This window comes from Geotrypetes seraphini, chromosome 2, assembly GCF_902459505.1.
Source record: "Geotrypetes seraphini chromosome 2, aGeoSer1.1, whole genome shotgun sequence".
In the NCBI taxonomy this organism is placed as follows: Eukaryota; Metazoa; Chordata; class Amphibia; order Gymnophiona; family Dermophiidae; genus Geotrypetes; species Geotrypetes seraphini.
This window is the reverse complement of record NC_047085.1, coordinates 264631151-264753046: the sequence shown is the minus strand read 5'-3', so window position 1 is coordinate 264753046 and position 121896 is coordinate 264631151. Positions and strand designations below refer to the sequence as shown.

Sequence of the window (121896 nt, the reverse complement as noted above, 5' to 3'; positions counted from 1 at the left end):
CCATTCGCGGTTTCGGCAATCGCGATTTCACATATTCGCGATTTTTTGGGGAGGGGAAAAAAAAGAAAAAACCCCTACAGTTTAGCCTTCTTCCCGGCGTCCTGGCCTTACCTGGTGGTCTAGCGGGCTTTCAGGGCAGGAGCGATCTTCTGACACTTCTGCCCCGTGTAGATCGCCAATAGGAAATGGCTGTGGGGAGTTCCTGTCGGGATGCCAGGGGGAAGGCAGGAGGGAAGTGGGGGTGGGTCAGAGCTGGACCAGAAGATATTCGCGGTATTTCACCATTCGTGGTCCGGCTCTGCCCCTATCCCCCGTGAATCTGGAGGGAGAAGTGTAGCTAGTCTTTTGTAAACCGCATTGAACTTTACGGTAATGATGTTCTAGAAATAAATTCTTACGTTATGTTATATAGAAGTGATAAAGAGTAGTAGTCGTTCTGAAAATCAGTGCTTATGTTTATAAATGTAGGATCACCATTCATTTATGCAGATTTATGAGCAAGTGTGAAAAATCAGTATCATGTTGCTCATTTTTCTCCTGCTCTAAATCGGCCCCTGATGCCACTTACGTTTTATACTGCTAAATTTAGGCTTTTAGGCCCTGATTCTATAAACGGCACCTAACTTCTAGGCACTGAGGAGAGCAATTGTTAATGGTACACTAGGCGCCATTTATAGAATCGCGCCTAGTGGTGCCTAAGTAGTCATAGGTAACAGTAGGTGTTGAAACCTTAGGCACACTTCATTTATGCCAGGTTTTCTTGGCCTAAATGAGTGTGGCCAAGTCAAACCACACCCAAAATCTGCCCCAAGCACGCCTATTTTCTGGTAGGCGTTTTAGAGTAGATGCCTACCAGCTATTTGTTTTTAAATTGCTTTTTAATAGCACTTTTTCAATTAATGACACTTTCAATTAAGCCTAATTGAATAATTAAGGGCTCCTTTTATTAAGCCATGGTAGAGGTTTCTACCGCAGTCCGGCGAGGTAACTGCTCTGACTCTCATAGGAATTCTATGGGCGTTGGAGCAGTTACCTCACCGAACTGTGCTAGAAACTTCTACCGTAGCTTAATAAAACTCAGCGTAAGTTAGGTGCCTAGATTGGCCGACCTAGGTGCATAACTTCAGGTGCAATTTATAGAATCTGGGTCTTAGTAAAAATTTAGAATATAACTTTGAGGAACTGAGCCATAATCAGTCTTCAAGGAGGCCAATTAAGAGCATAAAGTTTGAATATCGAGCCCTTAGTTTTTGTCATAAAATTTTACTTTTGGGTCCTCAGACTTGCTTATGCTTATTGGCAAACACAGTTCCAGACTTTGCTCCCTGGAAAACCCTCAATCTTAGGGACCAGTTTGGGTTTTCTGGAGAATAAACTGGGAATAGCCATATAAAATGGTTTGATATTTGGCTCTTTTATATCTGCTGTTTCTGTACATAGCCCCGTGTTGGAAGACAGACCAGTCTTATGTTGGAAGTACAATACTTTGAGCGTTTAGGATCAGTTATAATACCCAAAACAATGTGGAAATGAACTTGCTTTTTCTTTTCCACGTATTCTGCTTTATCTATTCTAAAGAAAGTCTCCAATTAACTGTCAGAACGCAAGACTAAAATTAATAAATAATCCAACCACCACTTATAATTGTGACCCTTAATTTTATTATTCAATAACTTTATACATAGTTAAAAGAGCTTGAACACTAACAACATGTAAAGAAAAAGGCTATTTACAAAGATAATAATGATGTTACATCATAGAGAAAACAGAAATAGGTTAAAAGAGACTAAGCACAAAAACAGGTCTCACCACTTGTCCCTCTGAATACTTAACACTCACTGGACAGTGTTTCAGGCATTCATACCAGGATTAGTAATTAAAAAGTAAATCTGGTGACGGTTGAAGTTCTCTAACCAACTCTCTTGCAGTTTTGCATGCCACCATGTTGACAGGAGCATCATAAATGATATCACACATTCTGGAAATCATTTTTTTCATACTGGGTATATAATATAGTTCTTGATAATATTTGCCAAGATGGCTGCTCTCTAGGGATCCAATCAGTTGTAAAGAAAACAGATAAATTTAAATATTTATAAAACATATTGACTGTTTTATACAACTGCTATGTACCCTGTACACTTTTCAAATATTATACAGTACACTTTGAGCAGAATATTTTATAATCACAGTTGTAATCAAAGACTAGGATTCATTATAAATCATCTACAGCAACCAGATAGTTACTGAAATCCTAGTCCATTCTACTCTCTTTCTGTTTTAGTCCTATCCCAAAGTATTTTGAAATAAATACTGTAGTCATTTTTTCTCAATGGTGAAAGAAGGCTTAGAAATCCCACAACGAAAATAGTATATACTGTAGATTGGAATGAGAATCTCCTTGCAGATGTTTTTTTAAACTAAACTAAACTAAACTTTAGGCTTATATACTGCATCTTCTCTATAAACAATAGAGCTCGGCACTACATGAAGCAGGTCAACCTGGCTAGAGATTTTCAATGAAAGTTTTGTCATAATTTGCAGCAGAAATTCAACTGAGATGAACAAATATTTTTGTAAACTTATACTACTGTACTGTAGGAAAATAATGTTAGTTGGTATATGTGTGCATCTTTTGGACTGAGAATGGGAACAGATGTCACTTTCATAAACCAAACAATTTAATAGATATTATTTGACAATGTGCCAGACTAGTGACTCTTCCAGTTTCACCTTCAGCTAGGATAAATTGAGCTCTGGGACTTTCTGTTCCAGGACGCAGAGGTGTCCAGCAGAAAGCAGATCGGGTTTGGAAAGTGCAGACTACAACTAAATGCCAACAACAATAATATTGGCCTTATGTGGTATCATAACACACAATTATGATTCAATAGGTATTACTTTTATTTGGAAGGATGGAGAGTTGAGTTGATCACTTCATGGTCTGAAATTTTGAACTTCATGTTAATACATATACAGTACTAAAGGTGAGGTTTTCAGAAGCAAAACAAACACTCCACAAAAAAATTGTTTCTGAAAAATGGTTACTATCCTGATAACACTGTATATTTGCATTAGCACAGAAATAATGTTTTGATGTAAAGTGATCTGGATTTATGGTGAGCCTTGTAATATTTTTCCTTTCTTTCTCACTAGCAGTTCCTGGAGAGAGTCATTTTAGGAAGTTGTTAGATGAGTCCTATCTTCTAGTACGGCCTAATGATCACAGAACAAAAGGCATGGTCACTCAAATAGTACAACTGGGCAAGTTGGCAGCTATACAATAGTTACAATGCAATGTCCTTATAAAGGAAGATTTACAAGGTGGCAGATATGTAAATAACATACAGCGTCATCAGGAATTCTTCATATACGGCAACTAGTTTTGCCTTCCACCAGGACCCATAATAGTCATATGTATGGTGTCAGCTGGTCAGAAAGAAATGGGAAGATGATGAAGAAATTTGTGAGCCAAAGCCAGAAAAGACAATAATATGAGAAAAATGATAACATATGTGGGTCCTTTCTCTTCATGTTTCCCCACCAGGATAATAATGGAGACCACAAGATATTTCAGTCTTTTTGTCTGTAAGTCGTGCAGAAATGGTGGCAATTTAAAGAGCCAGGAAATTGGTAGTCAACAGGAATCCACTCCTAAATGGACCTTCAGGACTTTCAGTGAAGAACAGAGTCATTGGACAGAATAAAGCCATATGACAGACACCAGGAACTGACCTGTCACTTGGTCTGTAGCCACTGGAATTATCCTAATTTGCCAATTTATCACTGGAGTTATGCTCACTGATAAGAGGAAAACAATACCATTCTAAGCCCTTTGAAGGCACTACTAGGTGGTTAATACCAGCACAGTCAAGGGAAATAAAATATCAGTTGAGTTTGCATTGTTGGCTACAGAGCTCTGGGGTTCCTAGCTGGCACTAGACTTTCATGGCCTGGTCAGAGTTGTATAAACAGGTTGTTCCCAATGTGTGGGACTGTGTGATTGAGCCACTGATGGAGGATCAGATATAGTAGTGTAAAGTGGACGTTGTGAGGGCCCCATGTAAGAAAATGCTGAGTAAAGGCTTGAGGCTTGACTAGAGTGACCATAGTAGGATCCAGAGGGCTGGTGATCAGAGTAGTCAAACTGGGGCCTAGAAATGGATGGGAAGGCTGATCCATAATGTGGGAGACCAAGTGATGTGTAGGATATCTGAGAAGTGGAAGGCTGTTCAGAATAATGGCTGGGAGCTGAGCTTTCTGTTTTCACTTGTGCTTTGGAGTCCACTGATGATGTAGCCAAAGAAACACCCTGTTGCTTGGAAATCCAAGCAGAATGTCCACTGGCTGCTGCAAGAGCACTCCCGATGCCATAACTGGTTGCATAACCACCAACATGGCTAGGGTGACCTGCATGGCCATTTGGTGGCAAGTATTGGTCAAACTCATTAACATCAAAAGTCTCCATGTTGGACATTACTTCATGGCTGATTTCCCCAATATCCACATTGCCAAAATCAATATGAGGTTTCCCACCTTCCCCTAAGGCTCGGACTTCCCGCTTGGACTCAGCTTTTCCTGTCTGGAGTTCTGTCTTTGGAGTGGTGGGCGGTGTTGGGGGTCCATGACTTTGACCTGTAAGTGGAAAATCATTTAAGTAAACTTCAAGGATCATATAGGATGAACAGCATTTTTGAAATGGCAAATTCAGTACCAAACAAAGGAGGATAAGCCAAATCCTGATCATGGGAAAAAGATCAGTCAGCAATGTTGAGATTCTAAAAAGATATGTTCTTACCTTAATAATATCTTTTCCAGTAGATAGGAATGGTATGCTGAACCTTAGGGTACTCTGTCCATTCTTGTGAGAATTCTGCAGAAAGATGTCAATCACAGATTTTGAAACCGCCTCCTTCTTCCAAGCGTCTGCTGCCTCTTTCAGTTCATTCTAAAGCATGCAAGAGCTCTAGAAAAAAAGGCAGGAAAAGGAGGGACATGGGGAACTCCCAAAAACAAAGGTTCTGATCTGTTCATATAACGTTATAACAGTCAGTAATGAAACTGTAATGTACAAATGAATAAACATTACCATTGAACTGTAAAACACATCAAATTAAAGCAACAGCTTAAATATTACTGGAGCTCAATTATCTCTTGAGATTCTATTTACAAACTGATTCTGAATAGAGAATGACACCGGGACAAAAATTTACCCGTCCCCCCAGGAACTCATTTTCCCGTCCCATCCTGGCAAGTTCTTTTCCTGTCCCTCATTCCTGCAAGCGCTGTCCTATTCTGCACAAGCCTCAAACACTTTAAAATCATAAGTATCCAAGGCTTGTGCAATTAAGGCAGAGCTTACAGGAATGGACAGCGACAAAACTCACAGGGAAAGGACGGGGAAATTGAGTTCCTGCAGGTATGGGGACAAATTTGTCCCCATGTCATTCTCTAATTCTGAATCCATAATCCAACCAGCAGAGAAGCCATAGCTATGGAGAGGACCACGAAGCAAAAGGCAGAAACAGGCACATCAGAAATGATTGGGCAGGGGTGTGGGTTTCCACATACCATTCCAATCTACTGGAAAATATATTATCAAGGTAAGAACCTAATCTCTTTTTCCAGTGCAATAGGAATTGTATACTGAATCTTAGGGACAAACCTAAGCAGTTTCTGAAGTCCCAGGTGGGAGAGTTAAGCTTGCTTTCAGTACTGAGGATCCAAAAGCAGAATCCTCATGTGCTGCCACATCCATCCTGTAGAATTTAGTGAAAGTGTGTAGAGAAGACCTTGTTACAGATCTAAATATCACCTCCAGGGGTATCCCCCTTGATTTCACCCAAGAGGAGGCTACTCTTCTGATCAAATGTACTTTTAATGACACTGGTGGTTGTTTGCCATATACAGTGTAGGTGGAGGAGATTGCTGACTGAATCCACTGAGAAAGGGTGGCCTTGGAGTCTAGTCTTCCTCTGGTTGACTCTTTGGTTAGGATAAAGAGATAGACAAAACTCATTAGTCACTTCCAGGTAACACAAGAGAACTCTGTGGATGTCCAGCAGCTTTAAAGCCTTGTCTTTCTTCTTAGAACTCGTAGGTTGAAAGGCTGGTAGCCTGACTTCCTGGTTGACATGAAATGCTAAAACAACCTTTGGCAGAAAGAGAGGTACTGTATGCAAGGTCACTTCTGTTTCTGTGATCCTCAGAAACAGTTCCCTGCATGACAAAGCTTACAATTCTTCTTGCCAAGCAAGAATTGCAACTAGGAAACCACTTGGATCGTAAGATCCATGAGAGAAGCTTTCTCCAAAGGCTCATACAGGGCCCTCCGAAGACCCTCTAACATGATGTTGAGATTCCAGGAAGGGAAGAGATCTCGGATTAGAGGCCTGAGCCTCAGGGCTCCTTTGAAGAATCTAATAATATCTGGGTGAGCAGCCAGGAAGACCCGCTTCTCTTGGCCTCTAAAGCAAGCCAGGTCTGCTATCTGCACCTTAAGGGATGCCACTGCTAATCCCTTTTCCAGGCCTTCTTGAAGGAAGGTCAGTACTGATGATACTGGGGCATTGTTGGGCTCCAGATTCTCCTTATTGCACTAGCACTAAAAAGTATCCCATGCCTTACCATATGCCGAAAAAGTGGATGGTTTCTTATTTATTTATTTATACATTTTTCAAATTACATATCAAGTTACCAACTTGTACAGAAAGTGAGTTAGTGAGGACATAACTTTCTTAAAAGTGTAAATCACATTACACCTTAACATAATTTTATAACAAAGGAAAAACTTTTTTTCAACTAACTCAACTCAAGTCCACAACCTGTGATTCCAAGATTACATACAGGCGAACAAAAAGAAAATAAATCTGTATAGCAAGATAGGGTACCGGTAGAGCTGAGGTAGGAGCGCCCTATATAAACTATTGAGCAGTTGATTTCTCTTCATCCAGTTGGAACAAAGACAAAAAAGCAGTTAACTGTTGAGGTTCAAAGAAAACATATTTAACTGAACAGTGGCAAATACACTTGCATGGATGTCTCAAGTGGATGGTTTCTTGACCTTCAGTAGGGTGGTAATGACCACTTCTGAATATCCTTTTTTGGCTAGCGCTGCACACTCAAGTGCCATGCTGTAAGACCGAAGTGACCTGGATCTTATAGAGCAATCAGCCTCTGTGTGAGCAAGTCTGGATATACCTGGAGTTGGAGACATTTGTCCACTTGTAGGCGTACCAGATCCATCACATACTAAGGATGCCTGGGCTAATCCGGGGCCACCAGGATCATCCTCCCTGGGAGATGCTATGCGATGGACCACCTAACCTTTCAGAGGCCATAGAGGACTTTGGCAATGGTTGCACCAGGGCATCCAGCCCTGCATTTCCGGTCTCGTATCTTCAGCTGAAAATCCGAGGCTTTCTTGTTGCATGCCATTGCCATCAGATCAAATGTTGAATGCCCCCCAGCGCCCTACAATATCTTGGAACACACACAGGGCCAGTGACCACTCTCCTGAGTCCATTGTCTGTCTGCTGAGGTAGTCTACTTGCACATTGTCCACTCTGGCTAAGTGTGTCACTGTGATGGCCAGCAGGTGCTTTGCTGCCCAAGTGACCACTAGTTTCACCTTCAATTGGAGCAATGTGATTCTGGTGCCTCCCTGCTAGCTGACATAAGCCACTGTTGTGGCATTGTCTAAGAATACTCTTACAGCTCTGCCTTCCAGCACTGACTATAGGTTTCACAAAGTCAGGTAGACCGCTCTCAGTTCTAGCCTGTTTATCAACCACTTCCACTGGAATGGTGTCCATTTCTCTTGGACCAGGCGACCAATGCAGTGCGCCCCCCCAACTGAACAGGTTAGCATCCATTGTCAGTGTGAACCAGGAATTGATCTGGAATCCCTTTTGCTAGAGACTGGGTGGAGCCACCAGCTCCTACTGCTGCGGGCTGCCTCCATCTAGGGTAGAAGAGCCTGTAGGGAGTCTCTACCCTTCAAGCTCCTGTACCCTAGATGGAGGCAGCCCACAGCATCCTGAGGTGGATCATATGTGCCCTTAAAACAGGGCGCTACTTCTATGGCAGCCGACATCGAGCCCAGGACCTGTAAGAAGTACCATGCTGTAGGTGCTGGCTGCAACAGGAGGTTTGCAATTCCCCCCCAAAGCTTCTGTCTGTGTGCCTCTGGTAGAAAAAGTCTGCCTTCTGCCAAGTTAAAGAGAACTGCCAAGAATTCCAAAGACTGAGTGTGAACTAACTAGATCTTTTGAAAGTTTACAATCTAGCCCAGACTCTGCAAAGTTTGCACAACCTCCACCACTGCTCTTTCTCCCTCTTCTCAAGAGGGGCTCTGATAAGTCAGTCATCTAGATAAGGATGAACCAGCTAGCCCACCCTGTGAAGATGAGCTGCTACCTCCACCATCACCATAGCCAGCCCAAATGGTAGGGTTAAGAAATGATAGCAATTCTCCAACATGTGAAATCCGTGGAACTTTCTGTATGCCAGGAAAACTGGAATGTGGAGATAAGCCTCTGTCAAATCCTGGGTGGCCAGAAACTTTCCTGTCTGAACTGCTGCAATGACAGATTGATATCTCCATCCAGAAACACAGAGCCCTCAGGGCCGCATTGCCATGTTTGAGATCCAGAATGGGCTTCATCAGAATCTTTCTTGGGCACCACCAAGTATATCAAGTATCTGCCCGACTGTTCTTCTAGAACTGGTACTATGGCTTGACTATCCAGCAATCTGTTTAACATTGCCTGAATTTGGACCGCCTGATCTGGTCAGCCTGATGGAAAATCCACAAGCCAGTCAGACAGAGGGTATGCATACTCTGTCTTGTGATCTTCTCTGACAATAATCAAGGCCCAAAGAACTGTCGTTATACTTTCCTAGGCCTCCAGAAAGTCTGAGAGCCAACTTCCAATTTTTTAAAGGGTGGCTGGAGGCCTGGTGTCAGGGCTTTCTTGGCTGCTGTTGTAGCCTGGGAACCTGTATTTTGGATTTTTCGGCTTCCTGAATATCTCTGTCTTGAACCTTGAAAGGTTCTCTGTAATGAGCCTCCTGAGGTATACTGGCAAAAACATCAGGACCCCCGAAAGGAGCGCTGGTTCTGGCTTCTAGCTGCTTGAGGTATGCTGTCTGGTAGGGACTTGGTACAATGATATCACACATTGGCCATATGATCATCCAGACTTTTGTCAAAAAAACATCTGTCCTTTGAAGAGGAGCCTGCTATGCATTGCCTTGGAGGTTGAATCACTCGCCCATTGTCTGATCTACAGTATGCGTCGGGCAGAGATGGAATAAGCAGAGATTCTCGCCCTGACTCTAATTATATCATAAAGTGTGTCAGCCACTTAGTCCACCCTTGCCAGCACAAGCTGAGGTAATGGCTCAGCCACTGTCATATCCAGGGTTTGCAGCCATAATGGCAGGTGTGTGTTACGAAAGAAGTAGCTGATGTTGCCTTAACTCCTAGGGCCAGGACCTCAAACTACCTCCTGAGGATCATATCCACTTTGCAGAACTGTTTATCCTTCAGCACGACTCCTCTCTCACTGGGTAAGGATGTGTGTTTAGTCACCTGTGCCACCAGAGAATCTACCTTTGGCATAGCAAATATTTACTGGAACTCTTGATCCATAGGATACAGCCTAGTCATGGTTTTTGTCCCTTTGAAGGAGCCTTCTGGGACCTCTTAGTGTTCTGTAACCATGAGTTTCATGTCTAGGTGCCACAGAAAGGATGTGAGCTGAGGCAGATCAATCTTAAGCTTAACAAGAGACTCAGTAATGTCTAGCAGAGCCAAAGACTTGAACAGCTGCTATATGGAGGGATCCTCTTCTGGCTCCTTGGCCAGGACTCCATCCTGATCCTCAACATAGGAGACTAAATCTCCCATCAGGGATGCCTTGCTTTGAGACAGTAAGGGGATCAAGACTGAACTTTTGTTCCCTGAATCTCTGTCCGACTGGACAAATCAGAGTCAGTGAGGGAGCTCCGCTCTCATAGAAGAAGTGCTTTGGAGGATTCTTAGACGTGCACCGAGGGTTGCTCTTCAGTGGACCTAAATTGTGTATTTTGGCCATGCACAATGAACTCTGGGGTAAAGGCTTAGTAGGCAACTCTCCTTCCCCTTTAGAGGGAGGAGAAGCCTCTTCTTTGGCTGTAGAGCCTCTGAGCCAGTTCAGCAGGCCCATGCCACTGTTCTGGGATTCCTGGGGAAAATTTCTGCTCCTCTAACAGGCTCAAAAGCCATGTGCCATGCCCTAGAGGCCACGTGGCAGTTAAACTTGAAATTCCCACCTTCCCACTTCGCTTGACGCAGCACGTGCTCTTCCATTGCCCATTCTTCACAAACAAGGCCTGATATAAGGGTTTTAGAGTCAGAGAATTCCATCTTTGGAACCAAAATGAGGTGTTTTGAAGAAGTTTGAGAACTTAGAAAAAAACTTGGGAAAATCTAAGATGCCCTATTGCTGGTGAATTTCAGTGCAGAAATACAGCTTAAAATCACCTAAAGGCTAACCAAAAACCTCAAGAAACAGAATTTTAGGGGAGGGGGACCAAGGCCCTAGCTATAGAAACAGTTAAAAACAGCTTTTGAAGAAACAACCCCACCATGATTTTTCCCACACACAGCTAGTAATGTTCGATTCACTGATTCAAATCAATTCACCGATTCACTCTGGGGAATCGATTTGTTTCCTTAAAAAGAAATCAGACTCACTGATTCAGTGAGTCCTGAGTTTCCTCCGCGTCTCCTAAAGCAGCAGCAGCGGTGAACAGGCTATTCCTGGCCTGCCCGCTAGGGCCTTCCCTCTGCCACATCACTGATGATGTAGCAGAGGGAAACCCTGGTAAGCAGGCTGCAAGCAGCCTGTCCACTGCTGCTGCTGGATTAAGAAGCTCAAAGGTTGAAGTCTCTTGCAGGGTTGATTGGGAAGTGCTGCACAGGGGGATGGGAAAGAGGAATGGAATTCCCTTTTCCCACACAGAATCTTGTTGCGCCAGCTGTGTCAACATCAAATTTTGCTGTGTCACGGTATTGCAGCAATTCCCATATGCTGCCTGCTGCTGACCTGGAAGTCTCACTGCGGCAGAGGGGAGACTTCTAGGTTAGCGGAAGGCAGCATGTGAGAGTCACTGCTGATACCGCTACCTGAAGAAGCAAACCTTGGAGTACATGGGAGAAGAAGAAAAGTTTGGTGGCATAGGGGGAGGGAATGGGTGAAAGGAACTTCAGAAAGGAAAGCTGGTGGCATTGGGGGAGGTAAGAGGTAAGAGGAAGGAAAGTCAGTGATACAGGGGAAGGGAGGGGAGGGGATGGTAAGAGGAAGGAAAGATGGTGGCACAGGGGGAAAAGAGGGAGACATGCATGGTGAGAGGAGAGGATGAAATTGCACATAATGGAGGGGAGGAAGGGAGAGATAGTGCATGGAGGGGGGAGAGATTTGACATGGAAGGGAGAGAGAGGTGTTGGACATTGGGGTAGATGAAAGGGAGAGAGATACACAGGAGGTGGAAGGGGAGAAAGAGGGAGATGTTGGATCCAGGAGCAGAATGGAGTGATGGAGAAATACCTGGAAATGGGGGAAGAGAGTGGGAGATGTCAGACTACGAGGGTGGGGAGGAGATGCTAGGTTAAAGGGTGGGGGTACATTGAAGATGAAAGGGAATGGAGGGCTGCGGAAGAATTGAGATGGGGAATAGGAGAGAAGATGGAAATTTGATAGGTAGCTGAATGTGGAAAAGAGGAGAAGGGTAAGAAAGAGGCAGAAAAGAGCTAAAAAGGAATGATCAATATGTCTGAGGCAGGTGTAGTGAGAGAACAGACAGGAAAAAGTAGAAAATCAAATAGCAGCCATTTGAAGGAGAATTAACAGAACACAGGAAAGCTGAAAAAAGAAACTGGAACCAACATGATGGAAAAATAAAACATCCAGACAACAAAAGTAGAAGAAAAACATTTTATTTTAACTATTTAAGTGGCATATGGATAATAATTAGCAAAAATATTGTTTAAATTTTGACAAATAAACTTGCAGAATCTACTAATTTTGTACACAGAATTTAGAAATTTTTTTGCACAGAATTCTGTCAGGAGTAAACAAAGAGGTAGAAAGGGGGTGAGAGGGAGAAATCTTGCATATGGTGGAAAGGAGGGAGACATGCATGGATAAGAGAGAAAGAGAGAAATGTTAGACAGAGTGGAGGGCAGGGAGAGAGAAATAAATATTGCACATAATAATGGAGGGGCAGGAAAGGAGAGATGCTGTGTGAAGGAGAATAGAGAGGTTTGACCAGGGCACAAGGCAGGGAGAGAGAGAGAGATGGTAGACAGTGGGAAAGAAACAGAAATGTTGGATATGGCAGTGGAAGGGAAGGTACAGAGACAAAAGATGAATGGTGAGCACAGGGAAAGAAGAAAACATCAAATGGGCAGAAGACTCTGGTGAGTGAGTTAACAAAAGACAAACAGAAACCAAAGCCTAGGACAAACATGATTTGAATAATAAGATGATCAGACAAACAAAAGGTAGAAAAATAATTTTATTTTCTGTTTTGTGATTACAATATGTTAGATTTGAAATGTGTATCCTGCCAGAGCTAGTGTTGGCAAGCGTGAGCTAGGACCTAACAGAGAGAGGAAAAGTCTTTTTTTGTTTTGTTTACACCACAGCACCAGTGGGATGGGTGAGGAGGTTACAAAAATAAACCCTCCAGGCCGTTAAAAAAAAAAAAAAAAAATCACCCGATTGGGCAGGAAAAGTGAATCGAATCGAAAAATCAATTCAATAGGTCAAATAGAATTGAATCAAAAAAAATTTTCGTTGATTCGGGCAGCACTAGTCACAGCCTTACTCACAGACCATAAGCTGCAGAAATGGTGCTGCTGCCTGCTTCAGCTTCTCTCAGGTGTAGCTGTTCTAGGAGAGACTCTCTGCTTTCAGGCAGTCACTCAGCCCCTTCGCTGGAATTTTTGGTCTGCCAGTCAGATCTCCACAGACCAACCCTCAACCCCTTCAGATCTCTCATGAAAAAGGGGGGGCATAACACATCCAGCACTATGAGTCCCAAAGGAACGCTATTAGTGCCTAAACAGCCTGCGCTCCACCTCTGACCAAGTCAAAGGGGCAAGCAAACACCAGGGGAATGGACCCTGGGCTTCACTAATTTTTAGCAGGCCGGCTGAAACAGATCCCTGAAGGATACACCTAGCCAGCTGCAGATTTAAAATCTGCTCCTCTCCACACAGGCAAGGTTAGACTCTTTTCAAAAGGGATCTCTGATTTACACGAAAAAGGCCGCAACTAGAGCAAAAGACTTCAAAACTATGGCAAAATAAAAAAAGAAATAAACCAAGCAGATCAGAAGATACATTTCAATGCTTACGTGCAGAAAGAGAAACTGAAAGGGGCAGCAGATTCGTGGGAGACGGAGGAGGTTTCATAAAGCTGTGATTACCATCTTTCTGCAGTATGCTCGTGAGAATGAACAGAGTACCCTAAGGTTCAGCAAACCATTCCTATTGCAACTGGAAAATGCTTGATACTCAGAGTCTAGATGGTAAATTTTATAAAGCAATTTGTTGTAATAAATGAATAATCTTATAAATAATAATAAAAAAAATTTATAAAGCAATTTTTTGTGCATATATGTAGTATATGCACATAGAATCCCTCATACAGAATTAAAATGCACATATGAGAAGAACATGTATACTTCTATTTAATTCTTGCATGGACATGTTCTGGAGAGGAATTAGGCAGAGTCAAGAGTTATGTGTGTTCCTGTAAAATATCTGTGGTTTCATTTTATTTCATGATGGTATTTTATAAAGGTGCCTATGCGGCTTTATAAAATAGGCTACACTGTCTTCTCAATCTAGTTAACCTGTCTATAAAATGCACTTCTAAGAGGGAATTTAGTATAGGGATGAAGCGCACTAAGTGCCAGTTCTGTGAAGAACTAACTTTATAGAATACTAGCTTGGTGCACAGTTTTGCACCTAAATTTGGGTGCCTTAGCGGGTGATGTAATGCTCATGCCCAACTACTGTCGGCCACTGAAATGCAAGTATTTTATAACTGCATGCCTAAATCTTGACCCTCCCATGCCCCTTCCCTGGCCAAGGCTCCTTTGCCGTTGCATGCGAGATAATGTAGATGTGCAGATTAGCAGAAACCAACATAATCGGGGGGACTTTTCTTGAAACAGCCTCAGGGCGAAACATGTCGGTGTGACAGTCCCTTCCCGATATAAGCAATACACATATTGAGATAAGTCTTAAATGTTTCTAATAATAAATAAGTTAAAGTATTAAATATTAATTGGTAATGAGCACAGAGCACAAAAATAGAATCATGCAGGCCTTATGAGGAGGCCAGTGCCAACAAGTTCAATATTAGCCATTGAAAACACTGGCTATCAGCTGGCACTTCTGAAGACCTAGCAATCACGCTGATAAATACTGTTTATATTTGTGATTATATAATAGGGGCATAGGGCAGATCCATGCGTAACTACTAATGATTCCCATTAGTGATAGCTAATCACTTATTAGCAAATTAGTTTACACACAGATCTGTTTGTGACTCTGTCTCACCTTACCATAAGAATTTACATAGGGGACCCATCAAAACTCATATAATCGTCAAACTATCATGTATAAATATTTCAAATTCTATATGCAAAAACAGCAGAGCTTGCTCAGAAACTTATTTGTCAATTCCTGGCCAACATCAACCAGAAAACTGAAATCAACTACTCATCCCATCTCCCAAAGGAGTTTAATACAAACACATATTTGACCTGCTTATTCACATATCTAGGCACCAAGACCTGGAACAACCTCCCAACTGACATTAAGATGGAAACAGTCTAAAACAGATTCTGAAAAAAATTAAAAACTCTTCTTTGAGAGCATAGACACTATAGACAACTAACTCAATATACCTGGTATCACTAAATCCCATACTTAACCTCAAGTATTATACTAGTACAGTCATGGAACCATCAGTCCTCCTTTCCCCATTACTCCATTCATAACTCAGTTCTTTTTGAACTGCTATAATATAATGGAGCTTATACATTTTATAATTCCTTATATTGAACCTAGTAATAATAATAATAATAACAGTTTATATACCGCAGGACAGTGAAGTTCTATGCGGTTTACAAAGATTAAAAGATGGTACAAATTAGATTGAACTTAACAGAGTGGAAGCTGGTGATTAACAGCTCAAGGGATCAGTTATTGAGGAGAAAGAGTTGTACGGGTCAGCTGCCTAGATATTTTAGGAACAGATATGTTTTTAGGCGTTTCCTGAATTCCCCATAAGTAGTAGGCTAAGCAATTAGTTCTAGATTCTTTACCCCATAATGCTGCCTGATGTGAGAAAAGGTGTTGATGGTGGTCTTTTGAGTTACATCCTCTAACTGGAGGGAAGACGAAGTTCAAATGTGAGCTTCTCTTATGTCTGTTGGCTGAGAAGGAGAAAAAGGTCAGTTATGTATTTAGGGGCTAGACCGTATAATACTTTAAAGCAGAAACAGGTGAACTTAAACTTTACGTATGCCTCCATCGGTAGCCAATGCAGCTGTTGGTAGTAAGGTGTCACATGATCAAACTTCTTCAGCCTGAAAATCAGTTTGACTGCTGCATTTTGCACTAATCGTCGCATATTCTTTTGGGAAATTGCTAAATAGGCGATGTTACAGTAGTCAAGTTGATTCAATACGAGGGATTGTACCAGGATTCTAAATGCTGACATATCAAAATATGCTCGAATGGATTGAAGTTTCCAGAGAGTGAAAAAACCCTTTCTGATTAAATAGTCTACCTGGTCCTTCATGGTTAAGAACTGGTCTAGTGTTACACCCAATACCATCATAGTAGACTGAATAGGATAACTAAGTTTACTGATGCATAGTGTTTTGGTGTCAAGCGGGTGTGGCGAAGCTACAAAAAATTTTGTTTTTTCTGAATTAAGTTTCAGTTTGAATTCAGTCATCCATTGCTCCATCAGATTTAGTGCTTCTGATGCCTTGGGAGTAACTTCCAAGAGAGAGTTAGTAAATGGAATGATGATCGTAAAGTCATCTGCGTAACTAAATAATTTTATCCCCAGCTGGGTCAATTGCGCACCTAGTGAGGACATGTAGACAATGAAAAGCAATGGGGATAGTGGTGACTCTTGCGGTATGCCAGATGAATTGCTCCAGGTATCGGAGAGATCGTAATTGAAACATACTTGATAGGTACGGGACATAAGGAAGCCTCGAAACCAGTTCAACACCTCTTCCCTAATACCAATTGCATCTAGGCATTGTAGCATTTTCCCATGATCAACTAGGTCAAAGGCAGAGCTCATATCAAATTGCATGATCAGGGCATTAAGGCCCTTACTGAACAAGCATAGTGCAACTCAGTGCAACTCAGAAATACTAGATTAGATTAGATCCACACCCATAACTGCACAACCAACTTTAGGCAATCTATGCAGAAGCTGGGGGTAAGCTTTTTCTCTCATTCTTTTATTTTATAGAGAAATGACAGGGGGACAGATTTTTCCTCGTCCCCTCAGGAACTCATTTTCCCTTCCTGTCCTCATGAGTTCTTTTCCTGTCCCTGTCCCATTCTTGCAAGCTCTATCCTCATCTGTACAAGCTTCGAACGCTTTAAAAATCATGTGTTTAAGGCTTGTGCAGTTAAGACAGAGCTTACAGGAATGGGGCAGGGACAGCGACAAAACTCACGGGGACAGGACGGAGAAATTGAGTTCCTGCGGGGACAAATTTGTCCCCGTGTCATTTTCTATACCGTAGACACAAGACAGAAGGAAAGCAGATGAGATTTAATATACTATCTTTCCTTCCGTGGCTACAAAGTGGTTTATATATTACATACAGGTACTTAGCTACCTGGGGCAATGGAGGGATATGTGACTTGCTCAGAGACACAAGGAGCTAGAGTGAGAATTGAACCCGGTTCTCAAGCCATTGCATTAATCATTTGGCAGAGAGAAACCTCCCTGGAAAAATGCCATGAAAGACCAAACACAGGAACTAGTCATTTTTTTTTTTTTTTTTTAACTCCTTGGGCAATTTTTTAAGGGACCCTTTTATTAAAGTAGCGTGTGCCCTATTTTATACCTCTGGGCAACATGGCATTTAGTGCATGCTAATGTCTAGTAGCATGCGCTAAACTTTAATAAAAGGGCTGCTTAGTCCTAAAAGATACCTTTATATTTCAGTACATGTTTAAAAGGTTCATGGAGGAGCTGTGTTATGATATGAAATTTGAAGCAGCAGTTCACAAATGGCTCATTCTAAGTGCATTCCAGTTGTAAGGCAAGCTCTATCATTAGTAGGCAAAGCTTGTATGAAGAGACAATGCCATCACTGAAAGTTGTACAGAATTGGATTTCTGTTTCTTCCTGTAATGGCACCCTCAAGCCCGAAACTGGAACTGGATTTCTGTTTCCTGCAGTTTTTGGATATAATATCTAAATCTGAACCAGCTGGAAGAAGAAGAATCCAAAGTGGATTTCTGTACCCCCTTACAGTGGATTTTGGATACTGTTCTTGGGAGGACAAGAATCAAGCATGGATTTCTGGATGCTTGCTGGAATGGACTTTGCGTTCAGGACTGATATCTTGACACAGATATTTTGGACACAGTAACTTGCTGCTCTGCGGCCTGTCAAATTCCCTTCAACACCCCCCCCCCCCGTTCATCATACACACACATAAAGGCTCCATTGAGTTACCTGTCGAGTGCTCAGGGTGTCCATCTGACATGGGAGACCCATTCCCTGTGTGCCGAGGGTCTAGATGGGCGTTTTTGTAATGTGCTTGAATTGTGGTGGCACCTCCTTCATTCTCAGCCTGATTCTCTCCTTCCCCAGAGGTGGCTTTGCCATTCTTCCTCCTGCGGGGCTGGTATTTATAATCAGGGTGATCTTTCTTGTGCTGCATTCGTAGGCGTTCAGCTTCTTCAATGAAGGGACGCTTGTCATTTTCATTCAGTAGTCTGGGGGAAACAAAAAAGTAAAAAAAATTACATAATTAAAATGATTCTTAAGCTTAGTCTGGGGGACATGAGAGAGCGTTTTCACTAAGATAATGCATGAAACCTAGAAGCTATCCATCACTTTGTTGCCGAGTTCTATCATATATGCCTCACCTGTTTTGCTTATTGGTGAAAAATATTTTCACATTAAAAACAGAGAATTTCACTAGTGCAAGCAAATTATGGCAATCAAGCTCTTGTGTCATGATGTCTTTGACAAGTCCTGAAACAATAACGCTGAAATCTCAGTATAAATGTCACCCCTCGCCAGCAACATTCAAAGCTAAGTTTAAGCTATTTCATTAAAAATGTCATGAGTTAAAGTAAAAAAAAAAAAAAAGCAAAAAATTTAAAGAAGGTTTAAATAAGTTCACCGTGTCACACTGAGTTATGTTACTTGGTTGGCGTTCTGAGGATCCTTTATAGTGTGACATTTATTCTGAGGTTTCAGGACTTAGTGGAGTACTTAATTTTGTTGCGATTCACTATTTTGGACTTGTCAGGATGACCATCTAATGATGACGATGACATGGGAAGAAAGGGTATTTTAACCCATCCATACTTAATCTTAGTCCAGAAACTATATGCCACAATAGTTTTGGCACAATTTATTGTGTTAGGTGAAAGTAAAGATACAGAAGCAAAGAACATAAAAATGATGCCTTTTTATTGAACTAACAATAGATCATTAGCTAGCTTTCAAAAGCTAACATTCTCTTCAGATTAATAAAAGAGCAGATGTAACTCGCCAAAGTACCTGAGAAATGTTTTAAGTTAGTTCAACAAAAAGGTATTCAATCACTTTGGGTTTTGCCTGTCCTGTATTTGTATGTATTAAAGTCAAGGAAACTATTTTATAGGCTAAAGCTACACATATGTTTTATAGTTATTAAAAAAAGGGAATAAATTAAATTAATAATTGGCCCTGCCAAAAATCACTCTTTACAATGTTCACGGCTTCAACTAGAAATATAAAAATAAAAACCAAAAAGTAAAAAAAATAAGAATACTACCAGCGTACTTAAACATGTGCATATAATTAGTGAAAGAAATGCTCTGTGGCCATTCATATCTCCTACTGGGAGGAAAGGTTAACAAGTAACCATCATCACACTTCAATTGTTCCCCACTACCAACATAATTCAAAAATATTAAAATACAGTCCACTTAATCTGAAAGGACAAAACAGTAATGCGATGAATGTCCAGGCTTTAAATATTTGGCCCAGAATCCTATGCTCCCTCGAACAGTGCTCAGATGCTCATTACAGCATATAAATCCACTGTTTATTCCTAGGATAAGCAGCACAGAATCTGTTTTGCTACTTGGGATCTAGCTAGGTACTTGGGACCTGGGTTGGCCACTGTTGGAAATAGGATACTGGGCTTGATGGACCTTCTTCGGTCTGTCCCAGAATTGCAATTCTTATGTTCTTAAATATTTCCATCCAGTCCTTATACTTTAACATCTCTCCCCTGGATTGGATGCAAGTATTTATCCTCCCCTCCTCAACTTTTACAAAACCACAAAAGCTGTTTTTAGTGCAGGCTGGCACACTGAATACTCTGTACTGCTCCAGTTGCTCATAGGAACTCTTATGAGTGTTGGGAGCAACGCAGAGCATTCAGCGCGCCAGCTGGCACTAAAAACCGCGGGTGTATATGCTGCAATAAGCATTTGAACACTGTCGAGGGAGCAAAGGATTCTGGAACCAAAAAAAATGTAAAGCATGGACATTCATCGCATCACTATTTGTCCTTCAGATAAGTGACTGTATTTTTTTAAAATTATGTTGGTGGTGGGGAGCAATTGAGTGCGATGATGGTTCCTTAGTTATCCTTTCCTCCCAGTAGGAGATATGAACGGCACAGAGCACTTTCTTTCACTAATTATATGCTCGTGTTTAAGTACACTAGCAATATTCATTATTATATTTTTTTTTTAAACTTTTATTTTTATGTTTTTAGTTGAAGCCCTGGAACGTTGTAAAGAGTGATTTTTGGCAGGGCCAATTATTAATTTAATTGTCCCCTTTTTTAAAAACTATAAAACAAATGTGTAGCTTTAGCCATAAAGTACTTTCCTTGACTTTAATACCGAAACATTGTAAAGAGTTATAGTTTGCCTGCCATCTAAATAACTGCAATGGACAAGACTGTGAGCACCATAAATACTGTCAGTAACATCCTCATGTTATGTCCCATGAGGATGTTACTGGCCAGACTTTATGGTAGATATCCTGCAAACAGGGTGGTTGGATAGACTGGAGAGAGCTTGGATGGCAACTTCAGCACTTGGAACCTAGGACAATACCAGAGTTTATGGTCCAGAAATATTAAAAGAAGAGACAAGTTAATTTAATCATATATTTTTTTAATGGGTATAACTAATGGGCAGACTGGATGGACTGTTCAGGTCTTTATCTACTGTCATTTATTATGTTACTATAGTATTATACAATATTATAAGAAATGCCTTTGCTATAACTACCAAAGCAGAGAAGCTGTAATAGGCATTGTATTCTGATAGGAGGAAGACTCTCCATGTAGAAGAATGTGTTAGGACTTTAAAGCATAAGAGAGTAAGCCTTAGGGTTTCTCTAGAAATAATTTGCTGCAAATTTGCCCTAACCATTGTCTTGCTAGACGAAGCAGAACAAACAGTGCATTGTTGTTAATATGGACAACCTTTGAGCAGGCAGTATGGCACCAGTCCAGGGACCGAGGACCCTGAGAAGTTTTGATATTTAGGTGATGACAAAGTATCATTTTAAAGAATTAATTTCTGCTACAACAGTAGTTAAAGGTACATATATAAAATATAATACCGTGGCAGAAGGTCCCCTCTCCCCTGGATAGGGAAAACTACCTGTCAAAACCCAAGAGATATTTCATATCCTGATCAAGCAAAGAAAATGTTATGTATTTTGTGGGAGACCCATGCCCTATCCACAACAAACTGCTCTTGGCATAAGTTACAGATTTCCATGATAAGTTCCAAAACCTCCCCACAGCCTTTTAGTGCCCGGGCAAAGCTTCAGCTGTGGAAAGGTAAGAGTATATTTTTTTTTCTCAGTAGTTTATGAGGGGTGCTCTTCCCCTCTTTTAATCTCCCTTCCTCATTCCATGTTGGATTGATCAAATGAAAAATTGAAAATCCCTTTGAAATCAGACTAAACACCAGCCTTGGATCAAAATAGACATGTGTGGGAGATTCAAAATTTCACTTGTTGCCCTGTGGAAATATTATAAGATAAAGTGTAGGGGTTACGATATGGCTCCAGGAAAAACGAAGACAGATTGAGAGATCTGGGTTATACTTCCACTGAAAGCAATGGAAATAAGGAGGACAGATAGAAACATCTGAGTTTTTCTTCCATTGAAAGCAATGGAAGTAAAATCCGGATGTCTCAATCCATCCTCCTTTTTCTGGAGCCATATGGTAACCCTAATTACTACTACTACTATTAATTATTTCTGCAGTGCTACCAGCCATACGTAGCACTGTGCAGAGTCACAAAGAAGACAGTCCCTGCTTGTAAGAGCTTACAATCTAAACCAGTGGTCTCAAACTCAAACCCTTTGCAGGGCCCACATTTTGGATTTGTAGGTACTTGGAGGGCCTCTGAAAAAATAGTTCATGTCTTATTAAAGAATTGACAATTTGTATGAGGTAAAACTCTTTATAGTTTATAAAACTTTCCTTTTGTCTAAGTCTTAATAATAATATTGTAACTTGTAGCTAAAGAGACATATGATCAAGAAACTGTTTTATTTTACTTTTGTGATTATGATAGACATACTGAGGGCCTCAAAATAGTACCTGGCGGGCCGCGTGTTTGAGACCACTGATCTAAAAAGTCAAGACAGACAAACAGAATACCATGGGTACAGTTAAGGGAAATGGTTAATCTGCTGGCCAGGTTGGTGGGCAGTGGGGAATAGGGTTATGGATTGAAGGCTATAAAAAAAGTGGGTTTTCAGTCTGTTTTTAAAGAAAGGAAGGTAAGGGACTTGGCAGACAAACTCAGCTAATTTATTCCAGGCATAGGGGGTAGCTAGATGTAAGGAACGAAGTCTGGAATGGGCAGTGAGGAGAAGGGTACAGCTAAGAGCAGCTTATCTGAGGAACTGAGTTCTCTGGGAGGTGTAGAAGAAGAGAGAGGAGAGATATTGAGGGGCAGCAGAATGAACACACTTGTAGTCAGCAATAGGAGCTTGAACTGTATGTGAAGGCAGAAAGGGAGCCAGTAAAGTGATTTAAGAAGAGGGCTGGCATGAGTGTAATGAGGTTGGTAGAAAAATGAGTCATGCAGCAGAGTTACGCACAGTTTGCAATGAGGGGTGGGGGGGGAGGCGGCACTGCAGGAGACCATGAGGTTACAAAAGTGTGGACAAGGTTCGGGTAGTGTGCTCAGAGAGGAAGAGGCAAATTTTGGTGATGAACTCTGGGCTGTTTGGTGCTAGAGATTTAAATGGGCTGTAAATGAAACTTGAAGGGTGATGCCCTTCTCACTTGAAGACTGAAGAACTAATGTGATGAACAAAGCAGAAAGGCAGTAAGAATGTTTAGTATGAAAGATCATAATAACCTAACCTAACTCTGCATTTTCTTTTCAGGCCCTTGTTAGTTTTAATCCATGGTTTTTAATTTTGTTGGTGGTCACTAAATTCTGCTCTTCAAGTGTCTTTCTTCAATTGCAGGTGTAGTTCAAGACCTCTTCCCCCCATCTTTCTAGTCACCCTGCTCCTGCCCTCACTATCTTCATATACATGGTGAGAATCTTGTTCGGTTAAAGCAACCTTGTCCTCCTTGATATGGGTCCTGGCCCAGCTCCATTCCTGTCTCTCCTTCCTTCTCTAGCCTCCAGGCCATTCTTCTCTTACCTTCTACATCAGTGTCTCAACTCAAACCCTTTGCAGGGCCACATTTTGATTTGTAGGTACTTGGAGGGGCCTCTGAAAAAATAGTTCATGGTCTATTAAAGAATTGACAATTTTGTATGAGGTAAAACTCTTTATAGTTTATAAATCTTTCCTTTTTGTCTTAGTCTTAATAATAATATTGTAAACTTGTAGCTAAAGAGACATATGATCAAGAAACTGTTTTTATTTTACTTTTGTGATTATGATAAACATACCAAGGCCTCAAAATAGTACCTGGCCGCGAGGTTTGAGACCACTGCTCTACTACATCCTCTCCTAGTGCCTTTCTTTCATCATCTTTTTAACCCTATTTGAAACCCTCACTCAACCCCCTTTCTCTCAGCCCCATTCACACCCTCACTGACTTAGAAAAATATCTGTGGAAACATTCAACGTTTTGTTTCAAAAATGGGCACTTGCTAGATGTTTTTGAGCTCAGTATATCTATGTTTTAGGACCATAACGTTACAGCGCCTTTGAGGAATCCTTATCCGCGCAGAGTTACGACTCAGTATTGTTTTCAGTTTTTAATCCACGTGTTCTTGTAGCAGGACTTTTAGGGGCCCCTGAGGAAGACAGCATTGCCGAAACACAGACCGTGTTGGGTCCACAGTTCCCAATGGTTTAGGTCCTAGATATATTTTATGTGGATTATCAAATTGTATATTCTTAAATAAAGCCTGCATCTTGAACATCACCATCTCCACAGAGTTTCCATTTTCCCTGGATTTGCATTTTCTGTGGGATTAAGGGTCAATTTTTTTGTTTGTATTGTTGTAACTGCAGACATATAAATGTGAGGGGCGCCGATACTGGGTTATAGTACAGTGTTCTTCAACCTTTTTACACCTGTGGACGGCAGAAATAAAAGAATTATTTTGTGGACCGGCAAACTATTAAGACTGAAATTTAAAAAAACCATTTCCGCCCCGTCTCCACTAACCATCTGATCCCATCTGCACAAGCCGCAGTTATGATTTTATATTGAACGTATTTATTAAAGTATAAAAAGAAACAATATTCTGAACAATTGTGATTTTATAAATACAAATATACAGAGCACGGACCAACAAACCCCTGCCTCCCCTCCCCTTCACATATATCCCCTCTACTATCAAGAAAACTGAACAAGCCAAGTTATTATAGAATGCTACACAGAAATATCATGCTAACAGAATACTGCAGTCCCCAGTTATGTCTCTAGCAGGATATATATTTCAAATCTGATATATTCTAATGACAAAATAGAAATAAAATGATTTTTTTCTTCCTTTTGTTGTCCTCTGGTTTCTGCTTTCATCTTCTTTTCACTCTTTTCCTTCTTTTCCTTCCAGTGTCTGCCCTGTCTCTTCAATCCAGCATCTGCGTGTTCCATCCACTGACTGCCCTCTGCCCCTTCCATATGTATCTGACTTCTTTCGATGCCCCTCTCCCCTGTCCATTCAGCCTGTGCCTCCTCTCTCCTTTTTACATCATTCATTCCAGCTTCACTGCTTTCTTCATTTTTATCTCTCCTACACCAGATCTAGCATCTTTATCCCTCTCTCATTTCTCTGTTGAGCCCCTTTCCAGCATCAATCTCTCTCTACTTTCTCATTCTTCTCTCTCCCCTTTCCCTCATCTGATCGCTCCATTCCACCCTGACCCCCTTCCCCTCCTGTAATCTCCCTGCCAGCTGTTTCCTTCCTTTTTTCCTTCTCCCTACCCTCCTCCCCCTATCCAACATTAACTTTCTTCCCATCCCTTTCCCTCCTTCCCCTTCCAGCAGCATCTCTCCTTTTACCTCCCTCCAGGTCCAGTAGCAGCTCTCCCTTTATGCAGTAGCTTCCCAGCCTCCTACAGTAGCTTCCTTCCCTTCCAGCAGCTCTCAGTACTTGCCTAAAGGAGGAAATAGTGGAACTACTGCAGCAAATTTACAATCTATTCCGGAAAACAGGCATGATCCCGGAGGATTGGAAGATAGCCAACGTTACACCCATCTTTAAAAAGGGATCAAGAGGTGACCCGGGAAACTACAGACCGGTGAGTCTGACCTCTGTTCCGGGGATAATGGCGGAAGCACTGATAAAAGAAAACATCGATGAACATCTTGAAAGAAACGAACTTCTGATAACCAGCCAACATGGTTTCTGCAAGGGGAGATTGTGCCTAATGAATGTATTGCATTTCTTCGAAGGAATTAACAAATGGATGGACAGAGGAGACCCCATAGACTTCATATATCTAGATTTCCAAAAAGCCTTTGACAAGGTACCCCATGAACGCCTACTTCGGAAACTGAACAACCATGGGGTGGAAGGAGACATACATAGATGGATCAGAAACTGGTTGGCGGGTAGGAAACAGAGGGTAGGAGTGAAGGGCCTCGGACCGGAGGAGGGTCACGAGTGGGGTCCCGCAGGGCTCGGTGCTTGGGCCGCGGCTATTTAATATATTCATAAAATGACCTAGAAACAGGGACGAAGTGTGAGATAATAAAATTTGCGGATGACACCAAACTATTTAGTGGAGCTCAGACTAAAGAGGACTGCGAAGAATTGCAAAGGGACTTGAACAAACTAGGGGAATGGGCAACGAGATGGCAGATAAAGTTCAACGTTGAGAAATGTAAAGTATTACATATGGGAAGCAGAAACCCGAGGTACAGCTATACGATGGGAGGGATGTTATTGAATGAGAGTACCCAAGAAAGGGACTTGGGGGTAATGGTGGACATGACATGAAGCCGACGGCACAGTGAGCAGCGGCCGCTAAAAGAGCGAATAGAATGCTAGGTATAATCAAGAAGGGTATTGCTACCAGAACAAAAGAAGTTATCCTGCCGTTGTATTGGGCGATGGTGCGTCCACATCTGGAGTACTGCGTCCAATATTGGTCGCCTTCCTTAAGAAGGATATGGCTTTACTCGAGAGGGTTCAGAGGAGAGCGATACGTCTGATAAAAGGTATGGAAAACCTTTTATACGCTGAGAGATTGGAGAAACTGGGACTCTTTTCCCTGGAGAAGATGAGACTTAGAGGGGATATGATAGAGACTTCCAAGATCATGAAGGGCATAGAGAGAGTAGAGAGGGACAGATTCTTCAAACTTTCGAAAAATAAAAGAACAAGAGGGCATTCGGAAAAAGTTGAAAGGGGACAGATTCAAAACAAATGCTAGGAAGTTCTTCTTTACCCAACGTGTGGTGGACACCTGGAATGCGCTTCCAGAGGGCGTAATAGGGCAGAGTACGGTACTGGGGTTCAAGAAAGGATTGGACAATTTCCTGCTGGAAATGGGGATAGATGGGTATAGATAGAGGATTACTGCACAGGTCCTGGACCTGTTGGGGCCGCCGCATGAGCAGACTGCTGGGCACGATGGACCTCAGGTCTGACCCAGCGGAGGCATTGCTTATGTTCTTATGCCTGCAGAAGCGAATTACTTAGGCAGCCTTGGGTCAGTTTGCCGCCTCTGAAGAAAGAGGAAGTTGCCAGTGAATCACTGCCCTGGCAAATAGGAGAGCTGCTGGGAGGGGAGACAGCCACTGTTGAAGGCTCCCCAGGATCTTGCTCGCACACGCTGACCATCTCCCTTATACCTGCAGCTCTCTCCCTTCCACTTGCACCTTCCCCGAGGCCCTCTTTAGCAACTCGGCAGGGGCAGTGATCAAGACAGGCTGCCGACGTCGGGACCTTCACTCTCTCAGTCCCACCTATTTTGTTTCAACTTCCTGTTTCTGAACAGGCGAGACTCACAGAGGTAAGGCCCCGACGTCGGCAGCCTGTCTTGATCGCCCAAAGCTGGGAGGAAACAGCAGTCGGCAGGAACCACAGTCGGCAGGAAATTTAACTGCTGACTCAATTTCGCCAGCCCTGTGCGGACCGGCAGAAATTTTCTGCAGACCGATACCAGTCTGCGGACCGGCAGTTGAAGAACAGTGCTCTAGTATTTTATAATGGAACCCAGATGCCATTGTAGAATAAACTCCTACCAGGTCACTGGGGGCATCTAAATTGAGGGCCCACTTATAGAGTTAGCCTCAACTGATTTTGAAAATGGGCCAGATTAGGGTAGGGTTCCTGAGAAATTGTGCATTTCACTGGAAGAAGTAATTCCAACTTCTGCAGCATAGAAATAGTGATGCAGCGAAACAAAGCAGGTAGGGAACTGCTGCTTTCAAACTACCTTTCCCAACTTTCCTACTCTCCTGCTAACAGACACACAAACAACTCCCCACCACACACTTTGTTAACATTTATCCATTCCCTTGACATATATACAGTACTCTATAAGGAGCCCTGAGCAGCCTACTATATGTAAATTTCAATGTATTCATATTCATATTTTTTAATTTGGTCTCAGCCGTGTGTCCTTTTTGTCTCTCTAGTCTTCTCCCCTAATAATGATCATTAGAGTGCTTGCATGGAGTAGAAAACCTATGATTCCATATCTTACCCATTTGGAGATCTGAGGTCATTTCATTCTTCCTCCTGATGAAGCAAGATTTGTGAAACACGATCGGTGTAGAGCAGGGGTGTCAAATTCCCTCCTCGAGGGCTGTAATCCAGTCAGGTTTTCAGGATTTCCCAATGAATATGCATGAGATCTAGTAGCATACAATGAAAGCAGTGCATGCAAATAGATCTCATGCATATCATTTGGGAAATCATGAAAACCCAACTGGATTGTGGCCCTCGAGGAGGGACTTTGACACCCCTGGTGTAGAGGAAATAGTGGACTTTCATGAATGATTTTGCTTTGAAGACTTTTTTGTATTTTGCTTTTTTGCCTTTGGGTTTAAGGGACTATCACATTTATTTTTTTGAGCACACCTGGATTGAGAGCACTTGGAAATCAGCCAGCAGCAAAGACTTTACAAGATAACCTTCTCACTCCCTACCGAAAGTCTTTCACGGAACATCTGAACCTAAAGCTAAGTGAAACTAATATATAACATTTGGCCTTATGAGTTTGTTCAATAGTTATACAGTATGCATATCAACGTTTAAGGCAGGCAGGTGGGTGCTATGATGTTTTTTCCCTAATATCTTAATATGACACTGCTGCTGTGTCAAGTTGGTGTTTTGAACTGAGCACTCACAGGGCAGTTATGTCTCAAAAGCGTCTATGACTAGGAAAGTCTTCAACTTAATCTTGAAAGGGCCTACGGAAGTTTCTTCCCTTATATAGATGGGAATGGAATTCCAAAGGGAAGGTGCTGTCACAACAAAATTATTGGATCTTAAAATATTAATATATTTTAAGGATGGAATGTTAAGGAGATTGTGAGCTGCAGAACGGAGAGATCTGGATGGGCTATATGGAATAAGTAGTTTATCAATAAATTCTGGTTGATTGTATAATCGAGTTTTAAAGGTTAAAAGAAGAAGTTTGTAAATGATTTGGTGCTCGATAGGTAGCCAATGTGCCTTATGCAGAAGAGGGGAAATGTGGTCATATTTCTTTGCGTTATTTCATTTTTTATATATATATATATGCAATATATTTTTTTATTAAATCTTTTTGTTTTATTTATTGAATTCTGATATATAATATATGGATTAAACACAAACACAATCTTTGAGTTCCTTATGTGAGGCTGATCTATGGGCTCCTTTTACAAAGGTGTGTTAGGGCCTTAACGCGCGAATAGCGCACGCTAGCCGCTACCGCCTCCTCTTGAGCATGCGGTAGTTTTTCGGGTAGCGCATGCTATAGCATGTGCTAATCTGGTGCATGCACTAAAAACGCTAGCACACCTTTGTAAAAAGAGCCCTATGTCTAACAGATCACACCCACCTTTGCTCAGGTTACTGTTTAAAAACCTCTGGGGGTAATATTTAGTTGGCGGCAATCAGTTGGCAGCCTGATGAGAGTTACCTGGGCACTGCCAGTATTCACGGTGAGTTGCATTCAGGGACAGTAGGTAATTTTCATTTTAAAGCACGTGCTTGTGCATTTTTAACTTTATTTCTGTTTTATTGCAAAGCTTTACTTGCTGCTTTTTGCTTCAAATAAAAACTGTGTTACAAATCTAATGGAGGAAGGTAGTGGCCTAGTGGTTAGAGCTACTCGTTGTTTATTCTAAACTTGAAAATAAATAAAACTTTTTTGAACTTAAAAAAAAAAAGAGCTTCAGCCTCAGCTCCCCAAGGTTGTGGGTTCAAATCCAGAGCTGCTCCTTGTGACCCTGGGCAAGTCCCTCAGTCCTCCATTGCCCAGGTACGTAGATAGATTGTGAGCCCACTGGGACAGAGAGGGAAAAAATGCTTGAGTACTTTACTGTAAACCAGTTAGATAACTTTGATAGGTAGTACAGTGGTGCCTCGCATAAAGAACGCCTCGCACAGCGAACGCTGCACACAACGAACTTCATTTCATGATTCATACAACGAACTTCGTTTCACACAACGAAGTCGCCCGAGCTTCCACGATCGCTGCCGATGTATTGCATCCTTCCGCGCAGGCACTGCAGGCAGTCGTTAGTCACTGCGCTTAACTTAAGCACGTATCGCGGCAATCGTTCTTCATTACGAATTAAATCACGCACGCACGCACGTATCACGGCAGTCGTCCTTTTAAGATAAACTCAATATTTTTTATATATCATGGCTTCTAAAAAAAGCAGGAAGGTGATTTCTGTTGAAATGAAACGGGAAATAATTAGAAGGAGTGAATGTGGGGTAAAACAGTGTGACCTCGTCAAAGAGTTTGGCCTCAGCAAGACCACCAATTTGACAAATTTATCTTTTTTTATGTCATCTTAGCATATTTTATGCTGCAGAACGAATAATTTTTTTTAACATGTATTGTTATGGGAAAACGCGTTTCACATAACGAACTTTTCGCATAACAAACTTGCTCCTGGAACGAATTAAGTTTGTTGTGTGAGGCACCACTGTATATAAATACCTAAAATAAATAAATAATGCAGGGGGGGAGGGGCAGAGCATGTATGATGATGGCATGGTCAATTACAAGGATTCCATACTCTATAACTGATTTATCTTCTATTTTATAATTTTTCTAAAATGCCATATAAGCTCAGGAGAAGAGAATTAATTCCTTTGTGGTGCAAGTTCTAGGAGTAATGGTGAATGGTGTATGACCGGCTCAGTCTGAGGCAAAAGGAGCATCCCAGAACTCACGTGAAACATCTGCCCCTGACAGATTGGCCTCCACCCTCGTTGCGGGGAATGTAGCTCTGAAGCTCTGACAGTTCAGTGCTGGTTGATGACTTGGTTCAAGGTGGATTAGAAAGGAGGATGCTGATGCCCCTGGTGTGGAGAGCATTTCAAAGGCAGGAGAATTGTCAGGCACTGTTTCCATGCCAGAGAATGACGTGGGGAAAAATTTGTCCCCATCCATGTGAGCTCAGTCCCTGTCAATGCCCCATCCACATTACTCAGTCTTCATCCCTGCCCTGACCCCGCGAGCTCCACAAACCATCTGACCCCATCCGCATAAGTCTCGAATAGTTATGATTTTATATTGAACTTATTTTATTAAAGTATAAAAAGAAACAATATTCTGTACAATTGTTATCTAATAATCACATATAATACAGAACAAGGATCAACAAAACACCTGTCTCCCATCCCTCTCACAAATATCTCCTCCACTATCGAGAAAACTGAACAAACCAAATTACTACAGAATGCTACATAGAAAAATCATGCTAACAGAATACCGCAGTCACACATGGCAGGAACAGTGTTAGGGTAATGCAACTAGGGCAACTGCCCCCTGGAAGCTGAAGAAGGCACAGCTTTGTGATCCCCAGCTACAGTATATCTAATTCCAACTCTGACAGGATACACATTTCAAATCTGATCTATTCTAATCACAAAATAGAAAATTAAAGGGTTTTTTTCTACCTTTTGTTGTCTGGTCATTTTATTTTTCAAATCATGTTGATCTCAGGTTCTGGTTTCGGTTTCCTTCTATCTTTTCTTAACATACTTGCCAGGGTCTCCTGCCCATTTGACATTTCTTCTTTTTCCAAGCTCACTATCCACCTTCCATCTCTGTGTATGTATTTTTCCTCATGTTCAGCATCTCCCTTCTCTTTGTCTCCTTTACTTCCCTTTCTAGTAGTACTTCCCTTGTGTCCATCTCCCTGCCTTCATCATCGACCTCAACATCATCATCATCCTATGTCCCCATCATCTCCCCTTGAGTCCAGCATCACTCTTCTGTGTTCCTATTCTCCCTCATGTCTAGCCATCTTCCCTCTGTGTCCATAAAACCTCCCATGTCTGGCATTGCCCCTCTGTGTCCATTTCCCACCCCCATGCAATGTTCTCCTTTGTATCCCTATGCTCTCATCTATACCCACCATCTTCCCTTTTTTTGTATATCTCCATGTGTCCAGATTCTTCCCTCTCATACTCCCTTAGAACAATATGTCTTTAGCTCTCTTTCCTCCCTCCCTTTGCTATGTTCAGTATTTTACTTCTTTCATCCCCTTGGTTCAACATCTTCTCTTTCTCTTCCCTTCTCTCTCCTCCTCCCTGCAGGTCCAACATCTCTCTCCCTTGCCTCCAGGTCCAGTCACCCCCCAACATGGGTCCAGAACCTCTCTCCTTTCCCTCCAGTTCCAACTCCCCCAACATGGGTGTAGCACCCTGCAGATTCAGTCCCTCTATCCCTTCCAGCCCCCCCCACATAGGTCCAGACCCTATCTCCTTTCCACTCATCCCCCCAGACCAGGTCCAGCCCTCATCGCCTTTCCACTCAGCCCCATACCAGGACTTAGCAGCAGAATCCCCCCCATGTCCAGCAGCCCCCCCCAAGCAGCAGAATCCTCCCTCGTGAGTCCAGTAGCCCCCTCCCATGCAAATCGGCATCTAAACGTTCCTCCTTAACTCCTCTCTCAGCCCACGCCTATTTTTTTAGCCTCAGCTACCATGGAGAACAATCTTCAAAGGACTGCACCAGTCTTCCCTCTGCCAAATTCCCCACTGATGTAACTTCCAGTTTTGTGAAACCAGAAGTTACATTAGCAAGGGACTCGGGAGAGGGAAGGCCTCAATGCAGGCCTTGAAGATTGCTCTCCATGGCGGCTGAAGCTAAAGGTAAAATAGGCGTGGGCCGAGAGGGGAGTTGAGGAGGAACATTTAGATGCTGATTCGCATGGGGGGGGGGGGGGTTTGCTGGACTTGCGGAGATGCCGACCCAGGTTCAATTTTTTTTCCCCGGGGAAGCAAGACATATTTACCGCTTTCATGGGGTGGTTAAAGATCTTGTTTCTGTTCCAACCAATTTTTTTCCCATCCCTGAGGTAAAACCGCAGTCCACCATGGTTTGCCGTGGTTTTCAGTTACCGTGTCAATCTCTAATAGTGCTGGAGTCAAAACAGGTGGCTGGGAAGAACAGACCTGAATGGAGACTGGGGTGGCAGTTAGTGGAATGCAGCAATTATTATCATAAGACCTCTGAATATTTCAATTGAGTCTGACTGAGAAACTCTGATGCGGCTGCAAGCTTCTCTAGGTATGCTCTACTGATATGTCTTTTTTAGTTCAATTAGTGCAGGCCCTGATCCAGACGCAGGTGTCTCAGGCTAAGAAGTTTAAATATTTTGCTTCTTTGGAAAGGGATGTTACTAAAATTAAAGAAATTCAATCAATGTTCAATCATGATAAAGACTTGCTTCACAGAAGATGGATCAGTTTGAGAACTATTTTAGACATGAAAAGTTTAGAACTTTCTTAAGTGATCTCACCTTTAGAAATACTGTATTTAGAAGATATCTGTTAGAAACATTACATGTTTCTAGTGAAGCTCTACTTCCTATTATTAAGGTTTATTTTTTTGCCAAAAGGAAGGAAGGTTCTAGATCCAGTGGAGGAAGCAGAAGTTGCAACTTCTTCTTTTGACAGATTCATCTGGAGTTTTAAGAATGGCTAGAAATGCTGTGGAAAGAGCTACTTTTTTAAATGACTTTTGTGTCTGAGCAGGGCCTAAATCTGTTATACAACACTACTTTAAGAGAGCTACTCTACTGTGAATCTTTCAGGATTTATCTAGGGATACTCAAGGAAGCTGAAAATTGTTTCTTGTAATGCACTGAGAAAGTTAGAGATCATGGCCTACATTTAGGGCTCCTTTTACTAAGGTTTGCTAGCAGTTTTAGCGCACGAAGGAAATTACCATGTGCTACGTTTCTAGAACAAATGCCAGCTCAATGCTGGCATTAAGGTCTAGCGCGCAGGGCAATGTAGCAAGCACTATTCCGCGCACTAAAGCCTAATGTGGCTTAGTAAAAGGAGCCCTTAATCTTCAATTTTCTTGTAATATATATTGTAAAGTTTCCTAATAATAAGTGTATATTCTTTGTATCCCAACAGCTGCGCTCTTTTAAAGATCTTAAGAAGTTAGCGTAAATATATCAGGTTCAGGTTTATTAAATTTTCTTAACCACATAGGGGCACAAAGTCCATACAAGTAGGTACAATAAAAATTAAAAAAAAAATAGAAAAGATTGCCATACAAATTTTAAGAGTAACAATCAAAGATAAAAACAAATTGTCTCCTGGCATCATCTTCAGGTCCACAGTCCAGCAACCCCCAACAACAAAGCTAAGCCCGAATTCAGCAAATTCTCATATCTGAAAATGAAATTTAAAACAGACAGGCCTTTAGTTAGCCTTTAAATAAGGGCAATGATGAAACAGCACGCAATGCCTTGTGTAATTGATTCTAAAGCATTGGACCCACACTAAAGACCATAAAACATCCATTAATGCAAAGCCAGGAACCTGACGAAGGGAGGGATTCTGCAGCAAAGAAAGTTGAGCTGAACATAACAATTGTCCCGGAACTTAAGCATTATAGATTGAGCCAAAAAGGATGGTAATCTTCCCATTTGTCCTGAACAACCAGCAAAATCAGTTTACAACGCTCAGCCTACAATAACAGGATGACATGATCAAATTTCTTGGCCACCTAACAGTAATTTTACATCAGCGTTATGCACCAACAGAAGACGCCAAGTCTTTATAGTAACATGATGGCAGATAAAGGCTAAATGGCCATCCAGTCTGCCCATCCGCAGTAACCATTATCTCTTTCTCTCTCTAAAAGACCCCATGTGCCTATCCCACGCTTTCTTGAATTCAGACACAGTCTTTGTCTTTCTCTTCTTCCAGGAGACTGTTCCACGCATCTACTACCCTTTCTGTAAAAAAGTATTTCCTTAGATAACTCCTGAGCATATCACCTCATAACTTCATCCTATGCCTCTCATTCCAGAGCTTCCTTTCAAATGAAAGAGACTTGATTAATGTGCATATACACCACATAGGTAGTTACATTCCTCTATCATATCTCCCCTCTCCACCTTTCCTCACAGTATACAGATTGAGATCTTTAAGTCTGTCGCCCTATGCCTTATGATGAAGACCATGCCCCATTTTAGTAACCTTCTTCTGGACCGACTCCATCCTTTTTATAAATTTTGAAGGTGCAGCCTTCCAGAATTGTACACAACATTCTAAATGAGGTCTCACCAAAGTCTTATATAGGGGCATCACTACCTCCTTTTCCCTACTTCCTATGCACCCTAGCTTTTGCCATCACCTTTTCAACCGTTTGGCCACCATAAGATCATCACATAAAATCACACCCAAGTCCTGCTCTTTTGTTGTGCATATAAGTCTTCATCCTTTAAACTGTACCGTTTCTTTGGGCTTTGCAGCCCTTATACGTTTCAACACAGAGTTATAGTAGTCTAAATTAGACATTATCAACACATGCAAAAGAATGCAAATCACATTCTGGATCAAAAGCTGTTTAATAGATCTCACTTATTTCAAATAAAACCTACATCTCCTTACTACTTCTGAGATATAAGGTTGAAAGGATAGAGCAGAATCAAATATCACACCCAAAACTCAAATAGAAGGGCAAACTGGTAAACTAACATTGCACTCCATGCCTTCCAGACTGCTGTCATAAACCTCAGCTTGTCACTTCAGTATTATAACAAGAATGAAATATGGTCTGTTAAGGATGTAAAAATCAGTTACCATCAACTAAATGATTCCAATTCATTAAACACCCAATGCTCCACCAATTTTGAAGTAAAGGGGAGGTAAGCAATAAGCCTATAATTAGAAAGAAGAGCATACAAAAAGATTACCTTGCCCCCCTCTCCCTAGGTGTGTGTGTGATTGCCAACATCGGAGAGAGGGCCTGAAGCACAGAGGAGACAGAAAAGAAAGCAGGGAGATCCAACATGCTGGCTGCCAGCTCAGGAAGGAACTGGCAGTGAGAAGAGAGCAGCCAGCAACTCCTGCAAACCCAGAAGTGCTCAGGCCACAGATCATTGGCTGCAGTTTGGATCATGGGGAAAAGAGAAGGCAGGAGGGAAAGGAACAGTCAGCAACCCCCATAAACCTAGAAGTGCAGCAGGGAGAGAAGAGACAGGAGCCAGCAGTGAAGAAGGGAGCTGGAAGGCAAGAAGAGGCTGTCAGCGGAAAGAGCCATGGCACTCTCCAGTTTAGTGACAGAAGGAAAGCAAGAAGTTGGCAGGGAAGAACCATGACACTTCTGGTGCCACAATGACGTATAAGGCAGCCATGACACACTTCAAAGGACAGCCATAGAGGAGTAGAGTGGGGAGTCAATCAGGTGGTGGAGTGCCAGAGTGGTGCAAAAATCATGCCAATCATGGGGCTCTGGAGGAGAAGCTAGAGGAGAGGAAGTGAGGGCAGTCCAGTTTGACATGAAACCAGTATCAATCAGAAGAGAGGCAGAACCCCCACCCCCTCCACCCCCCAGGAACTGGCTGAGTCTGAGGGACCCTGGGAAGAAGATAGGTGGATCAAAATGCCAGGAGAAGATGCTGAAGGGAACTGTGAAGAGTAGGAGGTCCAAGCACTCAAGGTTAATTTTGCAAGCCTTGTTGGGGAAGAAAGTGATGGGACTGGTTTGGAGGTGGAGTGGGAGGGACCTTGAGTAAATAGTTTAGTGTGGCAAAGAGGCAATGAGGGTTGGAGCCAAGAGAGTCAGTTGGATGGGTTGTAGTAGTCTTGTTTGGCAAGTGAGAGAGCAGACTGGAAGGAGGTCAGGAGGAATTTGAAGTGAATGAATTCAAGATGAGTGTGGGATTTGAGCCAGAGATGTATGTAGTGCTGTACATTATATATGCATGTACTTTCCCCAAGCCGTTATTGAGATGGCTTGGGGAAATTCACTGCCTATTCATAGAATAAGCAGCATAAAATCTGTTTTATTACTTGGGATCTAAGCTACGGTAGGTACTTGGGACCTGAGTTGACCACTGTTGGAAACTATACTGGGCTTGATGGACCTTCGGTCTGTCCCAATATGGCAATTCTTATGTTCTTATTAAATCTAAGGTGTTTTTTGTATAGTATCTGGGGCAAAGGAGGGTTAAGTGATTTGCCCAGGACCAAGATCTCAGCTCACTACACTAACCATTCGGGTGCTACCTCCATTCTTCTCTTATTATCACACCTTTGGCCAAAAAAACCAACAACAACAACAAAAACTGTGTCAATTGCCCCCCATGGATCTTCCCTTTGGATGAAAGTTATTGTACATAGCCATAAGAACCTTGAAAATGAAATCACAGCAATGATAAAGGCCCCAAATCCTAATGAGCTTTTAGCTCTGAATTTCACGAACCCTTATCATGATACACTGTGGAAATCAGAGCCCATCTGTGGAAAACCCCTGGATTGCAAGGGGTGGGAGGAGGTAGGAGAAAAGCAAGGAGGTATGGCCATGATTCTAAATGATCATATTTTAACCTATAACCAATTGTTACTAATGCAATAAAACTTTCTCCAAGGGGCATTCCATATCTTAGGTGAGCCTTCAGCCTATGCACTGCCCCACCTCAATTCATTTTCAGACCCTTAGATCTCCCCTGAGATTTGGATTGTCAAATGCAACAATCATGATTATCCCAACACCACACTCCCCAGCCGTGATCCTGTAAAAATGCTAACATTAGGACATCAAGGGCCTTGATATTCAGTCCACCGCAGTATTGTGATGTTGGAGCCATTCGCATCAGTGGGCTGAACTGACTCCAGGTTATTCAGAGCATGTGTGTCTACCCAGTATTGATATATGGGTAACAGAAGTTACCTGGAAGTTAACCTGGCACCAGCCCGGTAGTCAGACCCAGTTAACTTTAGCACATAAAGTTAGAACAGCCTTTTGTTGCCCTAATTTTATCAGGTTAGTGGACTGAAAAATGCCACTAATTGGCAAAGTAGGCTTTCTGCCCATGCTCCCACTCCCAGCCCGCCCTAACCTAACTGGTTAGGAGATGACTGGGTTAGTGGTAATTATTCAGAGGCATTTAAATGGTCCGGGTTGCTGGTTAACCCTTTTGAATATCAGACGACATTTGTTTTAAATATTAAACTTTCCTTTGTCTGTATATACCTTCATTCAAAAAACCAGTTATTTATTTATATTTATACTGCCACATTTTTATCATTATGTCTTACACCCAGTGATATAGCGAGGGTAGGAGGCGCCCCCCCCCATGCCCTCTCTGCCCGCTTCTTCCGTGCTCCCATGTCACACTTGTGCTCTCCCTTCCTACCTCTTCCCACTTCCTTCGCCAGTGTGAGCAACTTCTCCGGCCTGCTGCTTGCGCTGGCTTTCACTCTGCCATCTCTTCTGGTACCATGACCTGGAAGTGATTTCAGAGGGAGCCAGGCTGGCGCAAGCAGCGGGGTGGGGGCAGCAGATAAGTGCTGATGCCCCACCAAGATAGCGACCGGGGCAGTCTGCTCCCCGCCCCCCCTTTATTACACCTTGCTTATACCTATGTTAGCCCAAGTAGTTAAACAATTGTAAAATAAATAATTATAGACCAAAATAAATGAAGTGGAGGAATAGCCTAAATTTTACAGAGACAAACAGCAAGTGACTTGCTAAACAAGTGACATAAGGTTCCCAGTCCCATCTCTACCACTCCCTGCATATGTTCTCTCTCTTCCTAAATCTTTCTTTCCTCTTGCCACTCAGTAATCGTATAGGGTAGAGTCCTATAAAATCCCAATCAAGCCTTAATCAACATAGAGACAATTATAGACAGTGGTGTACCAAGGTGGGAGCGGGATGGGGGGGGAGGTCCACCCCGGGTGCATCCTTAGGGGGGGGGGGTGCCACAGCCGGCCCGGTCCCTATCGCACTCCCACCCTCCCAGCGAGAGCAGCAAACCTCCCTCCAGTAGCGTCAGCTGCTTCGCTGCATTCTCCTGCCGGTGAAGCGTCACTGATGACATCATCAGTGACATGGCAGAGGGAGGAGAAAGCCGCGAAGCAGCCGACGCTACTGGAGGGAGGTTTGCTGCTCTCGCTGGGAGGGTCGTAAAAGTTCACTTGGGGGGGAAGAGATAGGAGGGTCCAGCAGGGGTTCGGCTGGGAGGGGGGAGAAGCGGTCTGCCTCTGTGCTCCAAGGCCTGACACCATTACCTTCTTCGGGCAGCAGCAGCTTTTACAATTCGCTGCTGTTGCCGGTTTCAGGCCTTCCTCTCTGCCGGGTCCTGCCTACTTCCTGTTTTCATGAAGATAGGACCCGACAGAGAGGAAGGCCTGAAGCCGGCAACAGCAGTGAATTGTGAATGCTGCTGCCCGATGAAGTTCAGGACACCAGGCCTTGGGTGACAGAAGGAGGAAAGGGAACAGAGGGGGGAGAGAATTTGGGAGAGTGTTGCTGTACCCAACTGAAGGGAATGAAAGGAGATGCCAGGGCCTTGGAGGGAAGAAGAGACGCAGGGGCATGGAGGGAAGGAGGAAGGTATGCCAGATCAAAGGAAAAGGAAGGGGGAAAGGAAGGAGGAGATGTCAGAGCATGGAGGGGGAGGGGGAGATGGAAGAAAAGGAAAGGAGAGAGAATGCCGGGAATCAGGGAAGGGATGATGCCAGACCGTGAGGTGAGAAGGAAAGAAAGGAGAAGAGAGAGATGCCAGAGCATAGGGAAGGGGTGGTGACAGAGAGAGAGAAAAACGGAGAGGTGACAGAGTTGAAATCAATCATGTACAAAGGAGAGAAGGGGCAAGGGATAGATAGTTTATGGAAGGAGCATAGAAAGAGGGAAGATGCCATATGGAAGAGAGAGAGAGAGAGAGAGAGGGTGCACACTGGATAGAAAAAGCACAGAGGGCAGTGAATGGAAGGGGCGAGATAGAGGGTGAACAGTAGATAGAAGGGGTAGAGAGAAGGAAACAGACACTGAATGGAAGTGTGGGGGAGAGGAAGGACAGCTGCTGATTGGAAGTGTAAGGGAAAGGGGGAGCAGATGCTGGAAGGAAGTAGGGAGGAGAAAGAAAAAAGGGCACATGCAGGACTGAGGGAAGAGGATAGAGTTAGTTACTGGAAGGGGTGAGGGAAAGACGTGGCAAGCTATAGGTAGACACAGTGAAAGAGGGAAATTGAGGACTGAATAGTAAAAAATAATTAGACAGAGGCAGAAAATAAATTGAGAAGGAAGACCAGGGAAGAACAGGAGGAAGGGAGCGGAGAGAGAGATGCCAGAGCAGGGGTAAGGAGATGAGACAGATATCAGACCAATGGGGATGAAAGGAGAGATGGAAGGAGAGGCATATAGTTTTTGGAAGGGGTATAGAAGGAGAGAAGATGCCATATAGGGGCAGAGAGATGGCAGACAGTGGATGGAAGGAAGAGAGTAACAAGAAGATGAGGAAAGCAGAAACCAGAGAAGACAAAGGTAGAACAAAAATTTTCTATTTATTTATTGCTTTAGGAGACACGTGTCACTGTTTCTGTGGTATTGCATTGTATGCAGAGTCCAGCTTCTTGCTGGTTCAATTTAACCTTTGTCTATGTATTTCTATTTTATCCCCCCTTTTACAAAACTGTGGAGTGTTTTTTAGCGCCTGCCGCGGTGGTAACAGCTCTGATGCTCAGAATTCTATGAACGTCAGAGCTGTTACCACCGTGGCTAAAATCCACACTACAGTTTTGTAAAAGGGGGAGGGGTAAGTTTGTGATGACATTCCATACTAGGCGAAGGTTGTTTTCTGTGTTCTGTGTGTTCGAAAGATATGGTTTTTTGTTAGGATTGACCTGCAGGATTGATCTGTACTAGTCTGGCTTGTTTAGTTTTACAATGGGTGTATTGCTGTTGTACTTCTCACTGCAGTATGTAAGATGCTGCCTTTTCCTAGGTACTCATGGCTTGTTACTAAAAAGCATGTTTTTCGTACAGATGGGGGAGGGGGTGGCAAAAAATGATGAGCCCGGGTCACACATGCTAGGTACGCCACTGATTATAGATTCTATGAGTGCAAACAGGGCAAAAATCAGCAGGCTGTAAACCACAGAGAGCTGGGATCAAACCTCCATAATACTTGTGGCCATAGGCAAGTCACCTAACCCTCCATTACTCCAGGTACAAACCTACATTATACACTCTCTAGGGAGGGGAAAATGCCTGGTGTATCTGAATAAAATTCACCAAGATGTGAGCTAAACAAATTGCCCATCCTCCCTGTAGGTAAAGTGCATGCTGATGGTCCTTTGAGTTTGTGGGTTGTCAGGATTCTCTTGTTTTACTGTGACTACAGTTGCTCTTTGCTCCCCTCAGAATATGGCCTCCTGTGCAGTTGCCTGGCCCGCCTAATGTTCTTTTAATAAAATTTGTTAGGAAACGGGCTTGGCACATTTTTAACGTGGAGGCTTTTCCACGTACTAAGCCCAATTCTAATGCAACAGTACAAAAAGGCATTTTTCAATTACTTTATTTCAGGGTTGTGTGCTAATGTTTGCATTAGCATGAAGTACCTGAAAAAATGTAATGTGGGGAAAACTTGCCATCCCCTGTTTAGGAGGCACTAAGTACTCCCACATTAACTCTGCGTTAACTAATTAGCGCAAGCTAATGTGAATACACTAGTTGGCTAATGCTTACGTGCTCATTATCTACCCTTGGCAGGCCCCCTTGAAAAAAATATTTTAAAAAATACCTAATGCATGAAATAACGTGTGCTAACAGGCAAAATACAGCAAAATGCTTTAATGCATTTTGTGGTAATCTATATTTTGGTATTCTAATTGCGCATTATGGGCTTAATGCCCTTTAGTAAAAAGGCACCTAGGTTTGCCAATGAGGCAAAGTTGCTTTGACTGCATGTTAATTAAATTTGGTATCCTATTATTTGTTGGAACTATAGTTAGACTGAAGAAGAGTCATGGAATAAAATTGGCAATATTATTTTCACAGTGAAAATTAGCACTTTTACAACAGCAGCACTCATCAGTAGGGATTCAATGGAAATGCAGCAACTCAAAGTACCCCTTTTATCAAACCGCGTTAGGGTTTTAAAAATCACCGGCTGCTACGGTAAAAGCTCCGACGCTCTAGAATTCCTATGTCAGAGCTTTAACCTCAGCGTCCGGCGATAAAAAAAAACCCTAACGTGGCTTGATAAAACGGGGCCCAAAGCTAATTAAATTAGTATGGGGCCCTCTCACACAAATACAATCCCAAGTCATCTTGCAGTCCTTGCACATCAGGGCACACCACTCACCGCCACCTCAGGGGGTGAAATGTTTATGCAGAGGTTTACCCTCTAACCCCCCTCCCATTCTAATAGGCAGAAAAGGGGACTGATCTTGTAACCAATGACATCCTGTTATAGCTGGCTAAGCCAAGGTAGAGAGAGAGAAGGTGATTTTTCCAAGGTCACACTAAGAGTCGGTGACACAGCAAGGTTTATACAATACACAGGTAGTCTGCCAAATATCAGCCCCTGCCAAATAAAAAAAAGAGCTACTTTTCTATTCTGGTAGTGTTTCTGCACCAGAACTGCACCGAAGTAGCAAAACAAATGGAGGCTTTTTCTGTGGGAGATAGTGGGAGGGGGACGCTACAAAGAATTTTACCATTCATTTCAGAGCCGAAAGTAATCTATTAGGGATATGCATTAGTTCGCATGCATTTGACTCATGAGTGTGACTTAACAATTTAGTGCAAGCGTAACTGATTTAGCTCAGATTGAAGAATGAATGCCCATTGTCGATTTGCCTGTGTTGTAAAGTTCTAACGTATATTAAACATTTTTATTACAATGAATGTGTGAAATAAGTTGAAAAGTCCAAAAACGGAGGAAAAAGTTAAAAGGAACTGAAAACAAATAAGATTTTTGTCCCGTTGACATCCATAGAATCTATAATTGTCAATTTGGACTTGCTTGGGATTTCCTAAGACTCTACCCTATAGGATTAATAAGCGGCAAGAGGAAAGAAAGAGTTAGGAAAAGAGAGAACAAATGTAGGGAGTGGTAGATGAGACTGGAAACCTCATGCCACTTGTTTAGCAAGTCACTTGCTATTGTCTCTGTAAAATCTAAGGGAAAACTTGAGGGAAGCAACAAACCAGATAGTCTTATAAACTGAAGCAAAAAAAACAAACAAAACAAAAACCCTACAATAAAAAAGTTATTATTAGAAAAATAATAGTTTTTCCTTTACCTCCAAATGAGATAAACATAGTTTTCCCAGTAGAAGAAAAAAAAAGTTAAATCACCTCTCTTTTTATTCAGACCCTTTGGAAAGGGTGCTGATCAGCACTGGGATCCGTTCCGCAGAAAGGCACCCCCTAGGCTATTGACTGTTAATTAATGAATGGAATGCTAGGACAGGTATTGACAATACTTATGAGGAAAAGAATTTTATGGCAAATCATTTACTACTCCCACATCATTCTTCCTTTTAAACTTCCCCACTTCCAGACAGCTCACTGTGCCTGCTCAACATGTGCGTTTGTCTATAGTAACTCTCAGACCTATCATCCCGGCTCTTCTGATTTTTTTTTTTTTTTGTGCAGCTTCGGGAGCATTATAAAGAAAGAATTAGTACTCCATTATTAAGGTGTGAACTTTTGTTTGTACTGCGCTGGGGTCCCTGTTCCTCCTGTGTCACAGGACAGTTACCTTGCCGGGAAGAATTTCACAGATCTGAGGGAGCAAGGGAAAGCAAAATCAATCCTGGCTTGGGGTTTTTTTTTCTCTCTCTCCTTTTACTTCTTTTTGCCACCATCCCATCAGAGTGTGATCTATGAATCCTGGATGGTTGAAGGAACTAACTGAGGGCCTTCTTCAAGAGGATCTCTCCTAGCTCTGTGATTGCATCAGATTGATTTCCAGTGCTGAAAGCAGCAACCCCAGTCTCTGAACCCTGACACATTGGCTCAGGACACTTCCAATCTTGGATCTCCCATGAAGGAGTCTATGGTACCAACCACAGAGCTATCAGACATGCACTAGGACAGTCATTTTATCCCAGTGACATTTTCCGGGTTTAAGGTGTCAGGCAATGTAGAAGTATAGGAGGTCAGCTGCTCAGATCTACATTAAAAATGTTTTGGGTTTTATTTTGGGGTTTTTTTTAGTTACTGTAAGAAAATACTTCTGAATTTAATAACACATACAGTAGTCTATGCTACAAGGTGATATTATTGTTAGGCACTATAACGGAAAAAAAGCAAGAGAGAGATTGAAAGGAAATGGCCACAGATAGAGAATAAAGTACAAAAGTTTGGGGTTCGTAAAAATGAGAAGGAAAAAGGGAATGAGGAAAAAATGTTGGAAAGGAAGAGAGCCGTAAGAAAAATACTGAAAAAGAAGACTATGGATGAGAGAAATTATAGCAAGGGAAAGAGATAAAAGAACAACGCAAGAGGTATAAATGAGAGTATCGAAGGGGAGAGATGAAAGGGAGAAGACAGAAATAGAAGGAGAAGAAAGAGGGGAGAACATTATTAAGGTTAAGGTTTTTTTTAAAAAAGAGAGAATAGATAGAAGGAGAAAAGAAGGAATAGAAGAGAAAAAGGGAAAAATTAAAGGAAGGACAGCAAAAGAAGGAGTAAGGTGTAGCTGGGAAACAGAACAAAACAGGAGGACAGAAAGGGAGAAAGAGGGAAGAGACACAGGGGAGGTGCTCCACATTTTTTTCTGGCTCCCCTTCAGGGGCACAATGACGGAGATTTTCCACTCCCCTATTAGAGCCCAGTATGTCCTCACCTCCAGAGTTTTCCCAGGGTCTTGCTGAGCTCAGCGTTGTGCAGGTGTGGATACTGGTCTGCCAGCTTGCGACGTGCTGCCTGTGCCCAAACCATAAAGGCATTCATGGGCCTCTTTACATGTGGCTTGGACTTATTGCTGCCACTGGTGCGCACAGGCATGGGCACCAGTGTCCAGTCATAGCCGCTTAACACTTGGCTAACAGCCTCCCGGATGCACACAGGAAACTTCTCATCCTCAGACTCCAGTTCACGCTGCTCCTTCTTTACCTTGCCTGGGCTGGGGTGGCCACAGGGTCCATCTGGGCTCAAGGGGGCATCACGGGGATCTTCCGAGTCCCCCGGGCTCAACTCAACCTCAGAGAGGCTCTGCTCATCAGCCATGGTGCCCAAACTCTACAGACTCCTCTCTGTTCCCTCCAGCAGATGTGAACCTGAGGAACTAGATGAGAAAAAAAATGTCATGAATATAAGTTACCAAAGCTGCTGTGTCTTAGAGCTTATTGAATTTAGCTAGGTGGGTAAAAGAGTGGAATGAAAACAAGTTTTTAATTCCTCCGTGCAGTCATGATAAAGTTATGTTATAAAAGTATAGTGCCTGCAAGTAGTGTTTGTATATGGGGGTGGGGGTGGGGGGGAGCATTACCATTAGATGCCCCCAGATGAAAACCAACAGCTAGAGTTACTGTGTATTATTTGTAACTAGGTCCCACTATATAAAATTGCACGCTAACAGTATTAGTACACATTAATACGGTAGTAACTCTAGCCGCAAGTTAAGTAGAGTTATAAATGAAATAGAGCATAGGATGTAGTGTTACAGCAATAGCAGTTATGGGAATCCAGTGTCTCTTGAGCTGCATCAAGAAGAGAATTATTTAATTTTTGCAAAGAAGCAAAGGTTTGGCTGTTTTAGATGGTACTAAGTTAGTCCCAGTTTCACACTGACCTGTTGCATGTTATTTGTGAGGAGGAATTAGAGAGGTCAGTTAATTAATAGAACATAAATATTCTTACCATGTCCTGAAGTTTCAGGGTAGATTATTAGAGACTAATAAAAGGGACTTTAACTAACGATTAGTGCATATTATCTGCAGCAGGGCCCATAAAAATGAAATGGGCCCTATGGCAATAAATCATGTCTTGTTATGATTTACTTCCCTTTGGGAGGAGAATGGGGTCTATTTTATGATTATGTATTAATTGTGCTTGGACTAGCTATGTGTATAAATATTTATATTATGTTATATATAATATTCTTATGCAGGATGATGTATACAGATAATTTGTAAAAATTTCCCACACTGTATTGATAAGGGGTATAATTAAACTGAATATAAAGAAGAAATGTAATATATTTATAGTTTGCTGTCAAGAGCATCAGCCCAATGTAGAAAATGAAATATTCACCAAATATCAAGTTTTCAAATCTGCCACATCAGCAGGTTGGAGCCAATGGGCTGTTACAGTCAATTAATGCCCAGTAAATCTGGCCACAGAGTTGTGCTGAAGCAGCTTTTGGGGTCTCGGGACCCCTTGTTATATTACTTTGCTAAAACAAAGCATCTCATCAAATAGAGCAGAGCTAGCGAGAGCCCTAAATTAAAAAAAATGGAAAGCTGCTCGTCTCTGTCCCACAACTGCTGAAGATTTAACTACAGGAATTATTTACTCACAAATAAATCTAGTCAACTCTCCTTTTTTTGCTGCTTTGAACTCACTGCTCAGTAAAGAATTGCTTTTATCCTGGGCATATGTTTTGAAAGTAAAATTACATGAAAATGCCAAAAGGATGTTCAGGGGGGGGGGGGGGGGGGGTATAACAAATGAAATCAAATACAATTCCTGAGAATATTAAAGCACTCTCTTTAGTTTAAAACATCCATGTTTTAACTAGGTGACACATTGAAAGCTCCAAAGATCAACTTTTTAATACAATGTCTCATCAGTGATGAAAAAGTGCAGCCACCAGAATAGTTTTAAATAATCTGAGATATAATATGATGACTTGATAAAATCTTTTAACTCAGGAGAAACTAGTTAGGTTACAGCACCGCCTGCAAGGCAAACTGACAAAGTAACAGAACTCCCCCCCCCCCCCCAACATAGGTGGATATTCATGTTTAAAAACAAAAAACGACAATTAAGCTTTTTCTTCATAGGACTGGCAATGCGAGATCGTTTCATCTACATACATGAAAAGGCAAGGGAATGATATCATTAGCATTAAATTAATTGAAAATCGCAAGAGAGACCAAAATGATTAATGCTCATTATATAATTTAAATAATTTAACAAAAAGTTTCTATCTCATCCTAGAAGAGCTGGGCTAACACCCCTTAAAACATCCTTTCGTCTAATCCTGATTTCTGTGAGGTTCCTAGAATATTTCCTGCCTTCAGATTACTTTTTACAAAGAATCAACAGATTTCTAAAAATGAAAAAAAGAAACACAAAACCTTTTAAATGTAAATCTAATAAAAGCAGTCCATCTATCTGCAGACCTTGGATGGTACATTTGTATCTCCGAGGGATAATCCAAAGACAATCACCTATTAATGCTTCTGCGGAGATGGTCATTTCCATGTAAAAGTGATGATGAAAAAAAAAAAAAAATCAGAAGAAATGAAACGAGAAATAGAAAAAAGGACAAGTTAAAAAGGGAGAAAATGGAATGGGGGAAACAGAAAGATGGTAACAGGCAGAAAAATACAAGATAAAGACAAGATGAGACTAGACAGAAAGCAAGAAAAAAAAAAAAAAAAAAAAAAAAGTAAATGAAAGAAGGAAGGAGGCCAGGTAGAGGAGGGATAAACATACCGATTGTGAGTTGTGCAGTGGGTGCTATAAGCCCTGAAATCCTGTGATTATAGTAATTTTCCTTCCCAATAGCTCCTCTGTTCTCTGAGCTCTATGGATCAGTGTTTGACTGAATAGCCCTGCTGTAAAAGTGCCATTCCTCCACCGATGGGGTTTCTAAAACCTCACTGCTTCGATTTCTCCTCTTTAGATTGGCCAGCTCTTTACCCAAGGGGTGGAGCAGGATTCTTTGCCCAAACTGCACTCATTAATGCAGGGAGTACACAAATGAACTTTATGATTTCAAATTGAGCACAAGTCAGAAAACAGCGATGTCTTCAGAAGTTATTTTCTACATGGTAAAGAAGATACCCCTCCCCCAAGCCTTAAGCCAATTATAGAGTTTCAAAGAATGATATCTATTATACCTGTATATCTATTATACCTGTATCAGCAAAAGGCTGATAATACAGAACAGAAGTGGGCAGACTTGGCCCACCAGCTTATTTTAATGACCTACTTAGCACTGGGAAAATTCATTACCTCCAGCTCACTGACACTACTGGTTGCTGGTGTAATGTCATCATTCGAGGCCCACAATATCCACCTTTGAAAGCCGACATTTCTGTATCATGAAAGATGAACATTTTCACATTCAATAATGAAACTGAGAGAATAACTGCAGAGCTAGGGTTATATTGCAGGGTTTTGGCATAAATTAGGCTCACTACAGACCTATGAATACGACCTATTAGCTCTTTGGACTGCAGTCTCCACTTGCTTCAGAAATCTGCCAGATTTGGGGTACATCTTGATCCTCAGACCCAAATTCTAGACACACAACGACTTCAAACACAGTTGTGGCTACCATTGTGGCCCAATGCATCTTGTCCTACACCAGAGGTGGACAAATTCCCTGCTGTTCCATTACTTGGATCCAGGGCCAGCATTAGGGGAGTACAAACAGGGTAGTTGCCCTGGGCCCCAAGGCTCTAGGGTCCCTCTGTGAGCTGGCATATCCTCCTACTTCTAAGTGTGCCGGTCCGACGTCACCTTCACCACCGCTTGCATTTTTTTGTTACAGGGGAATGGCTGCGGCAGCAACTCTGACTCTCAAATCCAACCTGCGGCCTCCCTCCCCGCAGTCCTTGTGCTGTGTTCTGACACCCAATGATGCAACTTCCTTTTTCAGGCTGGACAGACCGCACGGCACAAAGAACGCAGGGAGGGAGGCCGCAGGCTGTATTTGAGAGTCAGAGTTGCTCCCAGCTGGCACCGCATTCTCCTGTAACAAAAAATGCGAGCGGAGGTAAAGGGGGAGGACATGCTGTGCCAGGAAGTACCCAGAACTGGGGGTTTTTTTGTTGTTGATTTTTTTTATTATTTTTTTTTTTTTTAAGAATGGTTTCAAAGACGTGCCAGGTGGGGAGTGAAGGGGAAGGATTTATAGGGACAGAACCATGGGGGAACTAGAGATAGAGATGGTGGGCAATGGTCTGGAGGGATAGAAAAGGAGAGTAGTTGGACATGGGGTGCTGTGAAGGAAAGGAGAATGAGATACCTGAAGAGAAGACAGAAAGAGAAAGCAGAGATGGTGGACTTGGGGGTGGTGTAGAGGGAGGGAGGGAGATGTATAGAATAGGAGGATAGGATAGTTGGAAAGGGAGAGATATGGCATGGGAGGGCAGTTGGGAAGAGTAAGGGAGATAATTGGATGGGGATGGAAGGAGGGTAAGGAGGGAGGGAGGGAGGGAAAAATGTTAGGTCTGAGAGTGGAAGGGAAACAGATACAGCATATTTTTCCCTCTCTACCTCTCTCAAGGAGGGAGAAAAGAACAGAAAAGAGAGGGAGAGATGTTGGACCATGGAGAGACAGGATGAAAGATGGACCCATAGGAGGGAAGAGAGATGAGAAAAGAAAATGGTAGGAGAAGGAGAGAAAGGGACAGGGAGATTTAGCCTGATGAGAGAGGGAGGGCGATTCTGGAAGTGGTGAGCCACATGGAAGAGGTCAGAAAGCGGATGATAAGATGAATGAGAACACTGAGTACAGTGGTTGAAATATGGTAATGGGGAGTAAATAGAGGGAAATAGGAGGCTGGGAAAGGAGTGAGATGGGAAATGGAAGAACTGCAGAATGAGAGGCGGTGGTAAATTCATAAGTAGCTGAAAAATAAGGGTGAGATTTGAATGGCAGAGGCAGTAAAGAAAAAAAGGGAGGAAAGCTGAAAGGGCAAAATTAATATGTTGGAGACAGGTATAGTGAAGGAATGGAGCAAAAGAGAAGAGGAGAAAAAAATGGACAGTAGACACTGGAAAGAGAATTAGTAGAAGATGGACAAAAGCAGAAAGAGAAACCAAGATGATGGAAAAACAGAATGTCCAGACAAGGTAGAAAAAAGTGTTTTGTTTTGAATTTGTTAACTGGAATATGTTGGCTTTGAGACATGTGCATCACAAATGTATTATATTCAGTGGAATAGCCACACAACAATTTTTTTTTTTTTGGGGGGGGGGCTGGAGCCCAATATGGGTGGATGGACCCCAAATTTTCTCCCCACCTGAATGTAAAATATAAATACTTGAGCTGGTGGGGATCCCCAAGCTCTGCCAACTAAAGATTTCTTCTTCCAGGCTAGCAACCAGAAATCTCCAAGCTTTGCAGCTAGTGGCCGTATCCTCAAGCTGCCACTGTTTTCATGCATGCATGAAAGCCAAGGGGAAGGGGAGGCAGCAGCAGCAGCAGCTCTGAAAAACTATTGCAAGCTGAAAAACTTGGAAAGTTCTGGTCTTTGGACCTGAGGAGCTGGTCATCAGCTAGTGAGACTTGGGGATTCCCACCAACTACAGCAAGGGAGATGTTCATTTTGAGGGGGCAGTGGCGTACCAAGGGGGGGGGGCGTGGGGGGCGGTCCGCCCCAGGTGCCAAGCCCTGAGGGGGTGCTCCCGGTCCGGTCCCGTTCTCCCCCCCTGTGCCGGGTGTCGCGTCTGGAAACAGCCTGCAGCAAGATTGCGCGATGCCAGCGATCTTTGCTTGCTTCGGCTGTTTCCTCCGCCACGGTCCCACCCCTCCTATGACATCAGAGGAGGGGCGGGACCGCGGCGGAGGAAACAGCCGAAGCAAGCAAAGATCGCTGGCATCGCGCGATCTTGCTGCAGGCTGTTTCCCCAGGGAAATGAAGCGGGGAGGCCGGGGGATTCGTGGTGGTGGTGGTGGGGCTGAGCGGTCCTTCGAGGTAGTGGGGGGGGGGCAGCAGGCCTTCAGGGTGGGGCGGGCGGGCAGGCAGACCTTGTGGAGGGGGGTGAGACAGGCCTTCAGGGGGACAGGCCTTCAAGGGGGACAGGCAGGCCTTCGGGGGGGGGTGTAGGTCTTCGAGGGGGGTGCAGGCCTGTGGAGGGGGTGCAGCAGGCCTTCAGGATGGGTCGGGCAGGCAGACCTTGTGGAGGGGGGGGAGACAGGCCTTCAGGGGGACAGGCCTTCAAGGGGGGACAGGCAGGCCTTTGGGGGGGGGTGACAGGCCTTCGGGGGGGCTGCAGGCCTTCGGGGGGGACATGCCTTCAAGGGGGGACAGGCAGGCAGGCCTTCAAGGGGTGGAAAGGCCTTCGAGGGGGGGGTAGGTCTTCGAGGGGGTGCAGGCCTTCAAGGGGGGCAGGTCTTCGAGGGGGGTGTAGGCCTTTGGGGGGGGTGCAGGCCTTCAAGGGGGGGAAAGGCCTTCAGGGGGGGGCAGGCCTTCAAGGGGAACAGGCAGGCAGGCCTTCAAGGGGAGGCAGGCCTTCAGGGGAGGCAGGCCTTCGAGGGAGGTGTAGGCATTTGGGGGGTGCAGGCCCTCAAGGGGGGGGAAAGGCCTTCAGGGGGGGCAGGCCTTCAAGGGGAACAGGCAGGCAGGCCTTCGAGGGGGGTGTAGGCCTTCGGGGGGATGCAGGCCTTCAAGGGGGGGTGCAGGCCTTCAGGGGGGTAGGCCTTCAAGGGGAACAGGCAGGCAGGCCTTCAAGGGGGGGGACAGGCCTTCGAGGGAGGTGTAGGCCTTTGGGGGGGTGCAGGCCCTAAAGGGGGGGGAAAGGCCTTCAAGGGGAACAGGCAGGCAGGCCTTCAAGGGGGGGGTGTAGGCCTTCGGGGGGATGCAGGCCTTCAAGGGGGGTGCAGGCCTTCAGGGGGGGCAGGCCTTCAAGGGGAACAGGCAGGCAGGCCTTCAAGGGGGGGACAGGCCTTCAGGGGGGTGCAGGCCTTCAGGGGGGGTGCAGGCCTTCAAGGGGGGGATAGGCTTTCAGGAGGGGTAGGCCTTCAAGGGGAGCACGCAGGCAGGCCTTCAAGGGGGGGACAGGCCTTCAGGGGTGGAATGCAGACCTTTAAGGGGGGACAGGCCTTCAGGGGAGGGGGGGCCCTGGTGTAGAAGAACACGGAGGGAAGGGGGAGGGGTTCAAAGAGACGTGCATATGCCGGACTTTGGGTGGGAAGAAATAATGGGTCTGAAAATAGAGGAGAGAGAGCACTGGCGTACCTAGGGTATGTGGCACCCGGGGCCCATCATTTTTTTGACACCCCCCCATGTAAAAAAATATTTTTTTGTAATGACCATGAAACGGAATAAATGGTCAGAATAGAAACAGGCAGTGAAAATTTTCTTATATTTCAAACATAACATAACATAAATTATGTCTGAATTGTCATGACATCAGAAGTACATATGGAGTAGTTGCAGGTGATGCTTGGGACAGTTCTGATTGTGTTAGTTCGGTTTTATGTGTTTTTTGAATAGAAGGGTTTTTATTTCTTTTTTGAAGGTTTTGTAGTTTGTGGTCGAGGTCAATAGGTTGTAGAGTTGGGGGGGTCGAGTGTTGCAGCTCGAATGGCTAGGAGGTTGTCGAACTGTTTTTTTTCTTTTGACGTTTTTGGTTGGAGGGTGTGTGAATGGTGCGTGAGTTCTCCTATGTCTGGTTGAGGTGGATTGAATTATTTAGCTGAAGAAATTAGTTACCCCCTCATCCCACATACATTAATTCTCTTCCATTTTTGTTCCCATTATAAAAAACACTGATAAGTTCTCAGAAAAAAAATACATTAAAATAAGAGTGAAAACAAAGGCCTCTACAGATGAGAACATAACATAAGAATAGCCTAACTGAGTCAGACCAATGGTCCATCATGCCCAGTAGCCCATTCTCATGGTAGCCAATCCAGGACACTAATACCTGGTCAAAACCCAAAGAGTAGCAACATTCCATGCTACCGATCCAGGGCAATCAGACACTTCCCCCATGTCTTAATAACAGATTATGGACTTTTCCTCCAGGAATTTGTCCAAATCTTTCTTAAAACCAGCTACACTATCTGCTTTTACCATAACTTCTGGCCACTTCATTTTTAAGTTTAGATCTTTCCTTTCAAACAGAGACCTTGCTAGATGTCAAATACAGCACAAGGTAACTTCACAGGGACTTAGTTGTGCAGGAAATGTGAATCTCCTCATACACCCACCATATAGTGCAAAAATGTGCAAAGGTCTGTTTTTTTCTTTCGATCACTACATAGCCTAATGCCACACAAGCAGCGCTGTTACAAACATATTCTGTAGGTCAATGCTAAGGATAACAAAGTTTCCTTCCTTGGACCAGAAGGAGATACTGATAAACCACTGGAAGAGATCCCAAAACAACACCCAAAGACCCACTCAGTGTGTGAACCAGTTGAGTGGAGTGGACTAACTGGGGGGTGGAAATGGGCCCGGAGTTTGCTCAGCAGAATTTCCCAGACCACCTCTTCCTCTCAACACATTGACACGCTGCCACCACCACCACTAGGAACACCTCACTGGGTAGGCCAGCTATGCTATAAACTTTATAAAACACATTATTATATTTTTTTATAAAGCACATATTTTAACTGAACTCTCTGACATCCTCAGCCTTTCCATTCACAAAAATAGAAGGAAGAAAAGTTCCCATTTCCTGCTGTCTCATGTCCCCGGCCTATACAATATTTTTTTTCTGCAGACCCTTCAAAAGTCTAACCAAATCCTAGTTTCACTTGCATTATAAAGTACTGAGGATGCCATCTCTCCCCAATCCCAGGTCCTAAAGTCTAAGACAGTAGCGCAAACTAATGCTGCCAGATTCAGGAAAAAAAATTTTGATTCGATTCAGCCTATTGAATTGGTTTTTCAATTCGATTTTCCTGTCCAGTTGGGTGATTTTTTTCAAAAATCCTGGTGGGTTTTATAGCTTTTTCACCCCCTTTGGCTTCTCCTAACCACACTGGCACTGTGGTGTAAATAAAATAAAGAAACAAAATGGACTTTTCCTCTCTCTGTTAAATCCTAGCTCATGTTTGCAGTCCAACACCAGCTCTGGCAGGATACACATTTCAAATCTGACATATTGTAATCACAAAACAGAAAATAAAATTAATTTTTCTACCTTTTGTTGTCTGGTTATATTTCAAATCTTGTTGGTCCAAGGCTCTGGTTTTCTTCTGATAACTTGCTTGCCAGGGTCTCCTTCTTTCTTCTTTCTGCATGCTAACCATCCATCTGCCAACTCTGTCCTCCCTTTCCATTTCCCTTCCCTCCCCAGGAAGTCTGGTATCTTTCCTTTTTTTTATCTCCTTCCACAGATCCACCTTTTCTTAACTACCCTTTCATCCGGCATCTCTCCCTCCTTCGCCACCACCCCAGAGTCCACCATCTCTCCCTTTCTTTTCCCAATTACCCTCCTATCCAGTATCTCTATCCCTCCTCCACACCATCCCTTGTGTCCAATTTCTCTCCCTTTCTGTTCCTTCCCTCCCTCCCTAAATCCCATGGTCCATCATCTCTCTCCCTGTTCTCTATTTTCAGACACATTATTTCCCCCCCCCCAAAGTTTAGCATATGCACGTCTCTTTGAACACCCCCTTCCCTCCGTGTACTTCTAAACCATCGTCCCCCCCAAAGGCCTGTCCCCCCTTAAAGGCCTGCACCCCCCTTGAAGGCCTGTCCCACCCCTTTGTAGGCCTGTCCCCCCGTTGAAGGCCTGTCCCCCCCCTTGTAGGCCTGTCCCCCCCTTGAAGGCCTGTCCCCCCTTGAAGGCCTGCACCACCTTGAAGGTTTTCACCCCCCCGAAGGCTTGCATCCCCCCGAAGGCCTGTTCCCCCTTGAAGGCCTGTCCCACCCCCTTGTAGGCCTGTCCCCCCCTTGAAGGCCTGCCTGCCTGTCCTCCCCTTTAAGGCCTGTCCCCCCCCTTGAAGGCCTGCACCCCCTTGAAGGTCTGCACCCCCCCCGAAGGCCTGCACCCCCCCGAAGGCCTGCACCCCCCTTGAAGGCCTGTCCCACCCCCTTCAAGGCCTGCCTGCCCCCCCTTGTAGGCCTGCACCCCTTGAAGGTCTGCATACCCCTCCGAAAGCCTGTCCCCCCTCTTGAAGGCCTGCCTCCCCCCTTGAAGGCCTGCCTATCACCCCCCTCTCCCTTGAAAGCCTGCCTGCCTGCCTGCCCGCCTGCCCCACGCTGAAGGCCTGATGCCCCGACCCACCACAAAGGACCGCTCGCCCCCCTGGCCTCCCCGCACCACCTATGAAGCAGCCGCAGCAGGATCACGACATCAGCGATCCCTGCGCTGCTTCCTGCGCCGCGGTCCCGCCCCTCCTCTGATGTCAGAGGAGGGGCGGGACCGCGGCGCAGGAAGCAGCGCCCAAGCAGCTCAGGGATCGCTGACGTCGTGATCCTGCTGCGGGCTGCTTCATAGGTGGTGCAGGAAGGTTAGTGGGGCGAGCGGTCCTTCGGGGGTGGGGGGGACTGAATGGCAAGGCCGGGAGCACCCCCTTAGGACTGGCACCCGGGGCGGACCGCACCCCCCCACCCCCCCCCTTGGTACGCCACTGAAAGAGAGAGAGGTGGTGGACATGGGTTTTAGGGAGGGAAGGAACAGAAAGGGAGAGAAGTTGGACACAAGGGATGGTGTGGAGGGGGGGGGATAAAGATACTGGTTAGGAGGGTAGTTGGGAAAAGAAAGGGAGAGATGGTGGACCCTAGGGTGGTGGGGAAGGAGGGAGAGCTGCTGGATGAAAGGGTAGTTAAGAAAAGGTAGATCTGTGGAGGGAGACAAAAAAAAGGAAAGATGCCAGACATCTGGGGGAGGGAAGGGAAACAGAAGGGGAGGACAGAGATGGCAGATGGATGGTTAGCACGGAGAAAGAAGAAAGAAGGAGACCCTGGCAAGCAAGTAATCAGAAGACAACCAGAGCCTTGGACCAACAAGATTTGAAAAATAGCCAGACAACAAAAAGGTAGAAAAACTAATTTTATTTTCTGTTTTGTGATTACAATATGTCAGATTTGAAATGTGTATCCTGCCAGAGCTGGTGTTAGACCGCAAACGTGAGCTAGGATTTAACAGAGAGAGGAAAAGTCATTTTTGTTTCTTTATTTTATTTACACCACAGCGCCAGTGTGGTTAGGAGAAGCCAAAGGGGGGTGAAAAAGCTATAAAATAAACCCACTAGGATGTTTGAAAAAAACACCCAATTGGGCAGGAAAATTGAATCGATAAACCAATTCAATAGGCTGAATCGAATCGAAATTTTTTTCCCTGAATCTGGCAGCACTAGGTTGCGCTACTGTCTTAGACTTTAGGACCTGGGATTCTGGAGAGATGGCATCCTCAGTACTTTATAATGCAAGTGAAATGAGGATTTGTTCAGATTTTTGAAGGGTCTGCACTCTGCAGAAGAAAAATATTATATAGGCCGGGGACATGAGACAGCAGGAAATGGGAACTTTTCTTCCTTCTATTTTTGTGAATGGAAAGGCTGAGGATGTCAGAGAGTTCAGTTAAAATATGTGCTTTATAAAAAAATATAATAATGTGTTTTATAAAGTTTATAGCATAGCTGGCCTACCCAGTGAGGTGTTCCTAGTGGTGGTGGTGGCAGCGTGTCAATGTGTTGAGAGGAAGAGGTGGTCTGGGAAATTCTGCTGAGCAAACTCCGGGCCCATTTCCACCCCCCAGTTAGTCCACTCCACTCAACTGGTTCACACACTGAGTGGGTCTTTGGGTGTTGTTTTGGGATCTCTTCCAGTGGTTTATCAGTATCTCCTTCTGGTCCAAGGAAGGAAACTTTGTTATCCTTAGCATTGACCTATAGAATATGTTTGTAACAGCGCTGCTTGTGTGGCATTAGTCTATGTAGTGATCGAAAGAAAAAACCAGACCTTTGCACATTTTTGCACTATATGATGGGTGTATGAGGAGATTCACATTTCCTGCACAGCTATGTCTGTGTGAAGTTACCTTGTGCTGTATTTGACATCTAGCAAAGTCTCTGTTTGGAAGGAAAGATCTCAGCTTCAAAATGAAGTGGCCAGAAGTTATGGTAAAAGCAGATAGCGTAGCTGGTTTTAAGAAAGGGTTGGACAAATTCCTGGAGGAAAAGTCCATAGTCTGTTATTAAGACATGGGGAAAACATCTGCTTGCCCTGGATCGGTAGCATGGAATGTTGCTACTCTTTGGGTTTTGACCAGGTACTAGTGACCTGGATTGGCTTCCATGAGAATGGATTACTGGGCATGATGGACCATTGGTCTGACCCAGTTAGGCTATTCTTATGTTATGTTCTCATCTGTAGGGGCCTTTGTTTTCACTTCTTATTTTAATGTATTTATTTTCTGAGAACTTATCAGTGTTTTTTATAATGGGAACAAAAATGGAAGAGAACTAATGTGTGTGGAATGGGGGGGTAACTAATTTCTTCAGCTAAATAATTCAATCCACCTCAACCAGACATAGGAGAACTCAAGCACCATTCACACACCCTCCAACCAAACGTCAAAAGAAAAAAACAGTTCGACAACCTCCTAGCCATTCGAGCTGCAACACTCGACCCCCCCAACTCTATAACCTATTGACCTCGACCACAAACTACAAAACCTTCAAAAAAGAAATAAAAACCCTTCTATTCAAAAAACACATAAAACCGAACTAACACAATCAGAACTGTCCCAAGCATCACCTGCAACTACTCCATATGTACTTCTGATGTCATGACAATTCAGACATAATTTATGTTATGTTATGTTTGAAATATAAGAAAATTTTCACTGCCTGTTTCTATTCTGACCATTTATTCCGTTTCATGGTCATTACAAAAAATATTTTTTTACATGGGGGGGGGGGGGGTGTCAAAAAATGATGGGCCCCGGGTGCCACATACCCTAGGTACGCCACTGTGAGGGGGGCCTAAGCTCAAAGTGAGAGGCTCAGCCCCCTCTCGTAGTTATGCCACCAATTGTGTTTAGTACAAAATGAAGTACTTGCTGAATTTGTTTTGGGGTTTCCAGTTCAGTTTTGGTATATTTTTAATTTGTGATCCATTGTTCTGTATTTGGTGAAGTCTGTGTGTTCTGTGTGAAGAAGTCATTTAAAATTGTTTTATATATATATGGTAGTAATGGTGGGTATGGAAATTGGGAGAAGGACCCCCTCTTTAATTTCATCCCTGGGCCCCAGCATGTCTACAACTGGCCCTGCTTGGATCCTATACATGCAGCTCTGCAAATGCACCTCTCAGTCTTGACCTGCAGCATTCCTACTATTTCAGTACCTTGGTCCTGAACTGCTGCACTCATTTATTCAATACTGGGACCTCGCACACAGCTCTGACAAAACACCTCTATACTGACTTGCTCAATGGTTGCCTATCGCCCCAACGTTGTACCATCAAGGGCCTGATGCTAGCATCCTTGCATGAAATCCTTGCATGACATGGCGCCAAGCTACATGATGACCAAGCTTCCTCCATAAGTGCTGAGCAGGCCCCCTGGATGTGCCCTTCAACTGCAACCCACCAAATGACGATCCTACTCCCTCTTCATGCCAACCCACTGAAATCTACTGCCCCTACAGATTTGATCCCTTGAAGGACTCTTCAACTTTAGGAAGGCAATAAAAACATAACTGTTCACCTAACCCCCCAACCTACAACTATTGACCCCAGAACCATTACAATATGCCAAGATGAAGAGCAGCATGCATGATGAGGTGAGTGATCACAGAACTCAAATCATTATTATTATTACTCACCTTTTCTCCTTCACAACCAACCGATTCAGAAGAACCTCACATCCGAACTTTGTTTCTCCACCGGTTAGAGGTTGTAAACTTAAAAGTCATCACCAACATCTTCTCTCACATCAAGCAGCATTATGGGGTAAAGACCTGGAACAACTGCTCGTGCCTACTACTTATAGGAATTCAGGAAACGCCTAAAACACATCTGTTCCTGAAGTACTTAGGTAACTGACCTATACAATCTTAGTCCTCAACAAATGATCTTCAAATTGTTATTCTCTAACTCCGAACTTTGTTTATTCCACTCGATCTGTAATACTTTATAATCATTGTAAACTGCATAGAACTTCACGGTCCTGCGGTATATAAACTGTTGTTATTGTTATTATTATTATCATTAAAGGCATTATGTGCTGGCTATGCTCAAACTATACATAGAGGGGCATTTTCAAAACATACGTCTAAGTCCAATTTGGTCATATGGCCGATTTAGGGTAGGCCTGAAACCAAAAATTTAATCTCCACCTCCCCTCCCAGTGCCTTCTCAAAATGTAAGAAATACCTACATTTCATCTCTGCTTCTCCCCCTTTTTCACCTCCCCCCAACTAAAATAAAAATACCTGAGATGTTGGGGATCCACAAGTCCCACCAGTTGAAGATCTCCTCCCCGCCAAATGAACTGCACCTTCTGTGGTGGGCAGCAGCCTCAGTGCATGCTCAAAAACAGCATATAGGGGGCGTCAGGGGAGCCGGCAACAGTGGCTTGAGGTAGCTGCCACTTACCGAACAAAGTGTTAAGTTCATTTGGCAGGGAGGAGATCTTCGGCTGGAGGGGCTTATGGGGGGTCTGGGTGAGAGTGAAGCTTAGGGAGAAGTGGGGGGAGGGGCGGTGGGGGCAAACCTTCGGGGAGGGGTCCAGGTGTGTGGGGGGATGAACTTTGGGGGGTGGGGATGTCAGAAGGAGGGACTGGGCATCCCTCCTGCTGCCAATCTTTGGGGGGGTTCGCAGGTTGTCAGAAGGAGTGACTGGGCATCCCTCCTGCTGCTGATCATTGGGGGGGGGTTCATTGGGTGTCAGCAGGAGGGATTGGGCATCCCTCCTGCTGGTGACCATTTGGGGGGGGTCACAGTGGCTTTGGGCAGGAGGGACTGGGCATCCCTACTGCCGCAATCATTACAGGGGCGGGGGGACGGGTTGCCTGGGCCACTGAGCTGATCCAGAACTTATACCTGTTTCGACTTGGTCTAAGTCAAAATGTATAAATTCTATCCAGGCAACCTGTCAAACTTTTCAATTATGGCTGCTGGACCACATCCCGCCCAACTCTCGCCTTACCCACTCCTTCAAAGACGCCCCTTTTTGTTCTGGGCGCACAGAGGCAGGGAAAAGGCCTAAGCTGGTTTTAGATATGTCTAAAACCCTGTTCAATTATCAGTATTTGGATGACCTGTCTTTTTGATCGTCCAAGTGCTGATTTAGGCAGGTTTTTAGACCTTTTTTTTTTTTTTTTTATGAGCCCTATAATGTTTTAACTCCTGAACTAAGATGAATTTTCAGCTGAAAACATATGCTCTTAAATTTGGATGAAAATAGACACCTTAATGAGCCTAACTTTAGAAGCTCCGCTTTTTTAAAGTATCGGCTCCAGAATTCATAATGATGATCTCTGGTTTGAAGATTGGGATGAATTGTTTACCAGTCCATTCTGATTAATTCTGGGCTTCTCTCTGTTTCTTCTAAACGTCCACATAACTGGACATCTTATCTTTTGGAATGAGCTCACACCTTTTCAGGGGCAGCTCAAGGTAAGTTATATTTATGTACGCCAGGTATTTTCCTGCTCTACAGATTTTACAACTTAAGGGTCCTTTCTACCAAGCAGTGCTAAAAAGGAGCCTGTGGCAGCCCCAATGTGGGTCTTTCCTGTATGCTGAGGTTACTTTAGCACTTCTGATAAAAAAGTAGTTGTTTCCATTTGTGGATAAAGGCCATGCAATAATTTCCCCATTAGCACATGGCCATTAGCGCTTGGGCTCTTACCACCTCCTATTTTGTAGGCAGCAAGGGCTCGTGTACTAATCCTGTGTTAATCGGTTAGCATGCAGCAATGTCCTAACTAATTTATTTATCCTCTCGATGCAACAGTCTACACCAGGGGTCTCAAAGTCCCTCCTTGAGGGCTGCAATCCAGTCGGGTTTTCAGGATTTCCCCAACGAATATGCATGAGATCTATGTGCATGCACTGCTTTCAATGCATATTCATTGGGGAAATCCTGAAAACCCGACTGGATTGCGGCCCTCAAGGAGGGACTTTGGGATCCCTGGTCTACACGGTAGTAGTATCTGTCGTAAGCATGTTCAGATTCTACCACAGTGCTGGCCTCCATCATTTTCATTGTCAGTTAAAGGAAGTATAGAAAGTTCCTCGAAATAAATTAGTAGACTATTCCATTTTGATTCTTATATGATACATTATTATTCCAACACCAAGACCACTACCATTTTTTGTCAACAAGTTTTATCATAATCAAAATAATAACCTCACTAGTTCTGGTGTCTATCTGATACCTCCAGAGTCCCTATGTTTCTGGTTAGGGCGATAACCATGGCCTTTTTGTGCAGGTTACTCAGACTTCTTAGAAACTTGATGCAAGCACACCTGTAATCATATTACTTTTCCAAGGCATTCCCCTCTGTGGCTCCTACCTGATATACTACCAGATCGACAAACTTAAAAGTGACAAATCCCCTGGACCGGATGGAATTCACCCGAGAGTCTTAAAGGAATTGAAGGTTGAAATCGGAGAGTTATTGCAAAAACTCACCAATCTGACAATCAGAACTGGACAGATACCAGATGACTGGAAGATAGCGAACGTCACGCCAATTTTCAAAAAAGGATCGAGAGGAGAACCGGGCAACTACAGACCTGTGAGCCTTACGTCTGTCCCTGGAAAGATGGTTGAAGCACTGATCAAGGATAGCATAGTCCGGCACTTAGATACACACGACTTGCTGAAACCCAGTCAACATGGGTTCAGGAAAGGGAAATCATGTTTTAACAAATTTACTTCAATTTTTTGAGACCGTGAACAAGCAAATTGATAGTGGAATGCCGGTGGACATAATATATTTGGACTTCCAGAAAGCATTCGACAAAGTTCCACATGAAAGACTGCTCAGGAAACTACAAAGCCATGGAATAGAGGGAGATATACAAAGGTGGATAGGCAAATGGCTGGAAAACAGGAAGCAGAGAGTGGGCATAAATGGGAAGTTCTCAGACTGGGAGAAAGTGACTAGTGGTGTGCCCCAGGGTTCGGTACTTGGGCCGATCCTATTTAATATTTATATCAATGACTTGGAAGACGGAATATCCAGTGAGATCATTAAGTTTGCAGATGACACAAAGCTATGCCGGGCAATCAGATCGCAGGAGGATAGCGAGGAACTCCAGAGCGACTTGTATCAGTTAGAGAAATGGGCAGAGCAATGGCAGATGAAGTTCAACGTGGAGAAATGCAAAGTAATGCATTTAGGTAGTAAGAATAAGGAACACGAGTATAGAATGTCAGGCGCAACTCTGGGTAAGAGCGAACAAGAAAAGGACCTGGGTGTACTGATAGATAGGACTCTGAAGCCGTCGGCACAATGCACGGCAGTGGCAAAGAAAGCAAACAGAATGTTAGGCATGATAAAGAAAGGAATCACGAGTAGATCGGAGAAAGTCATAATGCCGCTTTATAGAGCAATGGTCAGACCACACTTGGAATACTGTGTCCAACATTGGTCTCCCAACCTAAAGAAGGATATAAAACTGCTGGAGAGGGTGCAGAGACGAGCAACGAAGCTAATAAGAGGTATGGAGAACTTGGAATATGAGGAACGACTCAAGAAACTGGGACTGTTCTCCCTTGAGAAGAGGAGGCTGCGAGGGGACATGATAGAGACGTTCAAAATACTGAAAGACATCGATAAAATAGAGCACAAAAACAAATTATTTACATTGTCCAACGTGACACGGACAAGAGGACATGGTTTGAAGCTAAGGGGGGACAAGTCCATGACAAATGTCAGGAAGTTCTGCTTCACGCAGCGAGTGGTGGACGCCTGGAATGCTCTTCCAAAGGAGGTTATTAAGGAATCCACTGTGCTAGGATTCAAAGGCAAATTAGATGCACATCTCCTTACGAGAGGCATAGAGGGATAGGGTAATTAAAACTACATCAGGTGTATACCTGATGGGGCCTCCGCGTGTGCGGATCGCCGGACTCGATGGACCATGGGTCTGATCCGGAGATGGCAGTTCTTATGTTCTTATGTTCCTAGATCTTAGCAGTGGCGTAGTAAGGAGGTGTAGTGGGGAGGGGGGGGGGCAGTCCACCCCAGGTGCAGTCTTTGTAACTGTCTTCCTCTCCACTCCCACTCCTTCCTGACCCCCACTGCCGTGTGCTCCTCCCCTCATACCTTTCATTTTCCCTGCGTGAGCGGCATTACAAACCTGCTGCCTGCGTCGGTGTCGCCTCTCTTTGATGTCACTTCCAGTGATGTCAGAGGGATGGCCAACACGATGCGGGCAGCAAGTTCATAATGCTGCTCACGCAGGGAAAATGAAAAAATATGGGGGAGGGGAAGGGGGCATGCACATGGCGGGGGGGTGGTCGGGAAGGGGCGGAGAAGAGGGTGGGGGAGGGGTGCCACTGCCCATTTACCACGCCACTGGATCTTAGATTAAATCCTTCCTTCTTCAAAACTGATTGCCATAGCCCAGGTGCAGCTCACATACTATATTATGCTCTTTTCACTTCCTCCCTCCATACTGCGTCTTAGCTGATATGATTCCCCCTCCTGCTCTTCCTTACAATCAATGAAAGTAACTTAGGTCACTTGTGCCATTCCCCCTTCTACTCCATATAATTGATTTTCATTGCTGTAAACCACTTAGCTACTTTTTGTAATTTGTGGTATTATATCAAACAAAAGTGAAATGTTCCAACCATGATTGTTCCATACAGGTTATTCCAGTTTTCTTGGAAGACCAACTTCCTAGTGAGAGGGATGGGCTAGGTCTGTATAAGCATTTTATATTGTTACTGTATTGCATTTTGTTGGTTATGATATAACCTTGCTTTTAGTCTTCTTTACTGGATCTCGATTCGACTACTGTAATGCAGTATATGTAGGTATTTCCAAATCTGAACTAAATAGACTTCAATCACTGCAAAATACAGCAGCTCAGATATTCTGTCATGTGAAGCGTAGGGTGTCAGGTCAAAACCGCGGAAGACAAAGGCGCGCGCCGACAACTGAGCGCAGCGTGGAGGTGCGCGCCGAAGAAAATAACTGGTTTTAGGGGCTCCGACGGGGGTGTGTGGGGGGGAACCCCCACTTTACTTTATACAGATTGCGCCGCATTGTGGGAGGCGTTGTGGGGGGGTTTGGGGGGTTGTAACCCCCCACATTTTACTGAAAACTTCACTTTTTCCCTAAAAACAGGGAAAAAGTTAAGTTTACAGTATAATGAGGGGGGTTACAACCCCCAAACCACCCACAACGCCGCCACGATCTGTATTAAGTAAAGTGGGGGGGCTCCCCAACAAAACCCCCCGTCGGAGCCCCTAAAAACTGTCATTTTCTTCGGCGCGCGCCTCCGTCTTGCGCTCAGTTGTCGGTGCGCGCCTTTGTCTTCCGCGGTTTTGTCTATGAATTGAAGCGTAGAGACCACAATACTCCATTACTTAAGAAACTACATTGGTTGCTGATAGAATATGGAATTGAATTTAAGATCCTCACATCAATATATAAAGCGCTCCACACAGGACCTCAGATTATTTATTCTTATTGACGATCCCGTATGTCCCAGTCCATCAGCTTCGATTGTTATATGACCATCAACTTGTTCTTCCTAGCCCCTCACATTCTTATTGGGGAGTTGACTAGAAGAAGCACTTTTTTGGGCCCCTTTTCTCTTTGTAATAAAAAGATTTTACCAAATACCTAATAAACATAAACAGCTGTACACTTCTCCCTCCGTATTCGCTGTGATAGGGGATTAACAGACCCGCAAATAACTTTTTCATATGTTATTCGAAGTTTTCTATTAAAAACTATCGTGAATATGGTGAAACCGCAAATAACATGGTGGGAGACCTGGCCTGTTCCTGAAGGAGAGGCAAAACACAGTGAAGACAGTGCTGGGAATCAGCAATTTTCTCTGTAAACATATTGAATCGGTGATTTCTCCATGCAAGCTGATGTAATTTGGGAGGAGAAGCCAGCAAGCTAAAAACTGCGAATAATCAAAACCGCAATTGCCGAAATCACAAATACGGAGGGAGAAGTGTATAGCTACTCTCTGCTCAATGATAATGAGTGACCCTATGCAAACAAGTATGTTAGACCCCTACTTTTATATAAATATACTTTAAAAACTCCTATAAATAGGGCCTCACATGGTTCTGACTGCACAGGAAACACAACAGAGGAGGAAGTAGCAAGTAGAAGTGCTGTCCACTGACTCTTGTCGTTGACTTAAACAAAATGCTTTGGGGTGGGGAAGAACCGATGGACCTCTAAAGGGTTTGGTGGCTCTGGTATCTTTCTCTTTCACTTTTCTCTCTGCCAGAAACTAACTTACCAGGGCAAAAACCTGACTTAAAGGGGTATAGTGAGGGTAACAGGTACCAGGGGCAGTGGAGTTCCTCCCCTGCACATTCGCTCCTTATTTGCCTTGCACGCGCACCCCTTTCCTACCCTGTACCTCTTAACTTCCCCGGCACGAGCAGAATCACCAACTCGCTGCTCATATCAGTGTCGGCTCTCCCTCTGACATCCGCAGGAGAGCCGACACTGGCGCGAGCAGCAGGTTGGAGTTGCCACTTGTGCCTGTGAAGAGATAGAGGTACGAGTGAAGGTGCATGCACAGCGGGGGGAAGAGTGGGAAGAGTGGGGGGTGGAGGGTGGAGGGGCAGAGAGGATGACGGGTGGTGCTGGCGCACTCACCAAGACTGCACCCAGGGTGGTCCGCCCCACCACTCCTGACTTGAAAGCTGCCGAATTGCACTTCTTTGAGAGGCCTCTCTTAAACATTTGGGTCCTGGGCATGTTTGCCTGTTTTTGGTACATCTAGTGCAGTGGTTTCAAACTCGCGGCCTGGGAGGCACATGCAGCCCACTGGGTACTATTTTGAGGCCCTCGGTATGTTTATCATAATCACAAAAGTAAAATAAAACAGTTTTTTGATCATGTCTCTTTAGCTATAAATGACAACATTATTATTAAGAAAGCCAAAAGGAAAGATTTATAAAGTATACAGAGTTTTTTACCTCATGGAAAATTGTCATTTCTTTAATAAGACATTAACTATTTTTTTCTGAGGCCTTCCAAGTACCTACAAATCCAAAATGTGGCCCTGCAAAGGGTTTGAATTTGAGACCACTGATCTGGTGCATGAGTGACCCTCAGCCTTTTTTTCTCTACTTGTTACCTACTTCCTACTCACTATTGCTCCCTGTGTCTGCTCAAGTATACAGTACTTCATTTTTTTTTAACTGTTTGTGACTGCCACTGCCTCCTCTGGTAGATTATTCCAGAAAGGTTCCCTTTGAATCCGTTTTCCTTGAATTTCAGATCATGATACCTTGTCCTTGAATTTCCTTTTCTGTGGAAAGTTTCACCCTCCTATATACTCTATTGAAACCTATCAAATGTTTCTCCAGTTATTTCTTTCCTCCAGTGATTGCATTTTGAGTGTGTTAAGCCTTTCTTTAGGGTTTATTGCAGAAAAAAAAATGGTGTACTATAGGGTGTGCTGAGGCATCCTCTGGTAATTTTGCCATGTATGTTTGCTATCCACATGCTATAAAAGTAAATTGTATTTTTGGTGCAGGGGAGTGTCTGGGTCAGAGTGGGCATGTTTTGTATTAATCGGTCAGCCTAGCATGTGAACCCTAACGGCCTACATAATGGATGACACTAAGGGCACATGCGCTAATCTGTTTTAATGGGCAAAACTGGCATGTAGCCATTAATACAAAAAGTAGGAAAACTGACCATTTTACCTAGTGGGAAAAATGACATTTAGCATGTGAGAAAGACCCACATAAGGGGACAGCAGAGAGTACAACTGGCAGCCTCTGTGTTTTATTCCTCCTGTTTCTTTCTCTTTGATCCCAGGGTAGAGAACTAAGGCTGTTCTAGATTTCTGGGTGTGGGTTCCTCTACTCAGTGTTGCCAGATACTTTTTATAATCCTGCTCAATTACCTTGAAAAAGTAGCCCAAAAACATCCCAATGTATGAGGGGATGCTGAAAAATTATCAGCCCATCTAACTTCATTTGGGACAGTCTCCACAAAGTAGGGTCTGAACATACTCATAGAAGATACAAAACAAAATTTACAGCCCCAAAACAACCCTTTCTAATTGGATTCAAATTGCTCCATAGATCTGGAAGTTCCCTAATACTCTAAGGAGAGGGGTTCAGACAGTGGCATATGTAGGGTATGTGACACCCGGGGCCGATCATTTTTTAACACCCCCCCCCCAATATAAAAAGGGATTGGAGGAACATCCCCTAGGAGCTGCACCCAGAGTGGACTGCCCGCCCCACCCTTGATACGCCACTGCCTGAGGAAGGGAATATTGGTCTTAAAAGTTAGTAAAAAAGTTTTTAAATTAGTCCAATAAAAAGATTATCTTATTTCCATTTTCTATTTATAAATGTTTATCAACAGCTACAATACTACTTTATTCTAAAGCAACAACAACAAAAATACTTTTTCTATCTTTTATCTTATTTGGTTTCTGTTTTCTTCACTCTCCATTGTCTGCCCTTTTTCTCTGTCCCTTCCATTTTTTTCTTTCTGTCTCCACTCCCTCCCCCATGCTCTGGCATCTCTCTCTTCTTCTTTCTTTTCCTCCTTCCCACCCCAACTCACCCCATGGTCTGGCATCTGCTTCCCTTCCCCCATGTCCTGGAATCTCTCTTCTCCTTCCATCTCTCTCCATGCTCTGGCATCTCCTTTCCTTCCTTTCCCTCCCTCCCTCCTTTCCTGAAGGTCTGGCATCACAGTCTCCTTCCCTCCCCCCCATGCCCTGGCATCTCTTTCTCCTCTCTTTCCCTTCCATCTCTTGTAAATGCATGGAGCTTAACAAACAGTATACATTTTTTTTGAAGATATAAGAGCATGGAGCTTAATGAACAGTATATATTTTTTTGTTGGGGCTTAGGGAATCTATGTGTGGTCTTTGTGGTCCCCACACTCTCCCTCCCCCTCCATGCACTGGTATCTCCTCTCCTCTCTTTCCTTTCCCTCCTCCCTGGTCTGGCATCTCTGTCACCTTCCCTTCTCTCCTCCCCCATGCCTTGGCATCTCTTCCTCCCCTTCCGTGGCCTGACATCTCCTTTCCTTCCCCTCCCTCCTTTCAATCCCCGTGGTCTGGCATCTCTTTTTCATCTCCCCTCCCTTCCCTGGTCTTCCTTCTCCTTCCCTCCCTCTCCCCAATTGAGTGTAGCATTTCTCTCCCCCTCCCTCTCTTCCTTTGTCACCCTGTAGTCAGCAGCGCAAAGTTTGCAATTCACTGCTATGGTCAGCATCGGCCTTCCTCTCTGCCGTGCCCTACCTTTGCGGAAACAGGAAGTAGGTGAGACCTGGTAGAGAGGAAGACCCAATGCCAACATGAGCAGCGAATCGTGAACCGGGAGGGGAGGCTGCTCTTCCCTCCCCATGGTCCCCATCCCCATGGTCTCTTGCTTTTGCTTTCTTCCCTGTATGCAATCTGGCACCTCTCCCTCAAACTCTTCCACCACCACTCCATCCTACTGTCAAACTCATGAGATCGCCCACCAACAAGCCACAGCTTTCCTTCTCCTTTCCATCCAACACAAATTGTGCCATGATGCAGTCCTAATTACCACACAAAAATCTTAAACCAGCCCAAAAATCTGCAACCTGCAGCTACTGAAAATTTCCCAAAACCAATGTTTCAACTGGGAGAGAAAACTGCGGACCTGACAACTATGCTCTAATGCAGGGGTGCCCACACTTTTTGGGCTTGCGAGCTACTTTTTAAATGACCAAGTCAAAATGATCTACCAACAATAAAATTAAAAAAAAAACCAAACACAAAGCACACTGTACGCATAGAAAATGTTAATTATCATTCCTATTCCAGGGTTTTCAAAGAGGTCAAAGCAGATGACTCTATGCACTATCACCTCAGTAACAACCATACAAAAATAGACAAATATACCCCCTCCCTTTTTACTAAACCACGATAGCAGTTTTTAGCACAGGGAGCTGCGCTAAATGCCCAGCGCTGCTCTCGACACTCATAGGCTCCCTGCGCTAAAAACCTCTATTGCGGTTTAGTAAAAGGGGACCTTAGTGTAAAATATAGACAGCAGATATAAATTTATACACATTTTGATCACTAAATTTAAAATAAAATCATTTTTCTTACCTTGTCTGGTGATTTCATGAGTCTCTGGTTGCACTTTCTTCTTCTGACTGTGCATCCAATCTTTCTTCCCTTCTTTTAGCCTGTATGCTTCCTCTCCTCCAGACCTCATTCCTTCCCCCAACTTTTCCTTCCTCTTCCCTGCCCTTTCTTTCTCTCTGCCTCCCTTTCTTTTTTTTTCTGTTTCTCTTCTTTCCTTCTGTCTCTCTGCCTGCCCTTTTTCTTTCTTTCTCCCTGCCCTCCCCCAAGCCACTGCCACTGCCATTGCCATCGGGGACCAGGACCCAAATGCCACCAATAACAGGCCCCAAGCTCTCCCTGCTTCGGCCAACCAGCATTCCTCTCCCCGACGTCAATTCTGCCGTCGGGAAGAGGAAGGCTGATCAGCCCAAGATCGTGATCAACCTATTGGGGGAAATGCTGCTGGGTCCTGCCTTCGCGGAAACAGAAAGTAGGTAGAACCCGGCAGGAAGAAGAACAAATGCTTCACTAACCTGTCTCCCGCATTAGCCCGTAGCGAATGCTTGCTTCAGGGCTCTCAACATGTGCCTGCCGACTTCCCTTCTCCCCCCCCGCCCCGGACATAACTTCCGGTTTCGGAGGGAAGAGAAGAGAAGCCGGTACCCACACGTTAGAACCCGGAGCATAAGTTCGCTATGGGCTGAAATCTCCAAGCCGGTTTTTTTGGGGGGATTTTTAATATTCAGTAGCGGCAGATGACAGCTGGGCGGACCGCCCAGCTATAAGGCCCTAGGGAGAACACTGGAGAGGAAGGCTGATCGGCCCGTAGATCAGGATAGCAACACGAGTCTATCACGGAGCCCGGGATGGGCTCCGCGATCGACTCACGTTGCCTTCCTGAGCTACTGGTCGATCGCGATCGACGTTTTGGGCACCCCTGCTCTAATGTTTCTTGTTGAGCATTCTCTGAGGGAGGAAGTGACACGGCTCCAACCTTAACTTAGTGCTTTTTACTTCCTTCCTATAGCTTAATCTCAGCTACTATTGGGCCATAGTTTCAGAATGGACTTCCTACTGTTCAGTTTGATTGGCACCTTCTCTGGAGCAGGGACCCAGAATGTTTCTCCTGCTGTAGCATAGGAAGGGAAATTTTGCATCTTGCTACAGGTTTTTCCAGCGAGAGCTGAGGTGTAAACTCTCGGTACTTGTCTTACCTCTAATGCAGTGCTTATCAAAATCCTAGTGGAGGCAACAGTGATCATCCCACAATATGGTTCCATATAAAAGCTAAAGCAGAGTGAAAACACACAAAACCTAAAAGTCCTGGATTTCAAATATGCTGACTTCAGTAAAATAGGAGTGTATGTGAAGAAAGAGTTGTTAGGATGGGTAGGTATAGGAGAAATGGAAAGGCAGTGGCCTAAGCTGAAAGCAGCTACAAATATGGCCACAGATCTTTATATATGGAAAGTAAACAAAAGCAAGAGAAAAAAGAAAGCTACATATCGTTCTCCAAATAAGTGGATGGAAAAAATAGAGGAAAAAGGGGTGGCATTCAAGAAATACAGAAGAATGCACCAAGAGGAATACAGAAAAAATTACCAGGTAAAATTCAACAAAGAGAAGGAAATCCAGCTAGCAAAAGCCAAGGTCAAAGAAAAAATGGCTAAAGATGTAAACAGAGGTGATAAAGACTTTTTTTCAGATATATTGGAGAAGGGAGGAAGGCTATAAGGGGAATTGTAAGACTGAAACATGCTGAGACCTGCTATGTGGAGAATGATGAGGATAAAGTGGACATTGTACTGTATATTCATGGAGGAAAATCCTGGAGAAGGACCATACATATCTGCCATGGGTACATATAGGAACGGATATTGCACCGTTAATGGAAGAAAGTGTTTATAGGACCAGATTGGATACATCCCAGGAGGAGGTTTTTAATCTTGGCATGTTTGAAATTCTGTGCTAGAAACATTTAGCAAACAGTGAAAGAAAAGTCTGTGCTCGCTGTAACCATGTTGCTTCTGCTTTTAGCCAGCTCTCTTTTTGGTTGTGCCTTTTGTTGCTTGGCTCTTTTTTCTTTTTCTGCTTAGCAACATCATCTCCTTTTTCCATTTCCAAATTTTTCTACTCTGGCTTCACTTTCTCACTTTCACTTAGAAAAATATCGGTGTTTGACATTTTTTTTGTTTTGTTCCTCTGCTTCACAGTATTTTCCAGACCTATCTTAGCTTTTGATTACCAAGATCGTTTTCATCCAGTTTCTTTAAATCTCCATTTTATCATCTTTCGCCACATTCTGAGAAAAGTTTTTAAAGTGAAGCAGCCTGACTCACTAAAGTGCTCCATCATATTAAGGACATAAGCAGTGCCTCTGCTGGGTCAGACCAGAGGTCCATCCCGCCCAGCAGTCCGCTCGAGCGGCGGCCCATCAGGTCAAGGACCTGCATAATAATTCTCTATCAGTACCCCTCAATCCCCTTTTCCTTCAGGAAATCAGCCAATCCTCTATCTATACCCTTCAATCCCCTTATCCTTCAGGAATTCATCCAAACCCTTCTTGAAATGCTGTAGCGTACTCTGTCGTATCACAACCTCTGGAAGCGCATTCCAGGTGTCCACCACCCTCTGGGTGAAGAAGAACTTCCTAGAATTAGTTCTGAATCTGTCTCCTCTTAATTTTTCCGAATGCCCTCTCGTTCTTGTATTTTTCGAAATTTTGAAAAATCTGTCCCTCTCCACGCCCTTCATGATCTTGTAAGTCTCTATCATGTCCCCTCTAAGTCTCCGCTTCTCCAAGGAAGAGAGGCCCAGTTTCTCCAATCTTTTGGCATATTTTAGGTTTTCCATACCCTTTATCAGTAGCATCGCTCTCCTCTGAACTCACATTCCCCCTCTTTTACTAAGGCGCACCAGCTGATTTAGCGCACGTTTAGTCATGTTATGTATTTTTATGCTATTTTAATATGTTTAATATTAAGTTGTTCTAATTATGTATGTTTACCCTAACTTTGTAATTTTAGCTGTACATCGCTTAGAACCTGGAATAGGCGATTAATCAAATCTTATAATAAACTTGGAAACTTGGAAATGCTAAACGCTAACACAAATATAATGGACACGTTAGCATTTAGCATGCGCTAATATTTAACGTGCGTTAAATTGGCTAGCACGCCTTAGTAAAAGGACCCCATTGTTAATGTGCCTTAGATAGGAGATAGGCCCTAAAGACTATAACTGTAAAATGCATTAAAATCAGCTATTTAGTTTAGTTTTTTAGTGACGAATGTTTAATTGTTTGTAGGGGGGGGATCCTTGAAAAAGCGCCTAGCGAAACATGTCAGATCCAAATCTCCTCAAGTCGTAAGTTTAAAATGAAAAAGAAATGAAGATGCATATAACATAAGTACATATTTATTATTAAAAACAATCAAAATCAATCAAGGTTTATCTTAAGAAGATATGGATTTAAATAAATAAAAGGCCAATGATGAATTAACACTTATGATTCCCTGCTATAAAGTGATTTTGAGTGGTGGTGGTATAACTGAGGCCTGTTAGAGATTTAAAGTAAATCCTGGACTTTGACAAGCTGTGCAGTGAACATAAAACTCAAAGGGTTCATTATCATTGAATGTTTATTTGCATAATCTTCGAGTAATAATAATTTATAAAATTATTAACCATCTAAGAATAGAATGGAGTGTTTAAAATCAGCTATTAATATAAGCTATGTAGAACTGACAAGTTACCCAGTTCCTGGACAGAGATGCTAATCCACTTCTGTATTTCCAACAACCTGATCATTTTTGGACTTATAGAATTGCTTTCAATAGGTAGAATCAGGGACCACAGATACCATACTGCTTTGGGATGTAAGTTCTAAATCAAGGTCTCTTTCCTGTGTAATTTTTAATGATTTAATTATTTTTGAGAATAGGTGTGCCATTCCTACGTTTTCCCTCCTGTTTGGTTGCCTCTTTCTCCTTCTTGGATTTGAGGCCACTGGTATACCCCTAAATGACAAGAAGTTTGGCTGGTAAATGCTGTATTAAACATCATGTTTTAAAGGCCAACCTTTCTCCACCTTCCCTTATCCATGGTAGTCAGGAAGTGAAAAAAAATTTGAAGAAGGTGAGGGGAGGATGGAGAAGAAAGGAAGAATGGGAGAGGAGGAGAGAAGAGGAATAGCAGAAGGGAAGTTGATAGTGTGGGGATATGAAGAGTATGACATAGCCCACAATGTGCACCCACCCCTCTCTTATTAAAATCCTAGATCTGCCTATGTAGGAAATTCAGTTGAATTTCTTTCTCATGTATGGCAGGACTGAAAATAGGAGTTGTGCGTCTTCTTCATGCTTAAGTGGAACATGCTGTAGGAGATTTTTTTCCCTGTATAAAGAAGGACACCAGCCCACCCTATGCACAGCTCTCCAAATGTACCTCAATCCTGACCTGCAGCCCTCACGCTATATACAGTTTTGTCAGTTCACCACAATCCTGACCTGCGGTCCCTCCACTGCCTGCTATTCCATGGAAAGTCAGAAAGGGGTGGTACAGAAGAGGGGTGAAGTATTTATGTGCAAGAAAAGAGAGCAGGATCTGGAGGTGATCAAACAGGTAGAAAAGGTGGTGGCAAAAGGATGCTTGGGTGCACAGGTAGAGGAATAGTCAGCAGAAATAAAGAGGTAATTATGCCTCAGCATTAAATCTCTGGTGAAACCCCATTTAGATTACTGAGTACCGTTATGAAGACTACATCTCCTAAAAGATATACGCAGGATGGAGTCGATCCAGATGGCAACTACTAAAACGGTCAGTGGAGGTGGTGTAGCTAGGACTGACTAGGCTCCGGACATAAAAATTGAGATGCCCCCCACCCCCCAATAACACCATCACTCCCAAGGCAGTGGTTTGGGGGTGGGGGGATGAGAGATCAGATGGACATTTCCCAAAGCTGACAATTATTAATAAATTCAGAAAAATATTTTTTTCTACCTTTGTTAGCTGAGTGTTGCTTAGGTCCTAGTCTTTCTTATGTTTATTTTTTATTTTTGTAACTTTCTTCAGGTTCTCTTGTCTTTTTGACATTTCTTCTCTATGTCTACCATTAATCTTTCTTGCATGCCTCTATCTGTCTTGCCCCTCTATATTTCTGTCCCTATGCTCCCTCCACAATTAGCAACATTTTTGTGTTCTTGTCCCTCCCTTCACACCTTCCTCCTGCCCCCACACTCTGTGTCTAGCATCTTTCCCCAGTCCAGTTTCTCTCTTTTTCTTCCCTCAGCTCTAACATCTCCCCTTCTCTTCCCCCTCCCCTTTAGTCTGGATCACTCTCTCTTGGTCTCTCTCTTCTGCTCCTACCCCAAGGTCTAGTATCTCTCCCCCTCCCACCCCTTCTTCCAATGTAGGTTCAATGTCTCCGCAACAACACACTCTAGCACATATCTGGAATTTGTCTATCTCCCTTCCCTCCCCCCCCCAATCCTGCAAATGCTGCAGCAGGTTATGGTGGAGTCAGCGCTGAAAGATGTTCTCTGTATGAAGAAGTCTTTCCTTTGCCTGTCCTGCCTCTTGTGGGCAGGTTGTGGCAGAGGAAAGGCTCCACTGGACAGAGAGCAGTTTTCAGCTCTGCCATAACATGCCGTAGCATTTGCAGGAGGGGGAAGAGGGGAGGTAAATATAGAGACATCAGATCTGTGTGGGGGAAGGAAGAGAGAGTGCAGTTTCCGGTAGCTCCTACCATTGGATGGTCCTGGGCATTTTGCTTGCTCCATAGTATTAGTCTTCATCATAAAGCATATGGGTATAGACTTAAAGATCTCATTATGTATACTTTGGAAGAAAGGTGGCAGAGGGGACACATGATAGAGACATTTAAACACTTCTGTGGCATAAATGCACAAGAGGTGAGTCTCTTAAGTTGAAAGGAAGCTCTGAAATAAGGGGCTATGAAGGACCGACCCAGGAGTAATCTAAGGAAGCACTTCTTTAGAGAAATGGTGGTGGATGCATGGAATGGTCTTTTAGGGGAAATGGTGGGGATAATGCCATCTGAATTGAAGGAAGCATGGAACAAGCCCAGAAGATCTCTATGAGAGAAGAAGCAAAAGATGATATTGATTACTGGATAGTATGGATAGGCACACTGTTTGAACCATGTGGTCTTTTTCTGCTGTCATGCAGAAGTGCAGTGACTGGAGACAGAGCAGTGCTATGGATGATTGCTCAGCTCCATGGCCCCAGGCGCTTTTTCCAAGTACTAGTAGGGAAGGCATTGCCTCCCAACACTGGGATGATTATTCCTTGGTACAGCTTTCCCTCCCTTAGCAAGATGAAAAGACTTGCGGCAGTCCCTGGAGCCTAGCATAAGGAGTCTGAGAGAAGCAGGACAGTGCTCTATGTGTGGGGCAGTGGTCTGGGGCCCATTAATCATTTGGTTACTAGAGTTTAGCCAGAATCCATTGACAGAGCCCTTAGAATGTTAATATTTTAACTTTAAGAAAGAGGCCGAGTCTCCTCTTTTAATTTTGTTCTCTGTCCCTCATCTCTTTTCTGTCTTCAAGTTTTTTCTGGATCATTCTTTATTATTTCCTCCCCTCCCATTTTATTCTGCAGAAATTCTTGCTCCTCTTTTACCACTTACCTAGTTATTATCTGTTCTAGAAACTATGAAGCACCACTCTTTCTACAAGGATAGAAAGGCCAATTCATTGAATTCAGTACTTTTGCAAACGATGAAGCACTGACAGTTTAGAATGCTGTGTCTGGAGTCTGATAAGCAGAAAGCGCATGATAAGGCCTATCCCTTCACTCCTGAAATGGGAAAAAGTGTCGTTGCCATGTTAATTCAGTTTTCTCCACAGAAATAAAAGTTAACAAAAAAATAAATACATATATTATAAAATGATACAGTTTAGTGGATTCATTTAAAACATTGGTTGACTAACTTTTAGGAAATGACATGTCCTTTGGAGTGGGTTTTTTTTTTGTGTGTGTGTGTGTGTTGACCTTCATTTCCCTGGAGAAAACAACTTTTTGAAGGCAGATCAGTATGTCTCATTAGACACAGTAGGCATGTGCCTAGGGGCACCTGTGCTATGAAGAGCACATGTGCTTTCACATGACATTGGTGTGATCCTTGCCTCCTTCTTTCTCATCAGCAGGAGGAAAGTCCCTGAAAATCCTCCGCCTGTATGTAAATCTGGCCCTACTCATAGGCTGTGAAAATTTGAATTAGACCAATGAACGAAAGGCCTGTAGATTGTACAAAGTTGATTTCCACTATAGCAACTGGATGTTCAGCTCTGGTCTTCCCTGGATGGATGGCCTGAACAAGCCATGTTATTAGTGTACTATGATCGACTTGTCAGAGGAAGGTAGATGGGTCCCTGAGTGTGTTCCTTTCTATGGATCAGAAGTGGGCCATGCCTGGACTTGACAAGAACATGAATGGGTTCACATCACACACACACACACACACACACACACATACATACTAGCTGCAAATACCTGAGCCCCTGTCATAGCAGACAACGGACAGTGGAAGCTTTTGTGCCGGCTCGAGGCCTTGCACATAGAACTGGTATTGTCCTGTCTTTTTGGCGTGGCAATTGGAGAGTGCAGCAGCCACAATGAGATCTTACATACAGTAAAAGCATTCGGGACAGACATTAAAAAACAAAATAACAATCACCCTTGTGTTTTAAGGAAAGGAGCTATGAATTGGAAGTTTGATAAGGCTGTCTCCCCCTTCCCTCCCTCCCGTTTTTCTCTCCCCCTCCTCTCTTTTCTTTTTTGTTTTGGGCCCTTTTGCTGTATATCCTCTTTGTTCAGCCCAGGTGAATTAGAATCATGTGATTAAAAACATAAAAAGCTGTAAAAAGACTGCTGTTGTCCATCAGAGGAGAGAAGAAGCGGAGGGAACGACAGCTCTCTGTCTGGCCTTCTCCTCTGGATCTCGGCCTCGCCTCCGTGCTACTACATAGAATTTTTCCATGTCTGTCAGGCATATATACACTTTCTAAGGGACCAGTGAGAGGATGGAAGGCAAAGGCAGTTTTGGCTTTCTGAGCAGCAGGCTTCTGGAGAAAGGGCAAACAGGACAGGAGCATCTGTGGCAGCACTGGATGGATCATCCCAGGCAGTGTGCTCTCTCTTTCTCCAGCTTTGGCTATCCACACACAGCCTGCTAGACTCCTTCACCCGGAATGTTCTGCAAGAAAACCAGAGAAAACAATGTCTGTGGCAGAATTTTAGCCAAACTGACTAGTGGGAGACCGAGTAATCTAAGGCACTGCACCAGTTTTGCCTCTGTTGAGAAGTCTGGGGCTGGGAGAAGTGTGGATACAGCTGGATATTATCACCTGTTTTCTCTCCTCATCTCATGGAGAGTCTGCCCTCCAGTACTACAGAGGAGGGTATTTCCATTTTATGGGACCTGAACATCAAGGACTTCAGCTCCAGTTTTTCCAAATAATCTGTTGTGGTACAAGAGAAACTGCTTTATCAAGGGAAGTAGGAACCAGGCTGTGGAGTTTGGAATCTTTTCTTGGCTGGTGGGAGAGAGAGAGAGAGAGAAGGTGTTTTTTTTTTTTTTTTTATTTTAAAGAAGATGGAACACAGCAAAACCACTTACCCAGCTCACCAAGTGTGGAGCTATTGGATTTCTGGATTACTTCTGAGACTCTGAAGCCTGTGGGTTCTAATCTCTCATCATCACATCTTTCATATCATACCAAGTTGGCAAATTGTGGGTTCAGTCACCAACTGATTAATCTGTGGCTTCATGTCTTTTTCGCACCTTTCCTTGTATTAATCTTTCAACCTAATCTATGGTTGAGCCTTGACTCCCTATTCTCTCTCTCTCCCCCCCCCCCTTCTCTTAGCATGTGACCGCAGCACTCAGGAATGGCTTGTGTGTTTTCACTTTACCAGAGGTCTGGATAATAATCTATGCTCAGGTGAACCCAGCTTCCCACCTTCTTTCAGCCATTACAGAAAAATGAACAGGGTAGAGAGGGGAGTGCTTCATTAGAAAAATAGTCAAGAAGACTAGTATTAGAAAAGCAATAATTTGTTTCTTTAACATGGGGTGAGAGTTACCAGGTAACAATGACAGCTTCAGGTTATGTGTATTCCTTTTCTGTGACTCTCAGCAACAAATCTGCTTCGACCGCTGATTACAATCCTTTTTGTTGCTTGCACACCTGGAGCTTGATTTGTCAAAGGAAATTCCTATGGTCATAAAGTAGAAGAAAACCCCATTGAGAACCCTGACCCTCACTTTTGACATAAATGGAACAGGGAGTTTGGAATGTGCTACTGTACTTCTAGTCATCCCACTCACAGAATGATTTGCTGACTTATCACATAATGATTGTTTCCCTGTCTGATGACATCAGCTGTCACAACACAGCCCGAGCTTTCCATTCCATTTTCTCCCAGAAATAACCGAGGATTGAGGAAAGGAATTTTTAAACTAAGAAGCCGAGAACAGGAGATGACAGAGCAGTTAGAAACTGAGGTGAATAGCAGGGCTTATTTTTTTGCCTCGTGACTTTTAGCATCTTTTGTGATATTTGAAAGGAAAACTTCTTTGGTCTCAGGCTATAATCCCAATTCATGGCAATTGCATGTCAACAAGCCTTTATATTAGAAGTTTGTTTAACTGAATTCCATGCTCTTCGCTGGTAATATTGTTAGTGCAAGCATAACAGCCTTAAAACAGCAATATGTAACATACTTTTATACTGCTGATTATGTAATTCCCCTCCTGCTATGAGCACTGTATACAGGAGATATGAAGCAGCAGCATTTAGGAGTGAAAACTAAGCACCATGGGCTTGATTTGAGGTTCCAATTGGTGGCATTGATAACATCAGAGTTACAATAGCTAGGCATGGACCTTTGCATCAGACAAGATCCAGCGATGGGTGGGAATGGGCCTTTATCAGAACCAGTTCAAGAGACTGTGATACCCTGAACCAGCTTATGTATCAGTGCCTAGAATCCAGTATCTTCCTTCCACTCAGTATCTATCCAGTATCTCCTCTTCAAAAGTCCTCCTTGTCCCCCCCCCCAGCCCACTGATGATAAAGGGCATCAAAATTTCAGTTTAGCATCTTTCCTTGTTTCTTCCCTCCTTTCTATTCTGTGCATACTGAACTACAAGCAGAGGAACAGGAGGAGAGAGATGCTGGACTGAGATTTGGCACACTTATTACAGGTGCCCTGCCCAGTGCATCACCTGGTCCATAGGCTGAGCAAGTCCTGGCCTTAATTTCTTTGATAAACATGTTTGCAATTCTGATAGTGCATGCAATGTCAGCTATATATTTATTAAAATATTTTTATACCACTTAATCAGGATGGATTTGATTTAAACCATACCCATAACATTATGAATGGATTAATGGAATTCATTTACCCAAAAATTTAAACATTGCATAAATATACAGCTCATGCAACATAATTAGAAACGAATCCTTATTTCATGATGAATAACTTTTGCACTATAATATATTTTAAACAGAAAACTATCTTTAGATAGATTTTTCCTCAAAAAAGCATTTACATAAATTCAATTCCTGATTTTAATAAAGCATATCTGATTTTTTTAATATTTAAAATAAATCATTGATTTTTATCCATTCTGCACTTAACTAAAAAAATAGATCACAGAGGCTTACAAATTATTAAAACTACATATTCTGAAGATAGATGATTAATAGCATGACAAGCCTCCCTCCTGCACCCGGGACTGACCTCTCTCACTTTCTCCTTCCTGTCAAACTATGTAAGCAGGTTCAGAGTGGCTAGCAGGAGAATGGATAGAGCGACTTATCCTTAGGTCTCTTCTTGATTCTTTATTGTATCCCAAACCTTCTTCTTTCCCCCTTCACTTGCCCCCCCAGCCTGCATCGCCACACACATGTTCATAATTTTATCATGTGCTTGAAATTGCCATACTATACGAGGGTCGTTTGAAAAGTGTAGTTAAAAAGTAAGTTAAATGACGTAGTCTCCATCGAGGGCGATACACTTAGCTGGCGAGTTTCCAGTTTTTTCATAAGCTCTTTTTCCTATTATATGAAAAAACTGGATAGTCACTGGACTAAGGGCTCCTTTTACTAAGGTGTGCTAGCGGTTTTAGCATGTGCTTAGTGCGCGCTAAAAGCTAATGCCTCCATAGAGCTTGCATTAGTATTTTTCATTTAGCATGCGCTAAAAACATTAGCACACCTTAGTAAAAGGAGCCGTAAGTGTATCTAGCCCTTGATGGAGACTATGTTGTTTAACTTGCTTTTTACCAAGATATGTCATGAACTCTACATTAACCTGATCCTGATGTTACTGTTATGAGTCCTTATTAATCTTATGCAAGCCACAATTATTTTTTGCTGTTAACTGTGGGGTATAAGAAACAGTGTGATATAGTATGGTTTTCAAACCACCCTCATTGTTAATTTAATATAAGAATCTAAACTTAGAATAATAGGTCCATTCTCAACATCCTGCTGATTGGGAAAGACAGATCAGGTCATTTTAAACGTTTATCTTTATCCAAATTTTCAGCCAAACCTAACTAGCTGGGTTTTCAGATGAAAAGTTTCTCAATAGTTACAGGGATATTTTTTTTTTTTTGGCCAAAATATAACCATCAGTTAACTTAAGTGGCTGATTGAAAATCAGTACAAAGTGCTAAATTCTATTCCCTGACCTAGCCAGCTTCTGCCCTGTCCCTTTTTTAACTGACAGCATTTAAGGACCTTGTTCTTTCAGTCAATTAAATTTTACTGATCTGGGGGAGGAGGGAATGTTTAACAGATTAGGTTTAATCAGCTACAGGACTTTTTTTTATTAAGTTTCATTAAGCTGCCTAAGGTGGATCTGGGTGTGATATGGGCATGCAGAGAAGTGGATGGCTGTGACACCTAGCACATAGGTTGGCACTATTCACTAGCTGTCACAATTACCAATTATGCAGCTGCAGTTACCACTAACTCAAGTGGCCCACTCAAAAATAAATAAATAAATAAATGCATATCATCAGCACAGCATTCCCCACATCTCTCCCCGATAGCCAATCCCTCCCACATATCCAACTTCACTGACATTCCTCAACTTTTCCTTAATTCCTTCCAAAGCTCTAATCCATACCAATCCCCCCACTGCATAACTGATCACTCCTCTAAAGGCTCTCTACTGGTTCCATCCCACTCCTGTGCATAAATCCTGATGAAAACACCCTCCCCCACAGTCTGCCCTTCTCACACCACTGACCTAACCTGGAGGTCTTCTGCAGTAGCTCAGCAGTTCTGAGTAGGTGTGGCTCTCTCTTCCCTCTCCCTGGTCTCAGCTAGTTTCTTATGTAGCTGTATTGACTCCTAGTGGTAGTCTCACAATACTACTGCTGAGGTACCCTGCCATACAATCTCCTTATATGGTACTCCCGTGCTATCTGCCACTCCAGGTAACATGGTGTCCCGCATGTTAATTTTTTGCTATTAATGTGCGGTAAGTGTAAATCCTGCCACACTGTAGCAAAAGGACCCCCAAATTAGCCAGCTAAGTCTTTTAAAAATGCATCTCGAAATGTTCATTTTTAAACCTCTTTTCTTTAATTGCCATTTTCTTTCCTATTCCTTCATACTTTCAATTTAAGAATGGGTTGCCAACTGGCTCCAGGTTTGCCTGACAGGGTTATTCCGGTCCTGGATTTACCTCTTTGCATGCAGGAATTTATAGTGCTAATTTCCTAAATGTGTTTAAGCAAAGCAAAACTACAGTTCTGGAGCCACCTGGCATCCTATACCCCTTTACCATCATGCAGACCAGGCAGTTGCCTAGGGTGCCAGCTTCTTTTTGGAGGAAGGGGGGTAGCAAAGAGCAGCTACAATCAAATCAACACTATAAATTCTGGACAGCCACATTAACTCAAAGAATCATAAGTGAAAACTTTAAACCTCAGAGAGGGGGAACATTTTCAAATAACCCATTTATCCAGAGCTTTTACCGCAGTGACTGGTGATAAAAAAAAATCCCCTAATGCAGCATGATAAATGGGGGTCTTAATGTTTAATACTTGTATTTTAAATACTTCATCAAAAAAGTATTTATACTTGTATTGTAAATACTTTGGAGGGGCATTATTTGTACTTGAACTTGTAGTTTAAATATTTTATGTTTTAACATTTTTATTGAAGGAATAAAATAAATAAACATTTATGTAATACATATAGGTATTCATTACAAATGATTTCATACATTTTGAAAATTCAGTTCACATATTCTATTAAATACAATCATTCCTTCAAATATTTTATATGATAAAACCAGACCCCCCAACCTCCCCCTCCCCTCCCCACCTTCCCTCCATTCCTCCCATTCCCCCCTCCCACCCAAGATGGAAGGTGACAAGGACAACCAGGCATAGGATACAATGAATACCATAAAAGCTTGAATGTAAATCATTAAGAATCAAACTTCGTGCTCTAGGTGAAAGTTTTTGAATATAGTGATCCCAAATGTTCATAAAAAGAAAAGTTCGTCTAGGAGAACGAAGAACCTCCCAAACTTTAAATAAAAGTACATGATGTAATTGGTTCCTCCAATGCCAAAAGCTAGGAGGTTCTGTTTGCATCCAATATTGCATAATACATTTATGACCCACCATACAAGCTTTCTGAAATAAAAGGCATCTTCCTTGACCAAATACCCCACAACAAGCAGCCTTGCCAAATAACCTCCCCCCCCCGGAGAACCCACCACAGGACTATAGTTTCATAGTTTATTAAAAATTTGATAAAATGCTTAACATAACATTTCAAAGCGTTGTACAGTTAAAATAAAAAATAAATAGAAGATAAAAAATAGTACAAAAACTTACTTACTTAGGGGGGGGGGGGGGATAGAATGGCAGACCAGAAAGACTTAATAAAAGGACATTGCCAAAAAGCATGAGATAATGTATTGAGATCTTTATCACATTTCATACATTTTGGAGAATTTACCAATCCTGCATGAAAAGCTTGTATTTGTGAAAAATAGGCCCTATGTATCACTCTATATGTGCATTCCTTCCATACATAACCTGTAATTATTTTGGGTAAACGAAGAATTGCTTGACTAAAATCAATAAGCGCTATCTGAATCCCTAATTCCTCATTCCAATTTTGTAAACGGTACTTTACCCAACACTGCTTAGCTTTGCAGGCACCAGCGCTGAATGTATCCATTGACACATAACTATCGGCTCCTCCCTGACTCTCCCCCCAAAATCACTGTAGCAGTATCTGGGTAGTGCTGTGATGATCAGACCAATATTCAGTGGCACTGAGTGTTAAAATGTCTCTGTATATTGGCAGCCAAACCCACTCAGTGTGGTTTAAGTGGGCCAGAGCCTCTCTGGACAACTTAAACCATGCTGAGCATTGACCCCCTCTAAGGTTGTCATTTAAATGTTTTGGACATGATTTGCTTCTTGCTCATTTTCTTCCATGTCTGGAGCCCTCTTTATTCTTATTGTATAACTAGGGTTATCATATGGCTCCTGAAAACAGAGGACGGATTGAGACATCCAGGTTTTACTTCCATTGAAAGCAATGGAAGTAAGGAGGACAGATAGACACATCTGGATTTTATTTCCATTGAAAGCAATGGAAGTAAAACCCGGATGTCTCAATCCATCCTCCTATTTCTGGAGCCATATGGTAACCGTATGTATAACCAGATGGAGTTCAGGAACTTTTCTTAATGCAGATATTGAGCTGTGGTGCAGACTGGAAGAACCAGAGACCTGCATTGGTGATCCTATTTAAACTGGATTCTTAAAAATGATTTCTGTTCTATGACAAAGAAACTTGGCAATGACACAACTGAGGGGTGAGGGAAGGAGAGGGCATGATCATTATTCTTAGATTAAGGGCTCCTTTTACGAAGCCACGTTAGCGGTTTAATGCGCATAATAGTTTCTGCTTGTTCATGGAAAGTGTCTGGCAAAGAGTAGGACACAGAAGGATTGATATTCAAAAATATAATATAATTGTTGTCAACAATCCCGTGGCTGTTTTCTTGTTTTTTTTTAGTTCAATCATCTTTATTGAAAGTTTTAAAATATACAAAACAATAGGGCAACAATGACCAATACACTAAGCAAATAGTAACAGAAGATATACATTTTGTCTATCATTGCCACAGAAAGAAGCCAGGGTAGGAAACATCCTACCAAAACCATGAGCAACAAAACCAGGAAACTTTTAACCAGGCTACATAGTATGGGTAAATTTGACTCAGTGGCATAGGAAGGGGGTGCGGTCCATCCCATTCGCAGTCTTCCAAAGGGCGTGGCACTCCTCCTTCTCTTTGCCCCTGCTCCTCTCCTTGCCATGTGCGTGTGCCCCTTACGTTCCCTGTACCTTTTTTCACTTCCCCGGCGTGAGGTTGCTGCCCGCATTGGCATCAGCGCGCTCTCTGATGTCACTTCCAGGACCCACATCTGAGAAGCAATGTCAAATGGTGAGCTGACACCGACGTGGGCATTCTGCTCACCCCGGAGAAGTTAAAAAGATACAGGGAAAATGAAAGGGGTGCGCGCGTGGCAGGGGTGGCGGGGAAGAAGGCAGGAGAGAGGCGCCACTGCCCCAGGCGTCGCTCATCCTTACTACATCACTGCTTTGATTATTTATTTAGCACAGGCCCCATTTATGCAGTGAAACCTAGTTATTAATAACTGAGCCATCTTAATGGCAGCCCACATTGATAACTTCCTCTCCCTTAGTGCTTCATTTTATAACAATTAAGAGATGGCTCCTGGCATAAACATTTAAGATGAGTTAAGGGCAATTATTTCACTTGTTAATAAAAAAGAAAATGGAACTATGAATAGAATTGCTGATGGATATTGGTCCTAAAAATTGAATGAATATTCTTCTGATGTTCCTTTAAATTCTACAAGGGGCATTTTGGGGCTCCTGAAAGTTATCCTTTTGAGCAGTATTATTCTGCTGTTAAACAGACACATATCTATTGAAGACGTACCACAGAAACAGCAGGAATACATTTAAAAACTGATGTCTTATACATTAAACATTAACTGTGGATTTTCTGCCGCTTTCCTCAAATGTTTATTTATGAATTTAATATACTGCCTTATCAGAGTCAGGTCAAAGTGGTCTACAATTATTAAAAAATTATATAAATCATAGGAAAGGAACGCCATCAAAATTAATAGGAAAGATAATACATCCATGAGTCTTAAAGGGTAATAAAATAGAGAAGGAGATAATGCCACTGAAATCCACATATAGTTAAACGGATAAGATATCTGTGTTTCTCTCCTCAGTTGGCTAGTAGCTGATGATTGACCGTAGAGCAGGGGTGTCAAAGTCCCTCCTCGAGGGCCGCAATCCAGTCGAGTTTTCAGGATTTCCCCAATGAATATGCATGAGATCTATTTGCATGCACTGTTTTCATTTTATGCTAATCGATCTCATACTGGATTGCGGCCCTCGAGGAAGGACTTTGACATCCCTGCCTTAGAGTGTCCAGCACATGTCACACAACCAGGGTGTACATCCTGCTAGGCAAGCCATTTCTGCATGGCTAAGGAGGATGCATGCATGATGGGCTGTGTCTTACCCCTCATCGGGCAAGACCAGCAGGATACATGCCCACTAGCCAAAAAGGAAATAAGGTAATTTACAGCATGAATAGAGGGGACACATCTTCTTCTGTTCCAGTCTGAACTCAGATCCACTCTATTTCCTGCTAGCAAGAAGAATTTTCAGAAGTCCTGAATTTTTTTTGTGGGGCAGCAACTTGTTTTATAAATCTTTATTCATTTTTAAAAGCCATCATAAAATGCAACATGTTAAACAATTAATACAATAAAACAGCACTCATTACAATCAAATAATATAATAATTACATAACACCCCCCTCCCACACCCTCCCACCCACCCTTCCTGGATGTGCATAACACTCTTTCAGAAATCAAAGGGAAATCCTAATGATCAATTCTTACAACATTTTGTTAATGGACCCCAAATCTCTTTGAAATTTTTGGGCAGCAACTTATAAGGCAGAAATGTACATAGCTATCTCCTATAGACATAAAAAGTCCTGAGACAGTGACAGTGTTCAGGAGCTTCTCAAGAACTGTGATGTCAAAGCAGCTGTCCCACTTATAGATATTTCCAAAATTATGTCAGTCTCCCCTCTGAGTTCTATTTTCAGCGTTAGCAATGTTTTTCTTTTGGGGCTCTAAATTACATAGACTAAATATACTTTTGCAGTGACTATGAACATATGAGCTTGAGAATTTGGGCCAGGACAAGATTTTGATTAGACTCATTCGAGTAATTCTACTAAACTGCGGTAAACACTAGCACATGCTTACTACAAGCTAGAGATGCCTATTGTGGGATGCACTGAGGTGTCCATTGTAAATCTGCCAATTTGTGTCTGCACTCCAAACAAACAAAACTGTGGAAATCCAATGTTCTTAATGCTTCTTTTATGCAGTTAATCCTTTAAAATACAATGTCCACATTTGTCATTGAAGGACCTAACACAGGCTGTTTTTCAGCAAAACGCGCCTTCCTCAGGGATCCGATATATTGAATACACAACCTTTTGCTAATGTGGGATAACATAAATGGCTTCATGATTTGTTGTGTTACTCTGTTTTGGCTGTTTCCTATGTTTTGTCATCAATAAAAATAGTTTCAACCTAAAAAAACAAACAAAAACAAGCTGAAACCCGCAAAAGAAGCACTAAACCTGAGAGCAGGGGGAAATAGTATGTTATCCCACATTTGCAAAAGGTTGTGCATTCAATATATCGGATCCCTGAGGAAGGTGCATTTTACCGAAACATGACCCATGTTGGGTCCTTCAATGACAAATGTGGACATTGTATTTTAAAGGATTAACTGAATAAAAGAAGCTTCAAGAACATTGGATTTCCACAGTTTCGTTTGTTTGGGATGTCCTTTTTCTCCTGTGGAAATTTGGGTCTTCTCTTCTTGTTGTGAATTTGCGTGCACACACCATACGCTATATAAATATTTTGAATTTCTGTGGAAGGGGCTACTTTGGGGGTGGAAAGGGGGCATGACAACACTACTCAGTGTGCGGGGCACTGCTGTGTGCAATCTAATTATGGTGTGGTTAGCATATGTGCCCTTACCATCTACAAAATGGGTGGCAGGAAGAGCTCACGTGGTAATATTTTTAATGGCCGCATGCTAATTGTACAATTAGATGGACGGGCCAGCTCCGACTCCAATGTCTGATATTAATAATGAACTATGATATTCACTCAGAGAACTCACAGCAGGGAATGATAGACTTGTTACAGGCAAATGCAATCCTGTTTGCTTTCTTTTTTTGGATATCCCGTCCCTAAACTCACTTTGGGGCCTTTTTACAAAAATGTGGTAAGCTTTAGCACCTATTGTTATTTAACAGCAAATATTAATGTGCATGAGGTGTAAAGACTGTGTGGTAACTTTTGGGAGCATACCCAGGATGACACTGAAAGGAAATATTATTTTGTTCATAATTGGCATAGATGTATTTGATGTCTCCTGTTGAGGATGTGGTTAAGTATTTGTATTTGCAGTATTTGTAGTTCTCCCTATATCCCACTTGGTTTTTGCCCCCTAACACAGCATGCAAGTAACACACAAATCCGCACGCACATAGGGGCTGATTCTTGTCAAGCTGCTGAAAGTTAGGCAATGGTAGGCGTCCTACTGCTGCCTCACTTTTTTTAATTGGTGATATATAATGCAGTCATTTAAAACCAATTAAAAGCAGCCTCCCTGACCAGCACCTGTCTCCCTGGAGGCTAGCAGCGTAGTGCCACCGAAGTCTGGAAGGGGGCATGATTAGGGGCAGCACCAGTCACTATGCACCGCTGGCTGCAATTCTGATGAGACTCTAGGCATCAAAAATGTGAGCCTTTGAAACCCTGGCCTACATTTCCAGCATCTAGGGTCCCGTCAAGCCACGATTCTGGAAGCAGTGCTGATCAGTGATTGACATGCGGCAGGCGCCCATTTTGTAAGTGCTAGAATCAGCTCCTATTTGTCTATGCCAGCCAGTGCCAGATTTACCTTTAAGCTACAAAGAGATTAGGTTTTTACCTTGCTAATATTTTTTTTCTAGTAGACAAGTGTGACATTCTGGATGGACGGGTAATATCCCCGTGCTTGCAAGCCATGCAGAAGGAATCCTCTCCAGCTTTTGAATCCCTCCTCCTTCATTAGAGGGCTCTGCTGCCCCCTTCAGTTTGTACCAAAGCAGGCGAAAGCCCCATATAGAAACACATGTAAAGGAGGGGTACAGGGAAACTCCCCAAACTACAATTTTGTTCTACTCTGCAATTATAACAAACATGTTAAACATTGCCATTGAATGATCAAAACAGCAAAACAATCATGCCAAACAGAAACATTTATGGAGCTCAAATAATACCAAATGTGTTATAGCAATAGATTATTCTTCATACCCTTAATGTCTGACTGACATCCAAATTTCAGTTTGGACTCAAACTTTCTGATTGAGATAGTAGGGAGGCACAATAGATAACTGACCCGGCGGGTTCCAGAATGATACACTTTCCTACTTGCGTGTAGTCAACTTATGTGCTCCCTGTTTAACCCTTATTAGACTAACACTGTCTTGTTTTTATTATTTTAATACTAAATGTTTGTTTTATAAACTTTACTTTTTATTGCTGTACACTGCTTAGAAATTTTAATAAGCAGTATAACAAATATTTTAATAAACTTGAAACTTGATCTACTGGAAAAGATATTAGCAAGGTAAGAACCTAATCTCTCTTTCTAGTACAATAAGTGTGTCATTATGGATGGACAGGACGTACAAAAGCAGTCCCAGAAATCTAGGGTGGGACCACTGCGCTGGCTCATAACACTTGAGTCTTCTCTTGCCACTACATCCACTTTGTAAAATCTGGAAAATGTATGTAGAGTGGACAAATTTGCTGCCCTATAAGTCTCCTCGGGGGAGACTGCCCCAACTACCGCCTATGAAGAAGCCACACTTCTAGTCGAATGCACCTTTAGGGGACTAGTGACTGTTTTCCACAGGCAATATATGCTGAACCTACGGATCGTCTGGAGATGGAAGCCAGTGCACCGTGTTTAGTGAGCACAAAAATATGGTCAGATAGCCGAACTTGTGATCTCAAGATATCGTAGAAGCACTCTTTTCACATCCAACATTTTCATAATCCAGTCATTCTTCTTTGAACCTGTGAGCTAGAACGCCGGCAATCTGACTTCTTGATTGACATGGAAAGCCGTTCCATCCTTCGGCAAAAAGGATGGAATGATGCACAAAGAAACCCCAGCCTCTGTGAACTTGAGGAAAGGCTCCCTGAAAAAAAGAACCTTTAGCTGCGAGACTCTTCTCACTGAGGTAATAGCCACAAGAAAAATGTCTTGAACATCAGATCCATCAAGGATGCTTCTTGCAGTGGCTCGTATGGAGCCTGACTGAGACCTTGCAAAACCATGTTAAAGTTCCATGATAAAAATACTGTCTTTAAAGATACCACCTGTCCGCCAGCAGTCTTTGCATGCTACTGCTAGGCAAATGATATCTCCAAGCAGTGTATAAGGATAAGCCACTATGCCACCTAGGAGGAAGCTGTGGCAGCTAAGAATGTATGAAGGAAGGCCCCATCCCAACTAAATGGTAGGACACTATGGAGCTTAAAGAAATAATTGTTACTCTGCTCACTAGAAGACAAAGAATAAGATGACCCTAAATGGTCTCTAACAAGTTACAAGGTGAAGTGGGATTGGAACCATGGTCTGTTGATTTATAAGTGACTTGTCCAGGGTCATAAGGAGCAGTTCTGGGATTGGATCACATCACCCCTGGGTGTGCTTGGGAGCCTCTATTAGGTTACTGTTAGATCTTCCTTTCCTAGGCAGCATAACTAATGGAGGACATTCGGATAAATAAAAAGGGGACAGATTCAGAACCAATGCTAGGAAGTTCTTCTTCACCCAGAGGGTGGTGGACACCTGGAATGCCCTTCCAGAGGGTGTGGTAGGACAGAGTACGGTATTGGGTTTCAAGAAAGGATTAGATGTTTTCCTGAAGGAAAAGGGGATTGAAGGGTATAGATAGAGGATTAATATGCAGGTCCTGGACCTAATGGGCCGCCGCGTGAGCAGGCTGCTGGGCATGATGGACCTCTGGTCTGACCCAGCAGAGGCACTGCTTATGTTCTTATGAGTCCCCTATAAGAGGATTGAGCCTCTGTCAGCAACAATACAGTTGACCTTAAGAATAGAAGGTAGCTGGAACATTGTAATCAAATGTTCATGGAGGCTGACTTCCTAGGTAGCTTTTACTGACAAGATGTGGGTGGAGTCTTCATGATGCCAGCTAGCAGCCCATAATGGACCCACAGTCCAGTCTAGACCAGGTGGTGGGAAATCATAGTCTTCGAGGGCAACAACCCAATCGGTTTTTCAAGATTTCCACAATGACTATGCATGAAATCGATTTGCATACAATGGAAGAATTCCATTCAAATTAATCTCATGCATAGTCATTGTGGAAATCTTGAAAACCTGACTGGGTTGAAGCCCTTGAAAACCATGATTGCCCACCCCTGGCCTACAGTAATGTAATGAGGCCCACTCTAAAGAATCAAATTGAAGCCCAGGCGTGCGGTTCGTGTATGGGTCTGAGGTAGAAAACTAAGAGCCTGTAGTACCTTGAAATTATGTAGCCCACTCATCCCCTGAATGGTAAATATGGCTGCTGCAGAGTCTACTGGTTCAATATCTGGTACTTTTTCTTCCCTGGGCACTAGCACTGGAGAGGGAAGGGAAGAACCTAGCCCTAATGCAGTGTACCAGCACTTTCACTTAGCTGAACCTCCCTTTTTTTAAAGACTGATGCAGCGCAAAGGACTCCGAGCTAGTTCTAGACACGAAGAAACAGAAGGCGCCCAAGCGTGTTCAGTCTTCCAGTATCCACCTTTCTTGTGGTGCAGGCAAGCAAGCCTATGACATAAAACCATAGACCCTGGAGAAACGGGCTGCGACTGCAGAACAGACAGACTGTCCCATCCCCTCCATTTGGCCCATGACAGGCTTTTACTGCCCTTGAAGTTGGAAGAGCAAAACCAGACCATACAACTGGCTGTTTGTAACTCAGGGAGACAACATGTTACCAATTCAAAATGGTCGCGGGAGACTGTGGAGATGCAGCACCCTCTCTCCCCTCCTCTGCCGATATGTCCTCATCAGCAGAGGAATCAGTGCAGCCCATGTAACCTAGGCCCGACAGTGCTCGATGGTTCCCTGAGTCTGAGTACCACAAAAGTCCCTCAGCTGCGAGTAAATGCTGAAGTGCTCAAACTGCGGAGTTTCTGATGGTAATAAAAACTTTAAAAGACACTCACCCCAACATGCCGCTAAATTGCAGGAATTGGGAAACAAGCCTTTGGCAGCAATCTGGACCTTATTCCTGTCAGAATAAGTAGCTGGGACATCTGTGCATATTTCCCCCCTCCAAGCGTGTAGGAAAGAAGAAATGCCTAGAAGTCTTAATGGGGGGGGGGGGGGAGGGGAAGGGACCTGGGGTGACTAGGTATGTCCCAAACAAATCTAGGGAAAGGATATATATAATCCACTATTTACTCAAATGTATATCCTATTGGAAACACCCGGGGAATCCACCGAGACACTACAAGGTACACTCACAGCACTCATACACAGACTCACTCGCTCAGATATCAATAAAAAAAAACCAACAAAAAATTGTGGAGAAAAAGCCTCAGTTCAACTTCATCTGGCAAAAAACTCCACTCAAAGACCATAAGTAAGTGAGGTCCAAAATGTGTCATTTAAACCAGCAGTGAGAGACACAGTAGTAACCCTCGTAGGAACCGCCACAAAATATTTTTAAGCACGCCAAAAATTCAAAGATGTGAGCACAGTGTAAAACACACATCAAAGTCTCGATCACAGTCAATGGTAAGCAGGATAAGCACAAACACTTAGCTGCAAAAGGTGTCCAAGCTGTCTTCCAAGCACCCAAACGGTGCTAGCCCGCTCGGCCCCGCAGCCACTCCTGCAGGCTAGCACCATTTGGGTGCTTGGAAGACAGCTTGGACATCTTTTGCAGCTAAGTGTTTGCGCTTATCCTGCTTACCATTGACTATGATCGAGACTTTGATGTGTGTTTTACACTGTGCTCACATCCTTGAATTTTTGGCTTGCTTAAAAATATTTTGTGGCGGTTCCTACGAGGGCTACTACTGTGTCTCTCACTGCTGGTTTGAATGACACATTTTGGACCTCACTTACTTATGGTCTTTGAGTGGAGTTTTTCGCCAGATAAAGTCGAACTGAGGCTTTTTCTCCACAATTTTTTTTAATTTTTTTTTTTTATTGATGTCTGAGCGAGTGGATCTGTGTATGAGAGCTGTGAGTGTACCTTGTAGTGTCTCGGTGGGTTCCCCGGGTGTTTCCAATAGGACATACATTTGAGTAAATAGTGACTAGGTATGTCCCCAAGAAGGTGAGGCAGGGACCTGGTGGGGCCTAGGTGTAGCCTTCTCCCTCTTCTCAGAGATGGGATAGTCAGGGGCCCAGGCTCTTCTGTCCTAGGCTGCAATCAGGTCTGTTCTTAACAGCAAAGAGCCCAGTAGGGCTGCTGGGAATGTGCTGTCACATAAGAGCATCACAAGCTGGAAACCCCCCCCCCCTTAATGCTCCTATCCTGCCCACTATGTTGCAGCAAAGCAGAGGCGACAATAGATGAGGTGCAAGTTTGATGTCCCTAACTCTGTTGAGCCCTGTGTGCCCACACATACTTCTCTAAGGCCCTGTGTCACATAAGGCAAATACAGAAATCTTATTTATGCTCTTATATCATCAATCTGAAACCACGCCCTGCTGATCATTTTCAAAAAGGTAAGTTAAACAAACCAAAATGCAGACAAATGCCAGAAAGCCACTACCCCTACACCTTTCCAGACTCACCTAACCAAAAGCACCCGGAACAGCTAGGTTTTCAATCTTGTTTTAACTCCTGCCGGGGAGAGAAAGAAATGCATGGTAGAAGAAATTCAGCCAAGAGAACTCCTTACATATAATAGAGAAGCAAAGAGCAGATCAGAAGTGGGGAACCCCCCAGGGTAATCAAAACCAAAGTAACTCCAAAGTGAAACTGTACTGGAAGAACAAAAGAATTCCTCTGGTGAACCGCAGACACATGCCATACAGGAAAGGCAGTGGATTAGGGGATGGCCAAACAGACTAAATCACTCTTCTCAACAAGGCCAAGGCTGATGTAAGAATTAAACACCTTCAGCCTTATACCTTGTACACACCTACCTACTGGTGAATGCTCTGGCACAACATCTCTCCTCTTGTCCTCTCATCTTGTGCTTAGCCCACATTGCCCAGCATCTTTCCTTCCTTCTCCATCTCAAATTCTTCCTTGCACGCCCCCAGCCCAGCACACTACTGTAGTATCACTCCTGTTTCTAAGTTTACTTTCTGCAGTGTCCCACATCCTCTCTGCCTCCATTCCACACTTACCCAGTATTATCTCTTTTTATTCACCCTTTACCCATTCAGCATCCTCTCTTTCTACAATCCCCACTGATCCAGGACTTTCTTTTCTTGCCTCCGCCCTTCTCGTTTTCCATCCCACCTCCTACCTGAAATCCTTTCCCTCCAACACAGCACTTATCCACTACTACTACTAGTACTTAGAATTTCTGTAATGCTACTAGAGGTACACAGCACTGTACAAACTATATACAGGTGTCCCTAGTGGACTCACAATCTAAGGTTTTTTGGTTTGTTCAGTTTTTACAATAGTGAAGGGGATATGTGTGAAAGGGAGGGTAGATGGGTTTTGTTGAACCTTGCTCTGTTTTATATGTGTTTCTAAAATGACAATTGTCAGAGGAGAAGCTTCCGCTCACACACACGCGACTGCAGAGCGGCACAGACAGGCTTCGCTGGCATAGGTAAGGGGGAGGGAGATAGATTTGGCTGAAGGAAGGGGCCGCACGCGCGATCGGTGACCGCGCAACTTCCCTCCCTTAAGTTTCTTTGCGCCGCGAAGGTAAGGGGGAGGGAGGGAGATTCTCGGGCCGCTGAAGGGCGGTGAGGTGGCGAGAGGGAAGGGTGGATGCTGTGGGGACGGGGACGGAGCAGTGAAGGGGATGGCGGGTTAGGGGACGGGACGGTGAAGGGGACGGCGGGGATGGGGCGGTGAAGGGGATGGTGGTCCGGTAACAGGGGCAGATTTTTTTTTCCGTGTCATTCTCTAGCCAGGATCTCAGCCCACTGAGCCTACTTTTCTGACCTATAAAGCATCCTCTACCAGCCCTTTATAAATCAGCATTCTCTCTATCCAACCCCTCCACCTACCCAGCATCCTCTCAAATATTCTCTCTAAGTTTTCCTGACCCAGTGACCCATGTGTGTATGAAAAACATTTGGGGCTGGAGTCTAGAAATGGTGCCTAGTGGCATCTACATTATAGGCGCTGCTTGGCAATCAACCTCTAGGCATCATTTATAGAATCACGTCTAGTGGCGCCTAAGTGATAATAATAATAATAATAATAACTTTATTCTTATATACCGCCACAATCTTGCGACTTCTAGGCGGTTTACAATGAAGAGAAACTGTACAGACAGCGAATTACAGAGTATAGCATTAAACATCTAGTGATAGTAACAGGAGAGTTACAGGGTCTGTGTATTACACGGTTTCACAATGAGTAGCATTAGACAGTCGACGATATTCAGAGCATAAGTAGGAGAAGAGAAAGGAGATTGTGCTTTGAGTTACAAAGGTGCAAGACTGCAAAGGTGAAAAAGATAACATAAGATGTTGATGAGAAGTAAGTTGTTAACTTGGTACATTTGAACGAAGGACGGGCACCAGTGGGAAAACTGGTAACAATTAAAGGTAGAAACTTTGGCAGAAGAGGGTAGATGGACTCCTTGGGATGGGAGGAGGCTCCGATTTTAGGGGAGAAGTCTGGTTAGGTTATAAATTTCTTAAACAAGGTGGTTTTTAGTTCTTTCCTAAAGATACTATATGATTCTCTGGCGGCGGCGGTGAAGTAGCCTATCCAAGTTTTCAGTCTACCTGCTTGGAATTTGGACTTAGGCATTGCTAGGCATCCACAATTAGAACGCCTCATGTAGGCTTCTTATATAGAATCCGGGGCCTTTGTGCACAAGTTTTCAGCCTCGACTCAAAGTATGCAGTATAGCCTATGTTCACAATAAAGAAAATCAGCAAAAATTTTGTGTGCTCATTTTCTAGGCACGCACACTCTCTTTCTGGCCATGCACAGTTTAGAGCAGTGGTCTCAAACTCAAACCCTTGCTGGGCCACATTTTGGATTTGTAGGTACTTGGAGGGCCTCAGAAAAAAAATAGTTAATGCCTTATTAAAGAAATGACAATTTTGCATGAGGTAAAACTCTTTATAGTTTATAAATCTTTCCTTTTGGCTAAGTCTTAATAATAATATTGTCATTTATAGCTAAAGAGACATATGATCAAGAAACTATTTTATTTTGCTTTTGTGATTATGATAAACATACCCAGGGCCTCAAAATAGTACTTGGCAGGCCGCGAATTTGAGCCCACTGGCTTAGAGGGAACATTGATTCTCTCCCTCCCATCCCTCTACCTATCCAGCATCCCCTCTCTCAAACCCCTCCATCTGCCCAGCTTCCTCTCACTCTTCACCCTCACAACTACCCATTCATTTCTCTTGCTCCTCCTCCTCCTATTTATTATTTCTATAGTGCTACCAAACGCACGCAACACTGTACATTAAACACACAAGAAACAGCCCTTGCTCGAAAGAGCTTACAATCCAATTATGAAAGACACACTGGAAACAAATGGTGAATCAATATATGTTTATTTAAGATTTGATATAACGCTCCTGCATTTTACTGACCTAAGCGGTTTACAATGTATCAAACTAAAATTAAATTAGGTACTTGAGAAAAACTACCCTATCTGTCCCGAAGGATCACAATCTAGCTAAAGTACCTGATTAAAATAAAAATATGTAATACAAAATCAAAAAAATGGAAATAGAAATAATGAAAGAAGATAAAAAAATTAAAAATAAAATAAAACATATTTAAGAGATAGAAAACTCTCTGAGACGGCTTGATAGTAAGTTCAGTCTGCAGAACCAGGTCAACCTGCCGCCACTAAAGAAGCAGGACCAGGAACCACGCCAATGAGGACCACCATGACACCAGTCACCAGACAGGCAAGGCCAGGCGCCGCGGATAGCAGACCCCTGAAGTAAAGTTCAGATTCCCTTCGATGTATCCAACAACACAGCTGCAGGAGTACAAGTCTGCTGAGGAGTGGGGGAGAGAGGACAGGCCACAGGAGATCCTCCGACGCCGGCATCAATCCACTGCTGGTGACCACGTCGGGGCCATGCTGCATTGTGCCGATGGCTTCCCCCTTCTGCTGCTGGACAAGAGTCCGGAAAGGGAAAGCTATGTTGAACCAGTTGATAGAATCCCCAGGAAGAGCAGCAGTTAGGAGAGATGAAAAAAAAAATACAGTTCTCTCAGAACCTGATGTGCTTTTTCTCAAGTGACTTGGCAATATATGCTACTAATGTAGGGAAATATAAAGAGAGAAGAGGTAGAGAGGGTAGGGGGTTAAGAGGGAATGACAAACAGCTGTGGTGTTTTACAAATTGGGGGAGTTAAGACTTAAATGCAATTTTAAAGAAGTGGGCCTTCAGTCTAGACTTGAATACCGCCAGAGATGGAGCCTGATGTACCAAATCAGGCAGGTTGGTCCAGGCATATGGCACAGCAAGGCAGAAGGGACGGGGTCAGGAGTTGTCTGTAGAGAAGGGTACAGACTAAAGAGAATTACCTGACAAACGGAGTTCCTGTGGTGGAGTATAGGGAGAGATAAGAGAGGGGAGATATTGAGAAGCCGCAGACTGAATACACTTCTAGGTCAGTAAGTAATTATGAGTCTCTTCTTCCAGTTGGGCTTCTTGCTCCTTTCTCTCTTTCCTGGTAGGATGAGTTCTATCAGCTGCCTAAGACCTCCTTCCCTCGTCATTTGCTGGTAAGATGAACTTTTTTCCAGTCCCATGTTTTAAAACCTGTGGGCTGGCATGACAGAGATTATGACTTCTGTTCTCATGCAATGCACAAATTCAGCGGTCAGGATAAAAAACCGTAACATGGTTTGATAAAAGGGGGGGGGGGGGCCTTAGGCACAAGGATTTTTAATTGGTATAGATCCTCATGCTCAAAATTGGGTGCAGAAGATCCTCTCACCAAACGCTATTCTATAAACGGTGCCCGACTTGAAGTCTTGTTCATAGAGTATTGCTTAGGGCTCTTTTTTTTTTTTTTTTTTTTTTTGCACCATATACAGAATTGAGCCCTTCATGTACAGTTTGCTGTGTACTAACTGCAAAAATGCCATAAAGCCCCTTAATATGGCTCTGCACTGTTGTCATGCAGTAAAATGCACATTGATTTAGGCCTCTTATTTTTTGTACTGATCTTTAATTATGACAAGCATGAAAAGGAAAAAAATTAATAATCCCAAAACACAACTCAAAATTACAGACTTAATCCCATCTCTCTGATCTATAGCATGGCTCCGATCACACAATGAGCACCTTGTTGTAGTGTCTCCAGAGAGTTTTAGTTTGTCAAAGTTGAGCATCTTTGAAAATCAACAAATTATTTGCTAAGGAGTTAGAAAAAGGGGCAACAGAGTACTTGAGAACAGTGAGTGACATAGTAACATATAACATAGTAGATGACGGTAGATAAAGACCCGAATGGTCCATCCAGTCTGCCCAACCTGATTCAATTTAAATTTTTTCTTCTTAGCTATTTCTGGGCAAGAATCCAAAGCTTTACCCTGTACTGTGCTTGGGTTCCAACTGCCGAAATCTCTGTTAAAGACTTACTCCAGCCCATCTACACCCTCCCAGCCATTGAAGCCCTCCCCAGCCCAGTGAGTTAAAAGCCTAGAAGTTCTCCTGCATTGTATCTGTGGGGAGAGTGAATTCACTACTTAGAAGCAGACTCTCTCTAGGGTGTGCATAAAAATTATACAGAACAGATAATCATTCAACCCCTATCCCCATGCAACTGAAATTTGTATTACTGAAAATCATGCCCAGATGAGTTCACATTTCATGTCCCACTGAGACTGATCATCTTACATGTTTGACTGAGACAGATTTCTTACAACTGGAATTGAATAAAATTGTTTGCTGACTGGAACTCTCTTGTCTTACGCCTTACTTATCCTCACACTTTTGGGTTCATATGCATAAGAACATATGAACTGCCATCTCCGGATCAGACCCATGGTCCATCGAGTCCTGTGATCCGCACACGTGGAGGCCCAGTCAGGTGTACACCTGATGTAGTTTTAGTCACCCATATCCCTCTATGCCTCTCGTAAGGAGATGTGCATCTAATTTGCTTTTGAATCCTAGAACGGTGGATTCCGTAATAACCTCCTCTGGGAGAGCATTCCAGGTGTCCACCACTCGCTGCGTGAAGCAGAACTTCCTGACATTTGTCCTGGACTTGTCCCCCCCTCAGCTTCAGTCCATGTCCTCTTGTCCGTGTCACGTTGGACAATGTAAATAATTTATTTTCCTGCCCTATTTTGTCGATGCCTTTCAGTATTTTGAAAGTCTCATTCATGTCCCCTCGCAGTCTCCTCTTCTCAAGGGAGAACAGAATACTTGTGAAGTTGACATCCCCTTCTTGTTTCCATCCAGGACCCCTAACAGCAGATCTGTCTAAGTTCATGAATGACACTACATATCTGAGTGCTTTATACAGCTTCTGTAAATCAGCATTATTACCTTGAATAGTCATTTAAATGACAGTATAGCAATACGAGTGGAGCAATCAGATTTTCTAAGACTACTTCTACTGAGCGAACCTTGTAATTTTTTCAAGACAGATGAATAGCACAATTAGGAAAAATGAGGGGGGGTTGCATATATTGATTTATTTACTTGGTAGGATTTATTTATTGCCTTTTTGAATTAATTCACTCAGTGTACAGCAAGAAAAAGCTGAATAGAGGCAACAGGCAATTACAGCAGCAAACATATTCAAACAACAGTACATGCTGCTTACAATGTCAACCAAATACACATTAAAACATCTTAACAGACGGCATAGGATTTAAGCACAGGTGACACTCTATACTGTCACAGATAAGATAGAGAATGGAAGTTAGATAGCAATAAGGGTGAGCGACTTAAGGGAAAATTGCTCATGGAGTCAGAAAAGGTGCATGGAAATTATCTGTTAGTGTAGGAGTGGATTAGGAAGCCCTGCTACAGTATGTGCAGCTGGTGTTAGGCCTTGTGTGTGTGACTAGGTACTTAATTGCTTCTTCCATTAAAGGCTTGGGAGAAGAGCCAAGCTTTCACCTGCTTCCTGAAATAGATAGTCGTGCATTAAATAACGCCTTTCTGGGAGTGCTTTCCAGAGTGTGGGGACTACTTTGGGGAAGGCTTGCTGGTAAGTGTCATATCACATCATGGAAGAGGGTATGATTAGGGATACATCTTTGGAGGTCTTAGTGACCTTGGAGATCTATAGAGGGAGATCCTGTTTTTTAAGTACCCTAACCCATTTCCTTTAAGGGTCTTGAAAATCAGACATAGGAGTCTTTTTACTAAGCCTGGCACAAAGTGGCCTTAATGCCAGGGCAGGATTAATCCGTCGAGGGCCCCTAGGCACACAAGTACACTGGGTCCCCTGCCCCGCCCCACCCCACCATGCGCCCAGGTGGAAACAGGAAGCTGCGTCAGAGGGAAGCTTTGGGCAAGCAGCACCGCTTGCAAAACTACAGTTCCCGTTGCCTTTCTTACCTGCGTTGCTTGCTTGTCTTACTTTCCGTCGATGGGGGGGGGGGGGGCGCATTGCCAATCGATGTTGGAGTGGCCCATTGCCGTTTGAAAAAAACAATGTTGATGCCCTCCTTCATCGGGCCCCCCTGACCATTTTGGGCCCTAGGCACGTGCCTACTGGGCCTATTGGTTAATCCTGCCCTGCTTAGTGCATCCTTACACGAGTCTTCTCTGCACGCAAAGGCCACTTTTTTGTCACAGCCAGAAAATGACTGATTTCCCGTTTTGTGGCACTCTATGCAGAGGTTCTGTCAGAGCTGATGAGGCGTAAAACAAAAAAAGCCATCACTGCCCAATTTTTAGTTCCAGACCAGCAAGTGGGCAATGCTCTCAGCATCTTATATCAACATGAGGCATCACTGGTGGCTCTTAAACGTTCAAGAGTAGAGCGTGCAGGAACTCAATTTTCCCACCCCGTCCCCATGAGTTATGTCGCTGATCCTGTCCCATTCCTGTAAGCTCTGCCTTAACTGCACAAGCCTCGAACACTTATGATTTTAAAGTGTCTGAGGCTTGTGCAGATGAGGATGGAGCTTGCAGGAATGGGGCAGGGATAGGAAAAGAACTTGTAGGGATGGGATGGGAAAATGAGTTCCTGCGGGGCCAGGGAAAAATTTGGCCCTGTGCCATTCTCTATTCAAGAGTTCGTTTCTGAGCACATATATAGTTCCTACAGTATGAACCCTGGAGTGTAGGAACTAATGGGTAGCATGCTGGGTTTGGCCAGCCAGATACCACCTTGTGCAACAAACATTGTACCCAGTACTTTTTCCATCTGAGCCTCTTTCTTTGGGACATCCCAGTCTACATCTTATTTCCAGGCAGAGTGAGACAGAGTATATGCACTGAACACCAATTGCAACTCCTTTTGAGTGTTGGGAGCTCTGGAAGCTTCATACAAAGCATCCAAGATAGCTACCTACGATAGCAGCTTGCACTACAAGGATTTCTGCTTTTTCCTACATACAGTATATAGGGAACTGGAGAGGTCTTTTCTTGGGGAGTATCTGACAGGAAGCATCCATGTATGGGATTCAGAGAGATTGTGAGCAAAGGGTATGGAAGTACCTGCAATAAGAGGCAGAAAGAGCACCCATGACGAAACAATAATCTTCCCTTTATGTTTATGTTTATTTAAGATTTGATATATTGCTCCTGCATTTTACTGACCTAAGCGGTTTACAATGTATCAAACTAAAATGAAATTAGGTACTTGAGAAAAACTACCCTATCTGTCCCGAAGGCTCACAATTTAGCTAAAGTACCTGATTAAAATAAAAATATGTAATACAAAATCAAAAATCAAAGAAATGGAAATAGAAATAATGAAAGAAGATAAAAAATTTAAAAATAAAATAAAACATATTTAAGAAATAGAAAACTCTCTGAGGCGGCTTGAGAGTAAGTTCAGTCTGCAGAACCAGGTCAACCTGCCGCCACTAAAGAAGCAGGACCAGGAACCACGCCAATGAAGATCACCTTTACTGTTTTAATTCCTCTTTCACCTCTTACACCGTCCGGATTTTTTGTTTTGTGAACCACCTAGATGCCTATGTACAGGCCTTGTATATATATATATATATCTCAAGTGGAATAAATAAATATAAACAGGCTGACGAGCTGGGAGAGATGTGCCAGTGTTAGAAGACAATGGAGTGAAGGGAATCCAGAAGAGAGCCAAAGGAAAGAGGAAGGGGCCCCAGGGCAAGATGTCTTTGAATACTGAGCCAAACTGTGGTTAAAGCTTAAGGAAATTTAACTGAAAATTGGCTGAAGCTGGGGGTAGCCCACGAAAGGAACTTGCACCAAAAGAGCCTTGGAGACATAGAAAGAGTAGGGAAAACTCACAGGTATCAACTGGAGAATGAAAACCAGCAGAAATTGTTTTCACACTGCATGCAGACATGTCGTTCTTTAAATATATAGGTAAATATACTTATGTATTTATTATTCAATTTTCTATACTGTTCTCCCAGAGGAGCTCAGAATGGTTTACATGAATTTATTCAGGTTCACAAGTACTTTCCCTGTCTGTCCTGGTGGGCTCACAATCTAGCTCCTGTACCTGGGGCAATAGAGGGATTAAGTGACCTGCCCAAGCACTGGCATAGTAAAGGGTTAGGGGCTGGTCCGCCATGGGCATGGTCTTTGTAAAGGGTGCAGGCTCCCACCCTCCTTCCTGACCCCCCCATGCTGCACGCGTGCGCCCCTTCCCTCATACCTCTTTAATTTTTCCTGCACAAAACAGCATTACGAACTTTCTGCCCGGGTTGGTGTCGCCTCTCTCTGACATCACTTCCAGGCCCCGTGCCTAGGAGGTGATGCTAAAGGGATAGCCGACATGACGAGGGCAGCAAGTTTGTGCTGTTGCTCTCGCCTGGAAAATTAAAAAGGTATGGGGGGCACCTGTGCGTGTGGGGGGGGGGGTTGTAAAGGAGCAGAGAAGAGGGCAGGAAGGGATGTCACCATCCCAGGTGCCACTTACTCTCACTACACCACTGTGCCCAGGGTCACAAGGAGCAGCATGGGTTTGAACCCATAACCTCAGGGTGCTGAGGCTGTAGCTTTAACCATTGCACCACACTCTCACCACATCACATGTTAGATGGATATCAAGTTTAAGTTTCAAGTTTATTATAAAATTTGATTAATCGCCTATTCCAAATTCTAAGCGATGTACAGATCGATAAAAATTACAGAATTAGGGGAAACAAACATAATTAACAAAAAATACTAAATCTACTAAACATAATAAAAAAAACAACTTATACAAACATAATAAAACACAAGGAAAGGCTAGGAAGGAAATACAATCTGATTATAAAGAAAAACAATTAAGGTTAATAACAATAGGAAAGGGAAAGAGAAAACTATATGTGTAGCTGTGCCCCCTTATAGTTGGTGATGTGGGGAAGCTCCCAGAACCTCCCACTGCAAAACTCAGGTTCATCAGGTTAATTCCAAAAGCCATTGGAATACCGCTCCACTGTAACAGGTCTCTGAGTATGCCTGCACCCCCATTTCACTTTCTTTTAAAATTTGAAAGAGAAACTGGTGGTGTTTTCAGTGCTTCTTTAGCCCTTCTTTTGGCCATCTCAGTCCTCTCCACATCCTCACTACTATTTACAGAGCTGCCAAGGAAGGTCAAGTCTTTAAGAGGGAGCTTTAAGCCACACCCCCAACTCTACCTCAATCTGTCTAATCACACCCCCAGTTCCACCCAGTCACATTCCCCCAGACCCGCCCACTCGACCTTGTCTCCACCTTGACAGGCCTCAGCTGTGTCATCAAGAAGCTGCCTTCCCCTCAGGCAGCAGGCGATATCTTAATAAAATGCTATCTCCTGCTGTTGCTTCAGGACCAGTCTTGTGGCAAGAGCGCCAAGATTTTGCAGCTCTTATCGTGAGACTGGTTCTGTAGCAGCAGTAGATGTCTTATTAACACATCTCTAGCCGCCAATGGAAGGGGAGGCTGCTCAGCGCAATTGCATATAAAGAATAGAGTGAACCTCAGTAGGAAAAATTAAGATGGGTCCCTTATAATACCATTTCTCCCAAATTACTGGGGAAGAACAGGCAGGGAGGGGATGAGGAGGAAAGGAAACCTGAACAAAAATGAACCCATTCCAGATCAATATACAAAATCTGCCATAGTAATAAAAATAGAAATAAAATGCATGATATCAGAGATGCACATTTCCTAAAGCTAACCAACCGTGTTACCAAGGATAACGTGGGAGTTTGTGGTACAGTGGTTAAAGCTACTGCCTCAGTACCCTGGGGTTGTGGGTTCAAACCCATGCTGTTTCTTGTGACCCTGGGCAAGTCACTTAATTCCCCCTAGGTACACTAGATAGATTGTGATCCTGCAGGGACTGACAAGGAAAAATATTTGAATACCTAAATAAATTCTTGTAAAACCATTCTGAGCTCCCTTGGGAGAACAGTATAGAAAACAAAATAAATAAATGTGATACAAGGTAATAACCAAAAAGAGTCCTCAATGGTTATTAATTCAAATGCAATGTAACAGGTTTTTTTGAGTGCTCAGAAAAAAGTTTGTGAGAGGCCAGACTTAGAGCAGAGCTCCAGCAGCAGGAAAATATCTCCTTCTCCAATCATAGCACATAACATGGCTTTGCATTTGATAAGTTTTCAACATCGTGCTAATTAAATCTTGCATTAGTTATTTTTTTTTAAAAACTTATCTGCGCTGGAGTGGAGCAAAGGCTTAGGTGAGTCTTGATGTGTTTCGCATCCAGCTGCCTCAGAAAACCCGACACAGACTTTATTGTTGCTGGTCTCATGAGAAGCAACAGACCGTGAGACCAGCACCAATAAAGTCTGTGTCGAATTTTCTGAGGCAGCTGGATGCAAAACGCGCCAAGACCCGCCTAAGTCTTTGCTCTGCTCCAGCGCAGCTAAAGTTAAAAAAAACAACCAACTAATGCAAGATTTACTTCCTCTTTTATTAACGTGGACGAATTGAGACATCCGAGTTTTACTTCCCATATGTCTCAATCCATCCTTGTTTTTCTGGAGTCATATGGTAATCCTAAACCAAGCTAACAACAACAAAGACCCTCCAGAATCTTCCCTAGTGTTACACAAATGCCAAACAATTTTCTTTCAGGTAAGGTGGCAGTCCTGAAAGATATTTCTGTGGGTAGAGAGGCATTCGCCTGTACAAACTCACTTTTTCAAAACTGTCCTGGGCCCTCATTGGAGAAAGAAGTGCTGTTGGGGGCATTGTGGTTCACAAAATTTCCAAAGGGAAATTTCACTGGGAACTTCCTTTTACAAATGTGTTTGCAGGCCAAATGAACACTACCCTCAGGATTTGTCATCTCTTCATCTGATGGGTGGAGATGGGTTATTTATCTGTACCTCCACCTTAGGCATGACAAATAAAACCAAGGAAAAGCTAAGCACAGGAACCACAGAACTAAACAGTCCAGGAAAAAAATTAGAACCTCTCCTTCTCATACAAAGAATTCTATGCATAACTTAAAAAATGATTGTAAAAGAACCAACATGAATTAAAATAAAAAAAAAAAACACACAAGGGGAAATGAGGATGAAATTATTTTTTCATTCTAGTCTGGAAGGTGAAAGAACAGCATCCTTGTATTGTACAGACACTGTTAATTCGTTTCTCTTATCCTAATTTGTTGTATTTTATCTGCATTGCATGTATTAGCTCTGCTTGTTGTGAACCGCCTAGAACTTTTTTGGTATGGCGATATATAAGAATAAAATTATTATTATTATTAATTCTATTCAATATATAGTCTTGCTAGTGGAATGCCCCTTCTGCTACTAGATCACATTTCGATAATTGCAAATTCCTTGTAGAGGATATTACAGATACACATGACAGGCCCCAAGTAATCTTTTCTCTGAGTGGAAGCCAAACAGTTGTCTTGATTTTGAAGGGCAGGCAGAATATATTTTATAAAGCTCCAATGTTTTTCCTTGCATCTCTGCTGTGGATACAGGATGGGAAAGAGTTAAGAGAAAATCTTCTGGCTGCCTTGTTCTGTAATTCATCTTGGACTGTAGGATGGCTTGAGAACAAGGGGCTCATTCTATCAGCAAGAATTAATAGCAAAGAGTCATCAGTTGTGTCATTCAACCCCTGATCAGTGCTTACAGGAATGTAATGGTCGTCTTGCTCGGGGCAGAGAAGCCAAAGCAAGGGTTCAACAGTCATTTGGTAACTAGTGCACGCCATTGTCTTGTGGGCAGGCATGATGATGGGGTGGGGGGGGGGGAGTCTTTTAACTCTGTTCTGTAAGAATCTCATTACACCATGATAGAACAGGACTGCTCCCACACCTCAGACCACCAGATCTCTTCCTCCAATGCTGGGAGAACGCCTTCTCCGTTTCTCTAATGCCCACATCTATCTCCATTGCATGCTGGCAGGAAGTTGCTCACACCTCTCTAACTCCCAGAGTCCTTTCTGTCCCACACTGGGAGAGGGTTGTCTACATTTTTCTAACACTCAGCTGCTCTAAAACTGAGAGTTGTTATCCTTTAATCACCTAAAGCTCTTGTCTTATATTGGCAGAGGGTTTGTGCTAGGTTCACTCACTGGGTACTCTGTGGGTACTTCTCTGTGGGTACTGGGAAGGGGCCTAAGGCTCTGATTGACCTGGACACCCCATGGGAGGGGCCTTATACAACCTAGGCCAATCAGAGCTTCATGCCCCTCCCAGATGCACCAGGAAGGGGTCTAAGGCTCTGATTGACCTGGACACCTAAGGCCTCTTCTATGGGGTGTCCAGGCCAATCAGAGCCTCAGGCCCCTCCCCAGTGCACCCTAAGATGCACCGGGGAGTGGTAGGCCCATTTTTGTTAATGCAGGCCAGCTGGGAGTAGGGATCATTTTATATTTTCATCATGTTTCTTCCTTTTTTAAGAAAAGGTTTATAAATATTTGCATACTTATATTTTTATATACATTTCTTGATTATTATATAAATGTTGGGTGTTCTTACTTTTGGATTTTCATTTTTTAATTGTAACAATTTTTTATGTGCATTAATAATGTTTCATGATTTTTATGTTTGACTATGTCATCACTGGTTTATGGTTATACTTTTATGCTTTATTTTGTAGTTGTTTTGACCCCTGAAGAAAGCAGTTTCTTCTGCCGAAACCTAGATCCTTGTTGGGATTATATATAGTCATATTTATAGAATAAAGTTTACCTTGGTTGCAATGAACATCAGTCTTGTCCTCTTTCTTGTCACTCTAGCACTCACAGCTTTCCAATCCCAATTAGAGAATCAGCATATTTGTCTCCATATTTTATGAAAGGAACTCCATTAAAGATAGGAAAGTAAAGAGACAGGATACATATAGCATAATTTATAAGAAGTTAAAAAAAAAGTTTCTATACTGCCTCAAATGTCCACTATCCATTACACTCCCCAAAAAGTCATGTCGCTGAATTAAGTTCAATCAATAAATATGGGAAATATCTGATAAGGATATGCCAGTTCCAAATGACTCCTTAAAGTGGAAGGTCTTAAGCCTAGTTTTGAATGCCTTTGTGGTTACTTCTAATCTAATATCCTGTGGTAGATGATTCCATAATTAGGGACCAATGAAATAAAAGGCTTTATTTCTTGTAAATTCCCATTTGGCCCTCTTTGATGAAGGGAGTATCAGTTTAAAATCCTGCACTGATCTCAACATTCTGTTAGGAGAGTAAGATATTATTAAATAATGTGAATATTCAGGTTTCTGATGATACAGGACCTGATGAACTAGAGTTAGTGTTTTGAATTGTATCCTAGAATAAATTGGCAACAATGGAATTTTAGATATAAAGATGTAACTGTCGAATTTCTTCTTAAAGCCCAGTATTTTAATCGCAGTATCTTGAATTGTTTGTAATCTCCTTAGATTACTTTTTGTAATGCCCATGTATATGATATTACAATAATCCAACTTGGAGATCAATAAAGCATGGATAAGAGCATGCAAATTATGTTCCAAAAATAGTCCCCTAATTGACCATAACTTTCTCATGGTTTAACTAAATTAGAGACTTGGCAATCAAAATTAAATTGATAGTCAATTGTGACTCCTATATATTTAAAGGTTGAGACTAGAGGAATTCTCTGTCCTAAAATGTAAATTTCCTCTTTTGGTTGAGGAGAGTGACCTATAATCCAGCAAGAGGTACATTTTTTGACATTCAAGATTAATCTCTGATTATTAAGCCATTCATTGATAAGCACTAAATCATCTGTGATAAGGTTCAGATCAATGTAAGATGAATTAATTTTAGACACCAACAAAATATCATCTGCATAACAGTATACTCTGAATCCCAACTCTTGAATAACCAAGATCAACGGAGAAATAAAATCAAATGATAATTCTACCTACATTTTTCCACCGCCTCATTTGTTGGTGGAAGAGCTGCGTTTGCATTCTCTAGACCAGTGGTATTCAACCCAGTCCTCAGCGATCACCTGGCCAGTTGGGTTTTCAGGATATCCACTTTGAAAACCTGACTGGGAGATCACCTTAGGTAAGAAGGGAGGGTGAGTCTGCACCAATACCTTATCATAGAGAATTTGGGTATAAGGTGTAGAGTAGACTAACGCTTGAATCTGCTTATCATAACAGACCTTCACAACTTCCTCTCTCACCCATCAATAGCCAAGCCAAGCCAAAGCCAATCTCCAAGATGACACTTTCATCTTGGATTGCCTCTCTCATTCATTTCTGCTATACTAATGCTTCTCAGGAACAGTTCAGCAGCATCCCTCATATTACTGCTCATTCCCTACGGGCCATGGCTACCATGAGGACTGATTTTCTTAGATCATCTCCACAAGAGATCTGTATGGCAGCAACTTGGGCCTCTCTCCATACCTTTGTGAAGCATTATTGTATTGATTCTGCTTTGCAATCGGATTCTACCTTTGGTCAAGTGGTATTTCAATATGCTGTAAGAGGCATCAACTCTCCACCTCCTTCGACGATGGTAACAATTCTTTCAATGCTATTAAGTTCTACATAAGTATTTGATTATGATACCTTTGTAGCTAGAGAGTCACCAGCTGTGAGGCTGAATGAATCAGCTGTCCAGGGAGAAATAGAAGTTACTTACCTGTAACGGTAGTTCTCCTTGGACAGTTGATCATTCACCCACAGACCCTCCCTCCCAGTTGACACCAGCTATTTACCAAACTGAATGATGGTGAGGGGGGTTATTGTATATATACTATGTACTGTAGGCGGGAAGCCTGGAACATGCGCAGAAAGGTGACGACACAAACTGTGTGGCTGAATGATCAACTCTCCAAGAAGAACTAGTTACAGGAAAGCAACTTCTATGTCTCCCTTTTGCATAACTTCCTGTTTCTGCAAAGGTAAGACAATGCATAAGGAAACCTTCTGGGGTTAGCGGACAGAGCCCCTAATTCTATGATGCAGCTGACAAATCAGAAGCCGGGAGGAAGGAGAAATTGGGAGGCAACACCGGGAGGTAGGAGAAGAGGAAGACATCAGACTGCAGATGGGTAAAAGGAAGGGAAACAAATACTGGGCAGAGGGGGAGAGAGAGAGAAGGGACTGGTGGGGGGAGAGATTACCGGGCTCAATTGCAGGTCCCCTGTAGTGACGCCTCTTTACCTGCTGTCTGGTAGTAGGTAGGCAGAACCCTACAGCTCTTAATTTTTCCTCTGTATCTCTCCCCAGTCCCTGTTTAGGCTCCAATTTCTCAACTAAAGGCAACAGCAACAGCGGCATTGTGATCTCTGTCCCTGTAACCGATGCTCTTCCTCCACAAGAAGAAGGAGGAGGAGCAACAGCAGCTATATGGGAACAGATAGCAACTCACCCTCTCTGTATCTGCCTTGTCCTACTACTGATAAAATGAAGACTGACATTTTCATAACCATCCCTTTATCTGCTTCCTCCTTTCCATTAGTTCCTCTCTCGACCTTCATTGGATGCCATTTGACCTTGCTTTTTCTCTTATTTCATTGTGTCTCCTGTTCATCTGTTCTGTTCCTGCATTCCCTCATCCCAACCTTCCTGCTCTTACAGAACCTATCTGCCTCCATTGCCTCAATCCCCCGTTACCAATTATCACCACGAACATCATTTATAAAGAGGCTAGAATCATTTTGGTTCTATGACCCAAATTACTGCTGCAGATGGAGAACCTGAGTTAATTCTATGATGGATAAGCTGCATCACCAGTACCACCTTTCAAGACAAAACCTAAGTTTTCTTTGAACCACAACAGCTGTCTAAATTTGTTTCAGCTAGAGAGCAATCAACTTCTAATACATGAATTTTGCTGTTTCTAAGATAGCTCAAGGATATTTGCTACTTGTTTAGAGCAGTCAGGCCTACATCTTTTGTTTCCTATGATTTGATTTCCTTTGTTTAATTTCAGTTATATTTAAGCCACGTCCCCAATTATAGTGGACTAACTATATCTTGTATTGAAGAGGTTATCTATAAAGAATTTGGGTCTTTGTATTTCACCTACACAATATTTTTTTCCTGTTTGACTTGTTATGATGTCAATTTTAAAATGCAAATAAAGAATAAAAAAAACAAACAAACCAAAAGCAAAAAAACCAACCTAAGTTGGAAATTGTCATAGTTAGAAGGTGAAACAGGTCTAAGGCAGTAAGTTTTAAGACACAACATACGAAGTCTTATTTTCACAATAAAGGGACCAAGCCTTCCGAAAGACTAAGATTAAGCAACAGAAATATTAAAGACAGCAATTTGTGTTTAAAAATCTTAATCCAGTGTGAAGGGAATGGATCTAATGCACAAGTCATAATGTGTATTACGGAAATTAATTTGGTAAGAGAGGTCAAAGTGCAAAGTTGAAAAAACTGCCAACTAGTTATCTGTGTAGGAGAGGGGATTTGTGTTTGCAATGACAATTGCAAATTTAGGGTTGCAGAGGGTACATGAGCCTGTAAACCTGTTACCTTTCTGACAAAGTACTATAATAATGCCTCCACAGTGGGAAATTGTAACTCTTCTCTCCTGTCTCTTCTTGTAAGTTCTTAAAACATAGTAAATATTTTCCCAGCCTGCAAAGTGGATCTATCTATCTATTTAAGAACATAAGAACATAAGAAGTTGCCTCCGCTGAGGCAGACCATAGGTTCATCCTGCCCAGCGGTCCGCTCCCGCGGCAGCCCATCAGGCCCATTGCCTGAGCAATGGTCTATACCTATCTATACCCCTCAATCCCTTTTTTTTCTAGGAATCTATCCAAACCTTCTTTGAAACCATTTAAGGCTTTCTTGTCTACAACAGCCTCTGGAAGCGCGTTCCATGTATCCACCACCCTCTGAGTGAAAAAGAACTTCCTAGCGTTTGTTCTAAACCTGTCCCCTTTCAATTTCTCCGAGTGCCCCCTTGTGCTCGTGGTGCCCCTTAATTTGAAAAATCTGTCCCTGTCTACTTTTTCTATGCCCTTCAGGATCTTGAAGGTTTCTATCATGTCTCCTCTAAGTCTTCGCTTCTCCAGGGAGAAAAGTCCCAACTGCTTCAATCTGTCGGTATATGGGAGATTTTCCATTCCCTTTATCAGTTTAGTTGCTCTTCTTTGTACTCCCTCAAGTACCGCCATGTCTTTCTTGAGGTACGGTGACCAGTACTGGACACAGTACTCCAGATGCGGCCGTACCATTGCACGATACAATGGCATGATGACTTCCTTCGTCCTGGTCGTAATACCCTTCTTAATGATACCCAACATTCTGTTTGCTTTCCTAGAGGCTGTGGCGCATTGCGCCGATGCCTTCAGTGATGCGTCTACCATCACTCCCAGGTCTCTCTCCAGGTATTTATCTATCTCTTTCCATTTATGCCTGACATCTTTTTCTTTTTGTTATCACAAACTGTGGAGATGAGTGTGAAGAACAACAGAGTGTGAAGGGCGAAGTGATGACTTTATTGGTGAGCTTTCCATCAGACTCAACAAGACTGTGTTTCGGCCTCTAGGCCTGCATCAGGAGTGTTAGACAAAGAGAAATATACAGTATACATATGGTACAGATGTTATATAATCAATCAGCTGCAAAACAAATGAGGAAATGTACTGATTAGTCAGTTGCTATTATGTCTGCCATCGCAAGTGACTTGCAATGCAAACTGAATCACCTAAAGATGAAGCCTTGAACCCTTTGCCACTCATTCTTTAAGTCTCCTGATGTCTCTATTGCCTACATTGCTGTCTTACTGCTATACTTCCAGGAGGGGGAAGAAGAGGGATACTGCACTATCATCATTCATAGTCTCTAGCCCCAGGTACATGGAAGCTAAAGCTCTTGAGTACCTACACAGTTCTTGTTTACAAAGTTCTCCCTGTACCACATTGGGTGGGGGCTACCTTTATAATTGTAAGCCCCAGACTCTGCCTGAATTGACTGAGTCAGCCAAACTTAAAACAGGAGAGTAGATAAGACACAGCAGATAAGTATCAAATGCCCATAAAATCTAATGTGCTGACATATTAGATCCATATCTTAGGTGGTATGTGTATTACACTGGTATGTGAAATGTCACTGGTTCAAATCCCAGGCCAGCTAGAGTGCAGAGAAAATAGATGAGCATCCTAGACGTCAGAAAAATTAACTTTGCTAAGATGAGGAGAATATTTCAAGGAATCAGCTGAATGGAAAAATCCAGAAGTAGAAGAGTAGTGGGCAAAACTGAAAAGGGATATTGTAAAATGTAACTCAACAAAGGGGCGAGCTAAATCAATTGAAACAAATCTTGTTATGAAAGAAAAAAGTCAAGAACGAAAAAATCTATCATGGTTTTCTTTTTTTTGTAAATCTTTATTAAATTTCCAGACTACCATAGTGCAAGCAAACAATTTCAATATACATAAGTTTACACGAAATGCACTTTAAACTTATGGACATTAATATATAACTATTCCCCCCCACCAAATAATCAGAAAAAGTACATACCTACAGGAAACCTTCCATATATTCCCCGAATGAAATTCCAATGCAAAACCCTCCCCCCTCCCACCCACCCTGGATATGTATGCTTAAGGGTCAATAAAATAAAATCAGTTATCATTCCTTACAGAACTTAGTCAATGGTTCCCAAACATCCATAAATTTCTTATACCGTCCCTGTTGTATCATGGTTTTCTAATGAAGTGGCTGAAAAGGTAAGAAAATAAGTGGAGAAAGAATGTAAACCATGGTTGGTGGAATTCTTTCCAACCCCTCTGCAAGTGTGCGTGTGTGTGTTATTTCTGTGTGTGTCTTTGACTTTGGAGAGGTGAGGATGGTGGCTTGAATGATGCAGCATCAGACATTGTGGGCTCCTTTTACAAAGCAGTGCTACTGATTAGCACCGTGCTGAATGCAAAGAAGCCCATTCAATTTCCATGGGCTTCTTCATAGTCAGCAAATGCTAATCGGCAGCAAAAGGAGCCCTCTGTTAGTTTGTGAACCCCACCGGGGAGTCAATTCAGAGCGGTTTACATGAGTTTCTGTAAAGGTGTTACGCTACATGGGCTCTATACTGAACGACACAGAGATTTGAAAGGATGGATTTTAAAATCTGACTACAAGGAGCCAATGTTCCAAAGCAATCATTATTTCCATGCTTATTCGCTATTGGCAAGCTGTACACATAGAAACCAGTAACAAATTACACAGGTCAGTCACTATCTCCCAAATTCTGTACATTGTGCCATAGGTTGCTTGTGCAAATCAATGTGCACAGCTGATTTGCACGTGCAACTTAATGATTTAAGAAGCCAATTGGTGCGATAATTGGCATTAATTGGCACTAATTAGAAATTGCACGCAGTGGTGCATGCACTAGTGTGATAAGGTGAGCACGAGGGGGTGTGGTTCACCCTGGGCGCGGTCTTTCTAAAGGTTGCAGGCACCCATCCTCCTCTCTGTCCTCCTCCTTCTCACTCTCCCTTCCGTGCGCCACTTCCCTTCCCTCATACCTTCTAATTTTTTTCCTGCATGAGCAGCATTACAAACTCGCTGCCCACATTGGTGTTACCTCTCTCTGACGTCACTTCTGGGCCCCATGCCTAGGAAGTGAGGTCAGAGGGATAGCAGGAATGACGCGGGCAGGAAGTTCATGGTGTTGCTCTCATCTAGAAAATTAATAAGGTATGGGGGAAGGGAATGGGGCGCACATGCAGCAGGGGGAGTGGGGTCGAGAAGAAGCAGGTGGGTGGGTGGAGAAGAGGGCGGGGAGGGGTACCACCGCTCCTGGCGTGACTTACCTTCACTACGCCACTGGGTGCATGTCACTTCCAGTGCGCGACTCTCAAATGGGGGTGTGGCCAGGAAAGGAGCATGGGTGGATTGTGGTTGTTCCTAAAAGTTAGGAACACTGTTATAGAATATGCTTGCTCCGTGTACAACTTTGGCATGGGCATTTAGGCCTGGTTTTCCTTGGCCTAAATGGGTGGGCCTACATTTTATGCCACCTATGGATGCCAAACGAAATTCTGTATATAGCAGGAGCCTTTTATAGAATCGTGCTAAGTGCCTTGCTGATTGGCACCAATTTTGTGGGTGCCATATGAGAGAATTTGGCCCTAAGTTTCACCATACTTAACAACCATTACAAAATCTACACTGTTCAGTCACTAGGTTTCACAGAAGAATTAAAAGCGCAGAAAATGAAATATACTGTATATACTCAAATACAGTTGACTCTCAGTTTACTGGCACTCTCAACCAGCTAGAAAAAAAATAGGCAAAAAAATTGTCTTCTGTGCTCCTCAGGCAACATCCAAAGTCATGCTCCTGACCCAACACCCCTTCTTTCCTCCCTCCCTCCAGTCCCAGAAGCATCAGTAGCAGAGAAAAGGCCCTGTCGAGGCTGGCCAGAAGTTGCCTGTTTACAGGTGTGCTTCCTCTGCTTGCTAGTTGTTGCTACTGCTTCAGGTAAGTGAGGGAGTAAAGGGGGGGGGCTTGTCAGGCTCTGCCACTTTGGGAATGGAGGGGGGGGGAGTTGCCAGGACCGGCTCTGCCACTTTGGGAATGGAGTGGGGGGGGGGGGTTGCTAGGACCAGCTCTGCTGCTTCAAGAATGGAGGGAGGGGGTTGTCAGGACTGGCTTTTGTTGTGTTCCTGGGTAATAAGTGTATGTTCTTAATTGCCTATGCCACAAAACTATAGAAAATGGCGATCATTTCCCTCAAACTTTACTTTTGTGACCAGGAAGTTGATATTTTGAAATTTGCCTTTTTTGCAGAACATTTCAGATTGATTCCAAGCTGAGTAAACTTAGGGGCTCTTTTACTAAGGCGCAAACATCTGGCAGATGCATTTTACTATGTATGCGGCCAGTTTATCAAGACAAGAGGGGAAAAGTTCTCCATGGAAGCATCTGCTAGGATGTGTGATGCCTACAAGGCATATTTCAGTATGCTTGTTGGGGATGAAGACAAACCTTGGGCACCTAACTTCACATGTGAGCACTGCCAAAAAAAAACTCTGGCAGATAAGACAATTATGTTTCTCACTAGGATGGTAGAATATTCTGCTATAAAATTTCATAGAAATTTTTTTTAAAATATTTAAATTTAAAAATGTTCAATGTTATTTGAAAATATATCATATATGAAATATGTTGCAAAAATCTCATTCTTATTAATCATAGGTGAACAAAAAAATTATTGTTTTTATTACCACATTTTGTTCTTCTACAGGATGGTATAGAGAGGAAAAAAGAGCCATGAAGTTTGCTATCCTAAATTTGGTGGGAATCCACTGACCACTCAAGCAACTGCTACATGTGCATGGTGGACCTTCCAAACTTCGCTCTGGCAAGCATGCATCTGCAATCACATATCTGGACATTCCTTCATCCATTGCCTTGAGCTCCCCATACCCACTCCTCCACAGAGAGAGTAACTGTCTTCAAAGAGAGCAGCAAGTCAGAAAGTGAGGGAGACACTGTATATCCAGTTTAAAACGTATCAGTGTTGCAGTTTATGAGAGAAACCCGTACAATCCAAATCATACAGACCTCTACAACTTGTTCAGAGTTCTAAGTCTTACCGAGTCAGGGAGCATTGGGTGGGGTGTCGGGGGTTGTTGGGGGTGTCAGGGAGTGTTGGAGAGTGTCGGGGGGGGGGGGGGGTGTTGGAGTGTCAAGGGGTATCAGGTTTGAATATGAATATGTTTGAAGCTATGTTGTTCTGAAAAGTGTAACATTTTAGAAATTCTAAGCTAAGGCCACCTTTTATCAAGCTGTGCTAGGGTTTGTTTTAAAATCGCAAGCCGCTATGGTAAAAGCTCCAATGCTCATAGAATTCCTATGAGAATCAGAGCTTTTACTGCAGTGATTCATGATTAATACAACCCTAACGCAGTTTGATAAAGGGGGCCTAAAAGTCTAACCAAAAAGCATGCATTATTACATTTAAATAAGAAATGTTTGAGGAAGCCAGACTTGGTATTACAGGCCCAACAAAGATCATTAGTGCAAATACCACTTTTAACAGGGGTCCAATGGGATCTAGGTTGGAGTACATACATAGTGTAAGTCATAGATGCCGGCACTGAAGATCTATGACCATATACAGTAACCCAAAAGAAATCCATTGCTTTTCTGTCAATCAGTGTTCTATAACCACCGGTCTGCAAAAATTTCCTGCTGGTCCATGTAGGACCAGCACATGCCTGGGCCCGAGGAAATCAGGGGGACTCGAATGAGCTGGGTACCGGCGAAACAGTGGCTTCCTCCCCTCCCCTCCCAGCAGCTCTCAGTATTCTAACTTGCTTGCAGCAGTGCCAGTAGCATCAGCGTAGTGATTCACTTAGGCAGCTTTGGGGCTTTTGCTGAGTTGCGGCCTGTCTCTGATGATGCAACTTCCTCTTTCCTCAGAGGTGGGCACGATCCATCAAAGGACCCAAGGCTTCCTAAGTGAATTGTTGTGCTGACGCTACTGACACTGCTGCAGGCAAGTTAAAACACTGCGCTGCTGCTAGTCCAGGTAAGGGAAGGTGCTGTTGCAATTGGTTGGAGGTGGAAAGGGGAGCTGTTGCTGGTAGGGTGAAAGGTGGAAGGAGAGCTAGAGCTGGTTGGGGAGGAAGGGGGCACTGCTTCTGCTGGCCAGGGGAGATGCCACACTGGACTAGAAATGGAGGATAGTGAAGTGGGAGCTGCTGCTGGACAGAGGAAAAGAAAGGGAGAGCTGCTACTGGACCTGGAGGGAGAAGGAGAGTTGCTGCTGGACTGTGGGGAGGGCAGTGGAGAAGAGGGCAGAGAGGGTGAATTGGTGGATGGGGGACAGTGGACTCAGGGAGGGAGAGATGCTAACAACAGGGGGAGAGCAAGGAAGGCATACAAGCCATAGGGTGGGGGGCCTGGGCTCCAGGCAGAAAAGAATTGAGAGATGATGCCCAGAGAAGAGATGCTGTGCGTGGAGAATAAGGATAGACACAGAGGGCAGTGGCGTACCAAGGGGGGAGGGGCAGTCCATCCCGGGTGCATGCGCCAAGGGGGTGCACAACCGGCCACCCTCCCTATTCTGCCGCTGCTGCTTTCCTTAACCATCAGCAGCGGCAGTAAACAGGGGTGTCCGTGGGTCAGTTCTTCAGCTTATGGCCGGTTCCTCTGCTCAAAGCCACGGGCATCGGCTCTTCACCCGATCCGTGGCTGCATCGGAAGCGTTCCCTCTGATGTCACAACATCAGAGGGAACGCTTCTGACGCAGCCGCGGATCCCGTGAGACACCCACGGCTTTGAGCAGGGGAACCGGCCGGAAATGCTGGGCAGGGAAATATTGTTGCTGCACAGGGAAGGGGGCAAGGGAGGGTAGAAATGCTGCACAGGCAAGGGGGGGGGGGGAGACATTCTGCTGCTGCACAGGGAAGGGGGGGAGAAATGCTGCATAGGCAAGGGGGAGAGAAATGCTGCTGCTGCAGCACCCAATTGGGGAGAGAGAGGGAAGGAGGGAGAAGAAAGACAAGGGAGAGGAACCAGAGATGCCAAGTCCATGGGAGGGAGGGAAAGGAAAAAAGGAGAGGAGATACCAGACCATGGTGTGGAGTGGGAAGGAAGGAAGGAAAGGAGAAGAGAAAGGGACAGATGCCAAAGCATAGGGGAGGGGGTGGAGACAGAAAAATGGAGAGGGGGTGAAGCTGAAATGAATCATGTGCAAAGGAGAGAAGGGACACAGGATATACAGTTTACTGAAGGGACATAGAAAGAGGGAAGATGCCATATGGAAGAGAGAGAGGGTGGACAGCAGATGGAAGGGGCAGAGAGAGTTTGGGCTGTAGATGGAAGGGATAGAGAGAGAGGGCAGAAGCTGGGTGGAAGGGGCAAAGAGAGGACAGATGTTGCATGGAAGAGAGAGAGGACAAATGCTGTATAGAAAGAAGAGAGCAAAGAGAAGATGATTAAAGCAGAAACGACAAAAGGTAGAAAGATTTTTTGTTGCTTTACTTAGAATCAAGTAGTATTGTAACTGTATTGATAAAAGTTTATAAATAGGAAATGGAAATAAGGCAATTTTTTGGACTAAACCCCTTTCCTCAGGTCAGGACAGGATACCATAACAGCAGTGTACTATACTGTTCTGAAGAAAGATTTGGCCTCTGAAAGCTAATTGAAAAATAGATTAGTCCAATAAAATGGAATTTTCTTATTTCTCATTATTTGTTTTATTTTTATTTGTTAATTTGTAAAGTGGTGATTGTTATGTATCAGTTTTTTCAACTTTACATCTACTGTCTTTATATTTTGCACAGTATTAGGGGACATGTATCACTGTTTTTGTGGTGTTGTGGTGTTGCATTGTATACAGAGTCTGGTTTCTTGGCGGTTCAGTTTAACTTTTGTCTACATATTTCTATTTTTAGTTTGTGATTATTCCATATTGGGCGAGGGTGTATCTCTGTTCTGTGTGTATGAAAAGAATATGGTTTTCTGTTGGCATTGACTGTACAGGATCAATTGACTATGCAGGATCTGGCTTGTTTAGATTTACAATGTATGTGTTGGTGTTCTAGTGCTCACTGCAGTGTTTAAGATGCTGCCTTTTCCTAGGTACACTCTTGTGCGATATGTGGATTGTTACTAAAAATCATATTTTTCATATAGATGGGGGGTGTCAAAAAATGATGGGCCCCGGGTGTCACATATGCTAGGTACGCCACTGACAGAGGGGGAATGCTGGATGAAGAAGGGATGGAGGGGGGGGAATGACACAGAAGGGCAATACTGATCACAGGGGTACAAAAGGAAAAGGACGCAGAGGGTAGTGGTTTTTATTTCAGTTTTAGTATTTTGCTGGTCCACAAAATAATTCTTTTATTTCCTCCAGTCCATAGGTATAAAAGGGTTGAAGAACACTGTTGTCAATGATTCGCCCATCTGACTCCTAAGCCCCTCCCATGGCCATGCAAGCTCCTTTTCCAGTTGCATGCTAATGAATTTGCAAACACATCTTTATAGGATAGAACCTAGCGCGATTCACGAGTAAATCAAAATTGCCAATTAGCATCCATAATTGTTAGAGCCCAATAATTGGCGCTAATAGGCTCATCACTCAAGTTTCAAGTTTATTAAAATTTTTGATTAAACGCAAATCAGAACTTCTAAGCGTTTTACAAATTGTATTAAAAAGGGGAAAACAAAACAGACAAATATACAGTTCACAAAACTTGACCAATACAAAGAAAACAGGAAATAAGGGGAAACTACAAAATTAAAAGTATAGAGTACATAGAAGGTAAGCCACAAAAAGGAGGGAAAACAATCAAGATTGTTGAGCAACTCAAATTGCATATATACACTGGGTGCATGCCCAAATTTGCACCATTGATAAAATTCCCCTGATTATCGCACAGGTGAAGAGGTTTCCCCCCTCCCCCAACAGCCTTTTGGAAGTTCAATCAGAGGATTCAAGAAAAATATACTTAGCAGATTTTACCGTTCCCTCAGGTTTTTGCAGCCCAAATGCCTGACCTTGCATTTCTTAGCATTAAATCTTAGCTGCCAAATTTCAGACCATTCCTCAAGACTGGGGCAGATGGGGGAGGGGCATTTGTAGGGGTCATTTTAGGGCGAGGGGCAGATTGGGGTGCTGGAGAAATTATGGGGATATTTTGGGAGTGTTGCAGTTAGGATTATTTTGGAATGGTGGTGTAGTTCGGGGTGGGGAGAAGTTTCTAAAGAGCAATTCCCTAACTTCTGAGTTTCACTTCACCTTAGTTTTTATGCTGCAGAAGCTGAAACTCCTCTCACAGAAATGCACTGGGCCATTACTTTTTTTTTTTTTTTTGAGGGGGGGGGGTGTCTTATTTCTCTGGTGTCTTTTCACCATTTTTCTCCCCATACCAAGTTTGATTCCATTCTCTTACATATTTGAAAAGTTATTTTGTCTCCAGGCAAACAGAAAGATGCACAGACATTTTCAAACCCTTTTGTATATTTTCTCTAACCTCTATTGGCTTGGTAAGAACACGTATAAAGAGATCAATTTCTTATATTATTTATTTACTGAGCTTTATTAACCGCCTATATGAAGAGATTCACACAGGAGACACAGTTTAACATAAAACTTATTTTATCTCATTTACAGGATATACACGTCTACTTAGCTAATCATTTTGTAAAGGAATTTTTGAACCTTGCTGTGATAGTTGCCTTGCCCATATCCTCTGATTAAAGATTCTACAGCTTAATTGTTAACTCTGAAGAAAAAAAAAAATACTTTTTGTGATTTATTTTTCTTTTTTTTTGTAAATCTTTATTCATTTTAAAGCCAAAATAAACAAATTATACAGTCATTTGCACTTTAACAGCACTTAAATTCACTCAAAATTATATTCTATGACAAATACATATATCATCCCCCCTTCTACTTATCCAAAAATTTTCACTCACAATTTAAAAAAAAATCTTAACACCCACCCTGGACGTATATTATCAAAAGGGGAAAATCAACAATCACTCCTTACAGAATTTTATCAATGTCTCCCAACTATCCATAAACTTCCTATAATGTCCCTGTTGTATGGCCACCATACGTTCCATTTTAAAAGTGTGACATAGAGATTCCTACCAAAAAGTATAATTTAATCGATCCCAGTTCTTCCAGTTCCTCAAAATAAGTTGTATGGCAACCCCTGTCATTATGATTTATTTTCAATCTGCTAGTTTAGTTTTCAGATGTGTGTTGTTATTTTAGGACCTCTTTTATCAAGGCGCGCTAAACGTTTTAGCGTGGATGTAGCACGTGCTAAATCAACCCATGCGCTAACCGCTAACGCATCCATAGGATAACATGCACTCGTTAGCGTTTAGAGTGTGCTAAAAAGCTTAGTGCACCTTTGTAAAAGAGGGGGTTAGTGTTGTTTGAACGATTATATACAGCTGCAAAATATATTTTTATGGGTTAACCAACTTCCTAATAAAGTGCAAAAAACAAAAGTTAACCTATCCTCTTGTGCATATCTATATCTAATATCAGTGGCGTACCTAGGGTATGTGGCACCCGGGGCCCATCATTTTTTGACCCCCCCCCCCCTATGTAAAAAAATATTTTTTGTAATGACCATGAAACAGAATAAATGGTCAGAATAGAAACAGGCAGTGAAAATTTTCTTATATTCCAAACATAACATAACATAAATTATGTCTGAATTGTCATGACATCAGAAGTACATATGGAGTAGTTGCAGGTGATGCTTGGGCAGTTCTGATTGTGTTAGTTCGGTTTTATGTGTTTTTTTGAATAGAAGGGTTTTTATTTCTTTTTTGAAGGTTTTGTAGTTTGTGGTCGAGATTAATAGGTTGTAGAGTTGGGGGTCGAGTGTTAGGAGGTTGTCGAACAGTTTTTTTCTTTTGACGTTTTTGGTTGGAGGGTGTGTGAATGGTGCGTGAGTTCTCCTATGTCTGTTTGAAGTGGATTGAATTATTTAGCTGAAGAAATTAGTTACCCCCTCATCCCACACACATTAATTCTCTTCCATTTTTGTTCCCATTATAAAAAACACTGATAAGTTCCCAGAAAAAAAATACATTAAAATAAGAAGTGAATACAAAGGCCCCTACAGATGAGAACATAACATAAGAATAGCCTAACTGGGTCAGACCAATGGTCCATCATGCCCAGTAGCCCATTCTCATGGTAGCCAATCCAGGTCACTAGTACCTGGTCAAAACCCAAAGAGTAGCAACATTCCATGCTACCGATCCAAGGCAAGCAGACACTTCCCCCATGTCTTAATAACAGATTATGGACTTTTCCTCCAGGAATTTGTCCAAATCTTTCTTAAAACCAGCTACACTATCTGCTTTTACCATAACTTCTGGCCACTTCATTTTTAAGTTTAGATCTTTCCTTTCAAACAGAGACCTTGCTAGATGTCAAATACAGAAAGAACAAGGTAACTTCACAAGGACTTAGCTGTGCAGGAAATGTGAATCTCCTCATACACCCACCATATAGTGCAAAAATGTGCAAAGGTCTGTTTTTTTCTTTCGATCACTACATAGCCTAATGCCACACAAGCAGCGCTGTTACAAACATATTCTGTAGGTCAATGCTAAGGATAACAAAGTTTCCTTCCTTGGACCAGAAGGAGATAAACCACTGGAAGAGATCCCAAAACAACACCCAAAGACCCACTCAGTGTGTGAACCAGTTGAGTGGAGTGGACTAACTGGGGGGTGGAAATGGGCCCGGAGTTTGCTCAGCAGAATTTCCCAGACCACCTTTTCCTCTCAACACATTGACACGCTGCCACCATCACCACTAGGAACACCTCACTGGGTAGGCCAGCTATGCTATAAACTTTATAAAACACATTATTATATTTTCTTATAAAGCACATATTTTAACTGAACTCTCTGACATCCTCAGCCTTTCCATTCACAAAAATAGAAGGAAGAAAAGTTCCCATTTCCTGCTGTCTCATGTCCCCGGCCTATACAATATTTTTTTTCTGCAGACCCTTCAAAATTCTGACCAAATCCTCGTTTCACTTGCATTATAAAGTACTGAGGATGCCATCTCTCCCCAATCCCAGGTCCTAAAGTCTAAGACAGTAGCGCAAACTAATGCTGCCAGATACAGGAA

At 43.0% G+C, this 121896-nt stretch overlaps 1 protein-coding gene across 6 annotated transcripts; it reads right to left on the bottom strand.

Annotated features, from left to right (window-relative positions):
* Positions 1-1644: 1644 nt before the first annotated feature.
* Positions 1645-80699, bottom strand: SOX10 (SRY-box transcription factor 10). 6 transcript variants are annotated; one of them, XM_033929553.1, is made up of 5 exons: positions 80580-80697; positions 77400-77531; positions 44033-44473; positions 17787-18049; positions 1645-4635 (listed from the first exon to the last, which is right to left on the bottom strand). In XM_033929553.1, the coding sequence occupies exons 3-5, from the start codon at positions 44413-44415 to the stop codon at positions 3947-3949; spliced, it is 1335 nt and encodes a 444-aa protein (XP_033785444.1). In that variant the 5' UTR covers positions 44416-44473; positions 77400-77531; positions 80580-80697; the 3' UTR covers positions 1645-3946. The 6 variants fall into 6 exon arrangements, with proteins under 6 accessions (XP_033785444.1, XP_033785445.1, XP_033785446.1 ...); XM_033929554.1 differs by having other exon boundaries at positions 80585-80633; XM_033929555.1 differs by lacking the exon at positions 80580-80697 and adding an exon at positions 79062-79077.
* Between the last annotated feature and the right edge of the window lie 41197 nt (positions 80700-121896).

Bases quoted from the DNA above. Each gene is read 5' to 3' on its own strand.
- SOX10 (XM_033929552.1), bottom strand. From the start codon at position 44,415: ATGGCTGATGAGCAGAGCCTCTCTGAGGTTGAGTTGAGCCCGGGGGAC. The intron at 18,050-44,032 runs GTGAGGACATAC...TGTTTCCCCCAG, and splicing joins ACCCTGGGAAAACTCTGGAG to ACTACTGAATGAAAATGACA. The intron at 4,636-17,786 runs GTAACTCAATGG...TTCCACTTACAG, and splicing joins ACACCCTGAGCACTCGACAG to GTCAAAGTCATGGACCCCCA.